The sequence below is a fragment of the Pan paniscus genome, chromosome 2, assembly GCF_029289425.2.
Source record: "Pan paniscus chromosome 2, NHGRI_mPanPan1-v2.0_pri, whole genome shotgun sequence".
NCBI classification, from domain to species: domain Eukaryota; kingdom Metazoa; phylum Chordata; class Mammalia; order Primates; family Hominidae; genus Pan; species Pan paniscus.
The window spans coordinates 30566593-30688488 of NC_085926.1; the positions used below are offsets into that span (position 1 = coordinate 30566593).

At 40.1% G+C, this 121896-nt stretch overlaps 1 protein-coding gene across 2 annotated transcripts; it reads left to right on the forward strand.

Annotated features, from left to right (window-relative positions):
* Positions 1-28806: 28806 nt before the first annotated feature.
* Positions 28807-116511, forward strand: TGFBR2 (transforming growth factor beta receptor 2). 2 transcript variants are annotated; one of them, XM_003826141.6, is made up of 8 exons: positions 28807-29495; positions 45673-45747; positions 67129-67297; positions 72668-72858; positions 94012-94811; positions 96489-96630; positions 110759-110886; positions 113794-116511. In XM_003826141.6, exons 1-8 carry the CDS (start codon positions 29402-29404, stop codon positions 113971-113973), a joined length of 1779 nt encoding a protein of 592 aa, XP_003826189.2. In that variant the 5' UTR covers positions 28807-29401; the 3' UTR covers positions 113974-116511. The 2 variants fall into 2 exon arrangements, with proteins under 2 accessions (XP_003826189.2, XP_034811906.1); XM_034956015.4 differs by lacking the exon at positions 45673-45747 and having other exon boundaries at positions 28873-29495.
* The last annotated feature ends 5385 nt before the right edge of the window (positions 116512-121896 follow it).

A 121896-nucleotide genomic window follows, 5' to 3' on the forward strand; every position in this document is an offset into this window, starting at 1 on the left:
GTGAAGCAAGGTTCACTGAGAAATGAAAGGCCTTCTCCTAGAGTTTCAAAAAAGGGTCTTGCAAGTTCAAACAAGTTTTAACTTCAAGTCTCTTAACCCTTCTCCTACTGAACCATCAACTCAGACCCTTATCAGGGTGTTCTAACGCCCTCCTCCTCTTTCACCCAGGTGGCACTGACTTGCTCTTGTTTATTCTTCTCTTGTTGGGGGACTTGCACTCTCAGAGAGAGAGTAAGTTAAAAATGAGCAGAAATCAATAGCTGGAATCTTAACAGTGGACAGGAATTTTAGTTTACTTTTTTTTTTCATAGGGAGAAGAGTGCTTAGAGTTTTGATTGTATGGTAGAGGCCTCTAAAGCACTTAATTAAGATGTCTGAAGCAGATAATAACAAATTCAGAGGGCTCCTTGGATGATCATCCAGCAGACATCCTGGAGACAAACATACACCAAAGCAAAAATACATTTCTCCTTCTGCCTCTTCATCCTGTGGACTCAGCAGGCTGGCCAAGCATGTCCCCCAGAGGTTGGTCCCACTGTGGTTAGAAGAACATAGATTCTGCCTTAAGGCAGACATTAGTTACTATCCTGGATCTACCATTATCAATAGTAAGACTGAAAGTTACTTCAGCTCTCTCACTCTCAGTTTCCATCTATAAAAATTGAGATAAGAAATAAAAATAAGATCCCCCACCCCCCAACCCACTGAACTGACTCCCTCTTGGCCAAGGCAACTCCATACACCAAAGCAAAAACATGTTTCTCCTTCTGCCTCTTCATCCTGTGGATTCAGCAGGCGGACCATGCATGTTCCCCAGAGGTCAGTCCCACTGTGGTTAGAAAAACATAGATTCTGCCTTAAGGCAGACCTGAGTTACTATCCTGGATCTACCATTATCAATAGTAAGACTAAAAGTTACTTAAGCTCTCTCACTCCCAGTTTCCATCTATAAAAATTGAGATGAGAAATAAAAATAAGATCCCCCACCCCCCAACCCACTATACAGACTCCCTCTTGGCCAAGGCAACTCAAGAAACCTTCAAAACTGTGTTCCTGGCTATAACAGGACCATAGGTTGGAAACGCCTCAGTGTGCCCCTTCCTTGTTAAACTTTAACCAGAATTCTTTCCTAAGAAGTAAGCAGAAACAAACTCTGGAAAACTAGCAATAAAGGATTCATTCCTTTATTGCCTTTAGCTAGTCATCTGAGGCTGCAACTGGACTCCCCCTCCCTCTTTGTGGTTTGAACATGACAGCTCACCAGTTTCACAATGCATCCCTTCCTAAAAACTGACCACCATCTCCAGACTGGTTTTGGCTGGCTCACAGAGGATGGACAGTGATGGTGTTCGTGTCCTCTGCTTCACCTTTTGATGTCAGAGGGCCAACCCCACCACACCCTGGCCTGCGGATCATGCTAAGGCTGCCGTTTTTTGAACATGCAACCCATGAAGAGGCACGAAGCTCAGTTGTGCATGCCCTTGTTTCTGCTTTCATGAAATATTTATGACTCCTCCTGTTATTGACTGTGTAAATTCAGCCACTATGCTCAGCATAAATTCCTGTTCCCTTTACCCCTCCCTCAAAGTGCTTGCTCTCACCTTTTGCCAGAAGTGAGGCTTCCCTGTAAGATGGCCAGCCTGCAGATTGCAACGCTTTATAATAAATAATGCTCTCCTTTCCAAATTTATGAACATCATCATTCTTCAGTTGACAGAGATGATGCAGAGTTTTATGGTTTACTAATCAAAACACTTCACTGATAAACTGTTTTGATTATTTATTATTGCATAACAAACCACTCCAGAACTTGGTGTAACAATGAGTATATTACGCTCATGAATTTTTTTGTGTCAGGAGTTCCGATGACATAGCCAACATGGCTTGACTATACTCCACAATGTCTGGAACCGCAGCTTGGAAGACTCAAATGGCTGAGGTTGAGTTGAATGGCTGGAGGCTAGAATTCTCTGGAGACTTCTTCACTTTCAGGTCTGATACCTGGGCCAGAATGACTCATGGCTAAAGCTGATTGGCATCTCTCTCAATGTAGTCTCAGGGCTTCTCTTTGTGATTTCTCCTCCAGGCCTCTCCATCATGGAGACATCAGGGTGGTCAGACTTCTTGTATAGAGCTCAGAATGCCTACAATGAGTGTTTCAGCAAAGAAGGTGGAAGCTGAACAGTTTTTAATAACCTAGCCTTGACAAATCACATGGCATCATTTTTACCATGCTCTCTGGGTCAGTGCATGTCTAGCCCTGAGATTCAAGAAGGCACATAGATACTATATTTGAAAGCATCAGGCCCAATACCTGGAATATTATTGGAGTTCCAGAAATGTTATAGATCATATTGCCATAAATCAATTCCTCATTGTAATAATACTGTAATAAATAAATCATAAAATATGTGAACATATACTTTGTAAGGCACTTTGACATTCATCAACTCTGTGTCACAATACCCTTCTCTAAGCAGGATAAATCTTTTCCCTTATTTTGTAAATAAACAAAGTGAAATTCAGAGAGGTTAAATTAGTTTACTAGAATCACAACAGCTAGTAAGCGGTGCAGCTGAGGACAAAACCCAGGATTTCTGTGGCAGGGTGTGGTGACTCTTGCCTGTATGTCCAACACTTTGGGAGGCCAAGGCAGGAGGACTGCTTGAGGCCAAGAGTTTGAGACTGGTCTGGGCAACATAGTGAGAAAACATTTTTAAAAACTTAGCCAGGCCTGGTGGCACACACCTGTAGTCCTAGCTACTTAGGAGGCTAAGGTGGGAGGATTGCTTGAGCCCAGGAGTTTGAGGTTACAGTGAGCTATGATCCTGCTACTGCAATCCAGCCTAGGCAACAGAATGAGATCCTGTATTAAAAATACCACCACCAAAAACAACAACAACAGCAACAACAACAAAACAACAGGATTTCTAATTCATGATGCAATCTGCTTCACTTTATAGAGTGAATGGAAAATAAAAATACACACAGATATATACGTATACACTTTCTTATATTAAGAAGATCTGGTAACCACTGACAATTTCAGCTCATCAACTATAAAACTTGCTCATACGTGTGTGTGTATACTTATATATAATACAACTTCTTTTTGTTTCTACTAAGTTGTTAGAAAAATAAAGAGGTAACATCTCACATTTGTTCTATGTGACAATAGATTCTGTGAAAATATTCTTTGGCCAAATCCTCTCCTTTTTGCATTATAAGAGATAAAAATTCCTGACAGCCTTCCTAGAAACCATTAAGGATTGTTTATATCTCAACGCAAATTAGTGTCTCAGACTTTCTCTCGCTGTGAGTTGTGTACCTTGAGGCTGACACCATATTCCACTTCTCCCTTGGTGGGAGCTGATCTTATACCAACGTGTGAAACTGATGGGTCAACATTTAATCCCATCCTCCTTATTAAAGAAAGCTTCAGGAATGATGATATGACCACATTTTGGCCAAGAAGCAAGAGGAAGTTTGTTGGGGCCTTCTGAGAAGGTTTTCCTAACTCTTTTGAGAGACTCGTAGGAATTTTTGTTTTCTTTTTTCGAGAAGAGTCACCCAGGCTGGAGTGCAGTGGTGGATCTCAGCTCACTGCAACTTCCGCCTCCCGGGTTCAGGGGATTCTCCTGCCTCAGCCTCCCGAGTAGCTAGGATTACAGGCGGGTGCCACTACGCTCAGCTAATTTTTGTATTTTTAGTAGAGATGGCGTTTCGCCATGTTGGCCAGGCTGGCCCCTAACTCCTGGCCACATGTGATCTGCCCGCCTTAGCCTCCCAAAGTGCTGGGATTAGAGGAGTGAGCGACTGCGCCTGGCGAACTCATAGGAAGTTTAACACTCGGACTCTCCCAGGATCTGCATAAGAAAAGCAGGTTTTCCAGGGGAGAGGGGAAATGCTGAAGATAAAATCCATACCCAGAGGAGTACATGTCCAAGAGAACCACAAAAAAACGCAGCTGTATGGGATGCTGCGGGTGCCTTGCCCTGATCTCCTAATCAACTAAAGCATGCCACTGTTAATAGCTGTCCTTTCCTCCTAAGAATTTCTCCCTTCAGATGAGAAGCCGGACTCCCCTCTGCTGGAAGTTATGCACGTCTTTCATCCCTGAATTAACCCTCAGCGAATGACTGACCACCATAGGGGTACAGAAGACCACCTTCCTGCTTCAAGGTGGGACTGACTTTGTGGCGTAATTCCTGTCCGGATTTCCCTGGGGGATTAGGCAGAAGCCGGCTCCAGCTGAAATCACATCTGTACTTCGCTCCTCATCTGCCCCATCCTATTTTCCTCACTTCCTTTCTCCTGAGGGTTTTTCCTCCGCAAACTGCATAGACCCAAATCCCTGTCCCAGATTCTACTTCTTGGGAACCCCAACCTAAGACAGTGCCTGAAACCACTATTCAGCCATACATGATTCCTGCCCTGTCTGTGTTCTTCCAGTTGTGTGCACTAGTACCATATATTGCGTTTGAAGACAGTATGTATAAGGTTTTTCTGTTACTTGTAGCCTGAAGTTTCCTAAGGAATAATATAGAAGCTAATGGTCTTTGACTGGGAAATCTGAGTTAGAAAAAGTACATGGCATGAGCTAGGTATAAAGGACAGGAGTTGACGTTTAGTATAAGACAGAACAAAGGTATGTTGTACTCAGTGAAGGACAAAAGGTGTTTCTGGGTTAAATGTTATTGAAGGTATGCAAAGTATGTGTTTTTGTGAGGTAGTATTTGCATGTACACCTTAGGAATTCTAGGAAGTCAAGCCAGGTCATATCCACTAACGAAATTGTAAGACCACTGAGAGCAATGGAGGGGGAGGAGTTGAGTCAAATCACCAAATATCATTGCCACTATCACACGTTACAATGAAGAAACAACTTAATCCCTAAAGGGGTTATTTGGGATATGGAATTTTAGGAACTGATCTTGAGCCACAAGACCCGTGTCCCCGTCTTCGGGGTATAGATAGATGTAAGATCTGGGCCTGTGCTGACCAATACCATTGCCATTCATCACAGGTAGCTATAGAGTACTTCAAATGTGACTTGTCTGAATTAACATGTACTGTAAATGTAAAATATAAAATGAAAATCAAAGACAGTACAAGAAAATTAAAATGTCTCTAAATTTTTTATTGATTTTGTTTTGAAATTTTAAAGTTTTGGATATATTAGGTTGTATATTATTAAAATTAATGTTATGTTTCTTTTTATACTTTTTAATGTGGCTGCTAGAAATTTTTAAATTACAACCATAGTTTACATTAAATGGCTATTAAACAGAACTGATATGAATAGTTTAAGACACAGGTCTGTGTCATGTCCATAACTTGAAGTTCATATCTGCAGCAAGATACTAAAATTTCCTAAAGAGAAGCAGCTTAAATTTATAGGTAATATTAGTATGAAGACATCATGATTAACTAGATAACTAAAAGCAAAACATCCAAGAAATCTAGTGAAGGTTAAATCATAATATGCTCAATTGAATACTTTACAAAATGACATGCAATAATTATAAATGGTTTCTTTCATGGCATATTAAAAATAGCTGAAATAACATCAAGATACAATGTAGCAACAAATTAAAAAGCATTTGTCAGTAAACTTACTCAAAAATACATAGAATACATTGCTGGAGATACAAAAGAGACAATTGTTAGAGCACATCACACCATGTAGGAAGGTGATTTACCAGCTGAATAAAAATATAGATGTGTTAACTCATCTCAGCTTATGTTATTCGTTAAATTTCCTTTGTGATGCAGCAATGCCTGAAGCAATACATTCTGGAGATTGTTAAAAGGAAAGATGTGCATAAAGGAAATAATATATTCTTAAGGATATTTTAGCAAAGAATTGTGGCTGCTTTGACGGTTAATAGAAAAAAACAAGATTCTGAAGCAAAAGCAAATGGCAGAAACAGCATTCTCTTCTTCTGTGATATTTGCTGGGTGTGGTAGTGTGCCCAGCTAAAATATTATATTCCCCAGTCTTCTTTACAACCGTGTTATGGTCAAGTGATTAGATTCTGAACAATTAGAAGTTATTGGATGGAACCTCTGGGAAATCTCCTTAAAACGGGAGAACACAGAAATAGGATCCTTCCTTTTTTCCCTTCTTGGGTCCGACTGCCATCTTCTCACTTTGAAGGTAGAAGCCACATGAGACATATGGGGACAGAAAGATATAAGGAGCTTATGACAGCATGGAGCCACCATATTGTCCATAAAGGTCTCATTTTATATGAGAGAAAAATTTTTGTATTTTCACTTTTTTTGAACTGATAAAGGCATACAACCAAAAATATTTGGAGATCCCTGGCCTGTGAGAAAGCATGGAGCACCCATGCTTGGTGGTAAGGACTGGATACAGGAAAGAGTGAGTAAACTAGGCCACATGGGAATAAGAAGAAGTTTAGGGAGGAAGAGAAATCTCTTTTAGGACTGCACCAAGCTCCACTAAGGGAATAATTAAACCTAAAAACCAAGGAGCTCTCCTTTGCTTAGGTTCCTTCAGAGGCACACTAGAACTTTCTTGATAGAATAAACTTCTTTATTATCAGCCTTAGCTACCACTCTATTCTCATTTCCTACCACTCCCCTTCCTCTCTTTTGCCCCACCATTCCTTTTGAAGATTTGTTCAAACATTAATTCTTTATCAAAAGGGCAAAGTCCAGTGGAAGAATCACAGATGAAAGTAGATAGGCAGCATTAAACTACAACTTATGAACAAGACCAAGTAGTCATATTATTGCCTGATGGTTAAGTTTTGATTGTAAAAGGTTGTAAAACTCTCTTAAGAATCAAGGCAAGTTTTTATAAAGACAAATAGAAGAGTCCATTTGTTTCAAAGCATTGTGATGCTCACTTCAATAGCAGTCTCATGGCTATTGAACTCACTTTCAACACCATAGTCAAAGAATGAGTTTTTGCACTTTTCTCTCTATTCTTTGCCTGTTAACTTGATACATGGCATATGGATTTCAATTTTTGAACCAGAATATTTAAGTTGCATCTCCACTTTTTCATCTCCAATAAATAAATTTTTCCAAAGGCAGATTCTCCATATAACAGGTTGACTTTGAGTCCTTTTTGAACTCCTTATGAAATCTTACCAAAAATCTTTGCCATATTTATTCATTCGACAAATGTAATGTCAAGATCATAAAAGCTCAGACTTGTGTCTTCATAAAGAAAACATAAATCTCATAATCATAAATATATATATACACATATATATAATACACACACATAGATCATTTCACAAAATACTTCATTGAAAGAAACTGTACTCCAAGGGCCATATGATTTAAGTTTACACAATGAATAAGAGTGTCATGATTTCAGAGTCCCAACCTTAGACGTAATGAAACATTGGTCTTGTTTCTTTTTAATATGACAGATTTGTATTTATACTCAATTCATGATTTGACTGACACTTAGAAACAAATTAATTATACATAGACAAAATTTTCTTTTTTTTAAGTTAATATTCACATTTGACCACTTTCTAAAATTCTTAAATGGTTTATACCAAGCAATGTAATATTAGATATATAATTTTTAATGCTTCAAGGATATAACTAAAAAGGAACGTATATAATAAATGCTATTATTATTGCTAGATAATACAGACCAGTCTATATTTACATTATTTGCAGTATGATATTTTATCTAAAATAGATTTTAATTTAAAAAGTAATTAAGATTGTATCAGTAAGGACTCTTTATATGCATGTTATAGAAAGCCCTATTCAGATTGATTAATATAAGGAAATGTATTGACTCATGAAGCTGAAAATTCAGAATTAGGGCAGGTTTTAAGTTTGATCCAAAGGTCCACAATGTCATCGGGTCTCATTTTCCTGCAATTCGCTTAGCTTTACTACCTCGGTGTGTTTTCTTCATACTTAAGCTGGCTTCCCTCATGTAGGAATGGCAAGAAGAAAGCTGCCAGTGATTTCTAGGGCTCCAGATCTTCTTCACTTCTAGGTGGAGGAGATTACTTTCACCCCAACCATTAATTAAAAATTCACATTGATTGTATCATCCTTCATCATATTATGATCTTCAAACTAAAAATGTCAGAAAAAAGGTTGGAATTATCTTGACTGACTTGGGCCAATTGTGATTGCTAGAGCTAGGGGTGTAGTCAATCTCATACAAATCTTATGCCTGTTATTTGGGGTAAAGAGTGAAACAAATCCATGAGGGACCACCAGAATGTCCCCTGCTAAGGGAGATAAAGCAGTATTTCTAAAGCATACCGTTTACTTGCACTAATATTATGTCCAGTCATATGAAAATATATGGTTCTTGTACTGGAAGAAATCACATTAGACTGTATAAAATTTACCTATAAGGAAGTTACAGTCTAGGAGAGGAGATAGTGAAATGATGAATAAATGCAATATTGTGTGATAAGAATCACAAAATCAAAACATAATCTTGGAATTACATATGGCTTGAATTCAAGCTCTGCTATACTGTAGTTGTGAGGCCATAAACACATTCCTTGTGCTATGTTGGTGTTCGCCCTCAGCGTTACCTTCATGTTTGCTAGATGGCTACAGGGGATCCAACCATCTCCTCATACAGCCATGTCAATAGACCTCAAAGGGAAAGTTAAGATGTTAATTATAGGGGACAGTGGGTGGGAGGTATATGGGAACTCTTTGTACTGTCTTTCCATTTTTCTGTATATCTATAACCGTTCTAAGTAATCAAGTGTATTTTTGAACAGAAAAAAAATGAAAGTTATGCATCTCTTGTTAAAAGCAACAAAATTCTGTCAGAATCCACTCTTCTCCTATTTACCCACTATCAGCACACTTCCTTTTATTTGGCCAGAACTGCCATGTCTTAACCTCTAGATGTCAAAGCTAGCAAAACGGCACATTGGTCCAAACTAATTAATATTTATCCTCTGAAATGTTCAGGGAAGAGGCTCTTTTTCTAGGATATGTGGATACACAGTGAAAAAACACTTGAACAAAATATGGAAGGAAATCCAGGAAGGAAAATTATGTGAGGTTAAGGGGTGGGAATGGGTTAGATTCACTTGGGAAGGCAATCAAAATACCTTCTAAACCACCCTCACAGTTAGTGTATGAAAGGAGCTTAGCATAGTGTATAGTAATGTAAGAGCTCAATAAATGGTTATTAATGTTATCATAAAAATATTTGATTTGATCTGATCGGGGCAGCTTTCCACAAGATGAGTCACTCTGACCATTGAAGACAGAGGCAATGTGAAATTTCCCAGTTGAGAAGTGACAAAGGAAGGAAGCCAGAGTTAGTGAGGATGGGGAAGGTGGACAATTAAGGAGATACTAAGTACTCAATTTCCAGTTTGGGTATGGAAGAGGAGTCTAGAACGACCTCAAGCTTGCTGGCATGATGGAACTAATGTCGGTAGATGCTGGTGTCATTTGTTAAAAAATGAATGCCAGAGAAGTGTCTGGTTTGATTACAGAGGCAGAGGTGCCAGTTCTGGGAGGAACATGATAAATTTGAGGTGTCTGCAGGACATTCTAGTGCAGATTTAATTGCAGTGCAAACTGCTACCACTTATTTAGTAGTTTGGCATTCATTTGGTCAACAAACATTTGTTGTATACCTACTATATAGTTGGGACTAAGTTTAATCATTTATAAGCATTCTCTTATGTAATCTTTGCAATAGTTGGCCGGTGATCTCCAGCCATCACTTTTGAGGCCAATTTTGGAATCCATTCACTGCTGTATCACTGATAGTTAATTATCTTGTTGGCAGCAACATTCTCAAGCACAAAGGCCACATTGTGTGTGTTAACCCAGGAGTGTTTTTATCTGTCTCTCATTATAATTAGAATCAGGCCTCCACCCTCATTAACTATTTCTCTTTCCATGGACATTGGAGAACCTGGCAAACAAATGCTTGAAAATGCACTGAGTGCAATTGACTAATGAAATACCAGTTTCAAATATCTATAAAGAAAAAGCTTAATGTTATACATACATATATATAAAAAACGTTTATGTTATATATATGTGCATATATATGTAACTTAACATGTATCTGTGCTTTACAAGTTATAAAGAGTTTTCATAGATACGGTCACATTTGATTTTCAAGAAAACATTGACAGACACAATTTTTAAATTAAACTTTTATTTTGAGATAATTGTAGATTCACATATAGTTATAAGAAATAATGCAGAGAGAGTACATATACCCCAATTGAGTTTTCCCTCAGTGATAACACTGCAAAAATGCAGTGCCATATCATGCACTGCCAAGATATTGATATCGATACAGTCAAGATACAGAACATGTCTGTCACCACCAGCTTCCTCATGTTGCCTCTTCATAGTCACACCTACTCCCTACTGCCTTGCCCCCTCCTTAACCCTTGGCAACCACTAATCTGTTCTCCATTTTCATATTTTTGTAATTTCAAGAGTATTATAAATAGAAACATATAGCATGTAAGTTCTTGCCATCAACTTTATTTCATTGGGATATTTATCTCGATATGTATCCAGGCTGCTGCATGTATCAGTGTAGTTCATTTTCTTTTATTGCTAAGTACTATTCCCTTGGCATAGATGTATCACAGTTTGTTTAATCATTCACTAGTTGAATGACTTCTGTGTTATTTCCAGTTTGAGGCTATTAGAAATTATCTGCTATAAACATTCTTGTTCATTTTTTTGTGGGAACATACATCTTCATTTTTCTGGAATACACACCCAGGAGTGAAATTGTTGGGTTACATGAAAATTGCATGTTTAATTATTGTTAAAATTGCCAGACTGTTTTCTAAAATGGCTGTATTGTTTTACGTTCCCACCAATGATGTCTGAGTGAATCCGTTTCTCTTTATCCTCACTAGAATTTGATGTTATCATTACTTTTTTCAGATTTATTTATTTTTATTTATTTACGTATTTTTTTTTTTTTTTTTTTTTGAGACGGAGCCTCACTGTAGCCCAGGTTGGAGTGCAGTGGCGCGATCTCGGCTCACTGCAGGCTCCGCCTCCTGGGGTTCACGCCATTCTCCTGCTTCAGCCTCCCGAGTAGCTGGGACTACAGGCGCCCACCACCACGCCTGGCTAATTTTTTTTTTTTTTTTTGTATTTTTAGTAGAGATGGGGTTTCACCCTGTTAGCCAGGATGGTCTCAATCTCCTGACCTCGTGATCCGCCCGCCTCGGCCTCCCAAAGTTCTGGGATTACAGGCGTGAGCCACCACGCCTGGCCCTTTTTTCAGATTCATTGAGGCATAACTGACAAGTAAAAATTGTATACGTTTAATGTATACAACGTGATGTTTTGATATAGGTACCACTACCAAGCTAATGAACATATTCATTACCCTACATAATTCCTTTTGTGTGTGTGTGGGTGTGGTGAGAACATTTAAGATCTAGTCTCTTAGCAAATTTCAATATACAATACATTATTATATCTTATAAACACCATGCTATATATTAGCTCTCTAGAATTATTTATCCTGCATAACTGAAACATTGTGCCTTTGACCAATATTTCTCCATTTCCCCCACTTTCAGCCCCTGGCAACCACCATTGTACTCTCTGCTTCTATGAGTCCAACTTTTTCAGATTTTACGTAGAAGTGAGATTTACTGTAAGATCCAACAGTCCCACTTTTGGGTATATATCCAAAGGAAAGATGAAATCAGTATTCCAAAAAGATATTTTCACTCCTATGTTCATTACAGCATTATTCACAGTAGAAAAAAAATGACATCAACCTAAATGTCCATTGACAGATGAATGGATGAATGGATAAACACACACACACACACACACACACACACACACACATTTCTATGCACAATGAAATATTATTCAGGCTTTAAAAAGAAGAAAATCCCGTTATATGTAACCACATGAATGAAACTGGAAGGCACTGTACTAAGTGAAAAAATCCAAGTACAGAAAGACAATGTTGTTAGTTTTATTTTAGCCATACTTGTAGGTATTTAATGATATTTCATCATGGTTATAATTTGCAATTCGTTAAAGGCTAATGATGTTGAACATCTTTTTATGTGCTTGTTTGCCATTTGTATGTATTCTTTGGTGAAATGTACCCTCGCTTTTTTGGCTCATATTTTAGTTTCATAGTTTGCTTTGTACTACTCAGTTTTGAGAGTTCTTTTTATATTATAGATACTAGTCCTGTATCACATATGTGGTTTGCAAATGTTTTCTTGCTTTCTGTAGCTTGTCTTTTTTTTCCTTCTTAACAAGGTCTTCACAGAGCAAACTTTTAAATTATGAAATCTAATTTATTAATTTTTTCTATTATGAATGTGCCTTTTTTTCTCGAGACTATAAACTCTTTGCCTAAAGCTAGATTCCAAAGACTTATCCTCCTATTTTTCTAAAAGTCTAATAGCTGTACTTTCTACATTAAGTCTGTAATTCATTTTGAGTTAATTTTTGTATAAAATACAAGTTAGTTTGAGGGTTTGTGTGTGTATGTGTGTGTGTGTGTGTGTATGTGCGTGTGGGGTTTTTCTGCATATGGAAATCCAAAGTCCAAATGGTCCAGCACCATTTGTAGAAAAGGCTATCTTTCCTCAAGTAAATTGCTTTTCTATGTTAGTAAAAAATTATTTGGGCATATTTATGTAAGTCTATTTCTGGGCTTTATTTCTGGTCTTGATTACTGTAGCTTGAAGACTGATTTATTTATCTCTATTATTTTCTTTCAAAATTGTTTTAGCTATTTTCTTTGCCTTTCCATATAAATTTTGGAATACATTTTCTGTTAATATTTTATATCTACAAAAATATTGCTGATATTTTGATAGGAAACACACTAAAGATGTCAATTCTTAAATTGACATGTTTAAGAATTGGTATCTTTTAAGAATTGACATCTTTACTATTTTGAGTATTACAATCTGTGGACATGATACATCTCTCCATTCATGATCTTTCTTAATTTCTTTCAACAATGTTGTCTGGTTTTTAGCTTACAAGTTCTATATGTTGTTCAATTTATGCCCCAGTATTTCATTTCATTTTTGAGCTATGTAAAGAGTATTGTATTTTTACTTTTAGTGCCTATATGTTCATTGTTAGAAAATACAGAGATACATTTGATATTTGTTATCTTGTAGCTTGTGACCTTGCTGAACTCACCTATTATTTCTTGAAGTTGTTTTTATTTTGTAGCTTGTCAATAACAAATTAGAACAGTTTTCACTTTTCCTTTCTGATCTGTATGCCATTTATTTATTTATTTATTTATTTTTGCCTTTTTGCACTGGCTAAAAATCTAATACTATGTTGAATAAGAATGTGAGAGTGAACACTCTTCCTCGTTTTTTACAAGTTTTTTTATGGATGCTCTTTATAAAGTTAAGTAAGTTCTCCTACATTACTATTTTTGAGAGTTTTTTAAAAATCAGAAGTGGATATTTACTTTTGTCAAACGCTTTTTCTTTGTGAATTGATGTAATTATATAGTTTTTATTTTGTAGCCTGTTGATTTGATGGATTGCACTGATTGATTTATGATATTGAACCATTTTGTGTTCATACAATAAACCCTATTTGGTCATGGTATTTCACTCATTTACTATGTTGTTGAATGATATTTGCTAATATCGCATTAAGCATTTTTGCATCTATATTCATAAGTGTATTAATCTTTAATTTTTTTTGTACTGTCTTTGTCTGGTTTTTGTATTAGGACAATACCAGCTTCAGTAAATGAACTGGAAAGTGCTCCCTCCTTTTCTATTTTCCAGAATGGAGTGCATAGAATTGGTGTTAATTCTCTAAATGCTTGGTAGAATCCTTCATTGAAACCATCTGGGGCTGAAAATTCCTTTTTTGGAGTTTTCTTTTTTTTTTTTTTTTTTTTTTTTTTTTTGAGACAGAGTCTCTCTCTGTCGCCCAGGCTGGAGTGCAGTCGCGCCATCTCAGCTCACTGCAAGCTCCGCCTCCCGGGTTCACGCCATTCTCCTGCCTCAGCCTCCCGAGTAGCTGGGACTACAGGCGTCACCGCGCCTGGCTAACTTTTTGTATTTTTAGTAGAGACGGGGTTTCATCATGTTAGCCAGGATGGTCTCGATCTCCTGACCTTGTGATCCGCCCACCTCGGCCTCCCAAAGTGCTGGGATTACAGGCGTGAGCCACCGTGCCAGGCCCTTTTTTGGAGTTTTAAAATTACAAATTCAATTTGCTTAATAGTTAGAGATCTATTCGCATTATCTATTTTATGGTTAGTGGATTGGGGTAGTTTATGCTTTTCAAGGAATTGACCCCTATTATCTAAGTTGTCAAATTATATGGGTAGAGTTGTCCATGGTGTTCCAATATCCTTTGATGTCTGCAGAGTCTGCATGTGGCATCCCCATTTCATCCTGATATTGGTAATTTGTGTTTTCACTCCATTTTTCTTTGTCAAGCTCGCTAGAGTTTTGTCAATTTTTTCCATCTTTTCCAGTAAACTGTTCTCTGTTTCACTGATTTTTTTTCTATAGTTTTCTATTTTCAATTTTATTGATTTTGGTTCTTTATTGCTTCATTTATTCTGCTTGCTCTGTGTTTATTTGGTTTCTGTTTTTCAAGGTTCTTGAGGTGGAAGCTTAGATTATTTATTGGAGAAGTTTCCTTTTTTCTAATTTATGTATTTAGTACTATAAGTTTTCCTCTCAGCACTGCTTTAACTGTATCTCACAATTTTAACATGTTGTATTTTTACTTTTCTTCAGTTTAATGTATTATTTGATTTCCTTTTAGACTTCTTCTTTGATCTAATATAATTCAGAAGTATGTCATTTGGTTTCCAAGTGTTTGAAGATTTCTCTATTATCACGCTGTTACTGATATCTATTTGACTCTATTATAGTCTCAAAATATACTTTGTATGATTTTAGATCTTTTAAATTTGTTGAGGTTTGTCTCATGGCCCAGGATAGTCTATCTTGGAATAGGTTCTGAGGGCACTTCAAAACAATCTATATCCTGCTGTTATTTGGGGAAGTATTCTATAAATGTCTATTCATTCCTGTCAGTCAATGGCATTATTTTATTCTTCTCTATCCTTGATGATTTTTGTCTAGCTTTCCAATCAGTTAGTGAGAGAGAGGTGTTAAAGTCTCTAACTATGATTATTGACCTACAGTTCTATCCATTTTGGTTAACATATTTTGCAGATCTGTTGTTTGGTGCATATACATTTAGGGGTGCTATGTCTTCTTGGTGAATTGATGGTATATTGTTATTTAATGTCTCTCTTTGCCTTTGGTAATTTTCTTTGCTTTGAAATCTATTTTATCAACTATTGGTGTAGCCAATCCTACTTTTCTTTAATTAATATTTGTATGATAAATACATTTCTATAATTTTAGCTTCAACCTGCCCATATCATTATATCTGAAGTAGGTTTATTGTAGACAGCATGTAATATGGTCATTTTTAACCCACTCTTTCCAATATCTGTTTTTAAATTAGTATATTTAGACTATTTATATTCAACGTGATTATTGATAAGTTAGTACTTAAGTCTACTTTTGTTTTCCTATTTATTTCTTCTGGTTCTTGTTTCTCTGTTTACATTTTTCTCCCTTACTCAAACATTTTTTTCCAAAAATTCTATTTTGCTTGGCCTATAGCATTTTGAGTGCATTTCTTTGTACAGCTTATTTGTGGTTTTAATGGATATACACATAACTTATTGCAGTCTACTGGTGCCACTATTTTATCAATTTGAATGATATGCTGAACTATCACCTGTCTTTTCATCTTTAATCCTCCTCCATTTATAATAACTATCTTAAATATTTCCCCTACATAGATTTAGAGCCACATGAGATGGTGTTATATAATAAAACATGATTTAGAAAACTCAAAAAGAGAAGGAAAATTTATTGTGTTCACTCATATTTTTACTGTTTGTATTGTACTTTTCCCCTTTCTGATTTCCAAGATTCTTTTATCATTCTCTTCCTGTTTAAAAAACATCTTTTAGGATAGGTCTTTAGGCAACAAATTCTCTTAATTGTACTTCATCTGTGAATGACTTGATTTTCTTTTTTTCTAAAGGATATATTTTATTAAATATAGGATTCTGAGTTTGCAGTTTTTTTTCTTTCAGTGCCTGAACATATTATGCCACTTCAATTTTACCTTCATAGTTTGGAAGATAAATTTGCTATCATCCTTATTTTTCATCTATAAGTAAGATGTTTCACTCAGGCTGCTTCAACATTTTTTCTGTCATTAGCTTTCAAAATTGTAATTATCATGTATCTTGACATCAATTGATTTAGCCTTATTATTTTCAGGCTTTGTTCAGCCTCTTGAATCTATAGGTTTATGTCTTTCCCCAAATTGGGGAGTTTTCAGCCATTATTTCTTCAAGTATGTTTTCAGTTCTTCCCTCTTTCTTTCCTTTCCAGACTCTGATATCATAAATACTAGATACATTGTTATAGTCTCACAGATCCCTAAGGCTGTGCTCTTTTTTTTCCTGCCTATTTCTCTTTTTTGCTCAGACTGGACAATTTCTATTGTGCTATCTTCCAGTTCCTTGATTCTTTCCTCATTCCCCTTCAATCTGTTTTTTTATTCCATCAGCTGAGATTCTTATTTCAGTTATTATATTTTTCATTCTAAATCTCCATGTGTTTCTTTTTTATACTTTCTATTTCTTTGCTGAGATTTTCTATTTCTTGGTTGAGACTTTGTAATTTTTGTTTCTGGCATTGGTCCTAATTGCTTGTTCAAACATTTTTATCATAGGTTCTTTAAAATTTTTAGCAGGTAATTTTAACATTTCTGTTTTCTCGGTGTTGGAATTTATTGACTATCTTTTTTTTCATTAAGTTTGAGATATTCCTAGTTCATGGCATGATGAATCATACTCTATCGAAACCTGGACATTTTTGTACCATGTTACATGATTTACGATCTTATTACAAACCATTTGCTTTAATATTTTCACACTGCTTCAGTGAGATGGTAGGCACCACCTTGTTACTGCTAGGAGTTACCACCTTGTTACTGCCAGTAGTTACCACCTTCTTACTGCCAGAAGAGGTCTGGGTTCCCCCCCTTTACCTCCAGTGACACCTGTGTGGTAGAGGCAGCGGGGAGGGAAGCATCTCATTATTGCTGGATACAGGTTGGAGTTCCAGCTCCCCAAGTGGTCTCCACTGATGTGCTAGTGGCCTCATTACTCTAGGCAATAGTTAATGTCCTAAATTTCCCATCGGTTTCTTGTGATACCACCACAGTGAGGAAGGATAGAGACATCTTGCTACTGCTGGATGTGGTCCAAGCTGCTCATGTGGTCTCCATTGCCACCATGAAAGCAGAGGGGAGCAGAGTGGGGATATCATTACTGGACAGCAGGGATGAAAATCCTTCCTTCTGACTTGGTCTTCTTTGAAGTTATCCTAGTAGAAGTGTTAGGGTTCCTCATTACAGACTCACGAGGGTAGAAATCTAGGCTCCGAGTTCATCTTTTACTGGTATAGATAGGTGTGGGGCCACAGTATTTCATGTGGTATTTTGTTGGAGAAGTTATTGTGTAAAATGTTTCTGTCTTGATAGGTTGCCTTTTTCCTAATGTTTGGCTAGAGAGAAGAAGCTTTTGTTGGAGCTTAAATTTTCTTTTCTCTTGTCTGTTGGTATTTATAGGTTTCCGGCTTCTGCAGCTTCATGTCTGAGATACGTGAAGCAAAAAGGAAGCCCATGACAATTACTGCCATGTGATTTCACTAGGTCTAGGCGTCCCAAACTGGCTTGTCTTTATATTTTCTCCTTTTATAGTCTTCTTACATTTGCCTAATACATAATGTCTGGGGCTTTTATCGTACTTATCAATAGGAATAGGAAAAATGTGCCTATGCCATATTCGTAGAAATGAAAGTCTGGCATGACTATCAAAAATAAATTGGACTCAGGAATGTTGAAAAAATTGTTCAGGGTCACCCAGTTAGAAAGTGAAAAATCAAGAAAGAAATGAGTAATAGGCACTTTAGAGTGAAATGGTCTGAGTTTGGTTTCTAGATCTATCACTCATTCTAAATATTATTAGTAATTTTTTTTTCCACAGGCCCCTTTGAGAATATGATAAAAGCTAAAATCTTCTCTTTTGAAAAACACACTTATGGCTGGGCATGGTGGCTCACGCCTGTAATCCCAGCACTTTGGGAGGCCGAGGCGGGTGATCATCTGAGGTCAAGAGTTCGAGACCAGCCTGGCCAACATGTTGAAACCCCTTCTCTACTAAAAATACAAAAATTAGCCAGGTGTGGTGGTGGGTGCCTGTAATCCCAGCTACTCGGGAGGCTGAGGCAGGAGAATCGTTTGAACCCAGGAGGCAGAGGTTGCAGTGAGCTGAGGTTGTATCAATGCACCCCAGCCTAGGCAACAGGGTGAGACTCTGTCTAAAAAAAAAGAAAGAAAGAAAAGAAAAGAAAAGAAAAACATACTTATGTACATACATACAACAGTTTGCACCTCATTTGAGTTAATTCCATGAATTCTAGGTCAGGATCTCCTGTTTTGGAAAAAAGCATGTTGTAGGCTCGTATGTGAGGAAGAGAGAAGCCACATTTATAAGAACAGAGCAGAGAATCACATTCTGAAAGGGAGTTTGCTGGTTCAAGTGTGGCTCTCAGAATGAAGAGGCTCTGAGGACTTGAATGACTAGAGGACAACCATAGGGGCATCATGGAGTGCCAAGAGCAGTGGTTTTACTAGAAGATGCCCGTCTTCATCCCCACTCACTGTAGGGATGACTCACCTGTGCAGGCAGCTCTGCCGGGCTCCTCTGTATGTGTAGATTATCATCTGTTAACTGATGATCACCATGCTGGATGTGCTATAGCAATGCCCTCAGGGCTCTCTGGCTCCAGAGCACTTCTGGACCCTTTCTGGATAGGAAGCAAATGATATTGCTTGGACTTTGCAAATGGACTTAAGCACACCAGTGTACCCTGAGCTGGGGACAGAGGTAAAAGACTAGCATAAAGTTTGACATATAGGACAACAGAAAAGAAAGGTTAAGAAGGCTATGAGGGCTACAGGAAAGAGCAGTCAGATAATCAATTTGTATTTTAGCATTTACTAGCTAGGTGGCCTTGGATAAGTCACTAATGTCTTTGAATATCAATGTCTTCATCTGTAAAATGTTGATAATAACATAAATAATAATTATAGATTAATAATTTCACATCATATAGTTTTTACATGTAGTGAAGAAGATCATACATGCAGAGACTCTGTGAATTGGAAAACACTATACCAATATTATTTTCTAGGTCTAGCTAGAGATTATATACTTCATCCAGGAGTAGAATTTTATGTACATAATTGTTACCTTTTGTAAGATATTTATGTAAAGGATTGATATGAAAATGTTTAACAATTCTATGGTAAAACCATGATCTAGTTTTCTCTACTTAGAGAAAAATGTCCTAGGGAACATGGGTACTCCCCATAGAGAAAAAATATGTTTCATTAGAGCAGATGGCTGAGGAGAAAAAAAGTAGAGCATAATAAAAGGTATCTATAAAATTAGTCAAATAAAACACTGAGTGTTACAAAAATAGTTCAGTGTTTTAACTGTCTTTTAGGGGTTTGTTTTACACGTGGAGGCAAAATGATCATGATAAATATCAGAGGCAACCTCTCTGAACTATTTTTTTCTGGAATTCTAAAGAACTGGCAGCATTCTGAGAGCCTTTAGGTGAGGAATGACTAAGTGAGAAACAGACGGTTCAGTTTTTTATAACTTGGAGACAAGCATTTACCATTCTAAACAAATCTAAACAATAACCAATGAGTCTATTGTCAGGTTCAGGAAGGAGGCAACCCTTTGAAATGCCTGAAGGCAAAAGTGGCACAGAGTGTTCAAATGATTCTGTTGGTTAATAATTAATATCCTCTGGAGACTTGCGCAAATGATTATGCAAGAGCACATATCACACTGTGCATTCCTAACCTCTGATACACTAAAGCATAAGTGTTTTGTTACCAAGTATTCTTTGCAATCTTTCTTAGCCATTAATCTAAAGTTTCTGCATTTAGAGAGCTGTTGTGAATTGACCAAAGTCAATTTGTCATTGACAAATATTTAGTTAGGTTTGGTAGATGGGAGGAGTTAGAAATGGATAAGAACTCAAGGTCTCCCCACATCCTTGCTATCCAGGTAACATTTAACAATAAAAATAAATCTCAGATTGAATTCCTCAACATGTACAAATTTTTATTAGCAAACCCGCATGGACCTTTTCTGTAAACTAAGTGAAGACTTTGCTCTTGATCCTTCAGCATGCTGTGATAGTATTTTGCAGGAAATCACTTTAGAAAAATGTGAAAATTTTTGAGCAGTAGGATACAGTTAATCTGAGATCAAATGTCAGAATATTACAAAAATGGCTTAAGACAGGACTGGATACTTAGGGCTATGGCTCTACTGGAAAGGATGTAAGATTTTATGCCCTATTCATGTCACAGGAGGCATACCTGTACAATCCTGTAGGCCAGTCTTTATATTTTGAGCACAAATAATGGCCAAAATGAAAATGTATTTCTCACCTCCATTATGCGAATTAACAAAGCTTCTGGAGTTGAAAGAAGAATAGGATTGGCTGAAGCAATTCCAGAAGCTTTCCAGGGGTACAGCCTTTTGAGAAGACCTTTCCAAATGCTACAATATGTTTGAAATATTTATTTTTGATTAAGGTACAAAATTTGTCCAGTAAATATCAAGTATTTATTGAATATAATTAATGCATATACATTGTATATGTTTTAAGATGTGTAATACCATGAATTTGAAGTACATGCCCATTAAACAGAACTCTTAAAATTGCTAGTATCATCTTTTTTCTGATAGCAACCAAATAAATCCACCTTAAGGTAAATATTTTTAAGTCAATTAACCTGTATTGGTAAGTGGCTTTGTACTTTTGAGAAATGAATAATTAAAACAATTTGTTGTAATTAAAGAAATTAATTATGTTTGATGAAGTGTCTAGCTTCCAAGGTTTGTGTATAGTTTGTTTAATAACTATTAAACTAAGTGATTGTGGCACTTGGAATATAATGTCCAAATAAGAGTGTCATTATTTTTAAGGAAGCACATACTGAGTTTGACAAAAAGATTTAAAACTGTTTGTTGTAATTTTCCTTCTTAAAAAATTAAGAATTTGAGATGAATGTTTTACCAGGATGAAATTTATTAATGTAACTACAAAGGATATAAAGTCTGTCTCTGGAAATGAAATCTGTCTTCATTTGTTTGTACCATTTTCACTTTTACAAAGCATTTTTCATCATTTTAAGAGGAAGTTCTGTGCAGGTGTTTAAATTCTGTGATGAGCATTATGAACCTCATTTTGTGGTCAGGCATTGTGGGCAATGCAGATTTTATTTCCTAAATTCACAACTTTCTAAGTCCCAATTTTTAAATATTACAAATTATAGAGTTTATTCATTGAACCATCCTCTTATTCACTAGTATTCATTGAGCAAAAAATATGGATCAGGCACAAGAAGCTAAAAATGCTAAAGACACAGTCCCTGCCTCAGTAAATCACAGCCTAGTTGGAGAGACTGAGAGGTGGCTGGTGTCATGGCAGCAGATGACAGAGTGGCTTAGAGCCTGGGCTCTGCAGCCAGTCGTATTGAGCCAGAATTCTGACTCTGCCATCTCTTAACCTCTCTCTGGTTCAGTTTCCCCACCTATAAAATGACTATGTATGATGCTATCTACCTCATAAGATTGTTACGAGGACCAATGTCATTTATTCATACAAACACTCTGAATGTTGTATGGCATGTAGAGATAAATGTGCCAAACAATACATGTTGTCTAGAATTATTATGTTAAGTGTAGGTTGCTTTGAGAGCTGTCTCCTGCTAGAATATCTCTTTATGTCACTCTATGTCAACTCAGATACCAATTCCTACCAGACTGAACTCTGTATTATCTTTTTAATCTATTGACTTCCCCCTATTCTCACAGTCATGACTTTGGTTTAGACTTTGGTTATTTCTTACTTGTTTTCCTGACAGTCTTATGTCCTTGGATGCATTATCCAGACTTTCTAATCACTGACTGAAAAATCTTATCTGATTATCCATTATCATCTCCCTCCCATGATCAAAATCTCCTTCAATGCCTTTTTATTATCCTCATTCTGAAATGAAACACAGGGCCTCTCAAGCTCAAGTTATGCTGCGCCACTCTTGGGTGTTGAGATTCCTTATTAGTGTGTAAAAATAAACAAATGCTAAAATAAAAATCACAATATGTTTTACATTTATGGGTTTGTAACATAGAATTACTTTAAACATATACAATATAGAAATGTGTATAATTGCGCAATTCAAAGATAACTAAAGAAACCATGCAATTCTCAATTCATAGTTGATGTGACTATGTATTTGGTACACAGGTTAACAGCTTATAGTAACTGAAATGTCTTCCTTTTTCAATTTAATCAGTGGATTTCTCTGTATTAGAAATGATTTGGGCTGGAACTAACAGTTTATGCAATATCAATTAATTATTTCTCATAGTTCTGCAAAATGGGGATCATCTTGCTGGCTCTACTCCTCCTGGTATTTGCTGGGGCTAGAAAATCCAAGATGGCTTCTTCACTCACATTTCTGGTGCCTCAGGTAGGAGGGCTAGAATAGAGGGTAGCTGGCTGGGCATTTCTTTCTCCGTGCGGCCTCTCAAATGGCTAGCTTGGGCTTCCATGAGGCATGATGGACTCCGGGTATTCAAACTTCTTACATGGTAACTGATTCTATTTTTTTTTTTGATGGAATCTCACTCTTGTCCAGGCTGGAGTTCAGTGGTACAATCTTGGCTCACTGCAACCTCTGCCTTCTGGGTTCAAATGATTCTCCTGCCTCAGCCTCCTGAGTAGCTGGGACTACAGATGTGTGCTACCATGCCCAGCTAATTTTTCGTATTTTTTTAGTACAGACGGGGTTTCACTGTGTTAGCCAGGATGGTCTTGATTTCCTGACCTTGTGATCAGCCTGCTTGGCCTCCCAAAGTGTTGGGATTACAGGCTTGAGCCACTGCACCCAGCCCTGATTCTATTCTTTTTTTTTTTTTTTTTTTTTTAGAGACAGGGTCTCACTATGTTGCTGAGACTGGACTCAAATTTCTGGGCTCAAGCAATCTTCCTGCTTAATAGCTCCCAAATAGCTGGGACTCCCTAGTCTCCCTAATAGCTGGGACTATAGGTGCACTCCACTGCATCTGGCAAAACTGGTTTCTGAGAGAGAGGAAGTCTCTTTTTGAGGCCAGTCCCAGAATTGGCACTAATGGTCAATGTCACTCCCACTATATTCTGGTGAAAGGAAGTTACAAAGCTAGTGCAGATTCAAGGAAAGGGAAAATAGACTCCATCCCACCTATTATTGTGCAGAATAATGTGTGAGTACAGTGAAAAAAGGAGGCGATGGTGGCCGTCTTTACAGACTATCCACCATACTCAAATAATGTCTACATTGAGGTAGTTGCTGATAATGATTCAATGGTTCTACTCTGATACTTTTGGCCTTCCTCTCATTGTTGAAAGGTGATTGGAGTATTTCCAACTGTTTTATCCTCTTTCAATTTTGTTCAAAGCTAGGAAACAGGTGAGTCCTTTTCCTTAGGCACTTCTTTCTTATCAGGTAGAAAAAAAATTTCCCACAAGCCCCCATCAGATTTCTTCTTGCAGCGCTTTGACCGGACCTGGATCACATACCCACCCTTAGACAAGGATGGGCCTTTTCCTTAAGAGGAGCTGCATCCAAATCCTAAACAAAATTAGTGAACTAATGGCAAGATGGGAGAGAGTGGATTTTAAGTAAACAAGGAATGGTGTTGGTCATTTTCTTTTTTAAATTTTTTTTTCTTTTTTTTTTTTGAGACAGAGTCTTGCTCTGTTGCCCAGGCTAGAGTGCAATGGCGTGATCTCGGCTCACTGCAAGCTCCACCTCCCATGTTCAAGCGATTCTCCTGCCTTAGCCTCCCGAGTAGCTGGGATTACAGGTGTGTGCCACCAAGCTCAGGTAATTTTCGTATTTTTAGTAGAGACAGGGTTTCACAATGTTGGTCAGGCTGGTCTCGAAATCCTGACCTCATGATCTGCCTGCCTCGGCCTCCCAAAGTGCTGGAATTACAGGCATGAGCCAGCATGCCCGGCCCATATTCTTTAACTGTATGTACAATTTAATTTGTAGATGACCCTAAAAGTCTAAACTGGAGTCCTACTGTCTTCCTCATCTTCAGCCCCCATAACAAACCTCATGATAGTTTTTGTCTATAAGAACCCCTTTGTAGTTTTACCACCTGCAAATTATTTAACCTTGTTTTTCCATGATTCCTCACCCTTCACATCCCTTATATCTCTTAGCTATTGCCTCAAAAATTCTGGATAACAAACCAACCCAAATTTTTCCTTAAACAGCATTTACTTATTCTTACTCAAACTCATATGGTCTGGCTAGAGGTAGGCTTGAGATTGGCTGATGGAGGTCTGGCTTAGATTCAGTCAGGAGGTTGGTCCACATCTGTTCCACATGTCTCTCTTCCTCCCTGCATTTGCTGGTCTTTAAGTGCCTTCAACTGAAAATAATCAGTATACCAAAACAGCATATTTTGGAGTGGCATTTCCTGAAATCCTTCACTGGTCAGGTGGCGAAGATCAACCACCTGATCAATTTGTTCTAGAGTGTAGAACAAGTCTGGAACTAGACAGGACTAAGTTCAAATCTGGGCTCTGTCTTTTACTAGCTATGTGACCTTTGTCAAATACTTAATCTCTTTAATCCTCAAATTCTTCATTTGTAAAGGGAAGATTAGAATAGTACTGCAAGGACATGCTCCAAAATTTAACGAGGCTTATCTTTGGATAATAGGGTTAAGAATCCTTTTAACGTCTGCCTTTAAAAAAAAATCTATATTTCCTACCTATAATTAACACATATTACCCTTGTAATTTTCAAAAAGTTATTTTTTTCAAAACATACTATTGATGCTTTCTGTAAACATGTGGCATAATTGCAGGTTCTATTAATATCTGTGAAGAACTGCAAACAAGAGAATGGATTAGGAAAACTGATATTCTTATTTTTCTCTCTATTGAAGACAAGAAACACACACTGAATACTGATTATCTGTAGAGCACAGAGTGTGGTTCTACATTGAAAAAGGAATATTTCGTGCTTTCAAGGACTTTACAATCATTAGGGTAGAATTCTAAAAAGCAAATAAATAACAATAATGTACTCCATGTTAGAATGGGGCAAACTTTTTTTTAAAAAAAGGCTAAATAAACGAAATGTTCCCTGGGTTATCCCTGGGAAAGGAGTGATCACAGTAGGTGAAGCATCACAAAATATTTCCTGGAGGAGGTAGCATCATGGATGACCCACAAAGGGTGGAGACCCTCACAAATTAACTACAGTCTCAGTGCTTATTGGTTTGCTTCACAATAAAAGGAAAATTGGTCAAGAGATAAGAGCTGAGAATGAGGCTGGTTAATTTATAAGGAGAGGAATCTCCCTGTTAACTGCTCTAGCTGACAGTAACCTCAACAGCTGCATGTCACAAAGCTCAGGGAAGTAGGAAGTTCTTCTCTCATCACAACTGAGAAACCCAATGTTTAAATAAACCACAATTTGATTCAGTTCAATTGTGTGTGTTTGTGTGTGCGTGCAGAGTTTAAAAAACTGGTAAAATAGATTGTCAGCTTTTAAAATTTCTGTTCAAGTTGATATTTATTGTTTTTCACCTCATTAAGGGCTTAAAAGTTACCTTCCTTGTTTTTTAAACCCTGAGTCGGGCTATTATTTTTTTGTTCCCATTTGCAAATGGCCCAGTTTTTTACATGTATATATTAACTGCTTATGTGAATACACAAAATATTATACTAAGCCAAATATACAACTATGTGTGAAAATGATGTCTTGATTAAGGGTATCAGACATCCCTTTCAATAAGAATTTCAAAAGGAAGGGCATCATGACAATTTTTTTTTCTTTTTCTTTTATTTATTTTTTGTTTTTGAGACAGGGTCTCATTCTGTCTTCTAGGCTGAAGTGCAGTGGCACAATCATGGCTCACTGCAGCGTTTGTCTCCTGGGCTCAAGTGATTCTCCCACCTCAGCCTCCTGAGTAGTTGGCACTATAGATACATGCCAACATGCCTGGCTTTTTTTTTTTTTTTTTTAAGTAAAGATGAAGTCTCACTATGTTGCTTAGGCTGGTCTCGAACTCCTGGGCTCAAGTAATCCTCCCATCTAGACCTCCCAAAGTGCTGGGATTACAGGTGTGGACCACTGCACTCAGCCTGATGAATTTTTAAAATTATCAAATTGCAATATGCATGAGTTTACATATCTATTATTTTTATTATGATGATTTTCAAAAGGCTAGCTTGCACTTGGCAATGCTGAATTCTGATTCTTCTCAATTTCACAGGAGACTGGAGATTAAATCAGAAATGTTAAGGGCAAACAAAATTAAAATCAACATTAATGATGTATCATGGCAAAGACCACCAGTTAAACATTCCACCATAGATTTAAATATCTAGCCTCCAACAATGTAAAACATCTGTCTTTGTGATAATTAAGGAAAACAAAGCTTTTGGAATCTATTGGACATTTATTTGCCACATTGTGTTTTCAGGAGAAAGAAAGTACATGTTTGCTATCTGGAGGAACTTGGGCAAATGTAGGAAAAAAAAAAGAAGAAGAAGAAAGAAACCCACATACTTCTCCATTCTTAAGAAAAGGAAGTAGTGGTGACATCATTCTCGGCTAAAATGTAGTCTGTTTATATCTCAAATATTCGGTAACAATGTTTTCTCCAGAGTTACGAAGCAACTAGAACAATCAAATACAATTTTCTTCTAAATCTTTATTGCCTGATTCATTCATTCATCCAACAAATATTTATTAAACATCGATTATGTGTTTGATGCTTAGGGACACAATAGTAAGTGGAGGGAAAGATACATAATACCTGCCCTCAAGAAATTTGGAGTTGAGTGGAGGATAGAAATATAAATTAAAGAATGACACAAATAATTATAAAGTTACAGCTGTTAAAAGAAAAGCATATGGTGCCAAGAGAACCTATAATACAAGATCTACTCATGGAGGTGAGGGAAAGCTTGCCCATCAAAGAAGTTATGATTCAATCCACGAAGACCAGGAGTTGGCTGGGTGAAGAAAAAAAGGTCAGAGGAAGGAAGTCCACACTGGGGAAGGCTCTATGCATAAAGGGTAGGAGGATTACAGAGGCACATTCACGAAATTTGGAGAAGGCTTTCAGTAAGCAAGGAGAAGCCAAATGAAAGTTTACGGGAGAGGTGGAGGCTTGAAGACACGTTCAAGGATCTGGTTTTTATCTTCTCTTTATCTCAAGAGCAGTGGGAAGCCATTAAATGATTTTAATCAGAGGGTTGGTATAACTAGTTTTGTATTTTGAAAAGCTGAATTCAGCTCTCGTTTGAGAAACTGAGTGAAAGAGCCCAGAACGGCCGTGGCTGAGGGTGACTCGTGGGAGACTCCTACGCAAGCCATGGCAGTGGCATGGGCTGGTGGCAGAAGAGGGAATAGGGAGAAGATTTGGAACTCAATCTTCCTCCATTGACAAAGTCACTCCAGCTTTGGCAAGGCAATTAATTGGTGGGAAAGAAGATGCCTAGCCCTCCTGATTTCACTGCATTTTCTGCATCTTAAACATGAGTACTGGGAAGTGGCAAAACATCCAGAGGCAGCTTGGGTGCTAGGTGGAGCATGAGTTAAAATTCCAGGATGAAGCAAATGAACTCTTAGAATGACAGGAAGGATTTGGGAGTTGGGTTTGGTGGAGGGCTATTTACCTTTATTCCCTGGAGACCCTGGCACAAACCCTTGCCTCTGCAATCTTCCTCTCAGGTAAAGGAATTCATTAAATGAATCGCTGGAAGATCTACTGACCAGAGGGCTGTACAGAATCATATCTTTGAGAGTGGGAAGTAGGTTGATCACATAGTTTATTATCCAATCAGGACATATCTGAAAGAGAAAGGGGGTTCTATTAATATTTAAACTACAAAACATGTACACCAGGAATGTCTTGGGCAAATCTGGTTGCCCTAGCAAGAAAGGAAATTTGAAAGTTTATACTGTTCTGCTCCCATGTTACCCCGTTTGCACATGAGAGGCTAAGTATACTGTTTCTTCACCTGCATTAAGGGAATAAAAGCACAAGCATTCAGGTGACTCCCGAGCCACTTTTAATTGTACAGTTTCTGCTATAATCTATACATCCTGAAAATTACATTTCCCACCACTATCACTTCGTGATAGGTGATCATTTACAATTACTCACTGACTCAGTCCCGGGAAGAGGCGGTGCAAAATGGGACGCTCTATCCAGGTGCTCATTAGAAATGCAGAATCTCTGCCTGCCTCTTAGACCTACTGAATTAGAATCTGCATTTTTTAAATAAGATTCCCAGGTGATCAATATGTACATTAAAACTTGAGAAAAACCTCTAGACTTCGACCTAAAGAAAAACATTTTACAACTTGACAGTGTATGCACATACATACATGCATATAGACACAACTGAAGCACAAATTTAATGAAGTAAAATTTACCGTTACTATTTTATTTGGGAAAGAAATGTGCTCGCGACTCAATAGATTGGAGTATTCACTCCTGGATCTCAACTTGCAATTTAAAAACGCATCTCTAAAGCACCTAGGAGCAATCTGAAGAAAGCTGAGGGGAGGCGGCAGATGTTCTGATCTACTAGGGAAAACGTGGACGTTTTCTGTTGTTACTTTGTGAACTGCGTGCACTTAGTCATTCTTGAGTAAATACTTGGAGCGAGGAACTCCTGAGTGGTGTGGGAGGGCGGTGAGGGGCAGCTGAAAGTCGGCCAAAGCTCTCGGAGGGGCTGGTCTAGGAAACATGATTGGCAGCTACGAGAGAGCTAGGGGCTGGACGTCGAGGAGAGGGAGAAGGCTCTCGGGCGGAGAGAGGTCCTGCCCAGCTGTTGGCGAGGAGTTTCCTGTTTCCCCCGCAGCGCTGAGTTGAAGTTGAGTGAGTCACTCGCGCGCACGGAGCGACGACACCCCCGCGCGTGCACCCGCTCGGGACAGGAGCCGGACTCCTGTGCAGCTTCCCTCGGCCGCCGGGGGCCTCCCCGCGCCTCGCCGGCCTCCAGGCCCCCCTCCTGGCTGGCGAGCGGGCGCCACATCTGGCCCGCACATCTGCGCTGCCGGCCCGGCGCGGGGTCCGCAGAGGGCGCGGCGCGGAGGCGCAGCCAGGGGTCCGGGAAGGCGCCGTCCGCTGCGCTCGGGGCTCGGTCTATGACGAGCAGCGGGGTCTGCCATGGGTCGGGGGCTGCTCAGGGGCCTGTGGCCGCTGCACATCGTCCTGTGGACGCGTATCGCCAGCACGATCCCACCGCACGTTCAGAAGTCGGGTGAGTGGTCCCCAGCCCGGGCTCGGCGGGGCGCCGGGGGTCTTCCTGGGGTCCCCGCCTCTCCGCTGCGCTTGACAGTCGGGCCCGGCAACCCGGCGCCCGGGCGGAAACGAGGAAAGTTTCCCCCGCGGCACTCACGCAGCCCGACTCCCGTAGCTGCAGGGATGTGTGAGTTTTTCTTGAAAAAGAGAAGGAAAGTTCAGTTGCAAGGGGCGCGGGGCACGTTTGGTCCCCTTTGTGCGAGCAGGAAAGGCGTTGTGTTGGCCGCGTTCGAGGCGAGCCCCCACCCCCGGAAAGGGAAGTTTGAGAAGTTGGTTATCTGAAGGCGGCCGGGGAGCAGCGGCCCGGAGCGGCAGCCTGAGCTGCCAAAGCAGCCAGCGCACCTGGGCCACTCCGCCCATGGCGATGCCGCGTGCCCACCCAGCTCTTTCTGAGCCACCCGTTCAAAAGGCCAGCTCCTCAGTCCTTAGCTCCTGGAGACGGCCACGCTTTCCCTCAGGCCGGCTTCTTGGCCCGGAGTTTTTGGATACAAGTTTCAAGAAAATAATCGATTTCCAAAAGAAAGTTAGCTGGCTCCACTGACGCCTTGGCATGGATGGATAGGGAGTGGAGATGCTCAGGTGAAACCGGGAATCCCTCGCTGAATGCCTACTGGGTGCTAGAGGCCGTAGATTTTGCCTGGAACAAGACAGTCCTGTCTTCAGGGAGTTGATGGTTCTATGCAATTATCGTTTGTTGGAAACCGAAGGGTTAAAATCCTAACTAGGCTACCCACCTGATCGCTGTCTCTGAAGGTTTTTAAGGAAAAAATAAAAAAAAATAAATATATATATAAATATTATATATATATATGCATGCAGGAATGGGGGTTCTTAACTATTTGTTATGGAAAGTGTAAAACCTCTGAGACTTCAAAAGTTAGATTTTTTCTTTTTTTTTTGAGACGGAGTCTCGCTCTGTCACCAGGCTGGAGTGCAGTGGCGCAATCTCGGCTCACTGCAACTTTGCCTCTGGGTTCAAGCGGTTCTCCTGCCTTAGCCTCCCGAGTAGCTGGGATTACAGGCGCGTGCCACCACACCCAGCTAATTTTTGTATTTTTAGTAGAGACGGGGTTTCACCATATTGGCCAGGGTGGTCTGGATCTCTTGACCTCGTGATCCGCCCACCTTGGCCTCCCAAAGTGCTGGGATTACAGGCGTGAGCCACCACGCCCGGCCAAAAGTTAGACTTTTTGCAGCTATGATCCAAATAACAGTATCTGCAGCTGTGGTCTGGGTAACCGAGTATTTGGGCGAGTCATAGAGCTTTTTCTGGGCCTTAGTTTCCTCATCTGTAAAATGGCCAGCGTCAATCTGGGTAATTTTACATCATCTTCATGTTTAACATCTTACGTGTCGTGCCCCTCCCCTCCTTTCCTCTGGCTCTTCTGGTGACTTGGAGATGACCCATGTAGACTTTGGATGAAATGTAGAGGAGTTGACAGTCCACATCACCCGGAGGCACTCATTTTATTTATCCAGGGACATGGGCAGATTTACCTTTAGGTTTGTCTAGAAAAAATGCGCATCACGGTCAGTTGTAAATTTTAGAGTGTTTGAAGTGTATTGGGAACTTTTTAAAAATTATGGCATACATTGAAGGTGGCATGGAGATGGAAGTTTTTAATCAAATTAGGAAGAGGCACTATTGCAAGCAAAAAGTCTTAACACACACTTGAGTCCTATGGTTTTAATAAAATCTTAGTGTTTCGTTCTTGGCGTTTTTCCTGCATTGCAGTACCAGAATGTTCAATTGTCTGTCATTTTCCTCCAGACTCTTAAAACCTAAGTTACATTTTGCTAATAAATATTTAAAATGGCACCCTTAATTTTCTGTGGATGTTAAAAATCATAACAACTTTTGTTCCAGATTATAAAAGAAGGAAATTAGCAGGCCCTGATGTTGTTAGTTAGGTTCTGTTTACAAGGATAAGGTTTATGATTTGCAAATTCCAGACCCAATAGTTCACGAGTCACTTTCATTTCATCAATATATACACTTTTAAACAATTAGCTTAAAAACGTGGTGGCTTTTTATTTGGGTATTTAGACAGTTTCACAAGGCCCACAGATTTCATATTTTTATAGAACTGAAGTTTCAAAATGGTTGAATTAATGAATCATTTTGAATTTGTATTCATTTGATTCAAATTAAATTTTCAAAGTTGGCCAAAGGTTGAAGACAGATATATTGAAGACGAGAAACCTAATTCTACTTACATTTTAATTTTTCATGTAAGTAAATAGTTTCAGAATTTCTCTAACGTAATTGGTAAACTGAAAACATTTTTTCAAAATATCTTAATGCAAGATAATATATCAGGTAATGAGATTGTTTAATAAACAACAAGCTCCTTTTACGTCACCTAAAAAGGCCCAAAAATCTGTCTTCTGTTTAGTAGCTTCTGTACTTCTGTTTAGTAGTATGCAAAGGATTTAAATAAAAGAACAAATTTCACTAAGAATTAGAAAGTTTTTTTTTCTTTGTTTTTGACTTAGTAGATTCACTCTTCCTAAATGATCAAAATTAAGAAATGACTCTTTTGGGGAAAACTGTAAAGTGCACAATAACTCTTCAGGTCTGAAAAATATGACTTTTCAGGTTCCTAAAAGTAGATAGATTCTTATTGAGGACAAAGAATTTGTAAAAGTGTCATAGTGATCAGGTTCTTCACGTCACTTTAATAACCTGCTTATTTTGTCAGTGTAAGAGACTAGACATCATTAGGCCCCAAATCTGATCTTCGGTCTACTCGCGCTTTTTTCCCCCTCATAAAAACACATTTTCACCTTTAGGCAACTCAACATCTTATTTTTAATGAGTTATGATTTATACAAAATACTAATCACATTTTTAACTCATTGCCTTCTTTTCAGTGTAGCATTCCCTAATGATGACTGTTGTCTGTGTAGTCAACATAACTACTACATGTTTTCTACTCAGTTATGAACATGACTTTTTAATTTTTTCAGTAAGGTTAGTTTTTAACTCTGGATCTATAAGGCACCTCATCGATATCATTGCAAAAACTGGGCATTTTTTCTTCTACCTTTTCAACCATATTTGTTGAGTATCTCTTGCCAGGCAGGATGCTCAGACCTGGGATACCATCTCAGATGAATAAGACAGACCTGGTCTCTGCCATTGAATTTAACAGCTGGGAGCATGTTATAAGTAAAGAAAAGGATACATGTTTTAACTGTTTATATTTGAAAGCATTATGGAATCTGGTGTTTTATTTTCTACACCTCATTTTCAAAAGCCTCATTTTTTGTTGTTGTTGTATGCACTAGGAGGATGTGCATGTTGAATGTTTCCTTCTAGGTCCCATTGAATGTATTTTTGAATCAATTGGTTCTCACTTTCCTATCCCTGCCTTGCCACGGAGCCCCAGTTGGGCAGCCTTTAATTGCATTCTCCATTCCATAGCCAGCATGATGGACCCAATGCGTTCATTTAGTGTTCTCTTTGAGGATAGGCTGGTGGTAGAAGAGTGGAGGGTATAAACTTTGGAATCAGGCCGTCCTGGGTTCCAAACCCACTTCCCATTTACTGGCTGTGTAGCCTGTTGTAGTTACTTTACCTACTAGTCATCCCTGGTCTCATTTGTAAAATGAGGATTATGGAGTTATGGTGAGGATTAAATAAAATATTGTTTTAAAGTATTTAACATGGTGCCTGCAACATAGTAAATGCTCAATAAATATCAGCTTCTGTTATTACTATTAACTCCTTAATTGGGCTTACCAGGGGCCTCTGACCTGGTTCCCATTTGACTCTGCTGCTTCACATCCCACCACAGCCCACATTTTCCCAGTCTATTTGTGTCACTACACATACACACAATGTGAGCAATTTAGGCAGCTGTTCGTTTGTTCAGGATGTCTGGAACTCCTGCTACCTGGCTAATTTTCACTCATCTTTTAAGATGTAGTTCAAGTGTCATCTTCTTGAGGAAACCTGCTTTGAATGTCCCAGTTTGAGGTAAATGTCTCCTATGAGATACAGACCTCTCACTTAGCTGGTAACAATACCAAGCCAAAGTCATATCTTTACGTAACTCTCTTGCCCATTATACCTTTAATCCTCTCAATCTTATTCAGTTTTCTATCTCTGGGGTCTCTGGCAGTGCCTGACACATCATTTAGCACCCAGGAAGCGCTGAGCTGAGCCTCCACTTCATCCTACTGTATCTAATGCAACTGAGGTCGAGCATTTAACTAAGCAGTCACTGTTTATTAGGTGTTTGGTCCAAATAGTAAAATCTTTACTTTCAGTTAGAATAGTTTTAGTTCTGATCACAATAAGTAATTTGACTGTTTTTGAAGTATGGAATTGGTTCTTGTATTCTCATGAAATATGGAAAAAGATGTTTCAACTTCTGACAAAAATGATGGAAAGCTGCTAGAAGTTTTCATGCAATTCCTTTAGCCATAAATTTTGAATCAGTGTAGGGCCTTGAAAGCCACTGCAAAACTTTAAATAAAGTCACCAGAGGAATTATCCAGTAGATACTGATTCCTCTTTTTTTTTTTCATAGAAGGGTGTCGGAAAGAGAATTTTATTACGAATGAAGTGCTAAAATCTAAATTTAGTTTTTAAGTTTCTTTTTTCATTGGGTTTTATGTTTTGGTTTATAAGGGTGAAGCAGCGTTGGTTGAAGGGAAGTGTGGTCTTGTAGCCACCACTGCCTACTCTAGAGTAGCGTGGATATTATTTAGGTCTGATGCAAACCACCAAAGCAGTTTTAAATAGGGTGCAGGGGAAACATACTTCCTGGCTACAGCATGGCATTATTTGGCCAAGTTCCACATAAAAGCATAACTCTGTTACCTTGTTAGCTTCTACCCTCCAGGTCCTTATGTACAACTTCAGCAGATTTAAGTTATAATTTTCAGTAGAACAGATATGCATTTGCAGCAAGAATGCTCACTGCTTATTTTGCACTCTCTACTTTCCTGGTAATATTTTGCTCCACAGGTACTTGTTGCTTGTGACTGAGGCAAGATAATGACTCATACTTCTTTGCTTGGCATGCCAAAAGGGTTTGGAATGCTGGACAGGCAAATTGTCTCATCTCAGGGAGAAGGAGGAGAAAGACAATTAACATTTGAGAACCTACCCTGAGACAGCCACTTGACATTATGTATCTCATTTAATCCTAGGAAGAAATCTCCAAGATAAGTTTTATTATCTTTATTTTATGGATGGAAAGATGGATCCTGCTCAGGGTCTCTCTGGAGTTTTGCCTGGGTGCATGTATGTGTGTGTGGCCCAAGCTTCTTGTGCTTGCATGCTGCTAGGTTCTTTCGTGTGGTCTCTATGTGTGTATGCGTGTGTTGGGAGGGAGGCTGAAGAGGGGTGAATGGATATCAGATTTGAGAGAGGGGAAGCTTACCATCTAATGTCATCAGTTCAGTGCTCCTGATTTAATTGATTTGCTTTGCTTGCATTATCTGCCTCCTTCCTGACTACATTTGTACCACAGAAAATCAAGATAAGGCAGAGTTTCTTTGCATAAGGAAACTCTACAGCCCACAGTTTGACAATGGTGTCTTAGTGGTAGGACTCATGGTGGGTGACCTGTGGTTTGGCCACTTATAGCAGTTGGACATACCCCATTTGCAAAGATGTGTATTGTAAACCCCAAATTTTGAGTGTGTAGGACAATCATTTGTGTACAATCAATTGTGTACAACTGCTGATGAGGGCAAGAAGAGCCGACGTTATCCAACATAACAAAGAAGAAGGGGACAGTTTGACTTTTGAAGGGGACAATTTGAAAACTTATAGGAGGTTAAGATTCTCTTCCTCACCCATTACATCAGGATTACTTCTGCCTTTTACTTGCCACAGTCAGCTTTCTAGGTCTTAGCACCCAACAAGTAGCAACTATCCTCTTGGGTATAGTCAGTTTAGTCTACTTATGGCCTCCTGCTTAGACTCTTAAGGGTTCCCTAGCATCTGTGTTTTGTTTATAGGTTTGAAGCTATCATTATTAGATGAGATTTAGCTTCAGGGCCTGTACCTGTGACTGGGGAGATTCTATCTGGGAAAGGTCAAGACATGCAGCTCTTTTTTTTTTTTTTTCTCTTTTCTGAGGGAATATTTTCCTCCAATTTTTTTCAGCTCTACAACTAAAATATAGGCCTAGTATATGAACACAACTGGCCTCTGTCCTGGGCCTTAGATGGTACTCTGCTGTCATTCTTCTCTGGTCAGAGCCATGCCTATGGGGTGAGGTGACTTTTGGGCCTTCCAGTCTTACTCTCTTTTCATTTTTAGACCATGATTTGGTTATGTGGGAACCCACATTCGCTGTCCAGAAGGCCCTGAACTGGTATCTGCAGTTTGCATGGATCCTTGAAGCCATCTTCCTGAAGGCTGTCATTGCTACTGGTTGTGCAATCTCTGCGCGAGGGTTGTTTAAGGGATAGCTCTGTGTGTGTGTGTGTGTGTGTGTGTGTGTGTGTGTGTGTGTGTGTGTATGTGAGAGAGAGAGAGCGAGAAAGAGAGAGAGAGACAGAGAGCGAGCTTGGGTGTCCACATATCACAAGGCCCCTCTTGATGTAGGATGGAGCAGGCAGGGGGGAGGAAGGCAAATTGATTACCAGGGCTCAGGATGATGTCTCTCTTTAAACCACCCATTTCTGAGGAAGGACTATGAACATTGTAGGAGTTCTAAAGTTGTACCTGGTCTTCCAAGACATTGAAAAGATATATTTGTCAGTCTAGGTAGAAGGATAAAACCTATTTTATTGAGCAGTTTGCTAGCTTGATTTGTAACTTTAAATGTTTTGACTTATGGTACATGGGCCTCTATTTGCTCACTTGCCTTGGGCCTTCCCATGTTGGGGGTGGATCTGCAGCAGCAACATTCTTTTGCAGAGATGTTGGGTAGAAATTAGTTTTGGTTAATTGTATCATTTTTCCCTGGAATAGACAGCATTGAACGTTAAAGAAAAAGATAAGAGTTACTTTGTAGACATAGTGCTCTATTTCCTTTGGGAAATGTAGTTTTTCTTACTTTGCATTGTCCTGAAGTGAACTTTAGCTCTATACTTTTTTTCTTTCCTTTTTTTTTTTTAGATTTCCTAGTGCCCTAGTTGCATTTCTTCTGTGTATTGAGAGACCACCAGGCAGGCAAGGCGAAGTTTATCTGAATGTTTTTTCCTCCTATTGTAAATATTTTATTTGAACTAAAAAAAGGCTTGGTTCTTCTCAAGCCTCTTTAAAGAAAACAAGGAAAAAGGCTTCTCAGTGCTTTAGAAGATATAAGATTGTCAAAACTTCATTTTAGAGAACTAGGGATTTGGTTGAACCAACATGAATGCCTTTGAAAGAAGATATGGGTTGGGTGCATATTTTCAGTATATGCTGCAGCAGCTCTTTATTAAAGTATAAATCATTACAAAGTCTTCATTTCCTATGGGGCGATAACACTGCTGCTTTGTGGATGACTACCTGTCATGCCCAAATCCTGCAAACTTTTCTACATAGGGAAATGAAATTGGGCTTATTTCCCCTGTAGCTTTTCTCAAGAGACTTCATGGACTAATTTCCCAATAATCACAGTAGCTACCACTTATTGAGGTCTTGCTACTGCATGGATCATGCTGAGTACTTCAAGTGTATTAACCCTCAAAACAACTTTAGAAGGTAGGTTATATTATACTTATTATAAATCCTCCAGAGTCAATAAATTTGCCTAAGTCCACCTAGTTAGAAAATGATTAGGCTGGGGTTGGAACCAAGATGGTCTGGTTTGGGGATCTAGACTCCTAATTGTTATACTGTACTGAGACTAGTCTGCCTTAATTGACATAAACTACTTGTCCATTATAGCATGGGTGTTGGAAGACTAGAGGTTAAGAGAAATAATAATATCCAACATTTTTCTAGTGTTTTAGCATTCTTCATATATTATCCCATTGAATTTCCTTAGTGTAATAAAATAACACTCGGTTTATACACCAGGTAGTCAAACATCATGCCTGTCTTGTGATCTCAATGGGAAAATGAAGTATATACCTCAAGTGATACAGTCTTGGCTGAATCATGGAACAATTATGCCATCAGGAAGTTTAGGTATTCTGAGTAAAACAGGCACTTTATTTGAAAGGACTGGGAGACTTCACAGATGCATCAAATATGTTGAGGATATAAATGCCAGGCTCAGGTGGATTTACTGTGAAGTGCTTGAACTTAACCTTCAAGGCTACCTATACCCTGGTATAGGTCCATCTCCTGGCTCTAGGAGAGGCTCTGGCAATGTGGTTAACAAGTGTCATCAAGTCAAACACTACGAAATCTTGCAGTGCCCTGAATCTTACAGCTCACATATAAAAGAAACCTGATAAAAGTTTTCCAAATTTGGAGTCAATCCAAAAAATTTATATGACATTACCTGTAATGAATTATGAAGCTGAAAGGAACTTTTCCAAATTATTCAAGAATGAATTACAAATTCTGATCTACAGTTCTAAAGGGAAGAGTGAATTATTTTTCTATTCTCTCAATAGAGAATATTGCAAAGTGTTATTGGAAGAGATGATCAAAGAGTGTGCAACCAAAAAATATAGGAGAAGTATTTCAGAGGTATGGCAATCAGTTAATAAAAATATTTGTTTTTTAAACACTTCATATTTGTAGTATTTATAGCTTTTAAAAATTTGTTGTTTGTATGATACTATTTAAAATTTTTTTTTCCAGAGATGAGATCTCATTCCGTCACTCAGTCTGGAAAGCAGTTGCATGATCATAACTCATTGCAGCCTTGGATTCCTAGGTTCAAGCAGTCCTCTAGAGTAGCTCGGACTAAAGGCATGCACCACCATGACCGGCCAGTTTTTTGTTTTTTGTTTCTTTAAATTTTTGTAGAGATGGTGTCTTACTATGTACCAAGTCTGGTCTTGAACACTAGGGCTCAGAGGAACCTGTCCACCTCTGCCTCCCAAAGTGTTAGGATTACAGGTGTAAGCCACTGCACCCAGCCTGTATACCATTTTAATTCTAAATAAATATTCACTTTATTCTTAATTTTATATTCACTTTATTCTTAATTTTGTATTCTTCTTCTTAAAGAGTGCCCCTGAAATTTACAAGCTTCAGATTCCAAAGACCTGAGTCTTTGACTAATGGTAGGATTTGTTTGTTGGTTTAGAAAATAAATGTTAAAAAATGCCTCTTCCTCCTTCCCCCCATTGCAAACAGAGACTGAAATCTGCATTGTTATTTCACAAAACCAAAATATTTTTCCTCCAGGTTTAGCTAAACCCTTCATCATTTTCCTACTTTAGAGCCCCATGCCAAGTAGAAAAGAAGTTGCAAAGATGTAATTATCACAAACCTTCATCTTGGATGAAAGATAACCTAGCTCTGACCCTTAGTTTGAGATTAGAAGGACTCTACCTAGGAGACAGCTGGTAAAGACTAAGGTATGTTGTACCAGGAATCTAGGTGTCTGGGTGACCAGGCTGTCTTTCTTCCCATTGTGGCTCATTTTCCTTCTATACAGTGACAAGAATTGGACTAAATAAGATTTCCAGTATTTTCTCTTCTGAAACATTTCATTCTTTGTTATCCCTGTACTATTTTGTTAGTAGAATAAATCATTGAAGTTGAGTTAGAAAATCTTTAGCTAATCAAAATAGAAAACTAACAAAAGTCATGACAGGTCAGAACTGAGAAATACCACAAACTTCCACTGGTGTTCATTGGAGATGACTACTATTAAAAAAAGAGAAGAAAAAAAACCATAGCTATTTTGAAAATTTCCGACTACAGGTGTCTGAGCATACATCCTGACTAAATAGCACGTTTACTTCAGCTAGAGCTCACTCCTTCCTAAATAAAAGGCTTACTTGGTTTTGGTGGTAATATTATTTCTCTTTGGTTAATTATGGTATTTTCATTCTCCCCTTCCTCTGAATTGGTTAAAATGTCTGTGAAAATTTTTCCTAAGGTAGAAAGTTATGAAATGCTTTTCTATGCCTAGGGAGAAGTAAAGCCTAAAGGAACCTTCATATTTTTTGGGAAAAAAAAAAGGAAACTTGTCTAGATATAATTAGTGTTCTGTTGCCTTTCAAATATTTCTCTACCACTTTTCTTAAAATATTCTCAGAAAAGACAGAATTTGCAACAGATTGGCAGTTTTCAGACTGCTGTTTTAGGCAGGGGAGTAGCTGCCGCAACCTATAATTGCATTTCTGTAGAGTTTGCAGACACTTGTTAGCATAGACTAGGAATCTTTCAACTTTTGCTGTGAGTGACTACCTTGTTACTACATATTGGATTTGCGTCTCATTCTCTAACGCTCATAGTATTGGGGAAGAAAAAAAGACAATATGATATAATTTGTCCTTCAAGTATGTGAAAAGGAAAAAAATCTAATAATAACATTTTATGTTCATTATTTTGGAATCCCTTAAGTTATATCATTATAAAATAATCTAACAATCTCAATCCCCCTGGGCACTCTTACTTTTATTTTTATAATCTATATTGTTAGAATACATTTCTATTCTCTTAGGCCTTTGTTCATTCTACTTTCTCACTTCTTTAGGAGCCTCATTCCTTCCTGAATATTACATTTTATGAGTTATTATATGCATCAAGGCCCAAAGCTTGAGCTCCAGCATTCTGACCCCGAAAATGATGGTTTCCTATCATCTTCTGATAACAGCAGCTGAAGATGTTCTAATACCTTGCCGCTCACAAGAGGTCTGGCATCACTCAGAATTTATTGGAAGTGAGGATTGTGGGTCCTCTCCCCAGACCTACTGCAACAGAATGTACACTTTCACAAGGTCCCCAGGTGATTCCTGTACACATAGCAGTTTGAAAAACACTGCTGTAATAGCATTAAAGCATGTTCCAAAGAGTAGCCAAATGATCTGCAGTGGTTTTAGTGGATCACATCAGGCTTGTTTCTGTCAATAAAGAAGAGGAGAATTCAAGGAAGAGTTGGCTTAGTTTTATGAGAGTCTTTTGACTCTTCCTAAGCCGTTTTAACTAAAGCTAGCAGAAGACAGAAGGCACTGGTAGCAAGTCAACTAAATGAGTCAGTTTTTAACCAGTCTGTTTCCCTAGTCATCCTTCATGAGTCTTTTATCCACTGATTGTCCATCCCTTGACCATGGTGAACTGTAGAACCCAAGGACCCATTTCTTTTTTCTTTCTTGTTTTTTTTTTTTTTTTGAGACGGAGTCTCGCTCTGTTGCCCAGGCTGGTGTACAGTGGCGCAATCTCGGCTCGCTGCAACCTCTGCCTCCTGGGTTCAAGCGATTCTCCTGCTTCAGCCTCCTGAGTAGCTGGAATTACGGGTGTGCGCCAACACACTTGGCTAATTTTGTTGTTGTTGTATTTTTAGTAGAGACACGGTTTCACCATGTTGGTCAGGCTGGTCTCAAACTCCTGACCTCGTGATCCGCCCGCCTCGGCCTCCCAAAGTGCTGGGATTACAGGCATGAGCCATCGCGTCCGGCCCCAAGGACCCATTTCTATACTGAACTCACTGCATTAATCATGTTTACCTCATTAGGCATTTACTCACAGATTGCCTTGACATATGTAGGCCCTAATTCATTCTGGAGCTATTATACCACAGCATTTCTTAAAATAGGTAGCACTCTGCTCTATACAAAGTAGGTACCCAATAAATTAATGATTCGATGACAGGTTTTCAGGAAGTGGTTTTACTCTTCAACATTTTTTAATCCTCTTTTGTCTTGAGGAACTTATTTGTCTGATGCTCAGTGAAGACCCAATAAATTTCTCTTTAATTGCTCAACATTTGTTTTAGACTGTTCTGAGAGTGCCACTATAGGCTTTTTCATTGATTTGCTCCTTTATTTTAATATCATAAGGCAGCTTTTTGTGACTTAGTTACTTTTGTCTTCCAGAATTATGGGTCCCTGTCAGTTATTAATGCTCTTAATTAACAGTAGCCACAATAACCAGTCCTTACAAGCAGTTTCTGATGTTTCCAAATAATTTTATTTTCTGACTTTTTTTTCTTTGCCTTTGACATCTGAACTATACTTGGCAAGAAAAAAAAACATAAAAACTTTCCATTGCAACTCATATCTCATGGTGCTTCCTGTTGCATCAAATCTTAAGTTATCCATCAGAAAAGTTACGCAAAATCTATAACCATTTGGTTTTATTTTTGCCCTTGAATTATGCTACTGAAACACAAACCTGAACTCTTATTTTTGTCATCTGTAAAAATCACCTAATTGGTCTCTGCTTATGGACACCCTTTGTTCTTTCTCTGTCAATAACACAGGCATTGCCCTCAGTTAAATCTCCCCCCAGATGGCATTTTGAATAGCTGGCCTCTGTTAGAAAGCCTTCCATGGATTTTATGAATCCTAGATCATCACATGGCCTTCCCTTTCTCTTTGAGCATGGGGGCTGCCTCAGTGTCCCTTGGCTCCTAAGAGAGTGCCTTGTGCTGATGGGACACAGGACCAGTTTGATGACTACGTGCACAGATGAAGCCAAACCTCTTGCCCATCATCTGTTCCACCCTTCACATCCCTCATGCCCTGGTTCCACTTGAACCCAGCTGCCTCACACATCCTTTTTGCTTACAAATTTCCTAGCTTGTGACCATTCTCCACCACCTCCCCCCAAGTTTTACCATTCTCTATTTGTGCCCTACAACGGCCCCACCCTTTGAAATAACGCCTGGTCTAAATGTTACTTTTTCTAGTGGGCCTTCCTTGATTATCCATCCCACTGTGATTCCTTCTCCTGCCCATAGCCTCTCTGACAAGCCTTGCATTCTCATTCATATGACCTTGTTTGCCAAGCTACCTGTGCTGTCTCTGTGTGTTTTAAACTCTTTTACTAGCCGGGCGTGGTGGCTTATGCCTGTAATCCCAGCACTTTGGGAGGCCGAGGCGGGCGGATCAGGAAGTCAGGAGATGGAGACCATCTTCCCTAACACGGTGAAACCCTGTCTCTACTAACAGTACAAAAAATTAGCTGGGCGTGGTGGCGGGTGCCTGTAGTCCCAGCTACTCGGGAGGCTGAGGCAGGAGAATGGCGTGAACCTGGGAGGCAGAGCTTGCAGTGAGACGAGATCGCGCCACTGCACTCCAGCCTAGGCGACAGAGTGAGACTCCGTCTCAAAACAAACAAAACAAAACAAAACTCTTTTACTAGAATGAAAACTCTTTGAGGGAGAAACTTCTGTCTGATTTTGCCATAGCTTTTAGCACAGATTCTCACTAATTCTGTTTATGTGTTTTGTTTGTTGCTGTTTGGAATTCATTGCTTTTAAAGGCCGAGGAAACTTGCTTTTAGATCCAAGGCTGGGAGTGCTATTTTTTTTTCTCCCAGATGGCTTTTCACCACCGAGTGTAAATGTCAATGGCTTAAAGCCACCTGTAGTATTGTTTGACAGAACCATAGGCTTATGGAAAATCTCGTATGATCTGCTTTGTGTAAATTGTTCTTTACAGTGGAGACTTGCTCTGTCTGCAGTCTTTAGTTTCTGTGAATTTTGGGGAGCTGTGGTGTGTGGGTGTTAAGGTTAATTTTCCATCCATCACTGGCTCTGCCTTTGATTCATTTATTCTCTCATGTGTGAATCTTTTGCAGAAGGCTTAATGCATTATGACTATAGAGACCAGACAAAGTCATAAAGTAAATCACACCATCTCACGCAGGACAATTTTTTGCCACTCCTGCCTTTCCTCTTTATGAGTCATAGATGATTTCAGTCATTGGGATTGCTGGAATAGGGATGGCTGAAGGGGTCTTGGTGCAATGAAGAGTGCCTGAAGATACTCTTCTACCTACCTGAGGGTAAATAATCCCATATTGCAAAGGTGACCCCTGGTTGTACTTTTTGGAAAGCCCTGTTAAAATGATACATGCTAAGGAGACTTAAATATGAGGACTTTCTTACCTGGGTGCTTAATAGGAGTGGGTTTCTAAGGATGGTCTTGAATTTGGCCTTCAGCCTTCTCCTCCACCATAGTCCCCATCCATCCTGAATAAACATGCAGTCTAGGTACCACAAGTAGTGTTCTCTTGTGCAAGCACAGCTTCCAGATGTGTTGCCTGCCTCCCTTTCAGCCAGATCATCACCCATGTAGCCCCTCCTCTATGGGAATTCTGGAGCTACCACTGACATCACATTACATAGATTTGGACTGGTAGTGCCCTACCTGCTCTATCTATAGAGGAAAAGGAGATGAAATAAGAATTTTAATATTCTTTTTTTTTTTTTTTTTGAGACAGAGTTTTGTTCTTGTCACCCAGGCTGGAGTACAATGGCACGATCTCAGCTCACTGCAACCTCTGCCTCCTGGGTTCAAGTTATTCTCCTGCCTCAGCCTCCCGAGTAGCTGGGATTGTAGGTGCCCACTACCACACCTGGCTAATTTTTGTATTTTTAGTAGAGACAGGGTTTTGCCATGTTGGCCATGCTGCTCTTGAACTTCTGACCTCAGGCAATCCACCCTCCTCGGCCTCCCAAAGTGCTGGGATTACAGGCATGGGCCACTGCACCTGACCAGAATTTTAATATTCTTAAGTCTTAATATTCTGTGGCACTTATTGGAAATGGTTGAAATATAATGCTTTTAATTTAGCATGTCATTGGTTCACTCTCAAAACTACTGAAAAGCACTTATCTTTCAAGATTTTAATGATGATGTTGGTGAGGACGTTTGTGGTAAGTAGATAATCATATTATTCAGCACTTTACAAAGCATTTTCACAAACTCTTGAGTATTGGTTGTTATCAGTTTATTACTGAGATGCCTGTGGTGTCTTCAGGGGACAGGAGAGAATATGTTAACTTCTTGAATAACTGCTGCAGCCGTAGTTAGCTCCCTATGAGCCAAGCCTATTGGCTTTGTTACTCCCAAGGTATAACTTATTTCATATATATAAGCAACTTGACTAAGTATTAGATGTCTGTGTAGCCATTTTCTGTGAGTCAAAACAATTTTGTTCTTCCTTATGTCTTTCTTCAGAGGTACATCTTTAATAAGTTCTGGGAAGGGAAGTGAAAAACAATGCTTGACCTCTGATACAATGTACTGTTTTGATTATGATCAGCACTTTAATAAAATTTATCATCAAGAAAGTCTTTGGAGTGAGCCCCTGAAAAGCTTGGGAAAGTGATTGATATGGTGTCACTTTTCTTACATTACCTTCCCATGTTGCTTAAGATGACCAGGGAGGCTAACTTCACTCTTGTGCTCTCTAAATTGAACTGTCCTGAAGTTTTAAGAAAATGAAATGATCAGACTCAGCAGTTCAAGATTGTGTTGGTTGATAGCAGCCACTTAGACCTCAGTTCACTATGGGTTTCTGTGTACTTTATTGGTGGTCACCAAGATGCAATGAAAGGTCCTGATTTTGTGAACATTTCTGCCGACACCCTTCTTTGGTACATACCTTTTGAGAATATGTAAAATGTCTTTCATTGTTAAAATAGCTGTTAAATAATATTAAAGGCAAAAAAAAAAAAGTCATGAAAATAGTCATTTGCGTACTTCTTCAGGCAGATAGAAAACTAGTACCAGCCAGTGCAATGGCTCAGGCCTGTAATCCCAGCACTTTGGGGGGCCGAGGCAGGCGGATCACGAGGTCAGGAGTTTGAGACCAGCCTGACCAACATGGTGAAACCCTGTCTTTACTAAAAATACAAAAATTAGCTAGGAGTGGTGGGACACGCCTATAATCCCAGCTACTCAGGAAGCTGAGCCAGGAGAATCACTTGAACCCAGGAGACAGTGGTTGCAGTGATCCGATATCGCACCGTTGCACTCCAGCCTGGGCAACAGAGCGAGACTTTGTCTCAAAAAAAAAAAAAAAAAAAAAAAAGAGAAAGGAAAAAGAAAAAGAAAAAGAGAAACTAGTACCAGGAAAACAGAAAAAAGAAGTGATTTGAATAATTTCAGTATGATTGAGACACATGGGTGAAAGATCACCAGAGGGAAAAATGTCTAGTCTGATAACTTTGAAGAAAACATATTGACCATGTCTAGTTATAATAATCTTTTAATAATCTCACAGTAATAGAAAGCTTCATTATTTTCAAAACAGTTTCATGTCATCTGTAATTTTAAAAACAGCTCTCTGAGATGGATATAATTATCCTGTTTTACAGATGTGGAAATGGAGGCCCAGAAAGATGAAATCATCTGCCCCAGCTGTAATAGGACTGCCCATCCACTGAGACATAGTAAAGTATCATTAATTAATCTTTTCATCATTTTTCTATTTTTAGTCATGCTCCCTCACTGCTTAATTTGTAAGTAAATCTAAGATAAAAATCTATAGTCTCCTCGTATTTTCATATTTTCATAGCTAAATTGTTAAAGAGGCGATGACAGTGCACTCATCAGGAGACTTGTTCTTGCCTCGAACATTAAAAGCCCTATTTAAGACTGGAGAATTTCTTCTTTGAGGGTTTTGTCCACCCATCATAAGAGATTTCAAACTATGTAATGAGTCATTTTACTTTTCCCCTTTTCTTATGGGGACAGCTTCTCTTTTATACACCGTGTGGTCTGCCCTCTTGGAGGTTGTGTCACCATTATCAGTAGACAAATGCTGCCATGTGTAAAAGGCTATGCCAGTTTCTGCAGTCCTGTAGTTTTGCCCCTCACTAGAACTTCAAGTTGCTTAACCTAATCAGGAATATGGGCATCTTTACATAGGAAGTGCACTTCTCTTCATCATATAGACATAGAGGTCAGGTATTATTATCTTTGGCTTCCATTCTCAGAAATTCTTAAACATGAATGTCTGAATAAACATACAGAGAAGAGGTTGGGCACTGTGGCTCATGCCTGTAATCCCAGCACTTTGTGAGGCCAAGGTGGGTGGATCACCTGAGGTCAAGAGTTCAAGACCAGCCTGACCAACATGGTGAAACCCTATCTCTACTAAAAAATGCAAAAATTAGCTGGGCATGGTGGCGGGCGCCTGTAATCACAGCTACTCGGGAGGCTGAGGCAGGAGAATCGCTTGAACCCAGGAGGTGGAGGTTGCAGTGAGCTGAGATCATGCCATTGCACTCCAGCCTGGGCAACAGACCAAGATTCCATCTCAAAAAACAAACAAATAAACAAAATATAGAGAAGAACAGAACAAGAAGTGTTTTGAGTAGCAGAACACGACTCACACAGACATCTAATATTTAGTCAAATTGCTTTTATATAAAAGAAGGTATACATTGAAGAGCAACAGAGCCTACCTGTATGACTGACATTTTCAAAGAAAATGGCTAAGAATCACTTTGATGGCCAGGCACGGTGGCTCACACCTGTAATCCCGGATCTTTGGGAGGCCGAGGAGGGCAGATCACGAGGTTAAGAGATTGAGACCATCCTCGCCAACATGGTGAAACCCCGTCTCTACTAAAAATACAAAAATTAACTGGGCGTGGTGGCACGTGCCTCTAGTCCCAGCTATTCGGGAGGCTGAGGCAAGGGAATCACTTGAACCTGGGAGGCGGAGGTTGCAGTGAGCCGAGATCGTGCCACTGCACTCCAGCCTGGCGACAGAGCAAGACTCCGTCTCAAAGGAAAAAAAAAAAAAAGAATCACTTTGATTAGCAGAAACTATTTCACTTGCCATCATAGAAAGCTAAGCTATACTTCTGCTTTTCTACTACTAGCTTTATATAAATGTTATTTTCCTTGCAACATAAAAGAAAAATTGAGTCATGTTGTTTTATTTAATTTTTGTTGAAGAACACATTAAATTAGCTCTCACACTGTGGTGTGGACTTCTTTCTGTTTTCCACCAGTGTTCTTCAGGGTGATTTTTCCAGTGGGCTTGATTAGGACTGTGTGGATCATCGTGATGCTTTGTTCTCAGTGGGGATTTTCCATCAAAGATGAGCTTCATTAAACAATGACTGGGTTCATGGATTTATAATTGGAGTGATTTTCTTCAAACTGTAATAAATTTCAGTGTTACCTTTTTCTGAACGCCCTTTTTAAAAGGGATTCCATAGCAAGTCTTCTGGAATAATACCTTTTATATAATTCTTTAAAAACTGTAATTTTTACATACTGATTCCTGTTAAGGCAGATGTTATTGTATCAAGAAAAGACTCAAATTTTGAACATATTAAAAATAGTGTTTCTTCAGATCTGGTGGATAGGTGATGCTCAATATATATTTGTTTAATGGAATAAAAAAAGAAAAATATTAAAGATCCTAGGAAGAGAAATTAAGTTGCAGGGATATATTGCTTGTGTAATGTCTGTTTAGCATTGCAATTTTCTGAAGGGAAGGCTATCTACAACTGTTAATTCTGATCTAAGGAACTATTTCCCTTCTTAACTTCTTTGCTAGGTTATCTAAAGGGAGATATGCTTTCTCACATTTGTTTCCTTGAACTTACTTTTAATGTTGCCTTGTAGGGTCAAAACTTTAGAAATACAGCTTTCTCAGGAAACTTGGTCCTCAGATCTTTCAGACATTATCTTCCTTTAAGCTTATTGTCCTCTTGGGAATTGGCAAAGGATTCCCACCCTTTAAAAAGATAGGAAATTGTAAAATCCACACTTAAAAATTAATCTAAAATTATTTTTCAGGAAGAATTTATACAATGGCAACTAAATGCCCTGCAGCCAATTATGTTTATGATTCCTGCCTCATCTCCAAATGGTACTAGAGTTTGAGTCATATGAGAAAATTAATTGGGTTGGGCTTGATTGTACATGTATACGTATATAATAATGTTCTGGTTATAATGCAGTTTGCAGTTTTTCTAGTTACAGCTCAAGGCAAAGATGAGAAGCATCACCTATGGGCCTGACTGCCTCTGTCCAGTACTACCATGCCCCGTCTCTAACTACTACATTTTTTCCTATTGAGTTCTCCAGTCCATGTAGGATAAGTCCCTTCCTGAACTCAGTTTATTTTTCTAACCCTGGCTGCACGTTAGGATCACCTGCGAACTTCTAAAAGAATTCCAAAGCCTGAGCCAAGCACCTAGAAGTTCTGACTCATTGCCCTGGGGTAGGACTTTGGCATCATTATTGTTTTAAAAGATCCCCAGATGATTCCGATGTGGAACCATGTTGAGAAACACTAATCTAGCCTAACCCAGTGAGGTTACAAATGAAGAATTTCACCAGAGAGGTCAAAGTACTTGATTTCCCACAGCAAAGAAATGCCATTTACTGGGTTCAAAACTCCCATCTGTTGACTTTAAATCCAGCATAACAAATATGAGCAAGGTTTTAGAAGGTTTTGGAAACTCATCTGCAGAACAGAGCAAATACAGGCCTATCTAAAAGGATACCTCACAGTAAAGATGGTTAAAAACCAAAACCGGAGGAGGCAGAGCACTCTTGGTGGGGCTGGTAGTGGGGGGAATGGATGATTTTCCAAAAGAGAAAACACTTGACCTGGGTCTGAAAGGCTGGGTATGATTTAAGGCAGGCACTGTTGTTCACTTGTTAGCCCCAGGGCCATGCTACTCCACTTCCTTCAAGGAAACAGAGGGAAGCCGGCTAGTGGCTGCCTGGGGTGTGTGTCCACCCACCATGTAGAGGCAGTTCTTCAGCTCTGTCAGCCATGGCCAAAGCAGGCAGTATTTGAACCACCTTGGACCACTGCCGAGGGGCAGCATCAGACACCAGGCATCCTTTCAGACACCATTCTTGGAGTCTCTTCCCTCCATCACGTAAACCTCACAGCCAACAGTGAAGGCACCGAACTCCTTCCAGGGGCTGGGCAGGCTGCCTTGGGGATGCTCTTCTTGACCTTAAAATCCACCTGATAGATCTGGTAGGGAGGTAGAAATTTTGGTGGTAGGAAAGCCAGCAATTATCAGGTCAAAGGGTTTCTGATAAAAGGAGTTATTCAGCAGAAAGGTAATCAGATTATGGGAGCCTTAAGTGCCAGTTTGGGCTAAATTCTCTGAGTCACTGGCAGATTGTAAGTAGGGGAATGACGCAATAAAACCACTGCAAAGCCAGGAGTTTGTGATGGGAAGATAGGAAATCCCTTTCTTTTTTTCCCATATGGGAAATAAAATCTAAAGATGTGTGGGGAAGCTCCTTAGAGTGCCAGGACTTTCAGTATCCCCCAATTTATCATTAGGTTCTGTCCAGAGCTCGTTCCGCACGCAGTAGCCTAGGGACACCTCTGGAATAAGGTGTGACAAAAAACAAGGAAATAAATTTATTAATTTCGGAAAATGCCTTCTTTTTCCTAGGCCTCACTCATAGACATTTTCCTGACAAGTCCCCACTTCAGGTTTCAGAAAGAGATGCACCATCGTTTGGAATTCTGAAGAAACTCAAGTTTCAATTGAGCTGAGTCTCAGTGGCATGCATTTTATTACATCTAATGCCATTTTAATGTACTTGAAACTGGGGAGATGAGGGCAATTGGTACACATGTGTAAACCACTACAAAAAGTTCACCTGAGTGTAGAAGGTAGCCAGTAGCCTAAAAACCCTGTATTTTGGAGGCTGTTACTTTATAATCTCTATTATGAAATTGGGAAAAATTATGTAATTATCTCTCTAAGATGGTCTTAGATCCACTGTTCAATAGAACTTTCTGCAGAGATGAAAATATCTTATACCTGGGCTGTGTTAAGGTTTAAGGACAGCACAGGTATAAGATATTTTCACCTTTGCAGGAAGTTCTATTGAACAGTGGGTCTAAGACCATCTTAGATGATACATGTGGCTTGAAATGTGGCAGGTGCAAATAAGGAAGTGAATTTCAAATATAGATATATTTTTATTTCAGTTAACTTGAATTTAAATAGCCACAGGTGGCTCTTGGGTATCATAATGAATAGGGCAGTTATGGAGCATCATTAAAGTCCCCATTCTTCTCAAGTCCCAAAGAGGTACGTTCAGGTAATTTCTTAGCACCTATAATCACAGTGGGACAGATTAAATTACTTGTACCTTTCCATTCCTGTGCTTTGGAATTATAGGCTGTTTCTTTGTCCTGGAAACCAGATAGTCTAATGTTTGTGGAAATAATCCTCAGTAGTGCACTGTAATTATAATACTTTATTGTAGGAGGATGCAGCCAGGCCTTTTTTTTTTTTTTTTATCATCTGTGTTTTTAGTTTTAATCTTAAAAGGATTATAAAAATAGTACTGCCTTGTGGGAGAAAAATATGCTTAAAGTCTATGAGCATGGAGTGGTAGGGATTATAAACCGTTACAAACTTCTCCTGGAAATTCTGGGGAAAGGGAAGTTAAAGCGGCCGGTAGAAATCTCCTAGGAGAAAACTTGCCCTGAAGGGATGCTTTTAATTGGGTTCAGTGTTTATCAGAAGAACCCTGCAAAAGTGGTTTCCCTGAAGGCATTTGGATTTTCCCCTGTGAATAAATTTCACCCACCTTGGTCACCTCTGTGCTGTATTCTCCTAAAAACTCACCTTTATTTGGCGTGCTGTGACTTAAACCCTCCAAAAAAAAAAAAAAAAGCCTTTGAAAAAGCCTGTGGTTTTTTTTTTTTTTTCTAAAATGTTAATTTCCTTTCTTTAGGCTTGTGTGGGCTTTGACTGGAAACTTAATCTGTGTGCCTGGGCTCTGCATTAGGTTTCAGTCATTGAAATGGGGCTTAATAAGAATTACTTGATACCTTAGGAGTCAGACGAGCCTTACTTTTATCTTGGGCTCAGGGATTTGCATTTTGAGAGGTTGTGCCAGCTGACATGAGCCTTTACAGGTTTCAGCTTGTTGCAAACCTAGTTGGGTCCATTTCTCTCACTTCTGAGACCTTTTGCTGCTGCCACTCATAGCTAACGTGTTTTCCATGGAACACTACTCCTTGTCCCTAATTGTCTTCTCTCCCTACCTCAGCAGTGACACTACAGACAGCCAGTCATTTAATACCAGACTCATTCCTTAAGAAGTTGGGATAGAACTTTAATTACACAAGGCATCCAAGCCAGCAGTCAGGGCCCTTTCCAATGCGATTACTTTTCAAGCTCTGCCCTGCTTCTCCTTCCATTTCCCTCTGGGCCTTCGTTTTCAGATCTCCTCGGAAGCCGAGGAACGCAGGTCCTTTTGAATTTCTTTAGATCAGTGTTGTCCTATAGGACTTTCTGCAATGATGAAAGTATCCTGTCTATTCCTGGCCACATGTGGCTATTAAGCACTTGAAAATGGCTGGTCTGACTTGGAACTGAATGTATGATTTCATTTAACTTTAGTTAATTTAAATTTATAAATCCATGTGTCCTCATGGCTACTGTGTAGCTCTAGATTATGCCCTTGACTTTTGAACAATGTGTCTTGGGAGAGTTCTCTTGGCTCTGGCCCTCCACTTTCATGAACCAGCTCCTCCCAGTGGGGAAAGAAGAACTCTCTTTGACTTCAGAACTGACTTCCTTTTATTGCTAAGTTAGACAGGCTGGGCCTTGAGCTTAAAACTCTTCACCAACTGTTTATACCCTCCATACCTGGCCTCAACATGTCCTTTTTTCTCTGTGACTATATCCTTATTCTTTATCCAGCAATAGCAAATATGCATGAATTTTCTGCAGATAAGGTTTCCTTTGGAACTTAAGGATGAGGTATGAAACTTGGCTTTGGAGGACTTAGGGATAGGAAAGCTATCACCAAGTGTTTATAGAGTACCAACCACCGTGTGCCAGCCAATGTTTGAGATTTGGGGAATACAGAGTGAATTAAAGTCCATGTGTACAAGCTAATAAACAAGATTCTATCAACATGTCAGCAGATAAGTACAGCGCGAGGGTCTGAGAACAATGGTAGATGCTTGTAATTTTAGAAGCGGTTGTCAAGAATGGCATCTTCGATAATGTGATATTTGAGCAGTAATTGGTATGAAATCGGGATGAAGAAGGCAGATCTCTGGGTTAAGCGCATTCTAGTTGGAGGGAACAGCAAGTACAGTGTCCTAAAAACAGACTGTGCCTGTCATTTCCTCCCCTCCTCCCCCATGGTTTCTCATTTTTGCTTCTCTTTCTAAGAGTTACATTTATAGGCATACATTTTTACACTGGACATCACAAGAAATTGAGCCAGTTCACAACTCCACTGGTGCTGGTAAAAAGATTATGCTAAGATGGATAAAAGACTATGAAACATAGTCAAAATGCACTTCTCAGTCACCTCTGGCCATACGATTTTACACATCTGGGTTCTCACCCCAGAATGAGATAGGTTTAGTAGATAAGATTCAGTGTGGGGCAAATTTAAGGTGCCAAAGTTAGGTACATACTAGAACTTCCATAAAGAGTTGTCTTAAGAAATAGAAAGCATTATAATTTGACTTTGTAGCCAAAGGTCATTCAAAACATTTCAAAGTTTAGATCACTTATTCCAGTTTTATCTCTAGTACTAAATGTTATTTCAGCACACAAATGTGGTCATTCCCCATGGATGGAAGGAGCCAGCTGTGTTCCAGAACTATGTTGGAAGATTGCACCTTGAAGACTGTGTGCATGGTTCTCATTTTCCATCTTAAAATCACTGCTGGAATCTATCTTGACTTTTCCACAGCCCATTGACAACTGTCATTATGTAAATACTGACCTTTTTTCTCACCAACTACTGTGGCTGATGTCTCCCCTCCAAAATTTATGTTGAAACTTAATCCCCATTGTGGTGGTATCAAGAGACGGAGATTTGGGGGAAGTGATTAAGTCATGAGTGGATTAGTCCCACATAAAAGGGCTGGAGGTAACCAGCCTGGGTCCTTTTGCCCTTCCATTTTCTGCTATGTGATGACACAGTACTGGTCCTCTCTAGAGGACACAGCAACAAGGCGCCATCTTGGAAGCAGGAAAGGGGGCTCTTACGAGACATCAGAACTGCCAGTGCCCTGATTTTGGACTTGTCAGCCTCTAGAACTGTGAAAAATTTCTGTCCTTTATAAATCACCCAGTCTCACATATTTTGTATGGCAGCCAAACAGACTAAGTTACCAACCTTAGTGGGATTGGTAGGACTTGGAAGGGAGTAGCCTTTTTTTTCTTTTTTTTTAAAATACAGAGTCTTGCTCTGTCGTAAGGCTGGAATGTAGTGGCACAATCTTGGCCATCTGCAACCTCTGTCTCCTGGGTTCAAGCGATTCTCCTGCCTCAGCCTCCTAAGTAGCTGGGACTACAGGCACGCACCATCATGCCCTAGCTAATTTTTGTATTTTTAGTAGAGACGGGGTTTCACCATATTGGCCAGGATGGTCTTGATTTCTTGACCTCGTCATTCACCCACCTCGGCCTACCAGAGTGCTGGGATTACAGGCGTGAGTCACCGTGCCGGGCCGGGAGTAGGTATTTTAATCACAGGAGGTAGCATCAGAAAAGTTGCAGCTACTCACCACAAGAGAGACCTTTATGCTGTTTACTGCAAATAGCATCAAGGTCATGACAGCAATGAGTAATGCCCAGGAAAGGCGAAGATCAACCTTACACTTTTTCATCTAACTGCACTGTGAGAAAACAAGCAAAATTGCCCAGTTTAAGGGCAGATTCTCAGATTTTGTTTCAAATTTCCTGCCCTTTGTTGTCCTTTCTAGAAGCCTTAACAATACTTGAAACTTATTTCTTTCTTTTTTTTTTTTTTTTTACTTCCTCTGCTTGAAAAACATGAAGGGGGAAGTTTCAAAGTGTTTGGTGTTATCTTAGAAACCAAAGTGAATCTGAATGTGTCTTTCTGTCCTTTTTGTGTCATTTTTCAAAATGAAAGGGACCTTTAAGTTCATCATGTCCAACCCATTTGTTTGACTGGTTGGAGAACAGGCACAGAGAGTGGTTGGGTAATTGCCCTTGAACTCAAAGCCCCCTCATGGTCGATTCAGAGCCTTCTCCACTGCAACCTGCTGCCATTCCCAGCATGGTGAATTCTCCTCCAGTAGAAGTCATATAGCAATGTTTTATAATTAACTTTTACGTGAGCAAATGAGCTCCAGGAGAGAAGATTAGGGAATATTGCTTTCCATATATCTGGATGGCCCAGAACACTTTTTAACTGGGTACTTAAAAATCTAATACAATTGTTGTTGCCCATATTCTTCTGTAATTCTTTCATCAGCTGTGAATGAAAGTACAGCAGTTTTATTTCCTTGAAAAGTAAGCCAAACATGATTTTATTTCAATATTTTAGAATTCCACAATCTTAAGACACATCATTGCCTTCCCATCTCTGCATGTCAAACTTACTAATTTTATTAGCATGTTGCGAAATAACACACTAAGTGTCTCAAAGCCAAAGTAGATCAGCTCTCGCCTGATAAATGTGTAGGAGTCAGCAGAGGATTTGAAAATTGAACTGGATTCTCAAGTTACTGCCTATTTGCCAGACCTATGCTGGTTATGAACAATATTTCAAAACCAGATTATTTGGTTCTAGATCCTAAACACTCTTGGCAACTTTATTGTAACGATGATTGATTCCATTGTATATTTGAAAGCATCAGGGCACAGTGGTAACAAAAAATTATTATATTTCAATTTGTCTATTCATTCAAATTTCCTGAAAGGTTTTTTAGAAGTCATCAAACTGCTACATTCTATTGATGAGTAGGAATAGATTTACCAAACTCATACTTATCTTGTCGTTTGTTTCCTGCAATTTTCTTTGGTGTGAGAGAGCATTGCATGGAATGTTACCTTTCTAAAAAGTGAATGCTTGTGTGGCATTTTTTACTGTCTAGAGGACTTTCACATGTACTTCAAGCATGTTTGCTCTTCATCATGATCCTACATGGGGCCATTTCATAAATCAGGAAATGGAGATTTCAAGAAGTTAAGTGGCCCACAGCTAATACATGTAAGAGCCTGAATTCACACTCAAGTTTTTACCTTAAAACTCTTGGGCTTCACCAAGCTGACCTTATTATATATGTCTCCTAAAATAAGTGAAGTAATTACAAAGAACCAAAGCTTTTGTCTAAGAAACTTACTGCTTCCCCACCCCTTGTATACTTTCTTCAACTCCTAGTAGTCACACCTGTGTCTTTGCCTTGTACTGGAATGTGTAAAGTTCTACTCTTAAACTTTTTGATGGAATATCTATTTCATTGTGGAGTATCAGGATGAGGGCTTATGTGTCACCATTGGCTTTGTCTTTTATTTGCTTTCTCTCATTGATATGATATGATAAGTTATTTCATCTCTTTGACCCTTAATTTCTCCATCTATAAAATGTTAATGACAAAATTGCATGGTGGTTGTGATAAGTAAATGAAATAATCATCACAGTACTTAATACTGGACTAAGCATTTGGTCTGCATTCGATAAATCATGATCATGGTAATAATAATTATTAATATCACATAGATCTGATTTCTAAAGTAGATGTCCTCTGGCCTTGAACTGAAATGTGATTATCCACATTAGAGAATTACATGCATGTTAAAAATATTCATATTAGAGAGTTAAATCATGACTTTTTGCATTCTAGTTAAACCCTAATATTAGAAGAGAGAATTGAATGGGCAGGTGAAATAATCATTAATTGTAAACATTCAGGTGGCCACAGGGGCCTGGCAGGGGAGTAGGTGACATGAAGGAGTGTCAGGGAGGAGGCAAATTTGAGGACACAGAGACTTTCTCAAGAGGAGCATCTCAGCTCACAGTCAGCTGACTGTTGTCTTGGGATGGTGTGGGCCCACTGTTTCCAAGTCTTTTTTATTTCTTTAAGTGGAATTAGAAAACCAGCTTTGCATGTGAAATCTCTGAATTTTAAAACTTGGTTTATATTTTAAAAAAAGAGTTCAGGCCAAACAGAACACATCTGTGCTCTGTATCCAGCTCTTGTACCCACTGTAGCAATTTCTGCTTTAGCTTCTCAGTCTGTGCCCAAGTTATTTGGTTGTTAGAAACCAAGCGCCTTGGACCTCGTTATATTACTTTTTAAAGGGATGCCTTTCCCAAATATGGTAGTACTCTGGCCTTTTTCCAGAGAAAATATGGAAATCATCTGTTTTGACCAATATTTTCACATGTTTAATAAAACTGTAATTGAAAAACCTTTCAGGTACCAGGCATGCACAAGAACCCCGCAGCATATTTTGAAAAACTGAAGCAAAAGCCTCCACGGAGAAATTTATCAGTGAAAATTCTGCTCTCACAGAACATTGATATTCGGACCAAATCCCATGCTTAGTTGAGGCAAATGGCTCATTTCAGGGGCTGATTTTTCAGATTCTCTAATAGTCACTATCTTTTAAAAATCTGTTCTTACCAGATTTTGTGTTAGTTTCTGCATTTTCCATTAAGCTGCCTCAGTACTTTGAGATAAAGAATTGTTTAAATCCTAAATGAATAACTTAATTAAAAAGCACATCTTCATTTAGACCTTCCTTATTTCCAAAGCTCTTTTGATGAAAATCATTTCGTGCATTTTTTAAAATTCCCTAGAAGAACTTAAAGATCTTGAGGAAAGGACTATGTCTTATCCTGTCTCCCTTCCCTCAAGGGTTTAAATATGAGGGCTCTCAGAAAGCAGCACATTTTCGTTTAGGTTAACTAATTTTGCTGGTAAGTAACAAATTACTTTAGTTGAATTGGAATGTTGTAAAACTCCATCAGTCGTGTATCATTATCTTGCCTCTATCAGTCTGTGCCATTTACCAATGTTGTTTTGACTATCACCAAGAGAGTTATTTAATCATCTTTTATTTTCAATAATAAATTATTTCCTTGTTGCTACAGCACTCCAAGTCCTGTCAACTGAGGGAGAATTGTTTTCTCAGTTGCTATCACTTTAGGTAAAGTACCAACTTTAAAGCACTTCTCAGCAGAGGCATAAAGTTATTATTTTGACAGTTCATGAAATAGTGCTCCATTCTACTCTTTCACTTGATCTAATATACCATTTGCATTTATATGGCTTAACTTTTTCAACTGGCTTCCTCTTTTTCTCAGCCCCAAACCCTACATTCTGGTTTTTGACTCATCTCATAGTCCCTGCAGTCAGTCTTTGCCAGATAAAGGCACTGTTAAAGTGAGCTTTGTCAATGAAAAACTTAAGAATTTCATGTATTGATGACAGTATTTACTATAAACTGCTTGCTTCTCCCCAGCTTTCAGAAATTTGTTTTATTCACTGGGTCCTATTAGAGCTGAAAGAGCATGATTGAGAAAGTTACAATTGTTTCAGCTTTTTGAATATGGCACAAGTGCTAGAATTCTGAAATACTGCCTTTGGCAACAATGTGTAGATATTTCCACCTGCCAGAGTCATTTTAAATGTTTAGGTTTTGTCTCCTGTTATGTGGCCTGTATCTCAGAGAGGTCCCCTGCCACTAAAAACAAAAACAAACAAAAAACAGAAAAATAAATGAAAATTCAGCAAGCGTTGGGGTGACTCAAATTGTACTTCATTCTTCAATGATACAAGAAAGCAAGAAAACCAAGTATGCATTTTTAGGATTTATTTGGGGTCACTGGGGCTGGTAAGTGTTAAATAGGAAGGATGCAATTGAAATTCCAGCTCAGTTATTTTATGTTTGTCACTGGAGAAAGCCAACTATTTTTCCGTTCAGCTACAGCTTGTTTCATTCCGTAGAAGACTAAAAAAACTTCCTTGTAAATTACATTAAAAAAAATTTGAGTTTAAAGGTACAGCCAAGATTTCAATTTAAAGTACCTCATTGGATGAACTCCTTTGAGACACAAGTAATCATTCCTTAATCCCTTAATTTGTTTGGTAAATACAAATTTATGTTTATGCAGTTTTCTTAAAGCAATCATAGCAAACTACTAAATTCATGAGCCAAAATGCTAGTGAAACTCAAACCTACAAAGCTAAATTCCCTCAGTTGAACAAGTCCAAATGGGGAAATCACACACATAAAATGCATAAACACACACACTCACACACACACTTCCCGTATCAGCTCTGTCTCCATTTCTGACCTCATGTTTGCATTTAAAGGCAAGTAACTGACTCACATGAGGTTGCAGTTGTTAATGTTGCCTCTCAAACTAGAATATAAGCCACAGGAGGGTAGGGACCAACCTGGTGTTTGTTTTAGATCTCTTGTTGTGTGGAGAGTATCCCAGACATTTGATATCCTTAATTGTTGTGTGTGTGTGTGTGTATAGTGCTGGGATTACAGGCGTGAGCCACCGCACCCGGCCCGTACTAGGTATTTTACTAGAATTATTTCCTGCTCTAAGAGATTTTAGAGTATTGATTATGTCATTCTTGAAAGGTTTTAAAAACAATATTAGTATTACAAAAACATGTGCATGAAAAGGAAAATTGATGCTTTTGAGCTTATCTCTTTATTTTCTGCCCACATGGTGGTCTCCCTATTAGGTATTGTTTCTCCACTTCTGATCCTGGTGCCCAGAGGCTATGTGGGGCTGTCACTTGAATGAAAGCTGCATGCATCTGCCATGACAGAATCTGCCTTGCATTTGCTCATTTTTAATGAAAACATTTTTTAAGCACAGAAAAATAATAGAAAATTCAAAAGTAACAGAAGGGTGTGAAATAAAAAGTTGCTTCTCAACCTCAGTTTTCTATCTATTTATTTTCCTTTTACAGGGCCAAATAATGTTTGATTCTCATGTTCTTGCATCTACTCCCAGAGACAGTCTACATATATAAGCATGCGTGTGTGTGCACGTGTGTGTGTGTGTGTGTGTGTGTGTGTGTGTGTGTATTCCCTTTAAAAAGCAGTAACAGGCCGGGCACGGTGGCTCAAGCCTGTAATCCCAGCACTTTGGGAGGCCAAGGTGGGCAGATCACGAGGTCAGGAGATCGAGACCATCCTGGCTAACACGGTGAAACCCCGTCTCTACTAAAAATACAAAAAATTAGCCAGGCGTGGTGTTGGGCGCCTGTAGTCCCAGCTGCTCGGGAGGCTGAGGCAGGAGAAGGGCATGAACCCGGGAGGCAGAGCTTATAGTGAGCCGAGATCACGCCACTGCACTCCAGCCTGGGTGGCAGAGCAAGACTCTGTCTCAAAAAAAAAAAAAAAAAAAAAGCAATAAAAGCAATAACAACAAAACAGAAATGGTGGTGTGTCAACCAGGGTTCCAGTTGCAAGCAGATGGCACCCTCAAATTAGGGAGATTTAAGGAGAGTTTAGTAAAAGAAGTACTTACAAAGATATGGATAGAGTCAAGGGAAACCACCACAAAATGGGAGAAACCATAGTGCAGATACTTAGGACTAGTAATTGCTACATTGACTTGCTAGGCCCAAAGGGGCAAGGAGAGGGAAGAAGTAAATCTGGGAAATGACCTCCTCAAGAGAACCTGTGACCTCCAAATGAGGGACTTGGCCAGCTGGAAAAGATTCCACAGAGGGAGCCAGAACACAGATATCTTCAATGTGCTCCTCATTGCTTCCCTTAGATACCGCTGGGTCACCCCATTGGCCAAACTTAATGGAAGCTTGAGGGCAAGAGAGCCGGTTGATGTAGTCCGTAAAGATGAGCCTCCTGGGGCAGACAGTCTGGTGACCAAGGGTGGAGAACTGATCTCTAAGGGCAATAGAAGACACCCAGCCCAAGTAACTCTATACATTGGTCTCTACCTTGCTTATTTTCTTGAATGCTATAGCCTGGGCTTCAACACTTATAAAGATAGCCACATGGAGCTGCCCCCTGCTTTTTAGTCATTGCGTTGTATTCCTTGTTTGGATTTGTCTAATTTATTTTACTAGTCTTCTCTTGATGAGTGGTTAAAAAAAAAAAAACCTGTTTGTCCTTACAAACAACACTGCAGCGAATTTATCAATGAATATCATAAATTTTTAGAAGTGAAAGTGCTAGGCAAAAGGCTACTTGCGTTTGCAGTGTTGATTGATATCAATAACATGTACTCCTGAGATGTTATACCTGTTTACAACACAGCATTATGAGAATGTTTGTTTCCCCATACTTTACCCAGCTCACTGTGTTATCTGACTTATTGATCTTTTTCAAAATGAGTTAGGTGAAATATGGTATGCATTTTTAATCTGCATTTCTCTTGTTAGCAATGAGGTTGACATGCTTCGCTTTTAGAGCTTATTCTCTGGTGACATGATCAGGAAGTAATATTTAAAGTAGCGTTTTTTTAACACAATATAGAGAACTCATATGATTTGTTATTTGTTTCCAATAAGCATTGATAATGATTTTAAATGGCATTAATTCTTCTGGCACTTGTAGAATACTTACTATTTAAAAGCAAGAATTATAAGGCATTGTCATTTCACAGAGATTTTAGAGTATTCACTTTGTCATCTCTGAAAGGTTTTAAAGTATTATTACTACAAAAATATTTGCATAAGAAGGAGAATTGATGCCTTCAGGTCACTTGTCTCTGTTTTCTTCCTGCACACGCCATAGTCTCCCTGTTAGCTAAATGATGGTTTCTCTAGTATTGACCTTGGTACCCCAGAGACCATGTGGAGTGTCAGTTGAAGGAAAGCCCGATACCTCTCTTCTCTCAAGGTATAATTAGATAAAGCATTAGGGTTCAAACACATTTTTAAAAACTAAAAAGAAGGTATTGTATTAGAAGTTCCAATTAGAGTGTGCAATAGATTTTCAGCAAAAAAGAAATATTCCTAAAACGTTCCTATCTTTGGTTTAATCACAAGGTGTTTGGTTGTTTGGTTGGTTGGTTGTAGTAATTGGCCAAGGTATCTGATTGGCTTGGGGATGTCTTTCCTGAAGAATTATACAGGGAATCCTCTCAGATTGCTTGACTTTCTTCTTTGTTCTGGGTGGGAGGAAGTGTGTGACTAGCCAATAGCCTTGTCCCACCTTGTCTCAAGGGTCGGAGCTGCTGTTGCCAGCATCACAGGCCACAGCGGCTTTCTGCCAGATGGCTGCCTCAGTATCTGACTCAGAAATGCTGCAGGCAATTAAAAACCTCCTTTCAGAGAACATGTCTTTCAATTCTGGGCCCATATGGTGATCAGGGCCTCTGGGTTTGCAATCATTTAAGAGGTCAGGCTCAAGAGAAAAGCATATGGAAAGAACTGGAAGATGAGAAATGCCTGTAAAAAGGTGAAGAATAGGTATTTAATTTCACTAACTCCAAAATGACTGGAGAAAGGGAAACAGTTATTAAAAACTGGGTTCTCCACAGCCTTCCCACTCAACATATAGTGGGCTGGCATCACCCAGGGCAGCAGCTCCCTTCCTATCTGTAAGGTCAGTTTCGTGTGTACTTGGCTAGGTTCTGGTACCCACTAATCTCATTGTTGCTGTGAAGGTATGTTGTAGATGTGATTAACAGCTAAAATCATTTGACTTTAAGTAAAAGAAATCACTCTCTATAATGTGAGTGGGCCTCATCCAATCAACTGAACAGCCTTAAGAGCAAAAGCTGAGGTTTCCGAGAGAAAAAATACTGCCTCAAAACTGCAGCATTGATTTCTGCCTGAGTTCCCAGGCTGCCAGTCTGCCCTATAAATTTCAGACTTGCCAGCCCCCACAATACCACTGTGCTACACCTGCAGGTTAAAAATATTCCCAAAGTACTTGTGTATTAATATTTGAGAAGCAGTCCTCTAAAACAGTAAATTCTATCCACCAGTTTCCATGGATTATTCTTTGAGATGTTATTTAATTGTGTCAATTTCAGTGGTCTTACTATGAATATATAACACTAATCAAGACATCCACAGGTGTTTGTAGAACAAATAAATTTCTGAGTTTCCCCCCACAAAAAACACTCCAGAAAACAACAGTCGGTAGATACATGAATTCAGTGATACATGAATGCATTTTTGACAAGTGTTTATGGTTATTGTTAAACCTTGAGATTTTACCTAATGGTTCAGCTAATAATAGACACTATTTCAAAGATTTGGACTAAGGTCATATTCAGAATTTCTAATATTTATCTGAAATAAGTCTAAATCTTATTAGGCTGCTCATCTGACCCTCAAAGACAATAGTACAGTTCCAGAAATAGACACAGCTAAGCAGTCAATTCATATTCTCAAGACCTGGAACCTCTGTCTGTAGGCAGTGAGTGTGGGGAAAATGTGAGATAAAATGGGGAAGGTGGTATGACCTAGAGTGAAGGTTTTGATATTACTCATGGGCTTATTTGAAGAGAAGTGAAATATTATGGGCCATGTGATACTATCATATGCTGAGAGATGCTACCCATGTTCACTTCCTTTAGTGGATGGCTTTCTAGGTGACAGATATTCTTATTGGAACTTCTTTCTGGAGAACTTTATGAATAATGAATTTGCCTATTAGGGGTAGAAAATTCTCTAAAGATGGTTAGCTGCTCACAGAGAGTCTATAGGAATCGAAGTACAGTCATCTCTTGGTACCCATGGGGGATTGGTTCCAAGACTCCTCGAGGAGACCAAAATCTACAGATGTTTAACTCCCTTATATAAAATTGTGTAATATTTACATATAACCTACACACATCCTCCCATATCCTTTAAATCATCTCTAGATTACTTATACCTAATACAATGTAAATTCTATGTAAATAGTTGTTATACTCTGTTGCTTAGGGAATAATGACAAGAAAAAAGTCTGTACATAATTCAGTACAGCCACAATCATCAATTTTTTAAAAAAAAATATTTTGCATCCACGGTTGATGGAAACCGCAGATGCGGAACCCACAGATACAGAAGGCTGACTATATACTGCCTTAATATAAGAATATCTTAACTAGAGAGACTTAGACTAATTTAACAATCTGGATTAAAAGTAATGTTGAAGTTGGGTTAGGGTTTGCTATAGGGTTAATTAGGTGGGTTTTGTATCGTTGTTTAGAGGAATATCTTTATTCCTAGCTATGCACATGTATGCACTTACTTTCCTTCCCATTCCTTTGGCTTTTTAAACATTATGTATTAAACGTAAGGAGATGTTTGATATCTGAGGTCGTGGCTGGTAACATCTTTTCCTGTGGTTTGGAGTGCACAGATGCAATGTCCCATACAGCAAATGACTGTTACCCTTCCCTCCCACTGGCCCTCATCCCACTCTGACCAGCAGTATACCACTTAGCATGTTATTAGTGACTCTTGAGGATTCTGGGGTTTGCTTGGGATGCCTTAACTGGATCTTATGGGCCTCAGAGAATCTGCGAACCTTCTCAGATGACCTACAAATTTTGTATTTGTTTCTTTTCCCCAACTCCAAAGTGTGTTCATAAGGCTTTTATCAAACTTAGGTGACCCCAGCAAAGGTTTAGAGTAGCTTTGCCCTCTGAACTTAACTACCTATTCCACCAGTACATATGGTATGCATAAAAGGACCTGAGGACCTATATCATATAGAGGAAAAGAATACTGGTTTAAAACCAAGGTTGGAATGTATATGACCTCAAGGGCTACCTGGAATTGTTAAGCTGGGGAGCCTCCTAGGGTCAACTAATGGGGAGTCGCTGGCTGGTGGTGAACATGTCCTGCATATAGGCTTTTGAAAAAAAATTCTGGTTAAGCTGTTGCAGTGGTAGCTTCTGCTGTGACAAGGAGAAAAATGTGGCATCCCTGGCTGGATTCTTGTGAAGTAATATGCTGTATCTTAGGCAACTTTCCTCATATACAGTGGGTGCTCAGCATGTGCAAATTCTTATTGTACGCTGTCCTTCCCACCATATGCCTGTGTCTGTATGCAGTACAGTTGCTTGTTTGGCTTTTCTTCAACATTCAATGGAAAGGCTTTCTCTTGTTGGGTCTACCCATAAAGTAACATGTATTGTATCTCGCCAGGGGCCCCGTTACAGTGGTGCTCCTGGAGCTGTGCAAATTGGTGGACCTTCTCTCTCTTTCTGTCTCCTCCCCCTCCCTCCTTCTTTCCCTTCCTCCCTTCCTTCCTCTCTCTCTCCCTACATCCTTCTTCCCTTTCTCTCCCTTTCTTTCTTCTAATGGTCCTTTTTTCTTTTCCCTGTTGATTGTGTTCTGCAAGCGTCGGACTTAAACCACTTGCATTTGTCAACACATCTGTGGCCACCACTGCTCCCAGCACCCATCTCATCTGTTTTCATTTCTGTCTTATCTATCACTGCTCACTCCTGTCACTATTCTCACGTTTCTAAGGTTTTGCTAGAAAAGGACTGGCCAGCACAGAGAAGAATTTCTATCTGAGGTGTGAAAGAGCTAATCACCTCTCCTTAGGTGCATGTTTTTCACAAGGGAACTAATTCCAGCTATATCCAGGTGCGTCCCCTCAGCAGCATAAGTTGTATATGTGTTTGTGGTGGTGGGGTGGGAGTGGGGGGGTTGCTGTTTTGTTTTCTGTTTATTGTGTTTTTTCCAACTAACTATAGGTCTGGGTTCTCAACCTTGGTTCCACATTAGAATCATCTGGGCAGCTTCTAAAAATCCTGATGCCTCAGTTACCTGCCAGAAAAATTAAATCAGACTATCTGGGAGTGGGACCCCTTCAGTAGTTTTTAAATTTCCTCAGGTGATGGATTTCAACATGCTCTCCAAGTTGATAACCACCAATCTAAGCTAAAATCCTAAGATGTTGGAAGACTGAATTTCAAGTAATGGAAATTTGATTTTATATTTACAAACAACAAACCTTCCTAATCAGCAAATAGATGCTTGTCCAAAACATACTCTATACAAAAAATACGTATGTATGAAATAAACAAAACGTGGTTTCACTTTTTTTTGCTTTAAACAATGTTAAAGAAACCTAAAGTGTTATTAGTTGTTTCAAAAATTGATCCAAGTATAACCATGTTAGAAAAAAATACATATTAATTGTTGTGTTTCTCCCAAATTTCACACAGTTCAGAGAGTATTTCTGCCTATATTTTTAGCTAAGCATAGAGCTCTTGGTCTGGGAGACACTGAGAATTTCAAAATAGCTTGTTACCTAAAAATAAACTTCCTGAAATGAACTTGAGGCCCGAGAGGGATGAATGGCTTTATTTTTTTCTTCTATATTTACTGTTACCACAAGAAAGCAAATCTTAAATTTATATACGTTTATATTTTTAGAGACCCAGGAAACAGGTGCTATGCCCAAGCTACAAAGACAGTTGCAGGGCAAAGTATCTATGACAGAATCCTAAAATTCACAGGACAGAGAGTGACTGTGGAAAGGCATTGAAAGTGTTCCTCTCTAGGCAAGAGCAGAGGGAACATGAGGCTTTGCTTAGGCCTCTCTAAGGGTTATGCCTTGGAAAAGTACCTCACAACTTTCTGTGGCCCAGCAACTGCTCCAGCACCCCATGCGGTCTAAGTGCTTAATGTTTCTTAGTCTAGCATGTAAGTATTAATTCATGTTTGCTGATTGAGTGCCTAGTAGCCTTGTCATACTTCACTGACTGTCCAAACTCATGTCTCAAACATCATCACCATCTCATTGAGGAAGAAAATGGGGAATGGGGTGTTACACCTTTATTTGAACTGCCCCTAGTTTGCAGCATGTATTTTGCAAAGAATAGTCTGTCTTCCATATTTTATTGAATAAATGTGAATGAATATCACATTTATAATCACATTCCTCTCTAATCTGAGTGAAGAAGTTCTGTATCCTATCCTACATGGCATCAAGGGCCAAACATGGACTCCTTGTATTCATCCTGTGTTCACTCATTTATCCAATAAACATTTTTGTATACCTGCTTTGTGACAGGTTCTCTCCTTGGCACTGGAGATATAGTAGGTAAATGAGGTGGAGAAAGTCTCATGGAGCTTACATTTTTGTGGATAGATTATTAGCAAGTATGCGATGCAGATAGTTTGTGCAGACAATAAATAAAACAGAGTTGCTATAGGATGAAGAGGTGGCATTTGATCAGAGACCAGAAAAGTGACAGGAAGCTAAACAAAGGTAATAGCAAGTGAAAGGCCTGAGGAGGGAATGAACTTGGCTTCTTCCCAGAAAGGGGCAGGAGGTTGGTGATGGTGGTGATAAGGGAGAGGTACAGAAGGCAGATCCTGAGGTGGATTCAGCTTTTATTTGCTGCGATCATAACTCCAATGCCTCACCAATGCTTGGGATTGTGTCTAGGAGGCACTCAGTAAGTGTTAGTTAATCAATTGATTTGCCTCAAACACAGAGAGAGGTCAGTAGAACTAGTCCCTTGAAAAGAAGACCCTTAGAGCTCTTTCAGGAGTAGGTCAGGAAAATGGCGGCACAATCTTGTGCCTCCAGCAACGGTTCCTCCTTTGGTGCGGCACTTCATGACTCTGTGAGGTTATAGCCTCCCTGCCCAGCTGAGCGATGATGCTCGCCTGGCTCCCACATCCTCTGTGCTGCCCTCTATTTTGGGTCACCCTGACTTGGTCTGTTTCCTGTCTTATTCACCAGCTAAACTATAATTTCCTTAAGGGTACTTTTATTTGTGGGCCCAGCACTCCGTACTATGCAGTGGGCCCATCTAGGTTTCTTTATTGAATGATAAGATTTTTGTAGAAAGTGGACCTTATGACAACCATTGACAAAAGCAAATGGCTACTCAACCACCCCAACCCCTCACCACCCCTCACCACCCCTCACCATGGTACAATGGATTTTATTACAAATCGCATACACGAGATAATTCTAATCTGATGTGAAGGAATTATTTTGCCTTTCTTCAGATTCATTCTCATGACATCAAGTTCATTTGAAATTGCATAACATCTTCAGGAATTCATTGGCAGGCTGCCTGGCAGTTGGATAATCATGTAATATATCTTTCTCTCTCCTCAGTTAATAACGACATGATAGTCACTGACAACAATGGTGCAGTCAAGTTTCCACAACTGTGTAAATTTTGTGATGTGAGATTTTCCACCTGTGACAACCAGAAATCCTGCATGAGCAACTGCAGCATCACCTCCATCTGTGAGAAGCCACAGGAAGTCTGTGTGGCTGTATGGTAAGCGAGCCTTTTAAGAAGTTATTCTTTCTTTTCCCCTTTTTACATAATGTATTCTCATAGTACACACAGTCAGTGTATCTCTGTCCCCTAAGTGTAAACACCTGTTCCATTTCCCTTTCCTTTAGACCATCTCTCTTTCGATTATTAAATGTAGTTTCTAGGGGTGTTCTCTGCATGTATGTGTATGTTTATGTGGGTATATAAACGTATCATGATCATAAAATGATCATGATAAACGTAAAGATCATAAAATGATCTTTAATATAATAAATCTGGAAACTCTTTCTTGTATCAAGAAGAGGGATTTGCCGCTTAGTAGTCATTTAACCGACACCTCCTCAGCACCCCATAGTGAGACCAGGAGCTTTGTTCTCTTGAGGCAATCTCAGGTCTGGAAGAAGAGGTGATGAAAGGTTGGCTGTTGGAAAAGAAAACTACCAGCCAAAAATGGGGAATCTACTTGGAGAACCACAAAAACAACCTATTTTTTTAGTCAGAAATCTTGGTTATATTATTCGTGTAACCATTGGGATAGATATGACTTCTTTCTCTCAGCTCAGAACTACATATTTCTTTTTCTTTTTTTTTTTTTTTTTGAGATGGAGTCTTGCTCTGTCATTCAGGCTAGAGTGCCATGGCACAGTCTTGGCTCACCGCAACCTCCACCTCCCAGGTTCAAGCGATTCTCTTGTCTCAGCCTTTCGAGTAGCTGGGATTACAGGTGCCCGCTACCACACCTGGCTAAGTTTTGTATTTTTAGTAGAGTTGGGGTTTCACCATGTTGGCCAGGCTGGTCTCGATCTCCCGACCTCAGGTGATCCACTCGCCTCTGCCTCCCAAAGTGCTGGAATTACAGGCATGAGCCACCATGCCCGACCAGAACTATATATTTTTATCGGATCACATTTTCTCCTCTCTCTCTCTCTCTCTCTCTCATATCCTCCAACTCATACATACATCTCAAATAATAATTATACATACACAGTGGATACTCATGAATCATTTGATTAATTCATGGTTATAGATTGTGAGCATGAACAAGAAATAACCTTGATCTTTAGAAGAGTTGTAATTTTACAAAAGTACATAAATTCATTAATGAGATATGACATTTTGCAGACTTACTCTGATGTTTTTAATTTATTGGCCATTTTTAAAAAAGTAACTTATGTGGCTCCTGGCTAGTTGACAAACAAGAATATAAACCCAAATATCTCTCCCCCTTTTTTGAGAATGAGTCATTTGAGACCCCTAGACCATGCAAAGCTAGCCTTGATGATAGATCTGCAAACCTTACAAACTTCTGTACATACCAGGGGATGAACTGGTTTCTTAAGAACTGAAGGAATGTTAACAGCAAAGACTTGTCATGACATACTTGCCAATATGATATGATACCTGTCCATGTCCACTTCTAGGTAACGCTTTCAAAGAAAGGATTTGGACAAAGAATGTGTTCAGAGGAGAGGGACCAGTGTGGTTAGAGGCCTAGAAATCATGCTGTCTGAGGAATGGCCTGGGCAATTAGACATGGTTAGTACAGTGAAGAGAGATCGTGGGTTCTGCTGACGAAATTGAAAGGCTCTCAGGTAGAAAATATAATAAACATATTCTGCATAACTCTGAAGGGTAGAGGGAGGATCCATAACATTTGCAAGCAGGCAGACTTGTGCTCAGCATAAGTTTAGACATTTTCACAATCATGGTTTCCCAACAGCAGAACAGGCTTCCTTTTCTGTAAGCACCAAGTGAAGTTCAGGAGAGGCTGGATGACCATATGTCAAATAGAATGCAGGAAAGATTGAGACACCAGACTAGATGGCCTCAAAGCTTCCTTCCGTGGTTTCTTAAATATCTACGGTGATGTGAGCACTTGCTTTTGCAACCCAAAAAGGCTCTTTTAATTAAGATTTTTGTTTTCCTGACCAGTAATACAAGCCCAAATCATTGAATGTGAATCAAGTCTCTCTAGAATAGAGGCTTTGCTAGCCTCAAAAAAATGTGAGCATGTCGAAGAGAGGAGGCCTCCCTGTCTTTTCTGTGTCCCAGCTATAAAGGGTAAATACAATGAACATTACTTTGACCTGTGCTGGCCAGAGAAAATTCTCCTGTGAAGCCAGGCGTGTTGATAATGAGAAGGGGAAGTATAGGGTACGCTATAGTGCCCGCCTTGATCCTCCTTCATGACCAAGGCACTCATTCCCTGGGAGTGTTGGCTGTTGAAGGATCACTGCTGAGCCTTCCCTCCAGTGATGGGAGCTGCCTCATTCACGTTGGACACTTTTCATGGGTAGCCATCATCCCATGGCTAGTTGATGCAGAGAAACAAATTCCTGGTTATTTTGCCATAATGTGGGACATCTTTGAAGGACATCCCATTTTCAGAGTTTCCAAGGCATTCACTGAGGCCTTTGCTGCAACCTGCATTATAGTTTAGCTTTTTCCTTCTGTGCAATACTGTTGCCTTTAGTCGCTTACAGATGCATCTCCAAAAACCTCCTGCACAGAACTCTCACAGCCTCAAGGTCTGTTTCCAGGAAACCTAAACTAAGACAGGAGGCTATTGTAAAAATAGCCAGTGTGGAAACTGAAAGGCTCTACTATGATTGTAGATTTCAGTGTTGTTGTTTTTTTAATCAGTTTTAGTGTTTTTTCATTCATTCATTCATTCATTCATTCATTTAACTAATGTCAGTTGTGTGCCCATTCCATATAAAATGCTTAAGCTGTCTCCAAGGATAGAAATATTTTATAACCAAAATTATTATTATTATTAATTTTAAATTGAGAGGGAGTCTCCCACTGTTGCCCAGGCTGGAGTGCAATGGCGTGATCTGGGCTCACTGCAACCTCTGCCTCCCGGGTTCGTGCGATTCTCCTGCTTCAGCTTCCTGAGTAGCTGGGATTACAGGTGCACACCGCCATCACGTGGCTAATTTTTTATATTTTTAGAAGAGATGGGGTTTCACTATGTTGGCCAGGCAAGTCTCGAACTCCTGACCTTGTGATCCGCCTGCCTCGGCCTCTGAAAGTGCTTAGATTACAGGCATGAGCCACCGTGCCCAGCCTCCAAAATTAATTTTATCATGTTGGTTCTTCGTTCAGTGGAAATTGACAGCCTCTTCAGTGGCTCAGAGCAAATGTTGCAGGACAAAAAAAAGAAGTCCGTATTTACTTCTTTGTATTTACCTTTCCTATGCTCAGCTATATCCAAAAAGAGTTTGAAAAGTTAGCTGTGCCTGGCTGTTACAGGAGTGAGTGGAGAAAGCAGTTAAGGGCTTTACCAGGTCTCAAGTATTACAGTTGTTTTCTCTCTGTGATTTTAGTTCTCTCAGTAGCTAAGAGGTAGAAAACCAGAGGCTCTGGAAGAGCTGCCCAATAATTATAGAGCAGCTTTCTTTCATGGCTCACAGTTCCTTCTTAGGCCTCTATAAGCGTCACAAGGAAAAGAGACCATGCCTTTCTGTGGGCACAGCATACCTTCGTTTTATTACCAAAACCAAAAACAACCTACACACACACACACACACACACACACACACAAACACACACACAAAACTGTGGGGGCAGGGAGGAAGGTGTTCTTGTTCCATGACTACAGCTGATTTGAAGACTGCCAAGTAGCTTTGGGGTTAAAGATGGGTAGATTTCCAAATTATTCATCATTTGTTGTATGATCATGCCAACTTTCATTTAGTTTCATTTGGTGTCCTGATAGCCACCCTCAACCAATTATTCTGCTTGTCACTCTTCCTGTCACAGCAGGGACCAACTTAGCAAAGCCGTGCTCCTCTTGTGTCTTTCGGAATTCTAGTTTAAGAACCCTTGAGCCCCTTCACAAGCAGACACATGTACCTCCACTGGAGTCAACTCTGGGCTGCATGGATGTCGACACTGGCACCATTCCTGCCTGGACTGTCCTAAGCCATACCCTTGCCCTTATCCCTTTGTCAACATATTGTCCTTTAATGTCCTTGACTTAAGCACTAAAAAGGTGGTATTGGTCAAAGTTGCTCTTTCTCTCATGGGGATGGCCCCGCATCTTTTATAGGTGCAAGCTGTGTCTTAGCTGCTTCTTGCTTCTTGCCTGCCTTCCATTTTCCTTGCTGTGAGCAGTGAGCCTTTGTGCATGGGGCAGGGAGGATTAGGGGAAAATTGGTGAGTGAGTACATGCATGCATTGGCTCATGTGTGCACTCAGAATCTTCATAGAAGATTACTCTAGCAAAACTGACTGGACCAGATTAGCCCTTCCTTCCACTCCCTCTCTAGACAGAGAGAATGCGATTCAAGACAACAGGTATTTTGCATCTAAAAAGGACAGAGGTGAAAGGGTGGATGTCAGACTAACCTTGTTGGACAGTCATCCAAGATAGTATGTTCATGAGGGAGCAGAGGGAGGTAGATAGAGGGGTGATGCCCTTTTCCAAGAGAGCCAAAATGTTCTTTTGTTCAATTATAATAGTGGGCATTAATCATGTTGTTTAAAAATCCAATGTACACTGACGGCCAATTGAGCATTTCCTAGGGCCCAAGGAAAATGCTATGTGAGAAATTCTCTGAGCCCTGGGCTAAATTAGTCTTCAAATATGTGCTATGAAGGGATACTAAGTGTCAAAGTAGTTAGTTTATGACAGCATAAAATATTTCATTGAACTGTAAATGAAGAACACCCTGACATCCTTTTCCATTTCTTTTATTTGTTTTTGTTTGTTTGTTTGTTTGTTTTTTCTGAATTGCTCCTTTCTGTAATTTGGGAAAGACTGCAGTTCTTTATCTGGGATGTTTCTTCCCGTTTTTCTCAGCAGAACCAGCTGTTGACAAGGAGTATACCCTTTACACGCAATGCTCTGGGGCCCAGCAAACAAAAAAAAGAGGAACTGTGACTATTTCCCCAGGCATGCTCTTTGAAAACAGTATAGCTAGACAGGACAGATTTTGCCAGTTGAACTAGGGGTGTGATGTGAGGTTTGCATTACATTCAGGATGGAAGATTTAAAATTATCCTGAGTACCTAGGAATGTTCTTTTTTTCCATGTCTTCCCCTTTAATGATTTAATTAAGACTTAAATATGTAAAATTCTCCACCAGGACTGCCCCGTGGAACGCTGTCTGCTCCAGGTGATGTTTATAATCACAAATGGGTTCCCAGAATAAACAAAGGAAAAACAGAAAAGAGTAGAAAAGCATAGGAGACTATAGGACAGCCTGCGAATGCTGGAGAACAGGAACCAGCTGCCGTTGTTAGGAACAACTTCATGAAGGAAAAGTATTCCAGATTGCCTTTCTGTCTGGAGGCCATATTATTCATTTATTCTCTTTCTCTCTCTCCCTCTCCCCTCACTTCCAATGAATCTCTGCACTCTAGGAGAAAGAATGACGAGAACATAACACTAGAGACAGTTTGCCATGACCCCAAGCTCCCCTACCATGACTTTATTCTGGAAGATGCTGCTTCTCCAAAGTGCATTATGAAGGAAAAAAAAAAGCCTGGTGAGACTTTCTTCATGTGTTCCTGTAGCTCTGATGAGTGCAATGACAACATCATCTTCTCAGAAGGTGAGTTTTCTTCTCTTAAGGGTGTGGGACCTGAGATCTGTGCCAATTTTTTGTATCCTTGGTCTGCAGTGTCATAGAGCACATTCCTCCTGTGGTGGATTGCATACAGTGGATTAGGAGCTCATTCAGCTGGTGGAAAGAGGGGCTTAGGGAGTAGCAGGGTTTGTTCTGGTTCTCATCAAATATGGTTGACTGGGGCAAACATTATTATTTGTCTTTGACAAATAGTTTCTTTCACCTAGAGCAGTGTTTCTCAAAGTGCAGCCCCTTGAGCAGCCAGCATCAGTATCACCTGGGAACCTGTTATAAATGCAGATTCTCAGGCCCCACTAAATGAGAACCATAGAGGGTGAATCCCAGCTATCTGTATTTTAACAAGCCCTCCCAGTAATTCTGTGCAGCTAAAATTTGGTAGCTATTGTTCTAAAGATTTGGATGGGGTTGTTTAATCTTGGAGGAGGACTTTCTTTATAACTGATGTTGTTTCTTGTACATAGTCCCAGGATTTGTCTTTAGGGTACTTGTCATCGATCCCATTTGAGAGAAACATTGAAATACAGAGAGGAAATAATAAGCCAAAGTTTACCCCTAGAGCCAGGAGAAGAGTAGATTAGATACTAGCCTCCATCTTTGAAGTTCAGCGTTTACTCAGCTTGAAAGGAAGGCATACACTATTCCCTCAATTTTTAATAAGAAGAGTATTCAGTGGTTTTTAATTACAAAAGTAGTATATGCTGATCATCAGAAATTTCAAACAATCCAACAGTGTGTGAAAGTTAAAAATGAAAGTACATTTTCCTCCTCCCCTCACTCCCAATGCAACAGATCATCTGTATTGACAATGTATTACATGCACACCCGTCTCTATCATTCATTCATATTATCTCCCACTCCATCCTCTCTCCCAGTCTCTCCCTGTCTTCCTTTCTCTTTCTCTCCTTTCATCCATCTGTCCATCCTTCCATCCACTCATCCATCTTTCAGTGCAACTATTTGATCATACTATAAATATTATTTTGCAACACTTTTTTATACCCAACCACTTTTACAATTCCTTCTAAACAAGATAGAACACGTAGGTATACTGTACAACTTTTAATTTAGTCTCGAATTTCATATTATCTCCCATGATGGATCTTATCATGTCCCTGTTGATGGATTGTCTTCAGTTTTTCCACTTAATGCTACATTGAATATATTTGTAAAAATATCTCATGCATTTGTGCTAATATTTCTGCAAGGCAGATTGCCAGAAGTGAAATTTCTAGATTAGAAATATGTGTATTTTAAATTTGAATAAGCACTACTAAACTATTCTCCTCCTGAAAAGGATGTAAGCATATGGATTTCCGTGTACCTTCTCCAACACTGGGAATGGATAAGTCTTTTAATTTTACCAGCGTGGTAGTGTAAATGTTAGTTTAGTCAACAATAGGTCTGATTTAATTAAAAAATCTTTTTGAAATACAAATGCTGGCTCTACACCCTATCTCTGCGGCCATGTGCATTCCACCTGCGAGAAGCTATGTGTCCTCGTGTTTCGTGTTTGGTGCTCAGTAGCACTGCAGATCCAGCTTTTTCTCTTCCTGTGTCCTTCACCTACTGCCATTCTCCCTATCTTCCTGTCCAACATCCCCCAGGCCAACTTCTCAGTGAACTGAAGGCAGGCATGCACATCTTGTCAGGGCAACGCTTTCCAGATTACTCTTCCTTCCTATGTTCTCATCCTCTTCCTGTAAATGGTCCATTTCTCTCATTTTCTTTTCTGTTTTTTGTTTGTTTGTTTGTTTGTTTTTGACGGAGTCTCACTCTGTCGCCCAGGCTGGAGTGCAATGGCGCAATCTTGGCTCACTGCAACCTCTGCCTCCCAGGTTCAAGTGATCCTCCTGCCTCAGCCTCCTGAGTAGGTGGGACTGCAGGAGTGTGCTACCATACCCAGCTACTCTTTGTATTTTTAGTAGAGACGAGTTTCACCATGTTGGTCAGGCTGGTCTCGAACTCCTGACCTCAGGTGAATGACCTGCCTTGGCCTCCCAAAGTGCTAGAATTACAGGCATGAACCACTGTGCTTGGCCTCATGTTCTTTATGTGATTTGAGTTAGGAGGGAAATCTAAATAGTTTAATCACATGAAACATGGTAACACCTGATATTCTGACTTACCAGGTCAGCTTTCTTCAAGTAGTTTACCTTTTAAAAGAAGGCCTAGGCTAAGCCAAAGGAATTAATCTCTGACAGTAGAATACCCAGGCATGTTTACTAGCATTGAAGAAACTTTTCTCTCCTTCTGTATACCAGCTTGTCTACAGTAGACGAGTTTATTTCCTCCAAAAGGACGAAAGTTGATAAATGGCCTGCAAGTTGGATCTATATTTTATCATTGAATATCTTTGTCAAAATATATCATGCATTTTATATTTTACTATGAGCCTTTCAGATACTAATGACTTCCATTTTCAGAGTATTTCAACTCAAGTGATCATCATGGGCATCCCTCATATTTTTCCTCTTATTTATTCTCAGACTTTCTTATGAAGTGAGATAATAAGCATAAAGACAATTTCTCACTGTACAGTACAGGAAGCCTTTCACAGCTGACGACTCAAATGTCTGGGTGATTTCAGAGTCTTCTAAAATGCTCCAGAAGGTAGGGGGTGTTTGCTTTTTAAGCATCTCTTTTCTGTGTGGTGGGATATTTCTTCCACCTAAAACAGCAGACATTAGGAGCAACATTTTATATTCCATTTCTCCCCTTATTGCCACCATCTCTTCTTTATATTGAGGAATGAAAACTTTTTTTTTTTTTTTTTTTGAGACAGAGTCTTACTCTGTCACCCACGCTGGAGTGCAACGGTGCAATCTCGGCTCACTGCAACCTCTGCCTCCTGGATTCAAGCAATTCTCCTGCCTCAGCCTCTCAAGTAGCTGGGATTACAGGCATCTGCCACCATGCCCGGCTAATTTTTGTGTTTTTAGTAGAGATGGGGTTTCACCATGTTGATCAGGTTGGTCTCAAACTCTTGACCTCAGTTGATCCACCTGCCTCAGCCTCCCAAAATGCTGGGATTACAGGCATGAGCCACCGCACCTGGCCAGAATGAAAACTCTTAATGTTGATTTCTCTACTCCAAGTCCAACAAGGTGGTGAACACAAAAGCTATGAAGTGCATTGTGGCTGTATTATTAGTAGTACAGTACTCTTGCTGGCAAGTTCCTGATCTGCAGCTACACAGTGGATGATAATTATGTACATCTACCTTTTTTAATATGTAAGAAGAAAAAGTTGAGCCACAAGATTTTAAGTATGGATCTTTATTTCTAGTGCTACTATTAATGATAGTTAATATTCAGAGAAAACATACTGTCGCTGTGCAGGGAGCTCAGCCCTTTCCAAGCATGACCTCATTTAATCTCATAGCCACCCCATGCGAGTAGGCACTGTTAGGATCCCTATTTATGCATGAGAAAACCAGGCTTAGAGAAATTTAACACTTCGTCTACGATCAAACAACTAGTGGGTATCAAAGCTAGGATTTATAATGGGATATGTAAGGCACTAAAACCTGTGAAGGTTTTCCTTTTTTCCTTTTTTAATTCTTTCCTTTTTTCCTCTTTTTATTTCCTTCTTTCTCTTTATATCTCTATATGTTTCCAAAGAGATAATATATGCACATGATAAAAAATTCAAATGCTAGACAAATTCAAACATCTAGACTAAATGGTGCAGAGATTTAACATTTGTTCCTTTTGTTGTTGTTGTAAATGAGGCTTGGTTGTCTGTAGAGGCAGAGGAACATGGTAACATCTTGACATAAGACACTGGTGTCATAGATGCCCTTTCCTCAGAGAACTGAGATCATGGTTTTTAGAATGAAAGAGTTAAAGAAACCTTGCTGTTTTTTTCTTTGAACCGGGTACCTACCCTTAACCCTGGAATCCCTCAGTGGGGCCTAGTGCCAGTTCCCCTGCCTCCCTACAGTGACCAAGGGCAGGCAGGAGTCAAGAAACAACTAGAATGGGGCTGGGGTCTGCACTGCACAACTCTTCTCTCACATTCATGCTTCCCTCCCAGTCTCTGAAGATTCCCTCCTGCCGGAACATTTTGTGTAGAATTCTAAGGAAATTAGAGTCTATCCCTGTACTAACCAACATATAAAATTCCAATTAGAAGAGAAGTTGTTTGGATTGGTCATGATGGATGGCCTGGTGACAGCTGTCAGTCAGACGAGACCTGATGGGCACCAGGACTGAAGGCAGCAGCACAGGAGGTAGGAGAGGAAGGAATCCTGAGCAAATAGCCACGCTGTTTACTTGCCAATGACATCCCCACTTTGCAAAGACATGATATGGTTATTGATCTCTCACTGAACCTGTAAGAATCAAACACAACAACTCAGTTTTATTCATTTCATAAATGGTTTCCAAGTGCAGTGAGACATTTAATTTGTGGAACACTGAGCGAAGAGGTGATTTCTGCTGGTTTAGGTAAGAGAGAAACGGTCTAGTGTAATACTCAAGAATGAGCTAGATCTCCTGGATTTAAGGCTTATTCTACAGCTTATTAGCTCTGCTATGTTGGGCCAGTGACTTGACATCTCCATGCTTCAGTCTCTTCATCTGTAAAATGGAAATACAAAGCGGGTGGGAGGTGTTGTGAGGATTGAGTAGATTAATGCATATAAAGTGCTTGCAACATTGCCTGACACGTCACTGTCTGTTAGCTGTTAGCAGTAGTTGGGCTTTTTATAGAGGGCTGGTGACTTGTGCTTGTCTGAATGCAGGAAACCAGGCCTGTGTAGCCTTCGGTCTGTTCTAACACTGAGGTTTTGTAGTTGAGTGCTGACTGTGGTGCATAAACTGAGCATTCGGATACCTACATATCACACCACAAGGTTTTGGAGGGGCTCACTCTGCTTTAATCCCTGTTTCATCCAGTTTCTCTTTTTCTCCACATGCCTTCACAGAGGCAAGGGGAGCATGCTGAGTCTAGAATTTCTAATCAAAGCTAACCACATCCCTGGCATTGTTGGATAATATTACAAATTAGACACGTTGTTCCTGTTTTGACTCAGAATCACAGCAGGAAGCAGCTAAATAAAACTGAAACAACTCACAAGTGCCTTTCACATAAGTGATTAGGGTAATCGCAGTTCTGTACTTGCCAAAGGGATTCATTCCCTCTTCATTTTTTCCATGGAAAGCTTGCTTTGGGCCACAAGGCCTTCTCTTTGAATGACTGCGCCATTATTGGCCAAGTAGTGCTGATAAATGGTACCTGTGGGTTGTTGTGGGATTTAAGGAGATGATGCTTGGGAGCGCCCAGCACAGTGGCTGGCACACAGTAGGTGCATCCTTTCTTACTTCTTCTTCCCCTGATTAAGGAGAACACTCTACACCAAGACACATACCTCTTCTGAACGGTATAAACCGTTGCTACTGAAAGTGTCTGGACCAGCAGCAGCAGGATCACCCGGGAGCTTATTAGAACTGCACAACCTTGGGTCCTCCGGGGCCTATTGCATTAGCATCTGCCTGTAACAAGGCCTTCAGTGATTTGTTTGCACACTGAAGTGTGAGAAGCACTGGTGTGAACTCACCAGGTAGGGATGGAACCAGAGATGGAGGTCTTATTAACTTCATGCTAGTAACTCCCTGAGCTGATGGGCCCATGAGGAATAAATTTGGTCTAAAGCCTGGTCATTTGGAAATGAGCTAAATATACTTTACTCAGTCAGCTTGTGTAACAGAGCTCTCCAGTGGCATGTGGGTCTTTTTCAGCAGTGACAATAGTTTATTTTTTAAATATACTCCACAAATGTTGTTCTGGTGTGGATCTTAATGTGGAGAAAATCAGACACCTTTTCAGTAAGCATTTCTTTTGTTTCTGTGATCATGTTCATGTTAGTTTATTGTATTTGTATTAGTTTATCTGTGGGACTGTCCCTTAATATTTCCCAAAGCAAGAAGACATTTGCGAATGTTTTCAAGATGCATTGTACAAGATACTGTTTTGAATTGGATCTATGGAGGAGATGTTTGGTGGCCTTGGAAAGCCCTGGAGAGTAATAGTGTGGTTCTAAGAAGAGTTGGCCTGAACCAGTTCATTCCTGGGTTGTTTGCTAAGATTGTCTGCTGAAGGTGGGTACATGGAAAACAAGATGGTAAGCCAAGGAGCATGAAGGGAGGCATGCTGCTGGACCACTTCCAGCTCCCAAATGACTGGATCTTGGCCATCCTGCTTTTCCTGCTAACTTAGAACTGAACTGCTTATTCTAGAAAATGAGAGGCACTGGGGCCATACAGGAAAGGGATATCATTGGACCCAAGTCCTAGACTTTCAGTAGTTTGTTTGCAGGACCAGGGTCCCACCCCTTTTCCAATTGAAATGTAGGCAAGGTGGTGGCAAGCCCATGGCCTAGGCTGTGGGAACTCATAGAACAACCATAGTGATGATCACTGCCTTGGATCGCAGCCTACTCTGAATGTGCGCACCTGTGCTAACTACTTTCAGGTGTGTTGTCTTGTTTCATAGACTCATTACATTTTTATGATGAAGTGAAACCCGTGAATTGGCTCCTCCAGACTTCTCATTTTAATGACAAAAAAGTGGGTCTCCTGAGAGGAGCTGGGATTTTCCAAGATCTCATAGTTTGTTCCTCACTTTTTGTCCATAGGAGAATCATAGAAGAACCAGATAATCTTGTCTCTTATAGAAGGAATACCCTTACCCTTCCACATTCCCATGGTGGTGGTGTGTTTGCTTTTTTATCAGTCTTAACCCATGGGAGGCTGCACACCTTACATAAGAGGCTACCTGTTCTGTTTGCCAAACGGCAGCCCAGACCCATCACTCAGCATGTCCTTGGCAAGAAGCACAACCTCAGGCTGACACTGTTTCCATGTCCGTGAGAAATGATGTGTATAAACGATGGCCAGTAAGATGCTCATCTGTTGGGAAGACAACAGAGGGCAGGGCTGAGAGCGTGGCTTCCCTGCTGATTGCCTGTGTTCAGATCCCAGCTCAGCCGTGTGTAAGCTCTTGGTTCTTGGGGTAACTACTTGTTTTCCTCTCTGAAAAATGGGAGTAGAAATAATGAATACTTTTAATAGGATTATTTTGAGGATAAATGTATTTATTTATGTAGAGAACTTGGCACGGCACCTGGCACAGAGTGAGCACTTAATGAATTTTGACTGTAAATAGTTATTACTGTTCCACTAGATTCAAATTTCTTATCTTTGGCTTTAGCCGGATGAGTGAGGAGATTTGTACCAACGTCATGTATTCTCCTCTTCCCTGCAAATTCCTCCACCTGAGTCCTATTGAGATGCTCCCCATTATAAGGAGTCCTGTGAATCAAAGTGGTATGTTTACTGTAAAGAATGTGGAGGATGCTGTTCACTGCATTGTATTGTTATCTTCATGAGGAAGCCAGGAGACATTTATTTTGGCTCTCTGTTTTAGAAAGGTGTTCTCCTCATGACGACCTGTTTGCCTCTGATCTTAAGGACACTTTGAAGCATACCGAGCAGGGGTCTGCAAACTTCTTTGATAACAGGCAAGATAGTAAATATTTTCAGCTTTGCAGGGCAGAGTCTCTGTCACAGCTACTCAACTCTTCTGTGGTAGCAGCCACAGACAGTGTGTAAGTGATTGGACGTGGCTGTGTTCCAGTACAACTTCATTTACAAAAACAGGGCTCAGGCCAACCCCTGATAGAGATATTCATGGTTTTTGTGTTTCTCTCTCAAATGCTAACTACCAGAAAAGCTTAGAGTCAAATCTGAATCATGCTTCTAGCAAATATGTACCTACACATTTAGCATACTAATATCACTCTTGCTTACCAGTTTTTACCCTGTTTTCTCACATTTATATTCCATTTGTCATAATTATAGCTCCTCTCTTGACTGTATCTTCTTTCACTGTGTTTTTTGTTGTTGTTGTTGTTTTTGGGAATGGGATAGGACTGTAAGTAAATAAATCAATTATATCTTGCTAGCTTAGAAACCAGGACTTGAGAAACCACTTCTGACTCAAAGTTCAATCTATGTGGTTAAATAGGGAAGCAGACCATAAGATGTATGCCCAGTGGTGCACGTTGCTGACTCGCAAGCTATGTGCAGGCTTTAGCATTTAGTGTGGTGATGTGTGCCCTCTAACCTGAGATGCTGAGAGAGGGGCAGAGAAGACTTCTTGTAGCCACAAAGTTTCATTCCTTCCTCTCTCATTGTTGTAGCATTTCTTTTAAGTGAAAACAGCCTTTTTGGTTTGCTAGCCTATCTCTGGCAGGAAGACAAATTATTTTTTTACAGTATCAGACACGCGGTTTCCTGTCTATGTTTAACTTGCTAGCAGAACATCTCAGCCAGCTGGTTCCCTCTGGACCCATTGTGTCCTTAATGTCGTTGCTTTACACCATCCAGCAAACCCACTCTGTGTATTGATCACATGCTTTGAGCATTTTGTTGACTTCCGTTGCTTTCCGAGTAAGGGAAGTCTTAGAAATGCTGCCCTCTTTCTCCCAAATCTCATTTTGTGTTTGTTCAGCTCCAACACCAGGGAGCTGGCTTCTTGGGGAAATGATTAGTTCTTGCATGTAAGAAATGAAAAGAGTAAATGGTGTTTTGGTAGCTCTGGGGGATTTTAGGTATGCTGCCTTGGAACTGTGCACTCACGCCTCAAAATAGCTGGCTTTCCAGCTGTGCATTTTTGTTTCAAAAGAAACAAACCAGATTTACTTTCTGGTCTAAATGCAGAAGAAAAAATAAGTGTGGAAATATGGTTGAGAAAAGTTGTTAGAAGAGGAAGAAAATTATGGATTAAAGTTGCTAGTCTCATTCCTGAGAAGAGAACTCAGTTATTTGAGGTGATGACTCAGAGCTGAAGCAGCCTTTGGTTGTGAACCAGCTTTGGTTAGAAAGCACACTTGGAATTCATCAATATGGCCCTATGTCTGGCCAAGGAAATAATAAAGATTTTGCATGCTAGAGGACACTGTGACTCAGTTGAAGGAAGCTTAGATGTATTTGAACTGAATTAAGGCAAAAGCAACTCGCTTTTCAAGATTTTTTTTTTTCCTAAGTAGCAAAGTAAACAAAGCTGCACTGAGGTCAGATGTGCTTTCTGGTTGTGAATATTTGTACTCTAGAACCTCATTCTGGTATGAATCAGCAGAGTGGAATCCAGTATGGACACAGGCTGTCTCAAATTCCATCCACTGGATATGAGTGGCCAAGAAAGCAGTCGGACCCATACTGCTGGTGCTGTAGCAAGGTTCTGGTGGTTCCTCTGCAGCCTCAGGTCTCTCCCACTGCAGCCTCCATGTGTTCCATAAACTCCACACCCATGAGTAATGGCAAGAAGGGTCCATTGAGACCTTTTGCTGCTTTGCGAGTGTCTCAGTGTCCCACCAGGGGAAAAAAAAGGCTCAGGGAGGTGGCTAACCACTGTGAAATTGACTTTTATTTCCACCCACGTATACTCCAGAGGCTGTATTCATCACCATTTGGACATCTGGATGACTTGCCTTTGGAAAGTCCTTTTGTATTCTAAATCGCTCCTGCATGTTACCTGTTGTGGAAAATATCAATTTTGCCATTACAAATTATGCTTTTTTTAAAAAACATGTTAACTTTTAGAGAAATAATTTATATTTGCTTATCTACTTTTAAAAATATACATATATATGCCTTTTGTTGCCTAATTAGAGGATATAGTTGGTTCCAATGTCAAGAACAATTTCTCTGAAATGTAGTCATTAAAATTATTTCCATGTCTTTCATTTTCCAGGCCCCATCCTATTCAAAATACCTGTTTCTTCCACCAGGCTGATGTAGTCATGCTTAGGCTTGGCTGCACATTGGAAACACCTGAGGAGCTTTAAAAACTACTCATTAACTGGGTCTTACTCCTGCAGTTTCTGACTTAATTGGTCTGGGGCCTGGTATCAGGAATTATTTTTTAATTCTTCAAGATATTTTAATATGCAGCCCACATTGGGAACCACTGGACTCAAGACAGTTTGTTCTGCCAAATCTTTTTATATTTTTCGTCACGTTCCCCCTGTAGCCTGGAAAGGGACGGTAACAATTAAAGAATGGCAGCTACCACAGGAAGGAGCCAAAATTATGCCTTCGAAGGTTAGAGGAGGAGAAAAACCAACACCTGTTTTACCCCGTCCTTGGAGGAATAGCAAGACACTTTTAGAGGGGATATTATTTTGTTTTCTACAACAATTTACAAGCAATTGCTTTGGAACAAGGTCAACGGCTTCATTGGGAATAGGCATCTTAGCTTTTAAAACTGATTAAATTATACGTTAAAGGAAAGCACATTTTAAACCTTAATGTGTCCAAAAGGTTGGATGGCAAGGTTTGGGTGCTACTGCCTTGGCAGAGACAAGGCAGGGACCAGGGAGGCTGTGTGCGTGATTTTAGGAGGTGAGAAACTCAGGTGGGAAGGAATTGCAGAAGCCTGTGGTTCACCTGGAAAGCCAGGGAGAGAGAGAGGATGTATTCTGGTGACCTAACAGGTATTGTGAATAATGAATATGCTTTTCCAAAGCGATCTGGTCTCCCTGTTGGAGAGCATCCTGAAATAACTTAAGAAATATACCTTGCTTTCAGGTTTCCTGAGAACATGAGGGCCCCTAGACAGAGTACAAGGTGTAATTCAGACAGCCAGCCAGAAAAAGAATTAAAGAATCAGGGCAGGTGTGGGGATCCTAACAAAACCTAAGCTTTTAGTAGTCAGAAAACTGTAATAACACAGAAAAGAAAACGAAAAAAAATCTTGTTCCAAAGAACATATATCAGGTGTGAAACTCTCTTTGTGGGAGGACAGATGTGTCATCATTTCCTGGACAAAGCCTGGTACCTTGTAGGCACCCTCCTAATGTTGGTTGCCCTCCTTTTAAAGTCAGAGCAAGAGAAGTAGCAGGAATCTATATCCTAAGGAGGAACATAAAGGGTGAAAAGCACAGTGGAAGGGATGCCTGAAAGAGCAAAGGCTGAATCAGGGTTTTAATGGCCTGAAATGACCAATTTTCTAAAACTTGACAGGTAGATGTAAAATCAGACATATAGGTTCAAACAATCAATTGCAAAGGAGCACTTGTCAAAACACTGGCTGGGAATCTGCTCATGTGATGAAGACCCCAGGGTTTAGAGGTGAGTTAAGGTCATTTTGAAATCAGGATGATCTGGCTGAAAGAATCAAAACAAAACAGAAAGAACAAACCATCAGGAGCCTTAAACTCCACTTGGTGGAAGAGGAGGTGAGAGTCCTGCTGTAATCTTTGCTACACAAGTTATATTCCAAGTATTATATCTGTGTCTATCAAAACACATGATGAAGAATCTTAAATAGCAAGCGTGGTTTCAGAGAATAGATCACTTTATCCTTAGAAAAAAGGTCCTGGCATTTATTGGGCGCTATATGCTGGGCAGGCTGATTTTAGGGTCTGATAAATATGTCAGACTTTAGAGTCTCATAAATGTATCTCTTGAAAAGTAACCAAAGAAAACATGGCTGTTCAACCTGAAAATGAAATGATTTATGGGTTATGAGTTTAATATCCAGCAGGAGTTTAATAGTTCTCATCCCATAGAAAATGGATTCATTTTGTTACTTTTTGCTTTAGAGAACAGCAGAAGGACCAATAATAGAAGCACACAGAGGCTACATTTGACTTAATGTAAAGAATAATTTTAAACATATCCCAATATTTAGACTTTATCCCAATATATCTGCAGTTAGAAATATTGTGATTTGATTATGGAATGATAACAAAGGAATGATGTCCTTCTACCATAACATTTTCAGGCAGAGGTTTTACCTCTACCTCTCATGGGTATTCTAGAAAGAGATTATCATACTGGATTAGAATACATGCAAGGCTTTTCCATCTGGGAGAGAGATAAGAAGGAAATAATACAAAGGAGACTGTGCCATGGGATAGGAGAGGTGGCGAATAGCTTTGTTCTGAAATATGTGCAGTTGGAATAAAACAACCACATTGATTGGAGAGAAGACTTCTTTCATCATTTGGGGAAAAAATACTCTCAAAATATATCCAGAATGTCAAACAGTGCTATCAATAGCTAGAAGTTAAATTAAATCCTTCATTGCTAGTGAGCTTACTGTCCTTTTGTTGTTTAATTGAAATGACTTTTTATTGTTTGCCTAAATTGGTGTGCTTTTTACTAGGATGATGGATGGGGAAGCATACCTCATTCTACACTCCTCCACCAGTTAATTGACTAGAAAATTATCATGGACCATTTTCTCATTGGCTAGTGCTGAATACACCTGTACCAGAGCTTTGCAAACAATTCCACTAAGAAATTTTTTGTAGGAGGAAAGCATCTCTATGGCAGAGTACCAAAGAACTTAACTTTATTTTTGCTAAACTGTTTAGCAAGAATAAAATTTACCTCTGAAACTTGAATGTGTAAATGAATCACTGAGAGAACTTTTAGATGCAGATTCTGATTCAGTTAGTTGAGGACAGCGCTAAGACTCTGCATTTCCAGTAAGTTCCCAGGGGATGCTGATGGCTGCTGGTCTGCGGGCACACTTAGAATAACGAGGTGACAAGTTATTCTTTATGTAACACGCCAACAAAATTTTTAAAGGTACAGAAAATGATGGCAAGATCTTTGAACTCTGCAATATGAAGCATATATGTGAGTGCTTAGCTTTCACTCTATTTCTGTGTGTGTGTGTGTGTGTATAGAGATACTAAGACACAGATACATTCACATATATACATCTAAATATATATACAGTACAGTCCATATTCAGATTTCTTCAAGGTTATGGGTCTATTGTTTAAATTCAGAATCCAGTCAAGGACAACACATTAAAATTGATTGTTTTGCCTCTACAGTGTGTTTTTTTGGTTTTCATGACATTGACTTTGATTTGAATAGGTCAGACCATTTCAGGTACTTTATAAAGGCACTTTGTAGATTTGTCTGATGATTTGATTAATTCAGATTAAACATTTTTGTAAAGATTCTGGTGTTTTTATTGTAGGAAGTTTTTTTAAAACAGTAATTCTGCAAAAAAGCAAGGTTTGCCATTTGTATTCAGTCATATTAGTAGCAAGACGACTACAGATGCATACTTGGATGATAAAACAAGTTTAAAAGCTCAAGAAAATGATAACTATAAAAGCCAGGAATAGTGATTACTTTTTAGAGGAAGGGAGGGATCTCCGATTGAGTTGGGGAACATGAACAGACTTCTGGGGTGGCCAGCAAAATTATGTTTTCTGACCTGACCAGTGGTTACAAGAGTGTTGATCTTATAGTAATTCACTAAGCCAGACACTTGTTTTATGCACTTTTCTGTATCTGTGTTTTATTTTGGAATGAATTCTTTTTCACAAGAGAGAAATCAGAGTAATTTCTCTAATTTTGAGGGCCATACCGTGCTCTTGGGCTAAGTATATTATTTTAAATACCCTTAGGAGAAAGGAAAGAGGAAGAGAGGGCTAACTTTTTTGCGGGGGTGGGTTGGGAGGGCAGGGGGAGATGTTCTCGTTCTGTTGCCCAGGCTAAAATGCAGTGGCACCATTATAGCTCACTGCAGTCTTGAACTTCTGGGCTCGTGATCCTCCTGCCTCAGCCTTTTAAGTAGCTCAGATTACATGCCCACACCACCACATCCAGCTAATTTTTTTTTTTTTTTATACAGACAGGGTCTCAATATATTGCCCAGGCTGGTGTCAAATTCCTGGGGCTCAAGTGATCCTCCCACCTCAGCCTCACAAAGTGCTGGGATTACAGGTGTGAGGCACCATATCTGCCCCCTATTTTTTTTTTTAATCATCTGAGTGGCTTCAAAGCTTTTGTTCTTTCCATACCACCAAGCTATCTCCTTAACAATGAACTGTGAGATCCATTTAATAATTCTGAAAATTTCCAGTCACTTCTGTCACTCATAGAGGCCAGACTTAGTTGCAAATAAGGAGCCATTTGCAAATGTCAGAGTCTTGTTACATAAATTTTTTTTTAAGACAAATGTCAAATTCTTTTCTTTTCTGTCTTCCAAAGATAAATGTTAGTATGCCATAAAAAAAAATACAAACTGGCAGAAAACCTCAAGGGGAAATCCTGTGGTATACTTTCCGTTGGAGTGATTGAAAAGTAAACAATTTGTCTTATAACTTGAGTATGCATGTGCGCACACACATGCACACGCGCGTGCGTGCACACACACGTTGCTCTCAGCCTCTTTTATGTCCTTTGTTATGCCGACACCAGTTCCTAAAAGGAACTTAAAACTGAACCTCCCTTATCCACTATTTTAAATAAAAGTCACTTGGTTAAAAAAATAAAAGCATTAAATTAAGGCCAACTTGGTAAATAAAATCCTATGTGGATCAGTTAATGTGTCTTGATAAAAAGCAAATCAACATAGCTGAATTTGGGAGATAGGCTCCTACTTTAATATTTGAAGTAGTTTGGCAATTCCTCCACTCGGTAAAGGAGTTTAGGGCAAACATTTAGTGGGATACTAATTTATCCGAGCAATAGAAAGGGACATGGATGACAGTTTTTCGCACACCTTGGTGTATTAGTGCACTAATGAGCCTCAGATGCCAAGAGAGATTCTTGTGAAGTTGGCAGTGAAGCTCTAGCCGCAAGGATGTTCACATGCCAGCATGTTCACCTAAAGCGAGAGTATATATGCAACTGGCTGAGATCCAAAGAAGGAAACTGTGCTAAAGAGAGATAGCTGAGGGGAAGGAAGAACTTCCTGTCTCAAGTCATGTTAATTATAACATTAAAAGGACAGCATTCATTTATTGAGTACTTACTAGGAACAACTTTTACTTAACAAGAATACTTATTTACTAAGTAGACAAAAATGTTGTAGAAGCAACCAAGGTTCAGTATCCTCCTCTGTAAAACGGGGGTAAGAGAATCTAACTCATACATAGGGTTATTGGAGAAATAAAGTAGATCATGTTTACGAAATAAATTGTCCGGTGCCTAACCCAACAAAGCACATCGTATATGAGTTATCTTTCTTATTGTTACAAGATTTCAAAGGAGGGCTTCTCCTCATTCTCCACTGCGGAGCTCCCTTCCCACTCCACAGAAGCTCCGACAGCATCCACAGTTGTCCATGTGCAGCACAACAAATCAAGCCAGGCAGATCTCCCATTGGCACTAGTTACCAACTTCCTAGATAAACCCATCAATCTCAAAATTCCTGCTCTAGCAAGTCCTGGAAAAGAGACTAGAGCCCAAATGCCTTCACTCTGCCAAGGGAGCTTCCCTTTTTGTGTGTCTGTGCCATGGACTTCTTGAAGTAGGGAAGCCTGTGGACCCCTTCTCACTGTGATGTTTTTTAAATGCATAAAATAGAACATGGAGTATTTCAAAGAAAACCAATTACATTGAAATACAATGACCAAATATTTTAAAAATGAATTTGTGTTATAGTAATATATGTTTCTATAATAATGCTTTAAATAACAATAGCAGCAGATCTAAACAATTGAAATGTCTAAATGGTGAGTGTAAGTCACATGCTGAGACGTCTGCAACAACAAACTCATAGGTACAGCTGATACTAGGAAATATTAATTTTTAATTAAAGGTTAGAGAAAATAAAAAAGATGCAATTTTTGCCCATTCAAATTCACAGACCCACTGAACTCTATTTATGGAACCCAGGCTAAAAATGTTTACTATTATAGCCTCATTTTTTTATGGGCCTTGGATAAATTCCACCATTATTTTTAATGCCCTTCAGAGCTATATCTAGTTCAATGTTATTACTATTCATGGAAGGTCCCAATAGCGCAACAATTATGTTTTGAGCTGTGCTAAGATCTAGGCCATGAGAATAGGCTCTGAGAAAAGAAAAATATTTGGGGGTTCTCCTTCACATAAAACTTTTTATTTCCTGGCAGGAAAAAGATGCATATTTACAGAGACACTACTAAACTGTGGTTCTTAGTTCAGAACAAAGGAATATAATCCCCATACCCAAAATATACTCCTTTAGACACATTATACAAGAATTGCCAATGTCAGTCGGTGGATGGCTGTAAAATCACTTAGTCCAGGCTACACTAAAGAAAAACACTTTATCAAATTGGGAGCTTATATAAAGTCATTCTTCCCCTCCCCCCCCAACCCACACCCCCCACCCCCGCCCGCACAAACACAGGGTCTTGCTCTGTTACCCAGGCTGGAATGCAGTGGCAGGATCATAGTGTGCTGCAGCCTTGAACTCCTGCCTCAAGTAAAGTAATCCTCCTGCCTCAGCCACCCTAATAGCTGGGACTACAGGAAGCACCACAGTGTCTGGCTAATTTTTTTTTTTTTTTTTAAGTTTGTGTAGAGACAGTCTCACTATGTTGCCCAGGCTAGTCTCAAACTCCTAGGCTCAAGTGATCCTCCCGCCAAAGTGCTAGGATTTCAGGTGTGAGCCACCACACCCAGCCTAAGGTCATTGTCATTCTTAGTTGGCTCTCACCAATATGAAATTTAGAGATCAGGTATGGGGTTGAGATCAGAAGTCTCTCCAATCAGGCAATGCTCATTGTAAATACCAGCTTTGCTGTTGCCTAAATTTATCATCTTGGAAAATTACTTAAACTGTCTGATCTTTAGCTTCCCTATCTGTAAAATGGGGTTTATAATAATAGCAGTTTCTACCTCATAGGGTTTTTCTATCAATTAAATTTAAATATTCTATAAAATCCTTAGCACACAGCCAGGAACTTAGTAAGTGTTCAGTTTATGAGTTTCTCTGTAACTGGCGGCTGATGAAAAGCATTTCCTGTTGGTCTTTGACTAAAGGAGATGCTGGCTTGTACCTACACCAACAGCTGTTGGGTTTTCTAGTAGCAACCCAAGGGTTAATACTGCCAGAGGGTGTGGGTGGCTCCTGTTTAGATAAAGCCACATCCCAAAGCTTCCTTCCAGCCCTGGTTGCTATTGTTAGAGTTTTTCACCACCTCTTTGAAGTTTCAAGATTGACAGATGTTATTCAAGAATTCCTCCCCCTCAAATTTTTTAAGTGTAAGTCTTCTAAAGAAATAACAGGAAATTTTAGGAGAAAGTAAAACTTTGGTTTCTGACATTGAACTGGGGATTTCTAGAATCTTCTTCAGTCAGTGCCACACATAAGGGGATTTCTGTTTTTGTGTTTCCTTTAGGCTAAAAAGGAATTGAAATTAGCAAATACGACTGTTTTTATAGATATTTAGGAATTGTAAAATAAAATTATCCATGATGAATCAACATTTCTTCTGGATGTTTTAGTGAATTAAGGACAAAGCTAAGTAATTATGCAGTTAATATTTAAATTTTTTCAAATTGTATTTCTCGTATGTGAAAAAAAATTGACTACATATTCACATTTGGCCAAAGTGAAGTCTCTCCAGATTCTGCCAATGAGGTTATTAAAATAACACCTCTAGAACAGGGGTCAGCAAAGTTTTTCTGTGAAGGGCCAGATAGTAAATATTTTAGGCTTTCTGGGCCAGATAAGATCTCTGTTGCATGAACCTCTTAGTTTTATTGTTTTTTAAACAACTCTTTAAAAATGGGGATGGAAATCATTCTTAGGTCATAGGACTATACAAAAGCAGGCCATGGACTTCTGAGCCATAGTTTGTCAAACCTTGCTGTAAAATATAAAAAATTTGAGAAGTATCATTCCACGTAAGTAATCATTCAGCTTCTAAAACAAACGTTTGTTGAATACCATAAATTGCCCCATTCTGCCCCAGGTGCTGTGTATATCATGATGATCAAAACAGACCTGGCCACTACCCTGCTTTGTCAGGAGAGAAGCAATCAGATAATCAAGTGGATTTCTGATTATAAGATGTTCCGTGTAGTTACAGACACAGAGACTGGAGACAAGTGGGTACTTCAAACAAACACATTCATTGAATACCACATATAATAGAGGTGGAGTTTCAGGCAGGGAGCATTGTGGAAGTGGTAAGCCTAAGTGGAAATGCCAACTGCTGGATCGGCTGTTGTGTTTGAATTTGTGTTGTGTTCATCTGCCCCCTTAATTTTGTTTGCTGGACAACAGGGACAGTCCATACATCTCCACAAGAGCATCTTTTTTTTCTTTTGCATTCAATCATTCTGTAATTGCTTTGTCCCACCCCATTTCTGCCCTACTCTTGCCTGTTCTTTGTCCCAATCCAAGCCTCCCAGTGTAAGAATTTATGTTTTTAAGGATCAATCACCAAATTTTCTCACTTCCCCGATACTTTTAAAATGCATTCATATATCTTTCCAAAAAATGGTGATTTTTTTTCCCTCTTGGTTGCTGGAACTCTGATATCTTGGGGTTACTTCTCTGGTTACTAGACCCAAGATTTTCATCTAGAATATATAGTCAGTGGAAGTTGGCATTTCCACTCAGACTTACCTTAAGAACAAGTAATCATATTACACATAAACCTTAAAAATGGATATGTACTAGCTTCATTTCTCACTGTTTCGTTAGATGAAAGTTTCAGATGCTGGGCCAAGCGCAGTGGCTCACGCCTGTAATCCCAGCACTTTTGGAGGCCAAGGTGGGCAGATCACAAGGTCAGGAGTTCAAGACCAGCCTGGCCAACATGGTGAAACCCCGTCTCCACTAAAAATACAAAAAAAAAAAAAAAAAAAAAAGCCGGGCATAGAGGCTAAGGCAGGAGAATGGCTTGAACCCAGGAGGCAAGGTTGCAGTGAGCAGAGATCGTGCCATTGCACTGCTGCCTGGGTGACAGAGCAAGACTCCATCTCGAGAAAAAAAAAAGAAAGTATCAGATGCTGAAGTAGCTATGTAGACTGGGGTATATAACCTGGGGTTCATCATCATGAGCCAGGAAAATTTAGGATATGAACACACATGAGGAGTTTAGGAGTGGAGGTTTAATAGGCAGAAGAGAAGAGAAAGAGAAACAATTCTCTCTGTAGAGAAAGGAGTCTCCAAGCGGAAAGGACGGGCCAGTGGTGAATGTGCTGGATTTTATAGTCCCGTTTGAAGAGGCGGTGTCTGATTTACATAGGGCTCACAGATTGGTTCAATCAGGTATGACGTTTACACAGTGCATGGGGAAGACTGATCACCCCACCCTAATCTTATTATGCAAATGGGCTTTCCAGTTGATCAGCACCATCTGGTCTGTTCTTTATTGTACACATGGCTGACAAAGAGAAGGGAAGATGGAGCTGCCATCTTGAACATGTCCTTAGTTCCTGCTGGCATTCACCCGTGCAAGCTCCCAGCTTGCCTGTCTATGTCTGAAGCTCAACTTTACAGGCTGCTCTTTGTTAGAAAATGATTTGGGGCTGCTTTTCATTAAAAAGAAACACCTTACCGAGGACTTCCATACCCTTACTATCTGCCCAAGTAATTTCTTCTTAACTCCTTTATCAGTATCATTTAGGTAATGGGTTCCCCTTGAGAGAATTTGGTTATATCCTCATTCTACCTGGACTATATTCTCATCACTTTTTTTTTTCTCTTCAAACACCTACTGTAGGTGAAAACTGACAAATGAATAATCAAAAGATACTTTTCTGACACGGAGTTTGGTTCCATACCACCTACCCATTTTTTTCCTTTCTATTCCGCAGGTGCAGAGTGGTCAGTATGGGATAATTGCTCTTCCTTAAGTAGATCATATATTCTTTCTCCTTAACACAGCACTCTTTCCACTCGTCACTGACTTTTCCCATTCTTCAGAGACCAACTTAAAGGCAGTTTTTTGCTACTGTGCCTTCCACGTTTCTCTAAGCTTTTCCACATTCCACTAATATATAGATTACATTGTATGTTTAGCCCCTATCCCAGATGCCATATATTGCTTACTTGTATATGTGCCCTAAGTCCTCTACTGGGTACTCTCTGAGGGCAGTGCCATGCCCAACATAGACACTCAGTAGTGATATATTTAATGAATGATTCTAGGATCTGAGCACGAGGCCTGCTCATTAATGGGTACTTTGGAGGGCAGATGGATGACACATAAAGCAATAGAATTCTGCATGTTTGCCCAATGAAAGCAGCCCAGCACAAGCTCCCAGTGAACTAGAGCTGCCTTTTGCTCTCTCCTGTCCACTGTCTGTTTCTATTCATGTCCTTCTTCCAAAGAGGAAAACTGTTTGCCAGCACGTGAAACAAAGTTTGAGGCACAAGATATTATAGTTAGATATCTGGTGCTAAGGACTCTCCTTGTCAGCCCACAGGGGCCTGCTTCAGAATTCCAAGTCAAAAAACTGCAGCATTTCCATTTTTAACTTGTTTTACCTTTGCGGCAATGTTTCCATTGTTGCTATTAAATATTTCAGTTCCATGAAACTACAATTCGTATGCACACTGAAAAGAGGAATGTTGGGTGGATGTAAGATAACTGTCCAAAGAGATCCTTTCCATGGACTCCTCTCCCTGTCACCCATGGGCCCAGGTGATCAGAGCAGAACAGAACAGATCAGAGCAGAACAAGTTGGAGTTTGAAAAAGAGCAAAGATTTTGGTGCAAACTGTGGCACACTCTGTGTTTTTACCAGGTATCATGCATGCAGATTTTTTGAAGGCAGAAGCTGTGTCATTTTTTTCCATGTTCCCAATGTCCTGAGCTTAGATAACACTCAGTAAATGGTTTGTCTTTTTATTTGGCAATATTGAGGACCTGCTGTGTGCTAAGTGCAGTTTACAGTAGTGAAGAAGACATGGTCCCTTTGGTCCCTTCCAGCATGGAGTTCCCTGTCCGTGGGGCATGGCAAGAGTAGGGAAAGACAGATGTGAAATCAAGAGGTAGAGTCATAGTTCATTTAGTTTAAGTTGTACTGAATTGTTACCTAGGAAAAGTATAAGGTGCTATGAAAATGTATAAAATAAGACAGTTTTCCAAGTTTTTCTAGGCCTCTCTTAAGGAGTGACATTTAAGCTGAAGTTTGAAGGAAGAGTAGGAGATTACGAACAGATGACCAGAGGCAGGGAAGACTGAACGACCATGCACTTGCATCCCTGAAATAAAAATTAACAACATCGTATCTACAAAAACTATGCAGATGCTAAAATCTATAGATGCTCAGGCATGAACCCACTTCCTGACAGTACTTACCTACCACATCCAACTCCTCCTGTCCTTGTTTTGTTTCCCCATCAGAATATAACACCAGCAATCCTGACTTGTTGCTAGTCATATTTCAAGTGACAGGCATCAGCCTCCTGCCACCACTGGGAGTTGCCATATCTGTCATCATCATCTTCTACTGCTACCGCGTTAACCGGCAGCAGAAGCTGAGTTCAACCTGGGAAACCGGCAAGACGCGGAAGCTCATGGAGTTCAGCGAGCACTGTGCCATCATCCTGGAAGATGACCGCTCTGACATCAGCTCCACGTGCGCCAACAACATCAACCACAACACAGAGCTGCTGCCCATTGAGCTGGACACCCTGGTAGGGAAAGGTCGCTTTGCTGAGGTCTATAAGGCCAAGCTGAAGCAGAACACTTCAGAGCAGTTTGAGACAGTGGCAGTCAAGATCTTTCCCTATGAGGAGTATGCCTCTTGGAAGACAGAGAAGGACATCTTCTCAGACATCAATCTGAAGCATGAGAACATACTCCAGTTCCTGACGGCTGAGGAGCGGAAGACGGAGTTGGGGAAACAGTACTGGCTGATCACCGCCTTCCACGCCAAGGGCAACCTACAGGAGTACCTGACGCGGCATGTCATCAGCTGGGAGGACCTGCGCAAGCTGGGCAGCTCCCTCGCCCGGGGGATTGCTCACCTCCACAGTGATCACACTCCATGTGGGAGGCCCAAGATGCCCATCGTGCACAGGGACCTCAAGAGCTCCAATATCCTCGTGAAGAACGACCTAACCTGCTGCCTGTGTGACTTTGGGCTTTCCCTGCGTCTGGACCCTACTCTGTCTGTGGATGACCTGGCTAACAGTGGGCAGGTAAGTTAGAGCTAGTGCTAGATCCCCTTTACCTTGAGCCTGGCCTCACCCTACCTCTTGATCCATATCTCCTGGCTCTTATCTCAAACAGCCCTGTACTCTGGACACTGGTCTAGGGAATCTAGCCAAAGTATGGAGTCTTCCTTGAGCATACTCTGCTCTGTCCTGCCTGAGCATTTTTGCTAATGGACAGCATTTCTCCTCCTATCTTCAAATCCTTCCCAGTTCAGCACATTTTTTCCTCCTGGATCAATCCTCATTTCTCTTCCAGCAAATGTTTTTTCTTTGTTTCAAGCACTGTTAGTACTTTACCTCTATTTTTTCCCTCTTATGGTTGTACTCAGTCCTTTCTGCTCTATACTAGCTGTAGTTGTGTTGGTTTCTTTGTATTATTCTCTGTATTAAAAGCATCGTGGAAGGCAATCTCCCTGAAGTCCAAATCTACATCCACATGGTCACCCAAGATATCTAGCACAATGCCTTGAACATTGAAAGTAAAATAAGTACTTGTCGACTGAGTGAGCGCTTCCACTCTTGAAGCACTCTCACAGATTAAAATGGAAATGTTTTTGGCTAAGAAACTATTGGAAGGTGATTGGAAATCACCACAACATCCCTTATAAATGATGAGCCCAGTGTTTTCACACAGTGGAGTCCGTGGAGAGCAGCACTGTCTTCTTTAGCCAGGTGGCAGGACACACTTTGAAGCACTCGGTTACTGCTCAGTCAGCCCTGTGTCCATGGCAGCGCACACAGTGTTGAGGTAAACATCGAAATATGGACAGACTAATGTGCCAGAGTAATGAGCCATGCAATGACCTCTTGAGAAGAAAAAATTCTCTAATACATGCCAATAAGAAACATTCCTTGGAATGATAATATCAACTCACTTGGCTCCCCTAGATCCTTGGGAAGGTAGGACTTTATTGTTATTTAGTCAGTTTATACATACTACAATACTAAATATTTAAGTGAGCCATTCTCTGGAATATTTTTTTCCTTTTTCATATGGATCCGACGTTTGCATATTATCAGTCATAGAGATTAGCACAGGCCTAAAAGTCAAAATAAAACTACATGGCCCACAAGTTAAAATTATAAAGTGATCCAGATTTGGTCTTTTACTGTGAAAATGCTTTTATACAATTTAATTTAGTAGGGATGTTATGCAATTGTACTATATCCTTTGCACACTGGAATGTGCCATGGGATAAACAAAGATTAAGACTCAGTCCTGAAGTGATCAAAACTGATAGCAATTATTATTTTTACCATAAGTCTTGGAGTTTCAGGAATAAAAAAAAAATTCAATTTTGGAAAGCAAAAATAAACATTTAAAATATCACAAATATTGTCTCTCAGGTTATCTGTAAGGATGTTATTGAAAAATGTGATGACATAAGTCATGGGGTTAGATAAGGCAGCTCTGGGGTTTGGCACTTCCTTATTTTGGCATGCTTTGTTTATAGTCTTTAGAGGGTTTTCAGGGAGAGAACATCTATTTCAAAAAATAACCATCTATCTGTACCTTTCTGTGCATTTCTCATTCTTTAAAACAGCACTTTGATTTTTTAAAAAAATCCTCTGCACGTGTCAGGGGCCACCATCAGCTATATTGTGAAAATAAAAAGGCAGCTGGAATTAAATGATGGGCCTCACTGTCTGTTTTTGCTATAGGTGGGAACTGCAAGATACATGGCTCCAGAAGTCCTAGAATCCAGGATGAATTTGGAGAATGTTGAGTCCTTCAAGCAGACCGATGTCTACTCCATGGCTCTGGTGCTCTGGGAAATGACATCTCGCTGTAATGCAGTGGGAGGTAGGTGTGGACCAGCATCATTGTATAGTGGTAAACTTGTCTTCAAAATAAGATCATGTGTTGCTTCGAGCATTATTCCAGGGGTTACAAAGCAGTTATTAGAGCTAGTTGAGATCTGATATTATACAACCATCCCAGAACTATTTGGGGTTATGCTAAACAGCCTAGGTTTTTAAACTGAAAGCCGCATTTGGAGCATAAAGCTTTGTATCTCCTTTTATAAACCTTTGTATAATTACTCTTCTCTTGACACATCTCTTCACGGTTATTTAAATATCTGGCAAGAGACGAATACTAATAAATGTATAAGAATTATCTCTAATGATCATGTGGATAATATTCAGATAAGCATCTGATTTCTTTTACTTTGTGTTTTAAGGTTTTTCAGAATTATGTCTGGGAAAAAGATTTGATTCAAAATTTACTTTTATGGACATGACATTGTTTTATTGGGCAAAAAAAAAAAATCATTGTTTGAGATATTTGTTTAGGTTTTGAAAATTCTAGTGAAGAGGTTATTGAGGAAGGCCGTCTTCTTACTGCTTAAGCCTGCAAGACTGATTAGGAGACCTACTTTTCTCCTGAAAAGCTGGCTTGCTCTTTTTATCCCCAAGTTCAGCCACCTACTGTTTTTTTTTTTCTTTTAGGATCATTTTTCCCTGAACACACTGTCGTAGTCTCTCAGGTGCCCTCTGCTATGTCTTCTCTGCAGTTGTATGCTGAGTCCTTTTCACTGTTAGAGGCTGTTACTACTATTGACCATGAGACTGTAGATAGAAAGGGCAACAAACATCTGGGGTGCCAGGGTGAGGCTATTGTTCTAGGAAGTATTGTCCCTTGTTGTCCAGAAGGCAAGAACAGTTGAGGTCTACATTACTATACCATTTCCTGACTCTCTTCTCAGTACCTTGGAGGGCAGATGCATGACACATAAAGCAATAGAATTCTGGCATGCTTGTCCAATGAAAGCAGCCCAGCGCAAGTTCTCATTGAACTAGAACTGCCTTTTGCTGTCTCCTGTCCACTATGTGTTTCTATTCATGTCCTTCTTTATTTCTTAGGTGAGACAGGGTCTTAGGTCTCACCTGAGAAATCTGTGCACCCAAGTTCATCCTGGTTGGCTGCCAAATGAAGCCAAACTAATTCCACTCCTTTTTTTTTTTGAGACAGTCTCGCTCTGTCACCCAGGCTGGAGTGCAATGGCGCAATCTCGGCTGACTGCAACCTCTGCCTCCCGGGTTCAAGCAATTCTCCTAGCTCAGCCTCTTGAGTAGCTGAGATTACAGACATGCACCACCACGCTCAGCTAATATTTGTATTTTTAGTAGAGACAGGGTTACACCATGTTGATCAGGCTGGTATCGAACTCTTGACCTCATGATCTGCCCACCTCGGCCTCCCAAAGTGCTGGGATTACAGGCGTGAGCCACTGCACCCAGCCTCCATTCCATGTTTAACTTTTTGTTTTGTGATAATTTTAGACTTAGAAAATAGTTGTAAAAATAGTGGAGTTTCTATATACTCTTAACTCAACTTTGCCTGTTGTTAATATCTAACCTAAACCATAGTATGGCTATCAAAAACAGCAAATTAACCTGGATTCAGTGTTCTTAATTAATCCATATACGTATTTGTACTTCCAAGTCCCCAGTAATGTTCTTTTCTGAAACAGGATCCAGTCTAGGATCCCGCATTGATCTAATGTGCATGCCTCCTTAGTCTCCTTGACCTTGTGACAGTTCCTCAGTCGATTTTTGTCTTTTATGACCTTGACACTTATAAAAAGTTTAAAACAGTTATTTAGACGGTCTCTCACTTTGGGTTTCACTAATGTTTTCTCATGATTAGATTGAGATTACATATTTTGGGCAAAATTACCACAAAAATGATAGTGTGCCTATCTTCAGTGCGTCATATCCGGGGGAATAAGATGTCCATGTGTCTGGTTATTAATGTTAAATTTGGTCCTTTGGTTAAAGTGGGACCTGCTGCTCTTTGTCCATTTGTAAGTAATACATGCCTTTGACCTGTTTCTAAAGATACTAAATACCTGTTTAGCAAAGGTACTAGAACTTTCTTATTCGCCATTTACCCACTAATTTGACGATCTATGACTAATTCCTGTCTATAACAATTATTACTATAATGTTTACTTAAGGAAGATTTTCTGTTTTTCTTGTTCCTTCTATATTTATTAATATGCATTCTACTTTAAAAAAGATCTGTCTCTTCTGTCACCATCCCCTGTTCTTTGTTTACTAATTATGTATTTATATCAGCAGAGGATTTTGGATATTTGTTTTATTATATGAGTATCCAGTATTGTCATTATTTATTTTGTTGCTCAGGTTGCCACAGCTTGGGTCACTGGTCCAAACTACCCAACATTTTGCCCAAGGCAGATTCAATTGGCACCACTGCTGGCTCTGATTCTTCATCCTGTTCAGAATATGCATAGCCAATTCTCCAGCGTGGGTCCGGGTCACCCCCTCCCATCCTGCACCCTGCTGAACCTCACATGTTTTCCTGAGACCCCCGCATGGGGATGGCACTTCCTATCTAGCTGACATAGTTATTATTATCTAGTTTCTTGACTGAGATTTCTTCCCCCAAAACACTTCCAAAAGTTAACTTTGTTTTTCCTTGCACAGTGAAATTTGTTTAACCAAGTTTCAGCCACTGAGAATAATTTTCTGCTTGAAAGCTTTGACAGTTCCAAAATGAATCTTTAGCCGGGTATGAGTTGTATCAGAGACAATGCTGTTGTCACTGCCAGAATAAATTTACCTAGATTTCAGTATCATTCCCTATCCTTGCAACCCTGTTATTCTATAAACATGAGCTGGAGATTGTGTCTCTGTCTTTCCCTCTGTCAGTGCAGCCAGCTTATTAAGGCCCTAGGTGAGCTCCCAGCTTTCATTGTTATCACTGACTAAAACCTTTGCCTGTTGATATTTGCTGAGTGTGGAAGAATTTAAGCTAATGAGGAAGAAGTTCACCAACTTTTACAAGGTCTGAAGACAGTTAGAATATAAACAAGTTTTCCCAAGGAAGGAACAGGATCTGGTTTATTCAGCTAGTCTCAAAAAACCTTTTATAACCTTAGGATAAGAAGAGACAGCCCTGGGGAACCAGAAAGAGGCCATCCCAGTTCTCATTTCGTTTGATCTTAAGCCCACAGTCCTATTTCTCCCATCTTTGCTCGGGCTGCAGACACCAAGGTTATTTATCCATCCTCACGTTCGTCCTGACACAAAGCCGTTCACTTGATTAAGTGTGTGAACTCACGTAGTAAGCTCCTTCTCCCACCTTGACTTCTTCTTTTAAAAGTATTAGTGGTTTTTGTTTGTTTCTTTTTGGCATGTCTCAAAAACCTTAAAGACAGATTTTCAGCCTAGTCTTAGTTTCAGAGGCTTTTCTTTTACATTCAAAAGGTCCTTTGGAAAGTACACGAAGCCTGAAGACAGATGGATTCCCTCCAACTGCATTCATCTTGATGTTGTCCCTGCTGTAGCTTTTGTAGAAACACAGATGGAAGGACAGGTTTTGACCTCAAGAAGCTTGTAGTCTACAGGAAACAGTTGTTTGTTTCCTCTCCCTTCTTTTTAAAAAACTTACACATGCAGATATGTTTCTTATCTTACAAATTAAATAATGAATCCCCCTGTTTGATGTTAGACTTTAATTTTAAGGCATAAGGAAGAGGGAAGGATGTAAAAGGTCTTTCCTTAAGCTTGAACTTCTGCAGTTTGCAGTATAGCAGATGTAATTACCATTTTTTTAAAATCAGCAGTCTTATTTCAAAAAAGGAAATGTGGAATGTGCTTACCTTTGTATGATGAATCATAGATGGACAGTAAAGGGAACCAGATCTCCAGAGTCATCTTCTCTGTAGGCTCTGAGTCCGTGTGCTTGTGGGATCATGGATCAGGGCCACTTCTGTGACATGAAAGGCTTATGATCTGACCCATCGAGCCAGCTACCAAGCACCTGCAGAGAAGCCTGCTCAAGAGGTATGGTCCTGCCGGGCTCGGTGGCTCACGCCTGTAATCCCAACACTTTGGGAAGCCGAGGCAGGTGGATCATGAGGTCAGGAGATTGAGACCATCCTGGCTAACACGGTGAAACACCGTCTCTACTAAAAATACAAAAAAATTAGCCGGGCGTGGCAGCGGGCGCCTGTAGTCCCAGCTACGCAGGAGGCTGAGGCCAGAGAATGGCGTGAACCCGGGAGGCAGAGCTTGCAGTGAGCCAAGATCATGCCACTGTACTCCAGCCTGGGCGACAGAGCAAGACTCCGTCTCAAAAAAAAAAAAAAAAAGAGGTATGGTCCACCTCAACTGTGTGCAGAAGGATGATGGGATGCAAGTCTCCAGTGAAAACAGCTAATCTACATGACAAGTATAGTGGATCTACCCACTGAAGGAGAGTAAGTGTGGCTGCTTGGATTTCTCAGGATGACTGCCATTGGTAATATGGATATAGCACCCCATCCTGTACTGAGAGAGTCCCCAGTTGTATTGATACTTTTTAAAGCTATGGAACATTAACCTCTCTGTTCCCAATTGTTAATGAGCTATTGCAGAGGTGTCTATTTGTTTTACTTTCTTGGATGTTAACATTAGAGTATTCACTACTTGAAGAAAAATGCTCTAAGCAGCAGAAGGTCTAACTGAATGAAGTAGGATACAAGGATTAGGGACAGAAGATTTCACAGAAAACTGTGAAGTCCCACCTAGCCTGCCTTTCAGTGACTCATAAACATGGATATTAAGGCTCCAAGCTCACCTCCACGCCACATTCTCATTCTGTGTTCATCACTTCATCATGATGAATGTCTTTTAGGTCTTACCTCCAGGCTTTGTCTCATGCTATTTACTGGCACTGGAACACTTAACTAGTCTGTTTTTAACAGGCAAGTGTGGTTCAGTTGTGATAAATGCTTAGGAAGGGAAGGCAGTGAGCTCAAAGGACTGAATGCCCAGGTTGGCTACAGGCAGTGCAGTGTTATGGTCAGGGAATGAGACTTAGGTCAGCTCTTAAAGGAAGAGGAAGACTCTGGGACGTCCTTCTGAGTTACTTCTTTATCAGCCAGTCTCCCCTGAATGCAGGGGAGCACAGGGAAAACAGAGAAAGAACAGCACTACACTGGAGAAGCCTCACTTTTATCAGGTGAGAAAACATAAACAGATGATAATAGAGCTCTTCAAAAGCCAGGTGGTACAGCTTCATTTCGCACAAAATTCCACCAGGGGCCTCGGGAGATGTGTTGCAGTTAGGTGAAGAGAGTGGTCAGAGAGAAAGGCTTCTTACTGAAAGTTCCTTTGGTCCAGATAAAGAAAGCCATAAAGGAATAATTACCACTTCTTGAGCACTTGCTCCACACATCAACTCATTTAATCTACCAAAACTCTTTGAGGCGTGTACTGTTATTAATCCCATTTTACAATAAGAGAACTGAGGGCTCAGGAAGTGCGAAAGTTGTGGAGCCAGGAATCAAAGCCCTGTTGTCTGACTCTGTAGCTCACAGGCCTTAGTATTCCTGGTATACTGCTAGCCTGGCCAATGGAGAACGTATTTAAAATAGTAGCTATGGCCAGGTACAGTGGCTCATGCCTGTAATCCCAGCACTTTGGGATGCTGAGGAAGGCAGATCATGAGGTCAGGAGTTTAAGACCAGCCTGGCCAAGATGGTGAAATGCCATCTCTACTAAAAATTAAAATATTAGCCAGGCATGGTGGCGGGTGCCTGTAATCGCAGCTACTCAAGAGGCTGAGGCAGAGAATTGCTTGAACCCGGGAGGCGGAGGTTGCAGTGAGCTGAGATCACGCCACTGCACTCTAGCCTGGGCGACAGAGCGAGACTCCATCCCCCCCGCCCCCCCCAAAAAATAGTAGCTATGATTCCTATGATCAGTATGGATAGGATAGTCAGAGCTACTCTGTGCATCCTGGCAGTTGATATGAAGCCTTCCAGCAGAAGCTGAGGAGACAATCACATGTTTGAGGAACATTCAGTGATGGCCTCACTTCTCTGGGTGAATCCCTGTTAACAGAATCCAAGGCTGTTAATTTGTGTAGCATGTCACAGTATTGATACCTTAAAATTTGAGATAACTGTTTTATCTTTATTTCCCTAAAGATATTTTTATTCATTCATTCACTCAGAAAGTATTTATTGAGTACCTATTGTGTCGCAGGCATTGTTTAAAATGCCAGGGATACAGCAGTTTAAAAAGCAGTGTCTTTCTTTGAGAGACAGGAAGTCTAGTGAAGAGCCAGTATTTTAGGGACAGGTAATGAACAAAGAGATTATGTAATATAATGTTGGAGTTGGGTGGGGTGGGTGGGATGATTTTAGAAAGAAAAATAGACTTGGGGGATAGATAATGAAAGAGGCTGTCATTTCAGACATTTTAATCCTCTGAAAGAATACAAAAGAAAAAAAAAGAAAACAAATCTTTCAGAATTGTTTGAAGTAAGAACAAGACAAGAGGAGGTGATTGGTGTGTTACTGTTTTACGAAAAAGGAGAAAAAGCTTCATGAAATCGCCATTCAGCAAGGACAGAACTGGAGATGGCTTCTCTTTTACAAAGAAATCTCTGTCCCAGGCTTTCAGTCTGTTTGGTGTTCATACAAGTGTTTGTGTGTTGTGTGGAAGGCGGGTGAAGGCGGGTGAAGGCGGTCCTGTTCAGGGCCCCCTTTGGTGAACACAGCAGGCAAAATACTCTCGTCATCCCCAGCCAAACTGGCCTACAAGCACACTGACTTCCACATCCCTAGCATTTAGGCCTTTGAATAGAAGCTGACACGTAGCAGCCAGCTGAACAAGTATTTAATGAGGAGCAACACAACTCCAAGAAGGGCTCCTTAGTGTATTGTCAAGTTGCTGCAGCCTTGTGAGATGGAAAAAAAAAAAAAAAGTGCAGATGAACCAAAAAGAAAGGGAAGGGGGTGGGGGAAGAAAGAGAGAGAAAAAAAGGAGGCGTTGGAGAGAGGGCTGAGGAGAGACCAGGATTGAAACACTTCATTTTCCTGGATTTCAAGGGAGCACAGTCTGGAAAGCAGATATGAAAACTCGGGGGTACTGCTTTGGGGAAAACCATCAACAACTTTGCTGCCCTGTTACATTGGGACTACAGTCAAAACAGCAGCTGTGCACCAGATGCTGACTTTCCAAGGGATACCATTGCTGTCCCAGAGACCTGCCCTCTGAGGGTTGCGGAACTGGGAAGAGACAGGCAAGCGTAGTTTTCTCTTAAGAGCCTTTTGAAACAAATTAAAAGAAGCTGCGAGGGCCGGGCGGTTGTGGGTGGCTTCCATCAGTGAAAAGACTGCAGAGAGAGGTGGCGGGAGGGAGATGGAAGGAAGAGAAAGTCGTTCTCAAGCAGTGAAATAAAGAGGATTTTTAGAAAAGATGCCGTTTGAGGCACTCAGGGAAATTCTGAGGTGTTCAGCCCCGTCTGTCTGGCTTCAGAAACAGTCTGAGGGTGAGACAAAGACTTGGTTTGATGAACTAATTCTGCTGTGTAGGCATATGTCTTGGGTGGAGTGCCTCCGACCCTGGAACAAGAATTTGAGTGCAAGTAGTTTATTTGGGAAGAGATTGCAGGAAATGCCAGTAAGAGAATGAGGAAATGAGTCAGGAAAGGGAAGGAAACCAGTAAAGGATATCTTATCAAGTGAGTTACCACCATGGGTAACTGGAGTATAACTACGGGCAGAACACACACCTCAGTGTCATACCACCTGACTCAAAGGAGGCTGGGTGTTTTATCTTTCCAATTCCCATCAGTTTGCTGGAGGGCTGCTCCAGGCCGAGCTGGGAGGGTTCACTCCCCAGCCCTCCTGCCTGTTCCTCCTGGAGTTGGGCCAGCCTAACCGGAAGAGCCAGTGCAATGGGGTTGGGAGGTGGTGGTGCAGCTGGCCCTGCAGCATCACACTGAATAATTGTAAGGGGCATATGTGACTATTCTTATTTTGTGGATATAGGAAGTGAGGCACAAACTCTTGGCATCTCTTTTCTAAGTCCTCATATCTACTTTTTAAAGGAGTCAGGGCAAAAACAACAAATAATACTTACAATGCATATTGTTAGCTCTTCCACTTTTGAAGTGCTAAACTCAGTCATACTCTCTAAGCCTTCGCTTTTTTTCTTAGAGGCAATTCCAATTTTTTTTAAAAAGGTGGTTCTTGTTATAGGTTAGCCCGGTGTAACATTTTCTCTGGACTCAGCCCACACACTCCTGAACTTGCTTTCTATGCAGTTCTTCACAAGAGAGAGGCCCAAGGTCAAGCATCATTTGATCAAATGTGCAAAGAGGAACTGCATTAATTCTATTGCCAACTATGCCCTGATCTGATGCCTGTAGCTAAAATGAGATTCTCATCCTTACCTCACCTCCACCACCAGTCACATCTACTTCCCTAAACCCAGAAAGGACAAGTGTTTGGGTTTAATGTGGGTAAATAATACCAGCTAAGGAGAGGGCTGCTCTTTGTAATTGTTTTTTTTGCATAGCTGGCTTAGAAATTACAAATAACAACCACCCAGCAGATCCCATAAGGTTCCCCTTCTCAAGGTTGTATGCTGAGGAGGGCCCCATCAAGGCAGGGAGGGACACACTTGTCACATTTGGGAAGGGCATGTTCATACCGGGGACTGCCCCAGCTGTACTTGCTCCGGTTAGGGGAGAAATCTCTGAAATGTTTGGCAGAGATGAGCAAGCATGAAAGCTTCCTAAAAAGGCAAAGGCAAATTTCTTCAGAGTAACAGTAATAAAGTGCACAATTCTAAATGCTCTTCCTGGAATCCAGTGTACTCTTTGGGCCTCAGTTTTCTCAACTGTAAAATGAGGATGTTGGATCCCGTCTCTGAAGACGTTTTCAATATTCTTTGTCTGACTCATTTGAAACCCTTAAAATATGTTTAATAACTTGTGTTCTTTTTTCCTGTGTCAAAATGCATCTCACATTCCTTAAGAAGCATTTAGGGCAATTGTTGCTCCAAATGTGGTCTTTGGAAGGTGCTGGTCCTCAAACTCTCTGTTTCAGATTTGCAATATAAGGACAGAAACCAAGATGTGTTTTGTACCTTTAATAGCAGTTTGATGTTGCCACAACACTCAAGTGGGATTCATTTTTCTTGTAATTCATTTCTACTGTATCTTACCAAAGCCTTTATTCCCAATGAATTGAGGGCAAAACATCTGGGCTTTTATAAAAAATTGATTGAGAAGTGCTCATTTGCAAGTAAGAAGGGAAAAATTTTAATCACTTTTAATCTCACTATTCCACCTAAGCCACTTTTGTGAAAGAAACAGTGGTTAGGAGTTGGGGAGAGATTTGCATTTCTTTATACATATTTGTTTAGTCATTTCATAGTTTTAATCACATGCATTTTCCAAAATAAAAATATTTTAAGCACCATCATGAAAAATAAATAAGATACACAGTTTGGACCCAATGATTTTGCCAAAGTGGATTAAACATCCCAGTCTCCAGCTGCCTGAAACCCTGGGGAAAAAGCTGGAGTGTCAAAGGTCTCAGGCCATCAACTTGTTGCCAATCACCAGCTCTGTCCAGTTCCCCAGGACTGCCTGGGCTCTGTTACATGAGGTCTCATCCTAGGAAGGACCATTGGTACCCACCTGGCTGGCAGAGGGCTTTCTGCTTTCTAACCTCCTCTCACAGGGTTCAGGCTATCTCTGGCCACGCTCTTCCCTTCTTCTGCTGAGTGAAAGCAAATATCTGAGGCATTCTGAGGGACACTTAGAACTGAGGAGCAATTAAGAAATGCCCTCCAGGAGGGACTGGCCTCCATGTTACATGGTCATCCTACAAGTCCTAATGGAGGCCCTGAGAATGGCATTGCCTTAATGGCCATAGTAGGAAAAACGAGCAATGTTGCCTGATCACTGCAATTGAATATCAAAGATGTTAACTGAGAGGCACGTGTATACACACTGCCAAACATTAAACCATCTTCCTACACATTGCAGGGCATGAGAAAAAAAAATGGAGGTTGGGAGTAGGATGTCCAAAATGAGAGAGAAGGGTAAAGAAAGAAGAATTGCAAAAATCCGTAATTAGAAAGAAAAAAGCAAACATGCATTTAGCTGTTTTGGAAAATCTATGTTACATAAATAGGACATTTTTCAAAAGTTAAAGAAAGGTCAGCCTAAATCATGCACACACTGCAGATCCCCATCCGTACTCCTAATCTGAAAAACTAATATTAAAGGATTAGAGTATGACAGTTTGGGTCAAATGATGATCCTCCCTCCCCAGACTTGTCTGTTTTAAGCTTAGGAGGAGGCAGAAGAGTCATAAATTCTCCCAGTGGGGCACAAGGAGCCAGTCCTTTTGCCAGCACCTTTCAGACTACCCGTGACCTCCCTTCCTTGTGAAATTACCCATAAGTCAAAGATGGGAAGCAGGCTTTGTATCCCTTGGGAATATTAGGGACTCTCACAACTTTCCAAGATTTTAGGAAAAGTAGGAAGTAACCTATTTATAAGTCTGTTTGTTTTGGGAAGGGATTATTGCCTTTGTCTTCCTTTCTAAAATAGCATTCATTAATTTTTCTTTAAGTAAAAATATGCCCAATGCCATCTTCTCTCATTCCCCATGGAAACTTGCTTTGATCCACAGAGTACCTATAAAAAAAATTACAATAAATTCTGTAGTGTTTGTGACTAGGAAGATTAGGACTTGAAATGAATTGGCTCTGGGTTTATAGTCTCAAGGACAAAGACTTTGTCTTTGTTCTCAAGGACTATCAGCCATGAGATTGACAGCTGGGGTTTATTCTGATCCCAACATTTTCCTCCTCTGATGTTGGTCATGTCCTCCTCTGTCACTTCTGACCATGAGTATAGGGATTGTTGTTGATAGTCAGAGGAGAAAGAACTCTCTGAAATGCTTGGTAGAAAGGAAAAAGCATGAAAGCTTTCTAGAAAGGCAAAGGAGTTTCATCAGAGTAACAGTAATACAATGTGAGATTCAGAATGTTCTTCCTGGTTTAGTAATTTCACCTTCACAAGAAGGGGCTACATCAAGGCTTCCCCAGGGTAGCTTTGCAGCTACAGTCAGATTGTGCAGATTCACTGAGACAAAGGCCTAGGGAGACAGGAGAAAGCACTTCCTTGGCGGCTGCGTTGGGCCAGCTTTACTAGAAGTGGAGTCTGACACACTTTTGTGCAATGATTTATTGAGGATAAGCTCTCATGAGAAGGAAGTAAGAGAAGCAGGAAGAGGCATGGAAGGAGTTAAGTGAACTTGTATTTCAAGAGAGGTCTAACCTCAGCTTGATCTCACAGGAAGCTCTGGAGAGTGTGAATTGCACCATAGTTACCCACCAAGAGCCAAGAGAATTGGACTGTTACACTTCAACATTAATTTGTCATCGGCTATACGCTGCCTCCGAGAGTAAGGCGGTCATGTCCAAGAATCTCTAGGATAGGCAACTCCCATTGGCCAAGGACAATCCCCCAGAAAAGGGTGAAGGTGTGAGCCCTTATGAGCCAACACCTGTGGCAGCTGTAGGCTGCTGGCCCTAGCTTGGTCAAGGGGACCTTGGCAGGCACCAACTGCAACTGCTACATAAGCCAAAACAATTGAAGATGGAAGGTCTGTGTACTGTACCTTATCTAAGGAACAATTTATATCATATACAAATCCTATCCTTTACTATTATATGGTAGTACATATATCTCAAGGTGTGGTACCAAGGGGGCATCATATTTGATTAGATTGGATTACAAGATAAATCTGAAGAGGAACATGGAGGTAGCTCAGTTCAGTATATTCATTTTATAGAAGAGAAGAAGTACGTGAGAGTAAACACTTACTGGGAACCAGATCTGATTCTCAGTTTTCTCTTTTGCCTGAATTCAACTGAACTCATATTTATTAAATTCTTACTACGTATAAGGCACGATTTTAGGCACTGAGCAGATAAGTGAAACCCACCAAATTCAGCCACTGCCTTGTGCCTTAGGCATTTACAGTCTGGTTGAAGATAGGGAATGAAAGAAAAAAATAAGAGTATAAATACTATGCAAATCACAATTCAGATCTCACCCAAGAGCAATGTGGATTAAATGCTTGGGTCCTTTAAGGCAAAAAGCATGACACACAGGAGGATAGTTTGTGGTTTGTCTTAATGTGATGGGAGGCCTTCATCCCAAATTCCCCTGTATTTAAAACTATAAAAAAGAAAATATCCTGGCAGCTCTACTATTTGGGTGAAGCTGAAAAAGATAAATATTCAAGTAGAGTTCTGGAAAAGGGGAAAAAAGCAAATGAACAAAGAACAAAAACAAGCCATCCCTTTTCAAAATGTCATCTTGCCATGAAAGCTTCTTCAATTCCTTACCTAGAAGTGCAAATGTATTGAAAGTTTTACTCATTAAATAAGATTATTTTGAAGCTAAAGGCCAAAGATCCTACTTACTTTGGAGAACAGTGTTGAATCCAGCCCAATCTCTCCTTTCAGCCCAGGCATGTTTTAGTACTGGGATGTTTTCTATCTTTTTAACTGTCCTGTGCTCTGTTTACACTATATTAATCTGCTCATTTAAATTGGTGTTTTGTTTTAATGTTTGGCCAGAGTTTATGCACTGCCACTTTGGAGAGAATCTAAGATTCATTCATTCATTCATTCATTCACGCACTCAACAAAGCATTTGTTGACAGCCTGTTGGCATGGGAGACCCTTGCAATTGGCACCAAGAATACAAGAATGAGAAAGGGACTCAACTTGCACCCAAATGCTCACAGTCCAGTTAGGTGAGAAAAATAAGCAGCTGAATATATTAAATAAAATATGGTACATGCAAGGATAGAGCCCTGCCCAGGATGTCTAACCAAGATTGACCCTAAGGATGTTCAAGGAAGTTTTTATAAAGAATTTGACCTTAGTTGAAGCCTGAGGCCCTGGTGAAGGGTTACCTCCTCCTTTATCATTTTCTTTATTGAATATACCATCAGAGGAAAATTATCGTTTTAAAATTTTGTTGATGTTGTTAATCTGTCCCCTCTGTCTTCCCACTAAAACAGCATTTCTCAACCTTTTTTAAAATCAGTGATATCGTAAGGAGCCTTTTTAAACAACTTTTTTTGTTTGCTTGTTTTGTTTTTTATTTTGTATAGATAGAGGATCTCGCTATGTTGTCCAGGTTGGTCTCAAACTCCTGGACTCAAGAAATCCTCCTTAAGCCTCCTAAAGTGCTGGGATTACACACATGAGCCACAGCACCTGGCCTGTAGACAACTTTTTTTCTAAACACTACTCTCCATGATGTTTTTCTGTAGCAAAACAGACATAATATAGAATGTACCATCTTAACCATTTTTAAGTGTACAGTTTACTGGCATTAAGTACATTCGCAGTGCTCTACAACCATCACCATTATTCATTTTTCTGTACTGAAATTTGCTCAACTGAAATTCTTTACCCCTTATAGGATAACTTCTCGTACCCTTTCCTCCCAGGTTGCCCCCTGGACAACCACCATTATACTGTCTCTGAATATACCTGTTCAAGGTACTTCATACAAGTGGAATGATACAATATTTGTCCTTTTGTGTCTGGCTTATTTCACTTAGCGTAATGTCTTCAAGATTCATCCATGTTGTAGCATGTGCCAGAGTTTCATTCCTTTTTATGCCTCAATACCTACATGAAATTTAATACCACATTTTAAATCTCTTTGTATACTCTGGGCCTTTGGAGGCTCACAAATCATTGTAATACATAAGATTTTTCCACTTCCCAAGAACCAGTTTCACCCTTTTGCTGCAATATCCCCCTGTAGAAAATGCCTGTGTTAAAACCTAAGCTCCGTGACCCTCTCTATCTTGTTGTCCACTGTGTCCCCCAGCATAACACCTAGCACATTTTAAGTACTCAACAATCATTTATTGAATACTTCTCTAGCCCTTCCCCAACCACTCCTTCCTTCTTATCTTAGCCATTATTATTAAAATTTGCTCTTAGAGTAATTACGTATGTATTTGTTACTTAGTGCTTCATGCTCCCCAGCCAGGCATCTCACCATGCTCATTTCCTTTGGCTGCACATGCCATTCTCAGTGACCCTGTGTTTGCTGGCTTTCTTCACAGAAGTAAAAGATTATGAGCCTCCATTTGGTTCCAAGGTGCGGGAGCACCCCTGTGTCGAAAGCATGAAGGACAACGTGTTGAGAGATCGAGGGCGACCAGAAATTCCCAGCTTCTGGCTCAACCACCAGGTAAGGAGTGAGTGTTTACAAAGGTCGGCAAGATTCAACCAAGTTTCCTCTTAGGTGGCAGAGAATTCTGGAATATTGAGCTTAAATCTGAGGGAAGGTCCCATTGTGTTCTATGGCCCTGTTAAATTTTGTTTATAAAGCAAATTTCAATACAGTGGATAACCCAATTATTATAGGCTCCAACCAGCTGATGTGTACTCTGAGAGCTCACAAATAGCCATTCGGAGGACATTTGTCACATTTTCCAAGCCCCCTTGGTCCTGGGTTAAAACATTTTGTTTGCAGCCTCTGCTACTTACTCCTGGGCCTTCACGTCAGGAGTTTATATTTGATTCCCTCTGGATTCCAAATGTTTTCTTCTGGGAATCTTCAGCTCCATAAGGAAATACTTAGCAGATGCAAAACAAGCAGGGTTTGTCAGGCAGCTGTAGTGAGAAGTGACTGTGGCATGCAGAAGGCTGTGTACAGGTGTTTGCAGGCTGTGCTCACAGACTTGGGAGAGGCCTGAGTGAGCACGCGTGGGAAAGAGGAGACCGACTCCTCACTCTGGAATTAAGGAAAGCAAAGAAGAGGAGAATGCCCCGGAAGGAACGAGAAATCTGTCTGTTGGGAACATCCTAATGGCCTCTTATTTTTCCTTGTTAAGAAATGCTAGCTAAGGCTGTCCATAGCAGGGCAGTCATTCTGGACTCATAAAGAGGCTGATCCAAATTGTTTGTTTGGGGGCACTTTGATGAGGGCAATGGTCAGAGAAAAAAGAAAACGATAGGTTGTGAGTGAGTCAGAACCAGCTATATGTCTGACACACCCAGGAAGGAGCCCTTAGTGAAGAATGAGAGAGAACAGTGTGGCCCTATCTCACTGAGAAAACTGTTCTTTCTACTGACTAAAACCTTTTATTGCCTCTTTTGGATGAATTCCCTCAACCATGAAGGCCGAGGCTAAGTTGTTGGTTTCCCTAAGGGCAAGGCAAATTCAGATAAGAAACAGAAACAACAAATCAGGCACAATCGGGAAGACAAATGGAGCAGGAAGCCTGGTCTGTGCCAGTCCTGGCCCAGAGCCACTTCAGCAGACAGACCTTAATAAAGTCCGAGGAGGGGGCGGGGGGGAACCAGGCTGTGGTGGGTCACAGGCTTCTCTGGAGTTTTGAGCAAATCCTCTTTGACACTAAAACTGTAAGAATATTTTGCATAAATTCTGAAATCAGAATGTGCTGGAGTGTTATGTTTCTTTCAAACTCTGTTGCCTCCTCTGCTGTATAGTTCTCGTAATGAAGCCATTATTCATGATGATAAAATTCTGAAAAGAATTTGCATAATACATTTTTTCTCATAATGAGATTTGTTGCCCTATTGATTTCAAGTTAATGCTTAATATTTAATTTAATTTACTGCCTGTAATTACAGTGCCAGAATAAAATAAATGTTACTTGTGTACCAACAATAGCACTCTACTCTTAACAGGGCCATCTGTCAATACTGTCAATTAGGTGAATTATGCAATTAATTTAACATCATGAACTCATCGGGTGGGGAGGGAGAGATAGGCTCCTAGGTGTGTTTGGAAAGTTGTTGGTATTAGAAAACAAGTAGAAAAAGTGCCAGCTCTCCCAGGTAGTTTTGAGATTTATCCATCCCACTCCCAGCCACCTGTGTGAGGGATCCCATTAGCAATGTTGATCTTACAATTGGGAGGAGCACACTCTATTTCCACCTATCAGACCATTTACTTAACTCCTGCCTGCTTTATTTCCAAAAAGGATTTGAAATGATAACAAAAATATTTGCAATGCAAAATAAAAATTAAGCCAGTGAGAGAAAACTCTTGCCACCTTCCTGGGCAGGATCTCCTGGATGGTCTCCTTGGATGGGAGCTGGATTCGGTTAGGGTGAACCCTAGGAAATGGCATAGAGTTAAGCATGCCTGACCCACATAGGCAGCTGTTTCACAGGGTTCAACCCAACGTTGTTGGAGAGGAATGGAGCATCCCAGAGGTCATCCTTGGCAGCTCGTAGAAGCTGCTACTGAATCACTCTACAAAATGTGTGGCCTATAGAAAATGAAACCATGCTAATGCCTGCATACAATTCTGACGGGGGTAATCAGCCCTGTTAAAATAGAACAGTGTATATGACCCAACTATATGACACTCTGGAAAAGGCAAAAACTACAGAGACAGTACAAAATCAGTGGCTGCCAGAAATTTAGGGGAATGGAGGGAGGGATGAATAAGTGGAATGCAGGGAATTTGAGGGGCAGAGAAACTATTCCGCATGATACTATAATGGTAGATACACGTCATTATACATTTGTCAAAACCCCTGGAATATACAACACCAAGAGTGAACCCTAATGTAAACTATGAATTTGATTGATAATGATATGTCAGTGTTAGTTCATCAGTTATAACAAATGTACCACATAGATGCATGCATGATGTCAAGGTGGAGAAGGCTGTGCCTATATGGGGAAGGGGTTTTGTGAAAACTCTCTGTACTTTCCACTCAATTTTGCTGTGCAGCAAGAACTTCTCTAAATAGAAAGGTGTTAAAATGATATTAAGGGCCACTACGTGGGGAATTTTCAGGTGTTGGGAGTGTTAGTGTACCCCAGAAGCCCAGCAGAGGATCATTGTGCTGTCAGGACCTATTGTGATCAGATAGCACCAGAGCCAAAAAGTATGGTAGGTTTTGAGCACAGCTGCCACCAGCACAAACCCCCCACCACCCTTTCCACATGGAACTGGCTGGCCTGCAGCAGCAGGCACTCAGTCAGCACATGTTAAATGCACAGGCACTTTTGGACCCTGCTTGCACTCACTATAGCAACAAGGTCAGCAGGCCACCTTGCCTTCCGCGGAGCCCACCAACTCATGGTGCCCTTTGGATCTCTTTCCTGCTACAGGGCATCCAGATGGTGTGTGAGACGTTGACTGAGTGCTGGGACCACGACCCAGAGGCCCGTCTCACAGCCCAGTGTGTGGCAGAACGCTTCAGTGAGCTGGAGCATCTGGACAGGCTCTCGGGGAGGAGCTGCTCGGAGGAGAAGATTCCTGAAGATGGCTCCCTAAACACTACCAAATAGCTCTTCTGGGGCAGGCTGGGCCATGTCCAAAGAGGCTGCCCCTCTCACCAAAGAACAGAGGCAGCAGGAAGCTGCCCCTGAACTGATGCTTCCTGGAAAACCAAGGGGGTCACTCCCCTCCCTGTAAGCTGTGGGGATAAGCAGAAACAACAGCAGCAGGGAGTGGGTGACATAGAGCATTCTATGCCTTTGACATTGTCATAGGATAAGCTGTGTTAGCACTTCCTCAGGAAATGAGATTGATTTTTACAATAGCCAATAACATTTGCACTTTATTAATGCCTGTATATAAATATGAATAGCTATGTTTTATATATATATATCTATATATGTCTATATCTCTATATATATAGCCATACCTTGAAAAGAGACAAGGAAAAACATCAAATATTCCCAGGAAATTGGTTTTATTGGAGAACTCCAGAACCAAGCAGAGAAGGAAGGGACCCATGACAGCATTAGCATTTGACAATCACACATGCAGTGGTTCTCTGACTGTAAAACAGTGAACTTTGCATGAGGAAAGAGGCTCCATGTCTCACAGCCAGCTATGACCACATTGCACTTGCTTTTGCAAAATAATCATTCCCTGCCTAGCACTTCTCTTCTGGCCATGGAACTAAGTACAGTGGCACTGTTTGGGGACCAGTGTTCCTGGGGTTCCTGTGTGCCCTTATTTCTCCTGGACTTTTCATTTAAGCTCCAAGCCCCAAATCTGGGGGGCTAGTTTAGAAACTCTCCCTCAACCTAGTTTAGAAACTCTACCCCATCTTTAATACCTTGAATGTTTTGAACCCCACTTTTTACCTTCATGGGTTGCAGAAAAATCAGAACAGATGTCCCCATCCATGCGATTGCCCCACCACCTACTAATGAAAAATTGTTCTTTTTTTCATCTTTCCCCTGCACTTATGTTACTATTCTCTGCTCCCAGCCTTCATCCTTTTCTAAAAAGGAGCAAATTCTCACTCTAGGCTTTATCGTGTTTACTTTTTCATTACACTTGACTTGATTTTCTAGTTTTCTATACAAACACCAATGGGTTCCATCTTTCTGGGCTCCTGATTGCTCAAGCACAGTTTGGCCTGATGAAGAGGATTTCAACTACACAATACTATCATTGTCAGGACTATGACCTCAGGCACTCCAAACATATGTTTTGTTTGGTCAGCACAGCGTTTCAGAAAGTGAAGCCACTTTATAAATAGTTGGAGATTTTGCAGGAAAATCTGGATCCCCAGGTAAGGATAGCAGATGGTTTTCAGTTATCTCCAGTCCACGTTCACAAAACGTGAAGGTGTGGAGACACTTACAAAGCTGCCTCACTTCTCACTGTAAACATTAGCTCTTTCCACTGCCTACCTGGACCCCAGTCTAGGAATTAAATCTGCACCTAACCAAGGTCCCTTGTAAGAAATGTCCATTCAAGCAGTCATTCTCTGGGTATATAATATGATTTTGACTACCTTATCTGGTGTTAAGATTTGAAGCTGGCCTTTTATTGGACTAAAGGGGAACTCCTTTAAGGGTCTCAGTTAGCCCAAGTTTCTTTTGCTTATATGTTAATAGTTTTACCCTCTGCATTGGAGAGAGGAGTGCTTTACTCCAAGAAGCTTTCCTCATGGTTACCGTTCTCTCCATCATGCCAGCCTTCTCAACCTTTGCAGAAATTACTAGAGAGGATTTGAATGTGGGACACAAAGGTCCCATTTGCAGTTAGAAAATTTGTGTCCACAAGGACAAGAACAAAGTATGAGCTTTAAAACTCCATAGGAAACTTGTTAATCAACAAAGAAGTGTTAATGCTGCAAGTAATCTCTTTTTTAAAACTTTTTGAAGCTACTTATTTTCAGCCAAATAGGAATATTAGAGAGGGACTGGTAGTGAGAATATCAGCTCTGTTTGGATGGTGGAAGGTCTCATTTTATTGAGATTTTTAAGATACATGCAAAGGTTTGGAAATAGAACCTCTAGGCACCCTCCTCAGTGTGGGTGGGCTGAGAGTTAAAGACAGTGTGGCTGCAGTAGCGTAGAGGCGCCTAGAAATTCCACTTGCACCGTAGGGCATGCTGATACCATCCCAATAGCTGTTGCCCATTGACCTCTAGTGGTGAGTTTCTAGAATACTGGTCCATTCATGAGATATTCAAGATTCAAGAGTATTCTCACTTCTGGGTTATCAGCATAAACTGGAATGTAGTGTCAGAGGATACTGTGGCTTGTTTTGTTTATGTTTTTTTTTTCTTATTCAAGAAAAAAGACCAAGGAATAACATTCTGTAGTTCCTAAAAATACTGACTTTTTTCACTACTATACATAAAGGGAAAGTTTTATTCTTTTATGGAACACTTCAGCTGTACTCATGTATTAAAATAGGAATGTGAATGCTATATACTCTTTTTATATCAGAAGTCTCAAGCACTTATTTTCATTCTATGCATTGTTTGTCTTTTACATAAATAAAATGTTTATTAGATTGAATAAAGCAAAATACTCAGGTGAGCATCCTGCCTCCTGTTCCCATTCCTAGTAGCTAAATCCATTTGCCTCATTTGGTTATTTTGCAATTTATGCAGAAAACGTCACCAAGTAAATAATCTCCAACTTTTTCGTACTGTCTTCCTCAACTGACAGTCTCACAGTCCTTAAAAAAAAAAAAAAAAAAAAAAAGTCACAAGCTCAGTAACATGAGATGAAGCAGATGCTGCTCATGGCCTGCCTGCCATGCTGCCGTCCTGGCATGATGTCCCTCTGAATGCCCAGACGACCTCTTCCCACAGTCTCAGGAGCTGCCTCTATCCACATGGCTGTTTCTTGCAGGGATTTTCACAGCCAATGTTTCTACCGCTTCTTCTGTTTTCTCTATTCCTCATACTAGCAAGCTGTTGGCTCTCTTCTTGACTCTTGTCGTATTCCATGCTTCCCTTTTCTACCCAGATACCACATCCATTTGGTGCTTTTAATTGATTTACGTGAATGGTGAGATGAATATGCCTTAGGAAATTGTCTCCTGGTCATTTCTTGTGACAGAGTGCATGAGATTTTCTGCCTGCACTTCATGCTACCTGTTTTGGAATCTGAGAGATTCTGTAGCTTCTTCTTAGTTATCGACTGGGTTCTAAATAGTTAATGTCATAGTGCCTGCACCAGGGTATTTCAACCTTAGCACTGCTGACTTATTTTTGCATTGGATAATTGTGTGTTGGGAGGGAGGGAAGCCGTCCTGTGCACTGTGGGATGTCTAGCAGTATCCCTCGCCTCCACCCACTAGATGCCAGTAGCACCCACCCCACAGCTGTGACAACCAAAAATTTCTCCAGACATTGCCAAACGTCCCCTGAAAGACAAAGTCCCTCTCAGTGGAGAATCACTGAGCTAGATGATGTGGTCCTACTGTGGGCCTTAGTTATAGTCTTGTCTTTATTAGTAGCAATTTTAGTGGTTACTAATTGTAGAGGTTACCTGCTCCTCCATTTGCCAGCTTTGTGATCTGGGCAAATTACTTAACCTCTCCGTGCCTCAGTTTCATCATGTGTAAAATGAGATTTTACAAGCCTCATCCTATACAAGATAAAATTGTGGTAAGAAGACACATGAGGCTTTTGAAGATGGGTCTTGAACTTTTTGGAAAGCCTTCACTACATGCTGGCCAATGTTAAGTTGGTTTAGTATGCCAAGGCCTGCTTAGGCCAAGAAGCAGATTTTTAGGTACAAACCTAGAGAGCATTTACAACAGAGGAAAATGGGTACAGTCCCCAGGTCTGCAGGACAGGAAACGTGGGTCCTGTGTGAACACATAATCGGGGGAGAGCGCTCATTCACTGAGTACTCGCTATGTCATCAGATTGAATCCTCCACTAGCTCGGTGAGGTACATACTATGCCCATTTAACAGATGAGGAAACAGATGGTCAGAGAGCTCAGATAAGAAGCCCAGGGTCTCACCATGTAGAATCTGGATGCAGGGCCAAGTTGTCTTGGAACTGGAATTTGGAACACCTGACATGCTTGGTTCTTTATTTCCTGCTGTTTCCTGAGGGAACTGACCTGCCCAAGCAGGACCAAAAGGCTACCCCATGAAGAAAAGCTCTGCTACTGGATCATTGTTCTCATCTCTCTCTGGGTCTCTGCTCAGTGGAGGCAGAAAAGATGCTTTTCCATTTCTATTGCCTGACTTCCTCTCCATTCACATGGTAAGTGTTGTCTACATGCTTGCTGAGAGAACAACTGGAAGATGAGTGAATGTGTGTAGACTGTGTTTCCTAATGTGTGAAATGTGTACTGGTATCTGAGATGATTTAAGATTGTGCCACCTTTATAAAAATAGATCCACCTTTATTTTAGTGGATCATTAACATACATTAGAAAAAAATCATTAACACAGCCTGGGCTTTCACAAATAATATTGCTTGAAATATGGCTGAGTTTAAAAACTTGAATTGATTATTAAAATACATTAAGTAGACGATACTCATGCATGACAACTACAGGAGGTGTTAATAGGAATAATTGAAGTTAGGGAGCTCTACCCAAGGAGGCAAATTCATATTAATTCCTAACATTTATTGAGTACTTGATAAGCGCCAAACACTATTCTCTGTTTTACCTTATCTGCTTAAATCCTCTCAACAACCCTGCGAAGTATCTTACCTCCATCTTATAGAGGAGGAAACTGAGGCAGAGAGCAAGGTCTAGCTAAGGGTCGCAATCATTAGCATGAGAATTTGAACTGAAGCGGTTGGACTCCAGGGATCAAATCCCCACCTTGAACACAAGATAAAGCTGGAGTTAGGGGGTAACAACGTGGAGCCTCTGGAGAGCTCAAGGGTTTGATTCAACAGTCCAAAATAAGGAGGAGACAGATGCAGTTAGCACTGGAGAGGAGGGAGTTACCCATGAGGGAACCCAGGGAGGAAAAGTTATTCCTCAAATGCACATGGGCTCCGGGCTGCAGCCCAAGAGCTTCAGCCAAAACAGAAGCCAAGGTCTTCTAACCCCTCTCCCTTCTTCCACGCTTTGTTTTGCTGGGGTTATTTTAGTTCTTGCTACTGCAAGGTCAGGAACATTCCCAACTGGCAATTGGTCTCCAAGTGCCCTCAGCATGGACTCAGTCCCTTGCACCAGTCAGCATCCTTTGAATGCAGTCTATATTTGTGCCCAGGAGTTTCTATTTGTGGTGGCTGTTTTTGTTTTAAGCTCTCTATGCAAATGACACACTAGTGGTCTGGTCCTAAGGGAAATTCTGTCTTCAGGTGACAGAGAACTTTTCATTTAAACAAGTGTATCTATCCTTTTTCACTAAAGCCACTACAGTCGGCATCTGCTCATTTTGTTCATTTTCCTCCTGAAATAGGTTAGCTAATCATTGCTTATCACATTTCCAACTAGTTTCTTTTTTTTTTACTTGAATAACTATAGCTCCACGCTCTATGGGTTTGGGGCCATGCCTTTCAGGCCTACTTTGCAAACTGTGCTGATAAAAGACGAGACTGTGAACTTGCCCACATTACATGGGCTGCCAATCAGCCTCACATGGTGTAATTTAATTCTGATATGCCTCCTGATCTTTGGTGCATTTAAAAATAACTTGTTAATAGTCTTCCTATTCTAATTAAGCTAAAATTGCACACACTGTGAAATGCTTGCTCTCTTGCTCTCTCATGCTCTCTCTACACACACACACACAATTGATCCTTAAAAATCATTTCTGTAAACAGCCTGTGTAGCACAGTGCTTCTGAAATTCTCCTCTGTCTTCCCCTGACCTATGCCCACAATGATAGACAATAGAATAAAATAACTGTGGCCCTGGTACCCTAGGTCCATTAAAATATTCATAATAAATTGTCTAAACATTGATAACAAAGTGGTTAAAATTGGAACCTCTAGAGCCAAATCTCCTGGGTTCAAATCCCAGCTCTGCCACTAACTGTAACTTTGTGTAAGTCTTTTAGCTGTTTTTATTTCCTGGTTTCTTAATGTGTAGAATGAGGATAATGATAAGATCTACTTGGGAAAGTTGTAAGAGTTAAATGAAATACTGGTTTTTTAAATGGTTAGAACAGAGACTGATGCACATAAGTATTCATTATTATAATTCAGTTTTTGCATTCTTTAAAATGAAGCTGTGTTGTTGCAGTATTTTAAGGATATATTGTTCCCCAAATTTTTGGGTAAAATTGACTGTTAAGGAAGATGAGTCATGTTTAAACTGTAATTGTGAGCAGACCACCCTTTTTCCTTGAAGGGCTTTCTCAACCAGGTGAATGGCATGGCTGTGGTGGGAAATACAGGGCCCTGTGAGACAGGAAATCTAGGGGGTTGTCTAGCTCCATTACCATCCTCTTCTTTTATGGATTCAGTGTCTTGTTCTTTGTTCCATGTGAGAATCATCCCTGCCCTGCCTACATTAGAAAGCTGGAGAAAAATGAAATAAGTAAAAACACATGGAAAACGTACTAAAATATTAATGCAAGGATGCAAGGTATAATCTTTGCTGGAACATTAGTTCCTCATTTATTAGTAACATTACAGGCATTTGAAAATATGTACTTTATGTGGGACCTATATTTTAAATATATGCTAATCATCCTAGAAGCCCTACAAGGTAGGTGTTACTTTTTTCCATTTTACCGTTAAGGAAATTATCCAGGTTTATACAACTTGAACCCAGGTCTCTGTCAGTAAAAAACTGTCTACTCTTCCAAACCATTTTATCTATCCATATTTATTTCCTCCATCAAACATTAGTTGAATGCAATGTGGTGTATCACCCAAGGTCGGCTGGCATCTTGAAAACAATAACTATGTGTTACTCAGCATCTTAGCACCTAGCAAAGAGTGGAGAATATAACAGTCTTTCAATTAAGTTTTGTCGAAGAAAGAAATGAAGGCTCTTGGTCTTTAGAAATTCACAAATCAGCTGAGGAGACAGACATACTAACCAACAGCATATGATCAGCATGTTCTAATTGGTAATGTCTCTGGAATAAAACAGCTGGCAGCAAAAAATGTCTGACTTTTGCAGAGAAACTCCTAATATGAGTTTGACTGCTGTCCCATATCTACCTATGTGGTCGTAGTGCTGTAGTCACTGTTGTTACCCTAAGAGGACAGCCTTGTTCCTCCAGGTCTCTTACAACTCTCTTTTAAGGAGCTTGTATTAGATCCCTAGAGCTGCTGTAATGCGTTGCCCGAATCTTGTGACTTAAACCAACAGAAATTTATTATCTCATAGTTCTGGAGGCTAGAAGCCTGAAATGAAGGTGTCTGCAGGCTTCACTCTCTCTGAAATTTTTATGAGAACATTTTTCATGTGATTTAGAGCCCACCTGGGTAATCCAGGATGATATCATCTCAAGATTCCTAACTTAATTACACCTGTAAAATCCATTTTTCCAAATAAGGTCATATTCACAAGTTCTGAAGACTAAGGCATGGACAGATCTCATTGGAAACCATCATTCGACCCACTGCAAAGCTTTAGCCAATTCCCAGCTATGAATTCTTCCAAGATGAAAGGATACCAAGCTCAAGACTCTCCCTTGTTCATTTGAGGCCTTCCCAAAGATGACTGACATTTTCACAAATTTTATTTGGTTTCATTTCCTATCTTAATGAAAACAATGATAATTTCCTATCTTAATGAAAAAAATGATAATGTTTGTACTGTATGATAATTAAAACATCCTGTAAAGATTACTCTTTATCTGAATGTTTGCACATACTTTTTGAACATCTATCATTTTTCCAGCGGTTATGATTTTTTCTTCCCAGGAATATGGGAATGAAGTGAAATTGACAACTTTTCCCCCACCCATTGTATCCTCTTTTAATGCCACCCCCTGTGTTTAACAGCCCCTGACACAACGTAGGAGCAATCCATGGTACTCAAAGAATATTATGGAATTTAACAACAAGTATAT

What these genes read in the sequence shown, in the direction of transcription:
- TGFBR2 (XM_003826141.6), top strand. Translation starts at nt 29,402, where the DNA reads ATGGGTCGGGGGCTGCTCAGGGGCCTGTGGCCGCTGCACATCGTCCTG. An exon ending in ACCGCACGTTCAGAAGTCGG is followed by an intron (nt 29,496 to 45,672) that starts GTGAGTGGTCCC and finishes CCTGTTTTACAG; the next exon opens with ATGTGGAAATGGAGGCCCAG. An exon ending in GAAGTCTGTGTGGCTGTATG is followed by an intron (nt 67,298 to 72,667) that starts GTAAGCGAGCCT and finishes TCTGCACTCTAG; the next exon opens with GAGAAAGAATGACGAGAACA.